Source organism: Zootoca vivipara, chromosome 9 (genome assembly GCF_963506605.1).
Source record: "Zootoca vivipara chromosome 9, rZooViv1.1, whole genome shotgun sequence".
Classification (NCBI taxonomy): domain Eukaryota; kingdom Metazoa; phylum Chordata; class Lepidosauria; order Squamata; family Lacertidae; genus Zootoca; species Zootoca vivipara.
In genome coordinates, this window is record NC_083284.1 from 32,539,326 (window position 1) to 32,683,504 (window position 144,179).

At 42.9% G+C, this 144,179-nt stretch overlaps 1 protein-coding gene across 5 annotated transcripts; it reads left to right on the plus strand.

Annotated features, from left to right (window-relative positions):
• Positions 1 to 17,628: 17,628 nt before the first annotated feature.
• PCDH10 (protocadherin 10) lies at positions 17,629 to 75,772 on the plus strand. 5 transcript variants are annotated; one of them, XM_035112392.2, is made up of 6 exons: positions 17,629 to 21,175; positions 23,405 to 23,463; positions 24,088 to 24,194; positions 37,533 to 37,838; positions 63,997 to 64,072; positions 72,581 to 75,772. In XM_035112392.2, the coding sequence occupies exons 1-5, from the start codon at positions 18,524 to 18,526 to the stop codon at positions 64,029 to 64,031; spliced, it is 3,159 nt and encodes a 1,052-aa protein (XP_034968283.2). In that variant the 5' UTR covers positions 17,629 to 18,523; the 3' UTR covers positions 64,032 to 64,072; positions 72,581 to 75,772. The 5 variants fall into 5 exon arrangements, 4 of the variants coding, with proteins under 4 accessions (XP_034968283.2, XP_034968284.2, XP_034968281.2 ...); XM_035112393.2 differs by lacking the exon at positions 63,997 to 64,072; XM_035112390.2 differs by lacking the exons at positions 63,997 to 64,072; positions 72,581 to 75,772 and adding an exon at positions 45,817 to 46,985.
• Positions 75,773 to 144,179: the final 68,407 nt, after the last annotated feature.

Genomic DNA, 144,179 nt, shown 5'->3' on the forward strand with positions numbered 1-144,179 from the left:
GCTGGTAACTTGGCTTTCAGGCAATACTCTTAGGAACAAAACATACAAGGCCTTGTGTGGTAATATGTGAAGAGGTAAAAAATATGACATGGCAAAAAGGCGGCATGTAAGCGGTGGGCTTCTTCTCAGTAAGAATTAAGAAACTGACACATCAACATCCTTTTCCATTACCACAACCATTTCCTACATGTTTTTTACTTGTTGCAACTATCAGCCTGCATTTAAACCGTTCTCAGGGATTTTCTCAGGAAATTCAATCCAAACAACTTCACAGACATCAACAAGCACCCACTGAATATATCACCTTTTGCAGCCAGAGGACCACATTCTCTTCCAGAGGCCACATGCTGGTGGGGCCAGAGGGCAAAGGTGGGCAAAGTAATGAATGTGTCTCCAACTTTTGTAGCGTGGGCTAGCTTCCAGGCAGTCAGAAGTCAGAGGTTTTTACACCCACACACAACACATGCCTCTCTTCATCCAGCCAAGCCAGAGGCGTTAATGCAGTTGATGGACACATTTCGACCAAGAAGGAACCCTTGAAGAGAGTGTCAATCAGGACCACTGAGGGGTATGGTATGGTGAAAGGGGGGTGTCCTGGTATAGGAGTGAGCTAGGAAGAGTTCAGAGGGAGATGGGGAGATTATAGTTCCCAACTTCTGGAATAGATGGTCACTCCTGGAGAAGATGGATATCTGGGGAGCAGCAGATATACCGGTAGGAAGATGTGGATTTGGGACTTATGGCCACAATATATCATGATCCACCCCTCCTTAGCGGTTCTTAAACAAGCACTGCACTTCTTTCTGACATAAGGGATCTGCATCAGCACCTGAGCTACCTACACTGTCGCAGCCATGAGTACAATTTTCATAATGATAAATAATGAGAGTTCATTTGTGCTATCTTTGACAGAGTAATGTGAACCCTGAAAGAAAAGCAAGCAATTGAAATGTTCTATGAGCCTTTGAGCCGCATTTGCACTCTCCACGTTCAATGAAGTAACCTGAATTTTCAGATTTCAATCATAATTGGGTGGTGGGAAAGAAAAAGAAATGTGTATTAGGCTGTACAGACACTAAAGTGGTTGCCTGAGTTATAAACAGGAGAAACTTACCCTGTATAGCCTACCTGGAGTGAACCACCATAGCAATACATATATCACTCTATGCCACATTCAAATATCACTCCATATCTGGCCCAGACCCTACTTGTTGATGCACCTTTGGGTGGAGCCAGGGCCAGTTCCAAGACATCTTGCCACTTGAGGTGACTCAGCGGCAGGAAAGCCCCTCGCTCATTGGCTGGGGCCAATGCTGGGGGCTGGTACAGATGAGAGTGACAGGAATGGGGGCAGCTAGGTTCCTCGTGTGTCTTCTCCTCCTCTGACCTGTGGTGGCCTCTGTGGGAAGCCGCAGCTTGAGACAACTGGAGAAAGCCTGTGGAGCCACCAGGCCCAGATCCTGCCCCAGGCGGGCAGTGGCAAGATCCCTGCAGCACTGCATCTGCAACTGAAGGAGTAGAAAAGGTAAACTTTTCAGGTCTGTCATGGCTGCCACTCTCCTGAGCCTGCCACTTAGGTGACTGCCTCAGCAAGTGTTATGGTGCGGCTGGCCCTGAGTGAACCATACAGTACAGTGCTGGCACCTCTGTGGTGGTGAGGCATTGGGCCTTTACTGAGCCAGAACAATCCTAGCCATGCTGAGGCATCTGACCAACACTGGACAGTGCTAGGCTTGACCAAAGTTTGGAGAACTCAATGTTAGCTGAAAAACCCCATTTTGCTGTGCATCTTTCTTCTTAGCAAAGGGCAATCTATATGTGTAGCTTTGCAAGGTTCAGAAATAGCTATGATTGTTCAAGCTTGAAACCGAAACTCGTCATGCATCAGCCCAACACCTGTTGTTATGCTGGCTGCTGGAAATTCCCTAAGAAACTGGCTAACCACAAAAAGATCTAAATTCAGATGTAGATGGAAAGTAGATAACTGCCAGCTACTTAGATACTGTAATAGTTATTCAGCACCCCCTGGGGAGAACAAAACAGCAATGCAGCTTGAAACTAAGAAGGCAGCTGATTGGTTAAAGGGATACTGCAGAGGGGTGGGTAAGGGGCAGAGCTTTACTGTATGAAATTGTATTTAATACTCTCTACATGCACATGGTTTTTGTGCAAGTAGAGAAGCTTTATTCTCGCTGCACCTTATTGCTTTTTGTCTGACAGAAACAATAAAATTGTTCTTAGAACTTTGAAACTTTGCTGCCTGAAGTTTTTCATCTGGTCTATGTCTGGAGTCCTGGAACACAGTATAACAGTGGCACCCTGATTATTGAATGCCCCCCCCCTGAAGTGCATCTGGCACTGATGCCATTTGCTTCTCTGTACAGACTGAAGCCATACCATTCACCCATGCATTCTTGCAAGACTGGTTGTTAAATAACTGGCTTTCCAGCTTCTTCCATCACTGACTGTTTCACATCTTTGTCTGATGCTTTATATTTTAATACTTGTCTTTCACTCTTTGTGTAATTGTTGCATATGTTTTATACTGTAGCCCACCCTAAGAACCAATGAAGCACACGCTAGAAGAGCCTTTCTCAACCTTGTGTCTCCAAATATTGTTGGATCACAACTCCCATCATTCCTAGCTAGCAGGCCCAGCGATCAGGGATGATGGGAGTTGTAGTCCAACAACATCTGGGGAAGTAAGGTTGAGAAAGGATGGGCCGTGCATGCATCCCATCTTGTTTCTTCACTAAACACACAACAATTCACAGTTACATAGGTATTTTGAAATGTATGTTATCTCAAAATACACATATTAACTACATATCTGGTGTGTTTTTGAGCCAAAACATGTGTTGCAACCTTCAGAAAAATGAGAAATCCAATGGATAGCTTTGTCACTATCTGCACATTAGTCTGGGAGGTGCACATTAGATCCGTTCCTCCTGTAATTTGCAAAGATCAAAAGTTCCTCAAGCATCCCTAATTGCAGGCAAAAAAGATCACCAGCCAAGGAAATCCACAGGACAAATGGTTCATCCTGACCTTTGTTAGATCTTCTGGGTCAGGTTAGTTCACCAATCTTGGCAACAAAGATATCAGTTCTTGCTGTCTGCTGACTCCTTGACCTCGACACACCCTTTGCTGCAAGGATACTGCCTCGGATCTACAAAACTAAATTAGGTTATAAAAGCCATGCTGTGACATGTACTAAGCTAGAGCAGGTCCAAGCGCTTTTGTGTTTTAGTTAAGTATTTCCTGATTAAAAATGAATTAACCCTAAAGATTAAAATGAAAATGAAAGAATGGACTCTAATTGCCGAGGATAAAGTTATATTCACCATGTTAGGCCACTTAGCTGCAGGGCAGACAAGGTTCACAAGGGAAAACTCGTTCATTAGGCAAACAGTGATACATGCTAAGTCAGGTTCCTTTATTACTTATTTGCATTAATTAAACAGACATGTAAGAAACATTTTGTTGTTAGAGAACACTTTCATACAAGAGAAAAACATTAATGCAATGATCCTATTCTTGTTTTTCTATTGCTCTCATTTCTCCTCTCCTTATAAATTCACCAATGAGAGAGAGAGAGAGAGAGAGAGAGAGAGAGAGAGAGAGAGAGAGAGAGAGGAAGGGATTTTGAAAAGCAGATGTATAGGGGGGAATGAAGTGTTTTGACAACATACATTTCTGATCTATTATGATTTGATACTACAGTTGTGTGATTAGAGTGATCAGATGCAAAAGGGGGCAGAGCTCTTGCATCTTTAGTTGTTGTGTAGAACCCCATGTTGGGCAATAGATTCCTGCATTGCAGGGGGTTGGACTAGATGATCCTCGTGATCTTTTCCAACTCCATGATTCATATATATATATATATATATATATATATATATATATACACCTTTGTGTTTTGATCAGTGTAGTCATAATAATAATAATAATAATAATAATAATAATAATAATAATATATTTAAAGCCCACCCAACTGGCTGGGTTTCTACAAAACTCAGGTGGCTGAACGTCATCAGCCTCATTATTTTGTATTTACAGTGCTATTTTAATAATAACTAACCATTCAGGCTCTCGTCTAGAGAGAAAAGAAAAGAAAAGGTATTCCTAGGCGAGCTGGACTCAGTTGAGGCACTCAAACAATGCAAAACCTGAAATGACTAGTCACTTTGGAAAACCTTTGTCACCTTGTCATCAGGCATCGTCAAAATGTCATTTGGAATACTAAAGATATAACCCAGTTCTGTCGCTCTTATTTATATTGATGCACACATCCCAGAACATCCTCTTTCACACACACACACACACACACACACACACACACGATTGTGCACTCTTACACACTCCCCTGTTTGGAGAAATATAAGCATCATTAACTTCATTTAACTAACATTTAATCTGTAGCATGGAATTAAGGTTCCTTTCCAGTCCTATTTTGAGAGTCTCCCTGTGTATACAGAGTTCACAAGCAGGATCAGACAAGGTGTTTTATTACCTGAGGTAAAGGATAAAGGGTGTCTCATCCCCCAGTTGATATACAGAAGCCAACTGGGCTGGCTGTTGAATCTTACTTTAATGCTGACGCCAGGGCAGTGTCCTCCACCATTCCCAGGGGAAGAAAGCTAGCTTAACCCTTGTATGTCCTTCAACACCTCACTGCTGCTGTCCTGTGCTCAGCACTGGCTGGCTGAGACAGCCACCTTGCTCTTCCTTAAGGTAGGGCTTGCCAGGCCTTGCTATTAAAGCAGGAGATAGATCACAAACCTAAGCTACCAAAATTTGAACCTAACAGTGTTTCTGCCTAGGCCACAATAGTAAGGACAAAAAACATACCATCTTGGGTAAATCAGATTGAAATAATTGCTTGTAGCTTCTGGAGTACAAGGGTTTTATTCATACAGGAACTATTTACAGGATGTGTAGAGGAGAGAGAGAGAAAAGACAGATATCTGGTATCAACATGTTGGGAAAGAGAACCAAAAAATGGCTCAGGTTTAGTGGTGGAGTTAAATTGGACAAAGAGGCTACAAGCAAGAGCTGGCAAGATTACTAGACAAACAGTCTCCTTATGTGGTTTAAAGTAACACATGCACTAATTAGAAGTTCAAGAGAAGAAAATGTATTTCCACTTCTCGAACACATCCCACTCATGAAACAAGTGTTATCTCATTCCACTCCCTATAATTGTGACAGGTTTTAGGGCAAGACATTAAGGAATCAGAGGTAGAAGGGGATTTTTTTTTAAGTTGAAACACTTACTCCAGACCAGTATTAAATTATGCGACTATGGGTTAGGGCCAGATTTATCAAAAGGCAATGTGAGACTTTTGCCTCAGGTGGCTGATGGGGAGAGGAGCAGTGCAATGAAGTCCCCTACCCTGAGCATAGCTGCCAAGTTTTCCCTTTTCTCGCAAGGAAGCCTATTCAGCATAAGGGAAAATCCCATTTAAAAAGGGATAACTTGGCAGCTATGACCCTGAGTCACTCACCACTGGCTGGCTGCCAGTGGCACCGTTTTCCCGTCTGGACCCACATGTTGCCTCCTGATGTCAGGAGGCAGTGGGCAGATGTGCTTGATAGGGCAATTCCCCAATCATCCTAATGGACCAGTCTCAAGTACAGACAAGATTGACATCGGCCCACCCTGTGCTATATATACCATAGAGTTCCTTACAATCAACTGAGCTGTACAGTCTGAGTAAGCCTGTTTATGCAGAAGTAAACTTCATACAGGTCAATGAGGCCTACCTCCTTGGAAGACTGCAGAGGAATGTAGATTTCCTTTTTTTTTTGTCTCATCACTGGCAATTAAGAACACTTTAGGAGAATAGGTGGTAACAGGTGTAGTTAACCTTTTCCATCTCATACAATTAACCTTAAATTTGGCCTTCCAGGTATTTTCCTGTTCAGTCAGTCCACAAGGTTTGAACCAAGGTTTTGTTTTGTTTTTTGCCTAAGCCCACCCAATCACCCTACCCCATCAGCAAAATGTAGACTGAGCTGTTAGACATGAAGGCAACTTCTTAAAATATGGCAACAGCTTGTTCTTCTTATTTACAATCCTAATCACATCATTGATTTTGGTAATCTTTCCTGCACTAAGAGCAGTTATTAATCCTCTTGAAACAGGACCAGGGTGTTTGTTTGTTTGTTTTGTAAGCCTAGATAATTAAAATTAAGCTGAGTAATGACACCCTAGAGATTTCTCTTAGAACTGCTAGGAAGACCACATCTAATGTTAATGGAGAAACTACAGCTAGAGCAGAATTTCCCATTGTAACTGAGAGCATGTATGCTTCAAAGAGTATTCAGTAAGATTCTAGTTTGAAATCCTTACTTTATGTAGCATGCTATACTGTCAGGTCAGACTAAAAAGAGAAACCTAAGAAACATTTACTTATTCAGTCAAATGAATCAGAACCTGTCTTGAACCTAACGGAGTAATAATCTGCAATATTTCTGTAAATTGTAAGGACTAAAACAAACAACCCCTGAGTTGTTGCATGAGTCTGAAATTGAATTGCTATGTTTTTGTGCATCATGGTCACCTGGGGAATTCAAGTAATTTCCTCCTCTGGTCAATATTCTTGTGTAACTAAAAAGAAGGTACTAGGGGGAAAGTATTTGCCATAGCTTTCAAAGTCCAAATTCAAGGATGATTGGTGCAAACTTTATTAGCCTGCTTGTGATCTTTCAAGCAGAGAAAGTCTCTGCATTTAGCGATCTTTTGACAGCCAAATAGTTTCAGTATTATCATTTCTTACAATCCAATTTTCACAGTGATTCCGGTCAGGTCTGCTTTGCAGGTAAAGTTGAAGTTCATAAAAAGAGAAGATCACTGACAGTTTGTTACCCCTAATAGAGTTCTTTGGTTATGCTTAACCAAGAGCATCATGGTAACAGTATTTGAAAGACATTGGAGATTCTAGTAAAATCATTATCATCATCCATGCAAGAGTAAAGTCAGATCATCCCTGTCTTTATCTGATAGGCATAAATACAACAGGTAAATGGTTTCTAGACATGATAGTTATATAGCAGAGGCATGCCTCTGCGTTCCAGTTCCTGAGAAAGAACATGAGAGGGCTTTTGTCTGTTGGCTTCCCATAGCCATTTGGCTAGCCCCTGCAGAAAACAGGGTGCTGGACTAAATACACCTTTAGTCTGATCTAGTAGATATCATCTTCCATCATGTGAAATGTTCTCCATCACACCATCTCCATTACCTGCTTGAATTTATGCTTCTTCCAAAGCTCTGCCAGAAGAAAGGAGAGCTACAAAATAATACAAATTAAACATGTCTAGGCAACTAATAAACCATTTGAGTACGATTTACTTGCGGCCCTTGCCTTTTCTCCACACAAAAGATATTCATTGGAATAGCTATCTGAACAACAAAAGATACACAGATGTAAAATACTATCTGTCTTCCATCCCATTTAAACAAAATCTATTTCAAAATATTTGGGTTAAGCTTAAATATTTTTGTCTCTCGGGGGCATGGGGATTTATATCCTTTCACTAATACTAGTCACAATTACAAATTACTATTGCCTTGTCTCAACTCAGAATCAATGATTTAATACAAATTAGATTTTCCCATGAAAGGGATGTGAAACGTTGATTAAGAGAGTGTTCTCTAGCTGCCACAGTGCCACTATTCTTCAGCTAGTTACAACTGCTTTCTCACTTTGAAGTGATTTCTGTCCAGTTTGTGTGACATCTCGTTTGCACAGGCTGCTGGGCTTATTTTGATTCAGTCACAAAATGGGTTCCATGTGGCTGTCCTCCAGAATAAGATTGCCAAAGGGTCATGTTGCAGTTGGAAAATAGTGGTGTGAATTACTTTGTATTCACACTTAAATCTGTTTGATGCATCCATTCCAGGCTCCATAAAGGCAGAGTAACTGCTGACTCCTGAAAAAAGAAAATGGTAAGGTATGAATAAAGTTCTCTAAACACCACGTATTCAAAAGACGTTTTTTCATACAGGGATATATAAATTAGTCAAGGATGCTATCTTCTATGGATAAACTCATTTGTTGAAGTGGGAAAATGAATGCAGTGGTATATCAATCAATTGCTTTCATTTTTAAGACCCCTGAAAGTAAAGTCCAAGGTCAGGAGATATTGTAACATTTTCCACCTGTTGTTCTTCAGATCATTGATAATAATCAGAAAACATGGATATTTAGGTATTGTGGACATTGATGATTCCCAGAAAATAAAGGGGAGAGGAAATCCTATTGGCTGGCACACATGTTCCATTACAAAAACAAAGGGTAGTTGAATAACACCATGTGCTGAAATCATCTTTTCCTGATGCCAAAGTCTTAGATAATTGCAAAGAAAACATTTTTTTCTGGAGGCAAAGGAGATAAATGATGATCAAGAAGACCAAGGCACTTTACAAGGGAGGGAGGAATCTGTTGCTAATTTTCCATTTCAATCTGAAAGGTGGATTTACCAGCCTGGAACCATTTATTTGCATTTCTAAGTGGCAGCATGGAGCAAAATGTGGTTTTGCAAAAGATTAGTCTTCATTTGTCGAAGTAATTGCTGCCTAAAACGATGACATATGGAGGAGCTGACAGGAACTGTGGCGGTGGGGTCGATTTTCGTCACTTGCCTCAGAAATGAAGAAATAAATAAAATAAAATAGAAAAACTCATTTGGTGCTGGCATTTGAGAGAGAGAGAGAGAGAGAGGAGAAAAGGCATATGTGCTGTAAAACTAGGCCTGGACTTCTTATTAATCAATAGCCCCTATTGAAGAGAGCCATGTACAGCCTCGCAGCTGCAACAGTATTATTAGAAAATGATATAGTGAGCATTAGGATGTATAATTCATATTGCCTTCATTTGCTCAGACCATCGTGAAAATCCATAAATCATTTTCTTGTTCATGTATTGCCTAAGTGCAATTTGTCATTTTGCATTAGGGGGCTGCTTCAGATCATCAGTGCTTCTAATTCACTATTTAAAGCTTAACAAAATGCTGCCCAGCCCTGTCTGACAACTGAGACTATATGAGAATCAAGTGCCCAACCATGGAGCTTGGACAAATAAAGATAAGAGATGCACAGGATGCCCTTTGCAGTTCCAGAGTCTTTGTGTACCCCGAAGCCTTGTTTATGCATATTAGGTGTAATCTACTGAGATCTTACTCTCCCCTGGAACTACATGGAAATGACAGGGAATTGCGCAAGACCATAGTTTGGGTGTTTAGGTGCAATGCGCACAAGATTGTGTGACTTCTTACAAAATGCTCATATACGAGAACTTTGTTTGTGAGTTTTAAACCTATAAGCTTTCCAACCTATCTCCATCATCAATAAAATTTGAATCATGGCATAATGAGATCTTTCCTATGGAGAATTAGAATAATAATAATAATGACGAAGATGCAGATACGGTGACAACTACCTGGAGGACATAATTCACTATAACGATCTAGAAAAGTACAGTGAAAGATAAAGTGACTCAATTTTCTCTGCCTACAACACCCAGCTTTTTTTAGATATAAAATAAAAAATAAAATCCTCCATCCCACAAATTACCCTCCACTCACTTCAGGATGGCATCCAAGTACTAATGGCCAAACATGCCCTCGGGGGACACAAGGCCACTGCATTCTTTCATACAGGGATAAGGAACCCTTTATCAACCTGAAGGCCATCTTCTGGCTAACCTTCTGGTGGCCACGAGCCTGTGGTAGGTGGCATGAGAGGCAAAAAATAGATGGAGAGAGAAAAACTGTATTTTTTAAAACCTTTCTACACACACACACACACACACACATCTCCTCATCCAAGCAAGCAAGCAAAAGCACATTCAGATTTCAAGGGCAGTTTCCAGCCAGGCGAGGGAGTGTGCAAAGCAGGGCTAGTAAGGGGCCTGGTGCAAGTGGGTGTGGCTGAGTAGGGCAGGCATAGGCAAACTCAGCCCTCCAGATGTTTTGGGCCTACAACTCCCATCATCCTTAGCTAACAGGACAACTGGTCAGGGATGATGGGAATTGTAGTCTCAAAACATCTGGAGGGCTGAGTTTGCCGAAGCCTGGAGTAGGGAATGTGGTGTGGGGAGTATCCTTTAAGCCAGACAGAGAGGCTGGGGCCAGTGGCTGAGGTTCCTCACCCCTGCATTAATATGGTTTAGCCTTCCTGCCCACATGCCTCTCCCATATCGGCCGCTGTAACTCTCCAGTGGTTCAAATTCATCCCTGAAGGCACACGCTTCCATTGTCTCCATGACAGACAGATGCCAACAACTACAAGACCAATAGCAGGCATAGGCAAACTCAGCCCTCCAGACCAGGCATAGGCAACCTTGGCTGTCCAGATGTTTTGGAACTACAACTCCCATGATCCTTAGCTAACAGGGCCAGTGGCCAGGGATCATGTGAGTTGTAGTTCCAAAACATCTGGAGAGCCAAGGTTGCCTATGCCTGCTCCAGATGTTCTGAGACTACAATTCCCATCATCCCTGACCACTGGTCCTGTTAGCTAGGGATGATGGGAGTTGTAGTCCAAAAACATCTGGAGGCTGAGTTTGCCTATGCCTGATCTATAGCATACCTGTGAAGGGATTGTGATTACTACAGTACAGTATACTAATTAATTTATCTACCGCTTAGTGGCCAGATGGCTTCTAAATTGCTTACAAAACATAAAAAAACAATTGCACTACATCTATAATCATGGGATTATAAGAATCTGCCAAAAGAGAGGGACTGTGAGCAACATCATGGGAGGGACATTTCTAGGACTAAGGCATATCTGCCAAGTCTCCCGTTTTTCGCGGGAAACCCCCAGATTTTAATCCGTTTCCTGCTGTTTTCCCGAATAGAAAAAAAAACATGGAAATCCGCCAGATTTCCTACCTGCCAGGGAGGCTCCATTTCAGGTGCCGCTCTGGCCATGTCTGGGCACCGGAAATCGGGCAGAGCGGCACCGGAAGTTGCTTCTACGCATGTTCAGAAATGCATAGAAGTGACTTCTGGTGCCGCGCCACTGCTGATCCCACATTTTTCAGCGGGAGACTTGGCAGCTATGGACTAAGGTGAAACTGTGACGCTCCCTTGTTATTTTTGCTATTGCATGCTGCATGTGGTTTAAGTAATCTTGTTATATTTATAGTACTGAAATATGTTTTTGTATGTTATTATATTTGCTATTGTTTTACTATGTTATTATGAAGTACCTAGTTATTTTGCTATGTTATGACATCGTTACTGTTATGTTTTGCTCTGTTATAATGAAATTATTTTGTAATGTTTGTTTAAAATATCTCGTTTCTTTGGTGTGGCAAGCCACTTTGAGCATGGTGTGTGTGTGTGTGTGTGTGTGTGTGTGTGTGTGTAAAAGTGACATACATATAAAATGAATGAATGAATAGTACTTGGGGAGGGGCTGTAGCTCAAATATGGTGCACCAGGGCCATCTCTAGGCCCAGGTCTGGTGGCGCGGGGCGCCGCTGCGCCCACTGAGAGGCACGATGGAGGCTGCCCCAGGCACGCCTCTCAGCTGTCCAGTGGCTTCAGGCCGCTCTCCGGAGGTGCGTGGGCCTGGGGCCACCTCCGCCGCATACAGGGGCATCGCAACAGGGGGCGGGCAGCGCCCCCTGGCCCAGGGCCAGCCCTACGCCAGGCTGGGTTGTGCAGGGCTCCGTCCCTCCAGGCAGCAGCCCCGCTGCGCACTGCGCCCACCCGCCCGCCATGCTGGGAAACGGGGTGGGGGCACCGGAGGGATCCGTCGCACCACAGCGCCAGGGCGCCAGGCATGGCCAGGCATGCTTAAGACGGCCCTGTGGTGCACATTGCCTCTGTGCACCCTCAACCTAACAGGGAAGAGGCAATTATAGTGAGGACGTCTGCAGGAGTCTCTTTACCAGGGATGGGGAACCTCTAGAATTTGCTGGACTCCCAGCTCCCATCAGCACCAGCCATGAGAATGCCCAATGGGGCTAGGGCAGTGGTTCCCAACCTTTATTTGGCCATGCTCCACCTAAGCAGCTCTAAAACCCTGATGCGCCGCCCCCTGACATATAATTCTTAGTATTCAAAAAGTGAACTCCTATTCACGTGGAGAAAGCCTAAAAGGCCGTTGATTGTTAATAACTCATTCTCAAATTACCCCCCTTAAAAATCAAATTGCCCCCCCCCATGGGGCGTATGCCCCACATTGGGAACCATGGGTCTAGGGCGATGGGAGATGCAGTTTCTGTCAATGAGCAATATGCTTTCCAGGCTTTTTCTTACCTTTCACTCTAACATTTCTTATTTTCCTTACCCTGAAGAGATGCTTGTGAGTTTTCCTTGCCCCTTCTTTATTGGTTAATTATTCTAGTTGGACTATCTCCCCCCCCCCCCCGCCCCTTTCTTCCTTTTTCTTGCTTTGGAAAATGCCTGTTTTTATTATCCCATCTGGATTTCCTATTTTCCTCAATTGCTCAGAAAAAACGCCTCTCGCCAAGCCCCGAGCCATGCCACAATAATAAGAGGATTTAGGAACAGATTGCTTTCAAGTCATGTTAAATCACCACAAGCAGCCATTTATCCAGATGTTAACAAACTGGCCCCCTCCCTCCTTCTCCCAAAGGGTGCAGAAGATAGAAAGTCCGTTCTTCAGCCCACCTCACCACTTTGCCAGAACTCTGAAAAGGAAAAGGAACATTTGGGGCAGTATTAAAACACACACACACAGAGAGAGAGAGAGAGAGAGAGAGAGAGAGAGAGAGAGAGAGAGAGAGAGAGAGAGAGAGAGAGAGAGAGAGAGAATGACAATCAATCAAGGCAAAAAAATAATAAGACCCAAAAGTGACCCGGAGTCCGGACATGTGTGACGCAGTAACTCTGTTACCCTGTTCTGAAGAAGGCGAGTGAAGCTGAGCAGCACCTCAAGCCTCAGCTGTGATCGGGACGGTAGACTGCCCCTGTTTTTGTAGGGTCGTCCTTCCTCCCTCGTTATGTAATAACTGAAGAATACGATGCTGATGAGCCGCCGGGGCGTGGAGTGGACAGTTGTGCTGTGGCCACAACTGCCTTCGAGTGGCACCGCGCTGTTTATAATATACAGTACACCACGACGCTTTATAGCCGTCCTTATCCCACCCGAGCCGCTGGTTAATGTAATTCCGCTTTCGACGTAAATCGGCTGGCGCCGCCCGCGAAAAGAAGGAAGGAAGGAGGACAGGGCCGGGGAAAGAGTCACGTCCAGGCGAGAGGGATGGGGCAGGGGGGAGGTAACGACGCTCAGACAGGGAGACAGAGCCAAGGCAAAGCGATGCTTTTTATAGCCCATAGGGACTAAATCGCATGCAGTGCTGCCTCCTCCGCGGAGGAGCCTTTCGCAGCAGTTCGCTTCTCCGCTAAAGAGGCGAGGCTACAAATACGAATGGGCTCTTTCGAAGAGAGGAGGGTTGTTGCAGGGGAGCTGCTCACACAAACGGACGGAGGAGCCACGCTGCTGCTGCTGCTGCTACTCACAACTCTTTCGAAGAAACGTCACGTCTGCAGCAGTGGCTCGCTCTGGCCGCTAGGAGGAGCCTGCTGCTTACATTTGCCAAGCGCGCGCCGCTTCCCCTGCGGAGCTGGAGGAAACTTAAAACGTCGTGGCGGTAGATATCGTGGATTATTTACCACCAGACCCGTCCAATCTATCTCTCGGCGGCGCATCCCGCTTTCCTCTCCTTTTAAGCGTCGGAGTCAACGACAATGAGATTTTTTTCGAGCGTGCTTGTCCGCGCGCGCGCGCGCGTGTGTAACACTGACACACAGGCAGGGGCGGCTCGGGTGTTCTCTTCGGGGCAGCCAAGGTGCCACACTAAGACAGCGTTTTAAAACCAGGGCGGAGGAAACCGGATAAGCATTCGCCACCAGACGCTCACGCGCGTCCCTTGCCAGTCCGGTGTTGAAATCGACGGCGATTTCTTTCCCGTTAAGTACATAACGGAGGCTGAGGGTGCAGCAGGGTCTCTGATCCGGTGGGGAGGTTCAAAATAGGCACCCTGCAGGCTCCCTTCTCACCCCACCAGCCTCTCCGGCTAAGCCACAGGTCTCTTTTCAGCCGCCGCCCCCCCCCCCGGGTCCCTCCTCCCCTGCTGCCAGCGTGTGACGCTGCCGCGGTTTTCCTTTTGGCTCTGTCTGGCCGCCCGTAAATTTACTGCAGCTGTGAAAGGACTAGCCATTTTGTCTGTCGCTCCCCTCCACCCCCCTTTTTTTTGCTGGCAACCCAGGGTTTTAACTGCTCAAAGACAGGAGGACCCATTCAGGTGAAAATAAGCGGAGGAGGAGGAGGAGGAGGAGGAGGAGAGCAGCCTGCAGTGAAGAGAAGGATGCGCGCAGCTAGGCAGGGAAGGATGCTTAAAAATGGGTGGCTGGCGGCGAGAGGCAGACGAGGCGGGGAAAGGAGGAGAGGGAGACGGCCGTGGCGGCGGCAGCCGTTTTCGCGAGAAGAAAGATTCCCCGGGAGGCTGGGGCTATTGGAGTCGGAGACGGACTATTATACACGGGGAAGTCATGCTTGTACAGATCTAGGGTCATGCCTCTTCTACTACCAGCCCCGTCCCCAATCGAATATTGCAATTGCTTCTTAAATATCCTTTCCGAAATCCTTTCTTGCGCTTTTACACCATCTTGGCCAAATGGACCCTCAGCCCGAATTACTGAGCGGGCTTAGAGCCAAGGCATAAAGCGGCTGCAAATCAAAAGGCTATCCTCCTCCAGGGGACACCAGGCATTCGATAATGTGTGCTATGCTTTGCCAAAGGGCTCGCTTGTACATTTTCAAGTAACCAGCCCCAAATTATAATGCATCATAAAGAAAAGCGCCCGCCTCTGGTCCGCGTCTGCGGCTGGGGACCGAGAAGCTGATTCGAATCGACTTCGAGAGAGATGTCGAACGTTAGAATCCGTACACACGGATCCATTGCCCCCGCCCCCGCATATGTCTTTAGAAAGCAAGATACAGTAGTTCTGGAAGCACTGTGGGAATGGTCTACAGAGGCTGCCGTTTACAAGCCACTTACTCCGGAGCAATCAGGTAGCGGTCACCCACTTGTAGCCCGAGAGCACTAGTTTCGGTGGCCATTTCCGATTGACTCTGCATTGATTTTAGACGTGAGGGCAACTTGGAGGAATGACTTGTGGGTACATTTCCCATCCTGTGACGTCAAACCATCATAGCTGCCAAGTTATCCCTTTTTTTAAGGGATTTTCCCTTATGCTGAATAGGCTTCCTCGCGAGAAAAGGGAAAACTTGGCAGCTATGCAAACCATCCCCTGAAATCCTAAACCCTTTGCTTCAGACAGAGGAGCTTCGCTGAAGCACTACCCAGTGTGTAAGCCTATGCACGCCTACTTGCAAGTAAGCGCGTTGAGTTCAATAGGGCTCCCTTCCAGGTAAGGGAAGCGTAGGGCTCGGTGTAGCTTACTTCCGAGTAATAGAAGATCGTACTGTAAAAATGACGTGAGAGCATTTAGTTCCTGAGCTGCATTTTGCACTTTGGCAGGCCACTTCCTACCTTCTCTTTGATTCCGCTCCTCAAATGTAATAAATTATGACGCTCTGCGAGTGGACGGGGGCTGGGGTGTTAGACACAACAACGACCCGGGAACGTCCTTTCCTTCCAGCGCGAAGATGCTCTTAGGGAGGCGAGCGGGAGCCTCTCCCGGCTCCGGGAAGTTAAAAGATTAACGTGCAACAATAAGGCGCAAAGGCAAGGCAGCGTTGCGCCAAGGGAGCACCTACGTTCAGTTGCTATAGTGCAATTCCTCTGCGTAAAGGAGCCTTTAGTCATTGCGCGAAGGCAGGAGAGCCAACCGTAGTAAACAGACACTGTCCCGCGGGGCGTCGAACGGGGGATTTCACCAGTTCGCTTTTTTTAGCCCCGCTGATCGTAATCTCTTCCACCATCACTGCCTCCAAAGCACTTAAAAAAAGAAAAAAAAAGAAATCCCAACTCGGAAAGATGCTCAACTCGGCAAAACTTCTGAGTATAGGCTAGAGTCCTCGACAGTGGGAGAAAAAGTTTGGTAGTCTGTCCATTCACAAGTTTCACCCCTCCCACCCCAAATTTTAGCCAAAGCATGTCGCCCCATAGTCTTCTTTCATCAGTAGCTAGGAAGGCTGTTAACAAGGTAATGAGCCACAGGAGCCAACTCCTAAGGGTCATTGCACCCCCATAAAATATTTGAGGGTGTCCCTTCAAGTTGATGAGCATTGACATTCAAATGGGGTGTGCGTGTGTGCGTGCGCGCACTGGGTCATGTGATCGATTATGCAGGGTGGGGCTTAAATGGGGGACCCCCAATATTTTATTCAAGTTGGCACCCCTGCTCCCCACTTCCACAATTCTAGCAAGGGACACTGGTTATAATCAAACTCACTAACCATTTAAGCACTTATATTTAAACTCGGGCACACAGGATAACCAACGGTGGTGCCCTCCAGGAGTTAAGGACTACAGTTCCCATCAGCCTTGCTCACTGGCAAAGCTGGCTGAGGCTGATGGGAGTTGGAGTCCATAACATCCGGAGGGCACCATGTTGGCTACCCTTGCAGTATGCTTTCGTAGTAATATGTTTGAATATTGCCTTGCATAGGATGGACTCTCTAATCCACAATTATTATTATTTTAAAGCAACAACAAAACCACATCCCATCAAATTCTTGGCTAGACATAGAAACAGAGTCAGACTATTGGTCTATCTAGCTCAGGATGATCTCTACTGACTGGCAGCGCCTCTGCAGAATTTCAGACAGGAAACTTCCCCAGCTGGACCTGGGTGCGGTGGGGATTGAACCTGCAACCTTCTGTTCTGCCCTGCCACTGAGCCGTAGCAGGTGCGATGTTCATAGTGGCATAGGTGGCCCGTGGATAAATTCGTTCACCATATATTGTTTTTCAGTGTCATCATCTCTCTGCGAGCGCTTGTTTTGTGAAATCGATTAGAAGATAAATGCTTGCTGTTGAGGGACACCCCCCCCCCCAAAAAAAGCCACAGCAGGCAGTTGGTGGAAACTCCAAGTGGCTCTCCATTGCGTGTCAAAGACGATCCGGCAAAGGAAAATCAAACCGCGGGGAAAATAAAAATAAGTACTGTAAAGGGAAATATTTGTCAAGTTTTCCTTGTTGGCGATGCTTTCCAGAGCAGAAAGGTACCGAAATAGGCAAAGGCGAAAGGGAAAGTCGGCAGCAGGTGGAAATTCCATCTCCACGGAGCAGCTTGTTTATTAGCGTCATGGTTTGCATTGATGACGAGAGGTGATCTCCTCGCTCAGGAGCCGCGACAGGGGAATAGTAACTTTCCGAGGCAGAGATTCCCCGGCAAGCGCCTCGGGAGTGGAAGGGCTCTTCTCTCTGCCAGAGACCGGCGCGCACGCGCGCACGCGCGCCCTCGCGCCGAGTAGACTGGAGCGCCGGGTTCTCCCGGGCTCCCTCCCTCCCTCCTCCTCCTCCCTCTTTGCTCCGTGACGACGCCTGCTGGACGTGCGGCACATCCAATGGGCTGACGGCCTGGGGCTGTGACGGCGAGGCGATTGGTTGGCAGGAGCAGGTCGCTGCGCAAAAACAGAAAAGCCGAGCGCTCCGAGCTCAGAAACTGCCTGCCGAGATCGCGGGAGCTGGTGCTCGGGACAGGAGGCGGGCGAGCGAGCGAGCTAGCGCGAGGAGCTGCAGTGAATGTGCTTGCAAGCCAGCGAGAAAGAGGCAAAGCAGCCGAGGAGGAGACGGCGGAAGGAAACTGAGCGCAAAGGCATGCAAGGAAGAGCTGGGGATTTAAGAGCATCTCAGCAAAGCCCCGGGGAAATTCAGGGAATTTAAAGTTTGGGGCTGCCGCTTTTCTCCCCATCCTTCCGCTGGCTGTCATATTTTTGTGGCTCTCTTAAGAAAACGAGAGAGAGAGGACCTTTCCCGTCTCTCATGCTTTTTTCTTCATCGGAAGGGGGCATGCCCATCGCTTCTTCCCGCAGCCTTCCGCGCTCCCGCTCCGACCAGGAAGCCCAACGGAGGACAATCTTGAAACCGACCAGTTCCTCGGGATTTGCCGTGGCTACCGCTGCCTCCAGCGCCTCTCCGGCTGCCGCGGTGCAGTGCCCGGACTCTGGGAATAAATTAAAGCGGGCTCCTGTGTCTATATAGCCACCTACCTATTGCCTCCAGTTGGTCATTTCTTGCGAAGATCACCGATGAGGTGGGAGCTCGGCTTGGCTCCCTCCCGTGCCCATCTTGGGTGATATTTCTCCTCCTCCTCCTCCCCCCAGCTACCCCCACCTCAATTTTTAAATTTATTTTAAAGAAAGGCGATGGGGGAGGAAAGAGAACATGAAGGGAAAGGAATAATAAATCCTTTCTAAAGCTCCCATCAATCTCTGGCGCTCCCTCCCCTCCCTCCCCGCACAGACACGGTGTTTCTCGAAGGAGGAGGTTATTTTTTCTCCTTTTCCTGGAGAAGGGGGAAGTGTTAGCGTCGGGGAGGGGGGGAAATCTCTTTTCCCCTTTTGGAGATGGTCGTGCTATTCGTCTTTGCCTTAATCTGGATGGTGCAGGGAGCCCTTTCGCAGCTTCATTACACGGTGCAGGAGGAGCAAGAGCATGGCACTTTCGTGGGGAATATCGCCGAAGATCTGGGCTTGGACATTACAAAACTTTCCGCTCGCCGCTTCCAGACGGTGCCCAATTCGCGGAGCCCTTACCTGGACCTCAACCTGGAGACCGGGGTGCTGTACGTGAACGAGAAGATCGACCGCGAGCAGATCTGTAAGCAGAGCCCGTCGTGCCAGCTGCACCTCGAAGTCTTCCTGGAGAACCCGCTGGAGCTCTTCCGCGTCGAGATCGAAGTGCTGGACATCAACGACAACCCGCCCGCCTTCCCGGAGCCCGACCTGACGGTGGAGATCTCGGAGAGCGCCACGCCAGGCACCCGCTTCCCCTTGGAGAGCGCCTTCGACCCGGATGTGGGCACCAACTCGTTGCGCACCTACGAGATCACCCCCAACGGCTACTTCTCGCTGGACGTACAGACGCAGCCCGACGGCAACCGCTTCGCCGAGCTGGTGCTCTCCAAGCCGCTGGACCGCGAGCAGCAGGCGGTGCACCGCTACGTGCTGACGGCCGTGGATGGCGGGCAGCCCCAGCAGCGCACAGGCACAGCCCTGCTCACCATCCGCGTGCTGGACTCTAACGACAACGTGCCCGCCTTCGAGCAACCCGTCTACACGGTCGCCTTGCCCGAGAACTCGCCGCCGGGCACGCTGGTGCTGCAGCTCAACGCCAGCGACCCGGATGAGGGCCAGAATGGCGAGATCATCTACTCTTTCAGCAGCCACATCTCGGCCCGCGCGCGCGAGCTCTTCGGCATCTCGCCGCGCACGGGCCGCCTCGAGGTGAACGGCGAGCTGGACTTCGAGGAGAGCAGCGTGTACCAGGTGTACGTGCAAGCCAAGGACCTGGGCCCCAACGCCGTGCCCGCCCACTGCAAAGTGCTGGTGCGGGTGCTCGACGCCAACGACAACGCGCCCGAGATCAGCTTCTCCACCGTCAAGGAGGCCGTGAGCGAGGCGGCCGCGCCGGGCACCGTGGTGGCTCTGTTCAGCGTGTCCGACCGCGACTCTGAGGAGAACGGGCAAGTGCAGTGCGAGTTGCTGCAGGGCGACGCGCCTTTCCGTCTGAAGAGCTCCTTCAAGAACTACTACACCATTGTCACCGAAGGGCCCCTGGACCGCGAGCAGCCCGGGGGAGACGCGTACACGCTGACGGTGGTAGCCCGGGACCTGGGCGAGCCGGCGCTGAGCACCAGCAAGTCCATCCAGGTGCGCATCAGCGACGTGAACGACAACGCGCCGCGCTTTTCGCAGCCTGTCTACCAGGTCTACGTGAGCGAGAACAACGTGCCTGGCGCGTACATCTACGCTGTGAGCGCCACTGACCGCGACCAGGGCGCCAACGCGCAGCTGGCCTACTCCATCCTCGACAGCCAGATCCAGGGCATGTCGGTGTTCACCTACGTGTCTATCAACTCCGAGAACGGCTTCCTGTACGCCTTGCGCTCCTTCGACTACGAGCAGCTCAAGGAGTTCAGCTTCCAGGTGGAAGCCCGCGACGCGGCGGGCGGAGGCGGAGGACCCGACGACCCCGACGTTGAGCAAGCTCTGGCCGGCAACGCGACAGTCAACATCGTAGTGGTGGACCAGAACGACAACGCGCCCGCCATCGTCAGCCCGCTGCCCGGGCGCAATGGCACACCGGCGCGGGAGGTGCTTCCCCGCGGCGCCGAGCCGGGCTATCTGGTGACCCGCGTGGCGGCCGTGGACGCGGACGACGGCGAGAACGCGCGCCTCACCTACAGCATCGCGCGCGGCAACGAGGCCAGCCTGTTCCGCATGGACTGGCGCACGGGCGAGCTGCGCACCGCGCGCAAGGTGCCCGCCAAGCGCGACGCGCAGCGCCCCTACGAGCTGGTCATCGAGGTTCGCGACCACGGGCAGCCGCCGCTCTCCTCCACCGCCGCCCTGCACGTGGTCTTGGTGGACAGCGCCGTGGAGAGGCAGGGCGCGGGAGGCGGCGGAGGCGGCGCAGGGGCCGGCGGGGGGCTGGGTCCCGGGGGCGCTGGGGGTCCCGGAGGAGAGCACCGGCCCAGCCGCTCGGGGGGCGGCGCCGGCGGCGAGACATCCCTGGACCTGACTCTGATCCTCATCATCGCGCTGGGCTCGGTCTCCTTCATCTTCCTGCTGGCCATGATCGTGCTGGCCGTGCGCTGCCAGAAGGAGAAGAAGCTCAACATCTACACGTGCCTGGCCAGCGACTGCTGCCTCAGCTGCTGCTGCTGCTGCCCCTGCTGCAGCCGCCAAGCGCGGGCGCGCAAGAAGAAGCTCAGCAAGTCCGATATCATGCTCGTGCAGAGCTCCAACGTGCCCAGCAACCCGGCCCAGGTGCCCGTCGAGGAGTCGGCCAGCTTCGGCTCCCACCACCACAACCAGAACTACTGCTACCAGGTCTGCCTCACCCCCGAGTCGGCCAAGACCGACCTGATGTTCCTCAAGCCCTGCAGCCCTTCCCGCAGCACCGACGCCGAGCACAACCCTTGCGGGGCCATCGTCACGGGATACACCGACCAGCAGCCCGACATCATCTCCAATGGCAGTATATTGTCCAGCGAGGTAAGGCGGCTGGCTGCCCTCCGGGCTTCTCACAACCTCAGGAGCCACTTACTGCAAGGGCACTACTCTCCCCCCCTTTGCTGTAGCCCTCACTATCTTTTGCTAGATTTACAACATGCCTGCCTTTCCTCCCTGGAACTGCAGGTGGCATATGTTGTTCTCCATACCCATTTTATCCTCACAACAACCTTTTGAGGTAGACCAGGCTGAATGATAATCACCAAATGAGCTTCATGGGTAAAAAGAGTTTTAAATCTAGGTCTCACCTGCTCCTAGTCTGATACCCTTATATATCCTACTGACTCTTGAGCTGTAACAGTTACAAACTATCAGTGTTGGAACCTGATGCACTTAAATCAGGTGGAAGTTCGAAGGTGGTCAAGTGAAGAGTAAACAAATATTTACTCATAACTAAGTCACATTGCCTTCTGGGGGGGGGGGCTTACTCCTGAGCAGCTGCACATAGAACTCTCACTTAACTGGTTGCATATTTTTTTTCTTATTATTAATGTTACTACTGGTATTACTACTGGTATTAAGAGTTACTAGTACTGACTTGCCTTATAATCTCCCTGCTCAAATGCTTACAGGTCTCCAGACTGTCATTTATTAATTGGCACTATCAACCTGCTGCTCAGTTCAGTAAGTTCCCTTCAGTGGACTGTAGATTACTACTACAGTTGTGGCAAGTAGTAGCAAATGAGTAGTCAGCTGATTTATGCCCTCTCTCCAGCAACACATGCATTTCTAGCCACTGGACTGCCATCAAACTGCAGTGCAGCTTTCCTTTATCTGCACCATCTCTAATTTCTTCCCCGTTACTGTATTTAGGCTGTAATGAACTTTTCCTGGGGGAAAGTTCCACTGAACATAAGGCGACTTACTTTTGTGTAGACATGCCTTGTCCACCTTATCTCTATCTCTCCCTCCCCCCCTCTCTCACACACCCTTCTAAATAGCCATCTTGCTCCATCCTGATGCAGGGCAGGCTACTTGGACAGCTCTGTGTGTTTTGAGGCACCTTTTGGTTTCAGCCAGTAAGTAGCTTCTTTTCAGAGGCAGAAGCAATTGTGCACTGGGGAGCATCTTAGAAATGGTTGCAGCCAAGCGCCCACACTATGTGCATTTGAATGAAGCTAGCCTAGCTTCTTCCTTTTCTATATCAAAGCAACACAGCCCTGGGTCAGCTGCCAGTTTTCATTTTCCCTCAGTGCAGACCAATCCATGCATGTCAGGGGAATTTTTTTGCTGTCCGTTTGGCCCTTTAGTTATTTTATTACTCCTTTCAGGAACAGCAAATCTGAAATAGTTTCTGTAATGATGCTTCTATTCAATGCAGTAAAGTGTGTGTGTTTTAATTAAAAAGCTGCCATTTACATCTCAAAGTGCCTGCATGTATGATTACGGTTGTGGGGGGAGGGGTGGGATTTCTTGTGGTGGTTATGAAAATCTAACTATCAGGCAGTGATTTCAATTAATTCAAGAATTAAGGATTTATTAATTAACTTTTCATGACTCTAGCAGAGTGGTTCCATATGAAGCATTTTTTGTTATAAAAGAGCCATCTCAAAAGAATGCAACTGAAAGCTTCTATCAAAGCTTAACATTCTGCCATATTATGCATGTTTTGTGTTACCCTGGTGTGTAAAGAATTTTTGCAGATCACATAATCTGGACTTAACATTCTTCGATTAAAATGTGGTCTGCTGGGTATTTAATTGAGTGTATACTCTCTGTGTCTATTACTGAGAGAAAACAGTGATTTGCACCTTGGAGAAACCAATGAAGAATTTTTGATAATATTTGAAAAATTGTTCTTCTAGAACTTAGGAAGAAATATTCTCCTTGTTCACCTTTTAAAAAAATAAATAAATTTGTATTTCTTCTTTCCATATGCTGCAATGAAATACACAGTGGTGTTCAAATTGTGGGTTTATTATTCAGAATAAATAGTAGCTCATTTGACATTTTACACCCATTGCTATTCAATATAGGCATGGAATTCAAGAGTAATATTTTTTTATTTGCCTTAGGGCTAATATTTCAGACCGTGCCAATGTAAGGGAAGTAAGGAACTCAGATACACCAGCGATACTTGTTTCTTGTGTATTAAATGGCTTAACTATAATGCACTTATAGATCCATTATAATAATTATAGATACATAAACTGGTTTTGCCTGCAAAAAACACACTGGGAGTTCAATTATTTTTTCTAATTATTTTTCTAGACTAAACACCAGCGTGCAGAGCTCAGTTATCTAGTTGATAGACCACGGCGGGTAAACAGGTAGGACCTCCTGATTTCCTAAATTATGGCCCTAATTTTGCACAACCTGAGATGTATTTCAGCAAGTATGAAGGAGGACGTGGAAATGTGTTTACTGCAGATGTCGAATAATAGCTGGGGAATATAAAAATGAATTTGTTCAGACAGGAACATAAAGCAAAATAAATCGGCACTGAATGAACACCTTTGAATTATGGCTTTTGGTGGGTCTTGCAGAGATTACCTGAAAAGAGAGTGGAATCTCATTTTGTGCTGGTCTGAAACGTGCTTCAAATACTTATGAGCCTCTCTTCAAGAACTGGCATATTGTATTGACTTCTCTGTGCAGAAATTAGCTTCCCAGTTTAAGCAAATTCAGCCAAATTATTCATAACAACTCTGTAGCACAGGCAGTGTAATAATGGCTACTGACTGTCCAGATGGATTATTAATGCCTGGAAGTACAAGTTTTGTTTCTGATGGAAAGAGCTTCTCAACAGCAACAGCAACAGCAGCAGCAGTGCTGTGAGCGGGAGGTCTGGCTGAGTGCAGCTCCACATGTGGCCATGTGATGGCAGAAGAATGTTTTATGACTTTCCCTTTTTCCTGGGTGTTCAAATATTAAGCGCTTTTTTATGTTTCTAGTTCTGCATTCCAGGAAGCAGACATAGTAAGCTCTAAGGACAGTGGTCATGGAGACAGTGAGCAAGGAGACAGCGATCATGACGCCACTAATCGAGGTCAATCCTCTGGTAAGTCTGATAAGGGGGAATCTAAATATTTGATCTTTTAATAAGCAAGGCAGCAAGGGCAATTACAGATAGATAAATAAATAATAGGCCCGAAAGTAATGGGATACAGAGTGTTTGTTGTCTTTTTCTGCAGATGCATGGATGGGTTTGAAGAGTGTTCTATTTAATACATATTTATGTGTGTGTGTGATTTGAAAAAGAAGGCACCACAACCTTGGCTTGCTCTTGAGAGCTACAGAGTTTTGGTGTGTTGAACTGTGTGGTGGACTTTCCTTGCCTGTTAGAGGTACAGAGGTACTGACACATTTGGGAGCTGGCAGAAAAAGATCCTCTGAAAAGCTGTTGAGAAGATTTCAAAGCAGTTTGCAGCATCAACTGGATAGCAGGCTTTGTTGAGTGATGCACAAGGAGTGATGCACAAGGAGTGTGCCCCTAGGGGTTTGAATGAGAAAGAGCGAGGCAGCAAAAGAGTCATGATTGAATGACAGTTGGGTGGTGAAAGTTTGTGTGTGTGTGTGTGTGTGTGTGTGTGTGTGTGTGTGTGTGGTGATCAGTAGCGTCTCACAGGGTATCTTGAATATGTGATGCCTTGCACTTTCTATCTCGTTAACCTGGCTTTTATAAGCCAATAAGGACGAGATGGTTGGACAGTGTTCTCGAAGCTACGAACATGAGTTTGACCAAACTGTGGGAGGCAGTGCAAGACAGGAGTGCCTGGCGTGCTATGGTCCATGGGGTCACGAAGAGTCGGACACGACTAAACGACTAAACAACAACAACAAGTGGGGGTGCATCTAATTGTGATATTTGGATTCATGATTGTGTGGTACATGGTGATTTGATCTTCACCGGCTTCTGGATGAAAAGAGAGCATAGTCTTGTGGTGGAGCTGCTTCCACCAGTTTGAGAGGAGGCAATGATTCTTTTGGCATTTACGTGGGTGTCATGCACACCCTACAGGATTCAGTGCCAGCTGTTTCTGAATGGTCATCAGCTGAGGTCTTGGAATCCAATATTTGTATTAATAAAGGTCAAGTCATAAAAGTCAAAGGGGCTTCCTGTTGGTTGTTACAGCCATACCTTGCAAGGTGATCCTCTGAGGAAGTGTGTATGTCTCTCTTGCTAGAACAGCCTTCCTCAGCTGGGTCGCTTCCAAATGTTTTGGACTACATCTCCCATGAGCACCAGCCAGTGCTGGCTAGGGAGCTGTAGTCCAAACCATCTGGAGAGAGGACCCATCTGGGGAAGGCTGCCCTAAAAGACATGCAGGTGAATCCCACTCTACTCAATTTCCTCAGAAGCAGTGAGAGACTGGGTGGAGGCTGGCTGGTTGGTTTTTCAGCCCTTTGCTCTTCCAAGTGTGTTGTTTCTTTTGCTACGAGAAGCCTGGGTGCGTTGTAAGACAGGGTTGGGGGGGGGGAGAGAGAGGAAAGCCTGTTCAAGGGCTGCTTTATATTACTGCAAGTCATTAATATGCAGACCTAATGAGACTTGAGGAAAGCCAAGAGCCTCTGAGCTCCCTGCTCCTTGCAGGGCTTCATGCTTAGTGAACAGAGCATCTATTTTGTGTCTGGGAACCTGACAACAAAACAGCTCTTGCCAGAAGTTTACATTGGAACACAGAGCCGCTCCCCCCCCCTTTCTCTCTCTATATCTGGGATATGGATCCCCCTACCCCCAACTTCCAAATATGTGCATTTTAGGCTCCTTCCTCCTCCAAGCTAGCCCTGGTTTCTTTGCATCATTTCAGAGGCAGCAGTGCTCAAGCATGTTAAAATCCCCCTTTGCCCTCATCTCCCTGCCTGCTTCCTCCCCACCCCCTCCCAACACACATTTTATTGCGGTACTCATCTCTCTGAACATTTCAATCAGTTTATTCTCTCAACATAATGAACCATAATAACCAAATAGGAGAGAAAAGAATAAACATCTGTACAAAGGCCTGGAATGGAGAGGCAGAATGCGGGAATATAATCATCGTAATGCACATCAAGCAAAAAGCCATTTTAGTTGAGAAGCATCTACCAGTGTACAACACTTAGCTTTTTGTTGTTGCTGTTCTGTGTGTGTTTTTAATGGATTATCTGAAATTAGGATATTTATGATGACCTGAGACTTTTTATCTGTTCTTGCATTGCCCATATGCATTGATGCTATTTATTTCACAACATAGGGTCCAAACTTTAAAGGCTTGGTTTTGTTTTAATCTAGTTATTTGTGATTTCAACGCTAAAACCCAACGAGCTAAAATGCTTGAATTAAAACCAATTCTGATCCATTTACTTAAAAAACCCCACATGGTCTGTGGTATTCTTGATTTGTAGACTTGCCTGTTAAATTACAGGCTTGCGCAAATAAAGTGGAGAGGAATAAATTATATTGAACAATTTCTTTTGAGTCTAATTAGATTTAACATTTTGAATCGAAACTTTGACTTAAATTAATAATTGAAATAACCAGTTTTGAGAAATCACTGCTAGGCATTTATGGCTATCGGTTTGCATAAGGATTTTTGTGGAATACTGACACTGTGTGAATCCGTATTCATGGAGTGTCCTGGAACACCTCACCTTACTCCTGTGTCTTTGGGATACATATATTAGGCTCTTTGATAAATGCAAGACTTTCATTTTCTTCACATAGGTCACATTTTCCCTAGCACCCGTTCTATCAAGTGAATCCTGCTTTCACTCTCACTCCCGTCCATTTTGCCTGGTTTATTCTATGAAGGAGAGGGAACTAGTTGTCTTAGAACTTCAGTAGCTAACAACGATCTAGAGGAGTGTTCAAGGGCACTGTATATTTTCTCATATATATATATATATATATATATATATATATATATATATATATATATATATATATGCATGTATATGCATATGTATATGAATGAAAAACAACAAAATTATAATGCATTGAAAAAGGCTCTATATATGATGCAGCCAAATAGGAATATGTAAATAAATGAATTTAGTTGTTTCAGGCTCCAACTTCATCAGTATTCTAAATATAAAAAAATAAGAGGCTAAAGCTGGAATATTTAACTATCTCTGTCTTATTATCCACTTGTTCACATAGACAGGTGTGTGTGCTTGCATTATTTATTTGTGGATGTAGAAGTTATTCTAGCTGTAGCAAATGACCACAATGTCTTTCTAATCCCAGCTTCCACTTTTGCTTTTAAAAATAGTTCATTTTCACTCTTAACATTATTACTACATGTCTCCTAATGCTGCTCTCTCGCCTTCATATTTTGCTTGTTTTACTGATTCTGTTTAGTTTCATTTCATTCCAGGAGTGCTTGCATAATAGCACTACATCAGTGATCTAAAACTGCTAATAAATGAAGTCACCTGCAAATTAATTAATTAATAAATACATTGCTCTCAAGCCCTTTTCATTTATGCCCTGTGTCTAGCATCAGGTAGAAGAAAATGCTGTAGTGTTCACTTTAGAGATGTCAGGTGTTTGTGGCAAGCTTGGAGAAAATGGTTCTTAGGGTAACGTCAGCAGCAATGCATAGCAACAATGGACCTGGTGTGAATCCTGCCTCTTGCACTATGAATTCACTAGGTAGCCTTAGGCAAGCCATTCACAGCATCTAACCCCTTTATCTTCAAATATGCACACAGTATACTTAGGTACACTGTAGGATTGCTGTAAAAGTGTTGCAGCAAGATAATCCTTGTGAAGTGCTGGAAACATTGGAAAATAATATACAAATATTTAAGGTTGTATACAGTTGGTGTATACCAGGGGTCCCCAAACTAAGGCCCAGGGGCCGGATGCGGCCCAATCGCCTTCTAAATCCGGCCCGCGGATGGTCTGGGAATCAGCATGTTTTTACATGAGAATAATGTGTCCTTTTATTTAAAATGCATCTCTGGGTTATTTGTGGGGCCTGCCTGGTGTTTTTACATGAGTAGAATGTGCCCTTTTATTTAAAATGCATCTCTGGGTTATTTGTGGGGCATAGGAATTCGTTCAATTTTTTTCCAAACTATAGTCCGGCCCCCCACAAGGTCTGAGGGACAGTGGACTGTCTGCTGAAAAAGTTTGTTGACCCCTGGTGTATACTAACTGCAGTTGATGGAAGTCAGTTAGTGGACCAAAGAGGGAGGTGATTCCTACTGTAGCTCCCTGTGTCCACAGGTCTTCTCTACAGGGTCCACCAAAACCCTGAAGCAGATTCGGAGAGAAATGGGGGCCAAAAATTATCTCCTTCCCCATTCCACTGACAGATGCCTTCTGTTAGCTGATGTATACCAATTGGTATCCTTAGAATACCACCCTTAGAATGTGCTATATACAGCTACTAAATATACCCAGATCCCCCCTTTTTCATTAAGTGTTTCAGCACAACCGCACATTACCTAATGCGACTAAGCTTAACAGTGCCGTCCTATAGATGTATAGTCATTGAGTTAAATGAAGCTTACTTCCAGATAAGTGGGTCTATGATTGCCTCCTTAATACATGTAATTGAAAGAATCCCATATTATTTCCCTATGTCGAAAGCGAAAGCCGTCTGAAACAACCTTCCTATGAAGCCAGGCTTCAAAGTTGGGGGCTTTTAAATTTTTTTGGGGGGGGGGGAGTCAGCGGGGAACATGATTTTGTGGTATGAAATTATTTATGGTGGGAAGAAAGTGGATAAAAGTTTTTCTCACTCTCTTATACTGCTGGAACCCATTCCCCTTCAACAAACCTGAATTTTGGAATACCGTACTTGGGAGAGCCAAAAGGAAGCACTTCTTCACACATCCCATAGTTGAACGATGGCATGTGCTACTGCAAGATGTAGTGATGGCCACCAGTCTGGATTTGGACAGCTTGAAAAGGGAGGAATTTGCAGAGGATAAGGCTATTAGTCATATATTCAAGGAGGATGCCAACCACAAGGAAGATAAGACTATCAGTGACTACTTGCCACTTGTTCTACTGAACACCAGTTGCTAGGGATCTTGTGCTATTGGAGAGTGCTGTTCGGTTGTATTTAAGTAATTCCTACTCAAAGTAGACTCAGGGAAATTAATGAGTCTAACTTAGTTATAGCCATTAACTTGAACGGGTCTATGTTGAGTAGGACCAGCATCTTCCCAGTGTGTTTGTGTCCTGCTTATGGGCTTCCTATAGACATCTGGTTAGCCACTATGAGAACAGAATGTGTCATCCAGCAGGGCTTCCCTTATTTTCTTACGTTCTGTTCACACTGCCTGAATTTCCATCCCTCTGTGTTGAATTACAGGTTTTAAACACATTGGACATGGCTTTGCCTTCTTGTACTCTGTAAAGCATAATGGACACCAATGGCTTCATACCAGTACGACATAATATTATATATTTTTTTTGTTTCCTGAAAGATGGAATGGTATATGATCTAAACAGAAGGGTCCAATTCCTTGCTGTAACTCACTGAAGTATTGTGGACTAGTTATTTGATTGAGATCAATTACAGCTCAGGAAAATCATTGGACTGTTCAGTATATTCCCCACACTTAATGATTTTTTTTTAAAAAAAAAAGAAAGAAAATGTTTTTTATTAGGGTTTTAGAGGGGGGAGGAATCTCAAGAGTGTAAAATAAAAAGAAAAAAAAATCAACAGGAAGAATACAACAAAAGGAGAGAGAGGTTTGGGGGGAAAGACCCCAAAGTCAACAAATGAATCCTCATGCAGTAATTTTAGTGTGGACAATAAATCTGACGCAAAGTAAGGGTGCTAGATTGTGACTTTAGGTGATAAAAATTGCGGTAGCTTTTGGCAGGATGTGCTCCATTTAATAAATACTTTCTGCATGTAGAATTACCCCCTGAAGATAAATCTTTTCAGGAGTGCAGCTAGTGGTGTGTGCATGCCTCTCTCTTGGTGTGTGTGTGTGTGTGTGTGTGTGTGTGTGTGTGTGTGTGTGTTTTAATCTATGAGTAATTAAGTTCTTGGCTTCCCTTCTGAGACTTCCAGCATAGGTGCTAAGTACCACTCTCTGTGTTTGTTTGCATTTATGTTGTGTGATATGAGCACCTGTCTGCCAGGACTTGGACCTCAGCCACCACCTCATTGCTTCTAGATGGTTCACGAAATAAAAATACAAAGATTATGCTGATTTAAGAAGGCTAGATTTTTCATAGGGCAAGAAGAAGGCAAGGGATTTTCTCAAACTTGAACATACGGTAGTTGCAGTACAGAATAATACAAAAATGGACTTTGATTGATGGCTTTTCTTTTGGGCACAGATGCGAATGGAACAGGGATAGAGTGAGTGTCCAGTGTGTGATTGGCTGTACTGCAAGGATTTATGTTTAATTTTTGTTTTTAAATCTTTGCTTGCATCTGAGCATCTTAAGGGAATTGCCATTAAAAAGCCAATGACCAAGGGTGTGTGTGTGTGTGTGTGTGTGTGTGTGTGTGTGTGTAATTTCACAGGATTCTCTTGACAAGGGATTTGAGAAACAATTCTTAGCTGCTCAGATAAGAACCAACAGGGTTCAATTCTAGGAATTGGAAAGAGAATTGCATGGCTGTTACTGTGTGGAGAATGAGAAATGAAAATGCAAAAATTCCAAAGGAGCATAGATAGCAATTTCTTATTTTTCATCCCAGGTTGTTCCTTGATTTGAATATTGTTTTGGTGCTTTTATTTTCTGGGAAGACTTTTGTATCTTTTAGTTGTTTTCCTGTAGATGCTATCCTTAAGATTGTTCACAATCCACTGGTCTAGATTCTGTCATGACATTAATATCTAGAAAACCTTACGGTGACATAGAGCACAGATGGAAAAACATGCATGTAGTTGAAAGCAAACTTTGAAGACTACTTTCGCTGCCAAAGAGCTGGGAAGTGCCTTTTATTATTTAAAAATGTAACTGCTTTGGAGAAAGTAGGTGCAGTTGGCGGGTGGGAGGAGGGAAGGAGGAAAGAAAGTCTGGCATACTTATTACTTACAGTTGCAATTTTTAATTGGATAATTAGAGACTGATACTTTGAAGATTATTCAAAATCTCTAGAGGCTTTCTGTGCATACTTTTCTCTTTCTCCTCTTAATTTAATTTAATCAAGAAGGAACAAATCTCAAAAATACCTAACGTTTGAGAACAAATCATGTTATTTCATGTAAACTTGAATGCCTTATAAAGGCTTCTGGTATCTGAAGAAGTGTGCATGCACACGAAAGCTCATACTAAAATATAAACTTAGTTGGTCTTTAAGGTGCTACTGAAGGAATTTTTTTATTTTGCTTCGACTCAGACCAACACGGCTACCTACCTGTAATTATAAAGGCTTCGTTATTGTGAATAGCCAGACTGCTTTAGCCCCATTGAATTCAATGGGATTGCACTTCCACAAATAGTTGAAACACTTCCCTGTTTAACTTCTCTTGCAAACTGGGTGTTGACTGCAAGAGGAGTTTCAAGTGTATCCCTTTGTTACTTCAGTCAATATTACTGTTGACCATAGTCTTTGTAATCATGGCCTTTTTGGTTTGCCTAGTTTATGCCCCATGATATGGCTAGTGGCACTGGAAATTGTTCAGAAATATAGATGGAGTGTTTGTTTGCTCGTATTTTTTGTGTATAGCAAATGAGATATAGTGAGGGATATTGTACTAGTTGTCAGAAGAACCCTTTTGGCACAGTCATTGAAAATCCATAACTCTCATTTACTTTTAAAATCCTAGTTTAACATGCAATGTAAATTTTTCATTTCTTTTTCAAATTCAATTATCATTTTTAATTCAATCTCCCCCATTGTAGATTTGGCAGTAATAATAGATACCGGTAAGTTAGCAGAGAGAGAGACTGCACATCATGTTAGATTTATGACAAAGTTGAGATGGAAGTGTTTGAGTGACTGAACATTTCCGTAATATATAAATCAATAATAGGATTCTTGGTTTATTGAGAAGTTCAGAGGAAGCAACCACTTCGTCTGTCCTTAGCAGGGCTCTTTTGCACCAAAGTTTACCAAATAGTGAACAAGCTGTGTTTTAGTGGTGAATCAATAAATGTTAGTGATAACACCAGCCATTCATTGACAAGTTGTTTATTTCTTGCAAAATAGCTAGCTCTCCGAGTCTAAAGAAATGTATAATTGCTATGATTTCCGGATCATCATATGCCACAAAAATGTTTACAGTATTTGGTTTTACTGGGTTTTTGTTTGTTTGCAAGAGGAGAAGTTACCCACATTCAGTCTTTTGGGGTGGTACAGGCTATAAATGTAACAAAATAGATGGTATATGAAACCCAACCTAACACAGTGGCAGTTGCCCTCTATCCTAAATACACTCTTCTTGTCCCCAGGCCTTACTTTTGGTGACATTGCATAAATGGAAAATGGTATTATAAAACTTAAAGAAAACTTAAAGAAACAGGTTTTGTGCTTGGTGGTTTTAAATCACTTATTTGAAGCCACTGTGCTTAAAAATCTGTCAGTTTTATGAATGATTGTTTCTACATCTGTCTTCAGAGCTGTTGCAGAAAAACAACAACTTACAATGCAATAATACAATAGACATGGTGCAATTATAATATTCCTTCAACACAATTATAATATTCCTTCAAAGCAGGTGCCTGGGAGCCAAATGCGGCCCACCAGGCCTCTGTAGGTGGTCCTTGGGACTCAGGCCACACCCCTTACCCCAGTTCTACCCTTCACTGAACCTTCTCTGCACCTTCCTCTAGTGGTTTCACCTGTGACAATACGTCTTGCTTGCCTAGATGGAAGATGGAGAGTGGCATGTATTGCCGCACACCCCACTGGTATGTGGCTCCCAGAAGGTCACCATTGAGATATTGTGGCCCTTGGGTTGCAAGAAGATTCCACATTCCTGGCGTAAATTACAAAGAGGCATATGACAATGTCTGAAAGTAACCCTAAGGCAATGAGATTAGTAGCTAGCCACCCCCCCCCAACTTCTGTCATCTTCTGATAAAGCCTCCTAAGGCAGGAGAATGGGGCATAGCAGGTGGAAGCAGACATTCCCTGAGAGTAGATACGGTCTCTCTTTCTGTAAAGTTGAGCATAAAGCCAAATCTTGTTTCTTCCTCTAAAAGGTTTTCATTATTAAATATTACATGAGAGTGACAGAATGTGCAATCCTAAACACACCAGTTAGGGTATAGGTCTCATTGAATACAGTGTGACATGCTTCAGAGTAAACGTGCATAAGATTGCTAGCTTGCCATAAAACTACATTGCAATGTGATCGGCGGCGGGGGGGGGGGGGGAGGGACAACAACAACCCCGGAGCCAATTCAGTTCCCAGACACTGAGCCATTCACAACCTCTCTGTTTACTGAATCTATGCATCACCAGCTGTGCTTCTATTGCTCCAATTCTAGGTCATTATGACACCATGAAGAAACACCTGTTAGAAACCATTTGGTGAAATGTCACCCTGTTATAGACTGTTTAAAAATGGGAGAAGGCACAACTTGAATTAAAGTCTGCATTTTTGCTAGTGCAATTTCTAAACCAGAATCTTCATTTCTCGTTATTGTATTCTAGGATGTAATGGTCTGATCATTTCAGTCTTCAAGGTCTGGGTGGGAGAGACATTTTGTTTCTCCTATTGCTAAACAAATGGGATTTTGTTGGCTTTATGCTAGCAAAAACACATTTGCTAGCACAAGGCGAGCCACTCAGTTTTCACCACTGGATTTGGCAGTAGAAGTTGGTGAAAACCGGGTCTTGAAGAAACACTATTGGCTACAACCCTTAAATCCATGCTTGCTTACCTTATGTTCAGGGCCGTCCTTTCCATTTGGGTTAGTGGTGCGGTGCGCCGGGGTGCCTCCCCATCAGGGGCGCTGGGCTGGGGCGCCCAGCAGCCCCGCGCGCTGCTCATGTTCGGGGTGGCGGGAGCAGTGCCCGAAAGGGCTCCTTTTGGTGCACTGTTCCCGCCACGTCCCCTCGCAACAGCAGGCTTGCTAGCTGCTGTTCCAACGGCGCCTAGCAAGTGGGGGGTGCGCCGGAGGGATTTTGCACCACGGCGCTGGATACCCTTAAGGCGGCCCTGCTTATGTTGTGTGTGTGTGTGCGTGTGTGTGTTAGGATGTGACGAAGGCAAAGTTTAGCACCTGAATCACAAACATTATACCCCCGGGAGTAGGGCCCATTGAAATCATGGTATTTTTTTCCTGAGCAGAGCTGCATTTTAAAAGTTCCTGTGGCTGATATCCAACATTAGTCATGTTCTGGGCAGACCCATTGAAATCAATGCACGAAAGTAACTTCAGTCCGTTTTTTCAATGGGTCTATTCTGAATGTCACTTGGTTGGATAGCCCCTGTTATTATTAGAGTTATCTGATGACATGGAAATTTAAAGTGCTTCACAAGGGTTGGATTATACCTATTTATAGTAGCTATTGTATAGTTTCCTATTTTGCATTATATTATATTATTGCACAGCATTGTACAACATGTTTAATTCACTGCATTTGTCAGCAGAAATCAAAAGAGTTTACAATTTCATAGATGTTTCACAACTGCAAACAGGTAGTTTTGAATTGGGGGAAGAATGACCTAGACAAGTAATATAATATATTTTTACTTGTTTTCTCATGTCTTTGTATCAGTTCCCAAAACTGAAATTTATTTTCAGAAGCCTTTTTGAACAAATACAGTGATTGCGAAACTTGAAACCCTTCTGGATAATATTATGACTTATTTCTTTATATTTGCTTCATTTTTTTATGAAATATAAATGTTAAGCTATGTTTTAAAAATCAGCTTTGCAATTACAATATCTGCTGGAAAGTTACTAGTCGGATTTATTATATAAAGAGAAGAATTTTAGCTGGAGAAATGTTGAACGTGTCTCAGAATGCCTTTTCTGTCTACCCCCTTTCTTTACCATTGTGGATCAGCAAAGAAATAAGCTAGCCATTTATTTCACAAACCATTTGTATGTCTCGGATGCTATTCCTCCCCTAAATCTTTAATCCCAGCTGCCGTTCACGTTTGCATTCCTCAACAGCTCACCGATTAGTAATTTACTTCCAGACTTCTACATAGCAATTATCAGTAGAAGGTTACAGTCAAATCCAGACTTTGTATTGCACAAAGCTTAATTTAAAATAAAACTGTCATTATAAAGTGAGATTAATCTTGAGACAAATCCCCTTGTGTTTCTCTAGTTATCAAGCACTTGTTGGTAATTGGGTGGGATACCTTATTTGCAGAAAATTTGCTAAGACACTGCTTCTACTTATAAAAGCTGCAGCAGAATTCTCCATATGAATCTTTGCTTGGAGGGTAGTGTGGGTGGGGATAGCTGATACTGACTTAGGACAGTGGCTACATACCCTGTTTCCCCTTTTTTAATACGTAGTCATAAAGTAAGCCATGGCAGGGTTTTTAAGCATTTGAGAAATATAAGACATACCCCCAAAATAAGCCATACTTCCACGCCGCGGAAACCAACCCCCACAGGCACCTCCACTCACAGAGTTACTCCATGCGGCCAGCACTGCAGGAGCGCGATCAGCTGTGAAGCGGCGCTCCAAGAGCTCCGCTTAACAGCTGATCACGCTCCCGCCTTGCTGGCTGCATCCCCGCACTCCGCCTTCTCGTCCACCGCCATCCCTGCTGCTTCCATGCTTGCCGCCACCGCTGGGCTCACTGCTTCTTCCTTGCCTGGCCCGGCCAAGGAGCTTGGAGCGCCCTGCAGTGGCCTCCGCCTGGCCCGGCCAAGGATGCCTGCCGCCCCACCACCCGGAACCAGTGGCTGCTGCAGCGCCAACCACTCAAGACAGCCCAGCAGCACCCTGAGCCGTAAAAACCGTACCAGTAATAAAAAATAATACATCCCACCGAAAGTAAGCCACCCTGTGTTTTTTTGAGGCAAAAAAGTTATAAGACAGTGTCTTAAAAAAGGGGAAACACGGTAGTCTTTTCTATGCATAAAAAAATAGTAGACATTTCTCATGAGGAAAATGTAATCTGTAGGAACCAGCTGCCATTCTCGAATCCTGACATAGAGGAGCTGTACACTTTAAAGGTCTTGTGGCAGATTATTCCTTTCTCTGCAGTCAGCAGCCTGCCAACTGACTTGCAAGGCTGCCATGATGCAACGCCAGTGAGTCTTGGCTCAAGGTTTGGGAAATGACGACCTGCAGCTTACAGTGATGAACATCTGATGGTGGCCAGGCTGTGCAGATCATATTGTTGGTGTTGAACAGTATCCTTAGTGTTAATGAGTTTCGGTCTTTTGTTGGAGGGGTAGGCTTTGTGTTAGGGAAGGGGGTTGATTTTATTGCTGCTGTTGTCCGGCCAAGTCAACACGAGGCTTTCTTCCACTTTTATATGTACAAATTCAGTTCTAAAACCTTTCAGTTCTTTCTCCAAAAACAACCTTTGACCACTGAATTCTTAAGCATGCAGTAATATCACTCTTGAGCAAACATTGGTTATTCCATTCCACTCTTAACGACTTCAGCCATCACTGCTCCTTCGAGAAACCTGTCCTAGTGCCTTAAAGGAATCAGTCTTTTGAAATGCCTATCGGAAGGTAGTCTCACTTGTCATTTAGAATTCTAATAGCTTTAAAGGATTTGTAAGCAAACAGTTTCTTGTTGGCAGGGACCAGTGTTTGCTGGTATAGAGTAAGCATTAACACATTTGTCAATAGTATCTGGATCTCTGTCGCATCAGGCTTCAGCTACCCTTAGTGCCACTAATTAGAGTAATTTCACAATAGTCTTTTTTTTAAAAAAGCTACTAATGTGGCTTAAGGGACCGTAAAGGAGATGGTAGCAGAAAAATAACTTGGAAAATACGGTGCCAAAGGCTGGCTCTTTTAGGTCATGTTCCTTCCTTCAAAATAAAGTGCTTAATCTTTAGCCTACCTGCATATTGACATTTTCCACTAGCCGAACAAGTGGAATTTCATTCGACTTTGTTCCACCCCCTTCTCATCTCTCCCCCCCCCACTATGCCACCCCTTTCGTATCATACTAACCCCCTGTTGACAATTGTTGGGCATCAAGCTGATGCCATTGCCATCAAACAAAGTGGGATCAGCTCCCAGATAGCTTGATGGAGGAAGTTCACAAGATTTTATTTTATATTTACACACACACACACACACAAAAAAAAACACAGCATCTTTCCTGTCATCTTATGCTTGCTTTGCCATTTGTGGAGCGTTCTAGCACTTCCTTTCTTTTTAAATGAAGGTGCTGTCTTTTGAAGACTGAATGATCAGATTCTTTATTGGGAGAATGAAGGTGATGAGAAAAAAAAAAACCAACTCCTTTTTGATCACCATACATCTATCAGCAGCTGGTCATGATGCTGAAGATTATATCTACAGTTTTTCTCTCTTTCCTGCTTGTAGGCATGGATCTCTTCTCTAATTGCACGGAGGAATGTAAAGCCTTGGGCCACTCGGATCGGTGCTGGATGCCCTCTTTTGTCCCTTCTGATGGACGCCAAGCTGCGGATTACCGCAGCAATCTTCATGTGCCCGGTATGGACTCTGTTCCAGACACTGAAGTGTTTGAAACACCAGAAGCCCAGCCAGGGGCAGAGAGGTCCTTCTCCACCTTTGGCAAAGAGAAGGCCCTTCACAGCACCCTGGAGAGGAAGGAACTGGATGGACTGCTGTCTAATACACGAGCGCCTTACAAACCACCATATTTGAGTAAGTACTGTTCAAAAGGCTGCTAGAGAGTTTTCCCTTGGTGGGAATAAAACTTAATTCCCCAGGGTGCTTGCTAGGAATAGAACAGTATACCAGAGGCAATGGGGGGAAGAAGCCCTAAATCCCTTTGGATTAAGAACCACTGAAGAGAACAATGTTGATATATTATTATTATAATTTTTAAAGGAAATGCCTATGGCATTTTAAGTTTGTAACTTCTAGGACCTTGTTGAAGATGGATTTGTTTTTTAAAATGCTGTTTTTGGAACTGATGCCCTAATGAATTTTTTAAAAAAGTAAACAGTTAGCAAGACAAGTATTTCCTCACATTTGTAAGCTGGCTATGGTGCTTCTTCATTGGGACTACTTGTGGTACCAAACTTGTTTTGTACCCAACAGCTGCTTTGTTCCTCTTTGAGCAAGGCTTCGTGTTCATTCTCCGACTCATATTTCTCTGCTGCTGCTGTGCTGCCATCCCCTTTTATTCTCTTGACCATCCTTCATGGGATGAACTTTTAACAATCTTTTCTGGAGCTTTCTGAATTCTTGAGACCATTGTAAGTATGATGGTGCTTGTGTGTGATATGGAAGATGGTGCATAGCGTTAGGTGAAAGAGGAGAATTCCTTATTCATTTCCGTGCCAAGTGGAGTGCCTTGAAGTCACTATTTGGCCCGAGATTCTACATTGCGATGCTTACCGGCCCATTATGTTTTATTAGGAAATCGTAAAAGTCTTCCCTTGATTATAAGTGCTTAGGATGAGTCTGTGTGTCTGGAACTGAAGAAAACCAGTGCCTTCGTTTAGGAAATGCAGCGGCTGCAAAGGTTGCAGGGATCTTTCTGAAAGAAAGGAAAGCAAATCTAATTGATGAGAGTGGTAATGTCACCATTGAAATACAATACAGAAGTGCTTCCTTTTCTCAGTTCTGCCCTCCCCTCCCCAGTTCTGTCCTGGAGGGATCCCATCTTAAAGTGGGAATGTATGCTTTATTTATGCTTATTTTAGCTTTTAGACTAAGAAGCCAGACAGAGCAGAAGCTTCTGATTCCAGCTTTGCGATTTTGTATATTTTAGTTTCTAGCAGCTGATGTTAAAGCACATCACTTGTTCCAAAAAAGAAAAAGGAAAAAGCCCAAACACCATCTGGTTGTACGTCTTGTACCTGCTGGGTTACCTTTGAACTTAATGTCATAGAGGAGGATTGACAGATCTTTTTTTTTCACTGTTCAGCAGATCATCCATTGCAAGTGCACCCTTCACTCTAGAGATACTACTTCAGCCATGCATTCCTAATAACCTTTTCATGATTTTAGGTCATATGTTTCATACCCATAGCATTGTGCATTTCTTTAAGGTGACGCCTGAGCTTGTTCAGTTAAGGTAGTGTATCTTTTTTCTTCTAATGGCTGAAAATGAACAGCACCTTTGCAGTGCCAAACAGCTATAAGAGGTTTATCATCCGAATTCAGCCTGTTCCTTCTGCCTTTTTAAAGCATAGCTGCCCCTCTAGTTTGTTTATTTTCTCATAAGTTGTGATGTACAATTTTAAGCCTGCGTAATGTGTTCGTGGTATCTGAAAGACATTTTTAAGGGGAATAGGGATTCAGGGCTGGTTTTTTGCATCTAGACTTCAGGCTAAAGCTGTATTAAATCTAAAATCAGATGGGTTTTCCCCTACCTGCAATTAATGTTTTCTTTAGTATAAAGTTAGGCTTTGAACTTCATAACAAGCAAGAGTTATTTTAGAGAGAGAGAAAGAGGTAGGTGAAGGAGAAGAAACCAGCTACTGAAGAGCACGATGTTTCATAGAGTTGAGAAAATATTTTACAATGAATAATTTATTTTTTGAACACAGCAGAGAGAGAGCCTATTCTCAGTTGCAATTCTAAGGGAAGCAACCGAGTTTATTCAAGTGGTAACTAGAGTCGAGCTATAGTGACCACAGGCTAATTAAGTTTAACATTCTCTTGGGGCAAATTGTGCCCCCCCCAAAAAAAGTATCAAGGGGCTGTTGAAAGCTACAAAGGGGATTTAAAACAAACAAACAAACAAAAGCTAATTTAGAAAACTCTTTACAGAGCAAGGTATGCTACCCATGTCTGCAGCTGGGGGGGGGGGGCAGCCATACTTGACCCTAGAAATAAAATGCCTATTGTTTAAATTCTGTTATTTCTTAGCTTCAGGGTGGGAGGAGAGAAATATATTATTTGCATATTATTAAACAAGTTTAATTATTCCAAGGAGAAAGAACAAAGCAATCCCAGAAACAGAATGGACAAAGTCCAGAACCTCTGTCTGTATTTCCACTGGGACTTTTGACTCTATTAATTTCCCAAGAAGCCAGTTCCTAGGATTGAGGGAGAGCTGCCCCCAAACTCACACCCCTGGGTGTACTTGAAAATGTTTTCCCCGATCAGCCTTTGATATGGGAAGCACACATTTGGGGAAATGGTAACAGGGGAGGGGGAGGGGGGCAGTGCAAAAGGCAGCAGCTGCAGACTTAATCCCATCATGAAAGCTCAGGGATATTTGAAACAGAGCTGATGAATGGCCTGGCGAGAGTGTTTGTTGTTGATGAGGTTGTGTGGCATGAGGAGAGCTGTAGGTTTGATGGACCACATTTGGCCCATGGTTTCCGCACTCCTGTGATAGCCAAAGAATGTATACTTAACCAGAAATGTAAAAGTGGCATATACATTCTGCACCGCAAAACTTCAAGATGCTAAATAGAGCTTCACAGAGTAAGTCACGAATATGAAGTGGGTTTGTGAAAATTACAGCTAACTCAATAAAATATAGCATATATCTCACATAACTAATAAATGCCTAAGCCCAGCAGTTGAGTGTTTAAAAGGTAGTGGGAACAGCATAAAAATAATTTAGTTTAGCAGAGATCAACTCATAAGATTAAGCAGATTCCAAAGTAGCTGTTATGACAGTTGCATTCATTTTATCTGTTCATGTCAGGTAATTAAGAGGCCGCATCTGAGAATGAGAAGTCAAGTGACAAAGTGCTGGAACATACTAACACGTTAAATAAAAATAAGTTGCTTGTACCAGATGGTATTCATCCAACAGTTGCACATGATTTTCAGGGGGGGGGGAGTTGACTTTATTTCCAACAGAAATAGTCCTGTCCCTTGTTCTAGATAAATTAAACTTGGAAAAAAAATGTTTCGGTTTGCAATACTTTATAACTGCTGTGGTTATCAAATCTCATCCATTTAGAATGGCACTACTAAAAATTCAGGAGACGTCATAAGGATTGAGAGACATGGAACCTCTGAGAGAGGAGTAGTCCTTTCCCTATCTGGCAACATTTGTAAAGACAAAACGTGGGCAAATGGGTTCTGGGTCATACAGATACAAAGCACAATTCCTGCAAATGGTAGGAATGATAAAGTCTTTTGAAGCAGAGAGGACAGACAGCAGAAAGGGTTAAGGGACATGAAGTGGAAAACCAGATGGGAATAGGGTGGGAAAGGAGACAGTAACGAGTATATTTTGTTGTTGTTTAGTCGTTTAGTCGTGTCCGACTCTTCGTGACTCCATGGACCATAGCACGCAAATGGCAGCAAAGTTGTCCCCTTCTCCCATATGGGCAGAAAGAATCTTGAGACTGTTACATATAATTTTAGCCCCAGATTGTAAGTATCTAGATAATAACGGTGTATTGTGGAAGCTCTGTAGCTCAGTGGTGTGCAATCAGTTCCAACATCTCCAGCTAGGGTTATGAAACTCTCCTGTCTGAAGCCTTAAAAAAAGAGCAAATGTGATCTTTAGTCTTTTGGAGTTCTTTAATGATATTAAAGAGTCAAAAACCAAGTCATGGGATTCTAAGATTGGACCGAGACCAAAATGGAAGTTCTATTAACTTACCTCAGAGGCAAGTCCTATGGAATGGGACTTTCTACAGCAGGGGTGTCAAACTCAAATTCATCGGGGGGCCGCATCAGCAGTTTGCTCACCCTCAAAGGGCCGGTTGTATCTGTAGGACTATGTGTCCACTCTTTATTATTATAAATTATTGTCACTGCATTCAATTATTACTGTTTTTTGTAATAATGTAAGTAATAACTAGCTCTGAAAGCAAAAACATAGTCAGAATAATGGCAAGTAGGTATTCAAATGTACAATTATTGTACAATTTATTGAAAAATGATTTTTGGTAACAGAGAGTAATTTTTTAAAAAAACATACAAATATTGCCAAACACTGTTTATTACACATATGGCAAACACAAGGCATTAACTTTTTTTTAAACTTTTCTGACTAGATTTTACTCGCTTGCGGGGTTCTTCTCTCCTCTTTTATAATGGGCTAATTCTTGTTTTGTTTTTGGAACCGAGAGGAAATGCCTCTTAGACATTAGCTCCCTCCCTTCTTGGGTTAGAATGGAAAAGGTGGGGGAGGACTGCAGCTGACAAATATTATCCCTCCTTGCCATCGATCGGAGAGTGTATAGATGTGAGATCTTGAGGCCGGCTGCAAAGCGGCTGCTCCCCGTTGTCTCCTAGCTCTCTCGCTCTCCCCCTCAGAGGCTCCCGGCTTGTCCTCCCCTCCCTCCCTCCCTCCCTCCTTCTCTCCCTCCCTCCCTCCTCTCTCTCCCTCCCTCCCTCCCTCCCGCCTTCTTTCCATCCATCCCCGCTTGTTCTCCTCCCCTTTCCCTCTCTTTAAAATTGATTTCAAGGCGCTGCCAGCCCGAGAGCAGCTGTTGAGCTCTCCAGAGGGAAAGTGAGCGCTCGCTTCCCTGTCAATAGCCTCCCCACTTCTCAAACAGAAAACAATCCTCCGTGAGCTGAAACTGCCCGACCAGCCATCCCTCTCTGGTGCCAGCAGAGATCTCTAAGAGATCTCTTTCCCCGTCCCCAGCTCCTCAAGCCCCTTCCTTTGCATCAGCCTGCAACTCCAGCCTTGCCGCCTAACCGGACTTCTCTCGAAAGCAGCGGAAGAAAGGCAGCGGGTGAATGAGCTGATGGTACCCAGCAGCCCAAGGGTTAATCTGCCCGGGTGGGCTCCGGCTGCTTCTGAGAGCCTCCCTCCCTCCCTCCCTGCGTCTCCAGCGGCCACTAACCTTGCTCAATGGCTCAGGAAACGACCCACTCTTGCCGCCGCCATTCATTTCAGGGGGCTTTGCAGGGCGAACTCCCATGGAAATGAATGGCACTTGCGCAGTAGGGTCGATCTCTCTCTCTCTCTCTCTCTCTCTCTGTTCAGCTGGGGGGGGGTCCAACAGGAACCCCCGGCACTCACGCGGCGGCGGTCTCAGTGGCTTAGGAGCCCTTTGGGCAGCGCGAACACGCTGGCTGCCCTCAGGAGCTCCGTGGCGCGCGCCGTGATGCCTCGCCGGAAGCCCAGCAAAGAGAAATTCTCCCGCTGCAGCTGGACTCCGCCCCCCTGAGCCCTATTGGCTGGCAGAGGGTATGATGCGGCGGCGGGGAGGGGCTGGTGCAGGGGGCCAACTACGCCCCCCTGCAGACGCGGGAGTCGGCCCCAGGCAGCACAGGGCGGCGGCGGCGGTGGCAGTGGCGGCAGCGGGCGGCGGGCGGGCTGCTCAGCGCCCCCTGCATTCTGGCGCTCTAGGCCACATGACGAGGTCTCGCGGGCCGCATGGCGAGGTCTCGCGGGCCGCATTTGGCCCGCGGGCCTTGGGTCTGACACCCGTGTTCTACAGTCACTAAAAGAGATAATTAATCATGGCAAAGACTTGAGACTAGATGTGCTGATCGATAGCTGGCTAAAAAAGGTTTTCAGGTTGCTAGTCCAGCTTTTCAGAAAAGTGACCAAAGGGCGATTTATTAGTCTCACATTGGCATCTGCCTATAAAATTTGAGATGAGGAGCTGAGCATTTGATACAGGCTCTGGTCTGTTCCAAGTCTGATAGAATTTAATCATATATTGAAAAGCCTTTTTTCTTCTTCTCCAGCTGAAGAGATAGGAAAGTTTGCACTCCAGGTGTTATTGAACTACAACTCCAGTCAGCCCTAGCTAGCATGACCATTGGTCAGGAGTGACTGCAGTTGCAGTCCAAAATAGTGGAGGGCACCAGGGAACTTTAAGTTAAGCATAGGCTGAGTCTTTCCAGATCGCCCGTCTCAAAGCAGCAACATGTTTTGAAAGCCACTCCTGAAGGTCAGTGCCCCTCTGCAGTTGAAGAGGCTGCAGTTAAAAGTGAGGATAAAGAAAGTCTTTTATAATTTGTGATGGCAACAAGGAGAATCCAGAATCCAGACAGGGCTTTTAAAGATCCTCTATATTTGAACCAAACCCTTGCTGACTTGAGTGGGAATATTATGCTACTCAGACGAAACCACATTATTCAGATGTTATAACTGTAGCCTGTAATTTGGCCATGGATAATGGCATGGTCAGAAAAAACTTCAGAAGACAAGCTTCAAAATAACAACTCATGTAAGTGTCTAGACCATATCAGGATGTAAAAGAAACCTTTACTGTGCCAGATATACCATGTGCAGAATTTCCCACATTTAGTCCACCTGCATTTTGAGATATTAAACCTATAATTCTATTCATACCATACCGAGCAGAAGCAAGCCCCATTGACCATGCTGAGATGTTCTTCTCAATAAACATGCATAGGACTGCCTGCAGTTCTAAAAAATCACTGCTTTTAAATAAATAAACTAAGTCTTTTTTTAAAAGCAAACAAACAAACTGAAAAATTACATCTCATACCAAACTAGTTCATTTTTATGGGTTGTAATAATGTGATCTTGTAGAAATCATTTATTAAACTGTTATAATGTATGAAAAGATTTTTCTATCTCATATTTTATCTCTTGTTAGTAATCTTAAGGAAGCAGTTATTTGCCCTCTCAGAGGGTCATAGCCTGGCATAGTTGGAATAACAGGCAGTGAGGAAATAGTTATGTTGAAATATCCTGAAAATTAATTTCATTTTGGGAATAAAATTACATACAAATAACAGGGCATTTATTCCATATTTTGAATTCTGCTTAAAAAAGAACAAGAAAAATCAAGAAAAACAGGAAGGGGAATATATCCACCTTTCTAGTTTTAAATAATCATATATTTAAAACTAGCAAGGTGGATATATTTCCCTTCCTGTTTCATGCAGCTATTTTATGCAGTTATTGCAGGAGCTGCTTTGTGTGGTAAAGATGCTGAAGAGAAGTTTGCAGTATGATGTCTCTATAAAATGCAGCAAGGACAGAGGTGATTCAGTGCCATTTGCTAGTACTTTCAACCACAACGACTATAAGCTTCTTTGCAAAACCAAGAATAGATAATGTTAGTTCATCACCAAAAGGTGGACAAATTATATATGTGCTAATAGTTCAAGAAACCATTTAGCTGCACAAAGAAACAGATAAATTAACAACTGTATTAGGCATACCAGAAATATCACAAAATAGCATGCAAGCTTCCACATTCTCCATAACTCTTGGTCTGACAGCTTACCATCACCTCTGTAAATTGGCAAGAATGATTTTAGCATATTATGGGTTGTTATGGGTATTTTTCAGAATTTCAGGTATATATCTTACTGAAAAACGACACTGCACCACAGTACTAAAATGAGGCTGTCATAAGGATTTCATTTACTATAATTCAAGCAGTGGAGATCTTAACAAGGATGTGGAATAGTTGCTCTTAATTTGGGAGAATATGAGTTAACAGGGTACACAGCTAGAAATTTTAAGCATTAGCATTACTGATTCTTACTGAGCATTCCCCAACCCCATAAATACCATCTTTATTTGTCCTTTCTGCTTGGAACACCTTCCATGGAGTATGAAATCTGTTGATCTCAAGGAGGCGTACAGTAGAGCTTCCAATTGAAATGTTTTTCTTGTTTTTTGGATCTGTGTGATAGGCAGGAAACCCAGCTGTTAGTAGTCAATTTATCTCTCAGCAATATTTTCTAGGTATCATATTTTTTATTTGTTTAATTTGCTATGTTTTTTCTAATACTCTGCCACTAATATCTTAAGGTCCCTGGTTCCAAAACATCCACCTTCATTTAAGAAGACTTCCTTTCAACTACCTTCGTCCTGCAGAAGAAGCAACCGTTTGAAGAGCAGAGAATTAAACTAGGTCTTGGAGAGGCCCCTGTTTATGCATGCATAGGAATACAAGCTTGCATTGGACAAATCGGTTGAGAGAAAAAATACTGTGAATGGATTATGATTTGTAATCAAAGAGATTTAGGTGTCCTAAATCTGAATCCAAACCTTCTTCCCCTGTTTCTGTTATTCAAAACTAGATTTCCGTTTTATACCAAAGATAATAGTTACACAAACTTAATTAGAAAGGAATGTTATCATGGTGGTAGAACATGTGCTTTGCATAGGTTAAATTCCTAGAATTCCTTTTGTTTTTTAAGGACATTTATTAACAATAAATGTGAAAAATCTCTGGAAGAACCTGAAAAGCTGCTGTCAGTCAGATTAGACCAGGCTTTGTCACGCTGATCCCCACAGATGGTTTGGACTAAAACTTCCCTCAGCTCACCCAGTAGGGCTTCTTGGAGCTGATGGGAGTTGTAGACCAAAACTGCTGCAGGGCATCAGTATGGCAAAGGCTGCATTAACCAATGCTCAGCCAAATGGGCAAATAGTCTAACCATGTCAAAGTCAGTTTCCTATGTAATCACCATAGAAAATACTTGTGTTAGTTTTGGTTTATAATGTTCTGCAGTAAATCATATAGTGCTATGCTTCTGCTCATCTGCGGGAAGGTAGTGGTGGGGAACACACAATAATATTTGAGGCAAAGTGATGGAGAACAGCCTTCTCAAAATGTGAAGCAGAAGATTTATCTGCGGGGTTAAAAGCACAAATGAAAATAACATTCACTTTGCCATAAGTGTGTATTTAATTTATGTACCTATAGAGAAAAATGGAAAAGGATGTATGTAGTGTCGAAACTAAAAAGGAGAAAATGAAGCTTATCTATCTAAATGACTGCCGAAGCTACTTTAGTAAGAACGAAAATAGTTAAGTGCTACATTATATAATGAAGAACATGAATAAGTCAGGACTAAAGTCTTCAGTATAACAAAGTTGTTAGGTTTAGCATGCATTACATTTGTCATTCATCTACCATGCATTTTCTACTCTGTGGCTTGCTTCTGATCCACATTAAAGCCTCACTCTCATGACTGGCATGTGGGCTGTTGTGATGAGCATGTTATGCAGGCGATTGTGCCTGAGTTAAATGTATTTTAGATCTGGGGTACTTTCAGGGACATTGTCACAACCAAAGATACGTTTTTGTGCCCTATCCACCCACATGGCTTGTATCATCAGCAACTTCTTCCCATAATTGGAATTAAATATTCACACACATTGCAGTTTCTTGGCAAACATATTTGCATGCTTGAACTGGCATTTTGATTTCTTTTAAAGCCGAAGATTCTCATGGCAACTTTGTTTCTGTGAAGGGAAAATGGAAGGAACTGCATAGGTTTATCGTGAGGAAGAGAAGACCAGGAGAGGTGAGGGGTGGGGAATGAATGAGAAAGGCAAAGTTGACCAGACCACGCAGCAGCAGCAGCTTGAGTGGGAATGAGGTGGTGGAGATGTCTGCACTGTGTGAGCACATCAGCCAAGCCAAGCCGGCACTCTTAATAAACCCACCACTGCACCCATTTCTCTCTCCCTCCTGCTAAGCTGCAGCAATCTTGCTGTGGGTAGGTCAGTTGTATGGCCATGCCCCTCTCTGCTGGCTGCAACAGATGGCAATCTTCAAATACCTGAAAGGCTGTCACACCTAGGTGAAGTCAAACGGGTTGTTTGCTGCTGCCTCGGGGGAAGGACTAGATTCAGTGGATTGAATTTACAGGAGGATGGTTTTCAGTTGAGTACTAGGAGAAATGGTAAGAGCAGTTCAATGATGGAAGCAGATTACTGAGGGCAGTGGTGGGCTCTGTTGAAAGGAAAATTCAAATGGAGACCGTGCAGCCATTTGCTGGGAATTCTCTCTAGCTCTGGATTGCCTTCATCCTGCACAGAGATGGACTAGAAGGGCTACTGGATTCCCTCCATTTCTCTGATTCTACAGCAAAACATTTTAATCAATCTATCTGGAATACATCAGGAATTAAAGCAGAATCAAATTAAAAGGCAGGAGGGACTGTTTGAATGTGTTTTTTGGGAGGGGGGTTATTGGTTTGTTTTGGTTTTTGTTGCATTGTGTTTGTATTCTCATTTTACGTTTTTCTATTGTGAACTGCCCTGGGGATCTTTCGATGAATGGCATTGTACAAATTTAATTAATAACTACTACTATTATTACTGCTACGTATTCAGCACTTCAGCATGTCCCCAGAAGTGGCCCAGAAGCCAATTCAGCCATTGTATTAGGGGACTCCCAAGAGTTGAATGAGTTAGCACTCCAGCTGCCATGTTCTGAACCAACTGAAACTGACAACTTTACATAGCATACTATACATTGCATTTGATGTGGTTAATTCCTGGCTCTGATCTGGCACTCCAAGCACTTTTTTCACCCACCCACCCAGAGCACACCAATTTGGGCAGAAACTGGCATAAAAAGTCAAAGTAGACACAGCACTTGGTGATTCTAATGGAGATGCAAATTGTCACCTCCTCAGTCATCAGATTGACCATATGATGAGCAGGGTGGAGACAGTTGTCCCATCTACAGTTTATCTGCATGGATCAGAAAAAGAGAGGAGAGGCTATATGCCTTTCTGTGTGTGCCCCCCAATCCATAGTTAGCATTTGACCCCATGCAAAGCTGGCTAAAAGTGAAAGTTGCCCTCAGGTAAAATTTTAAAATATCAAGCACCTTGTGTTGCATTAATTATGTGATTAGCAATTGCATCATTTTTGTTAAACCAACAAATACCAGGTGAGGGAGGGGGTGATGGGCATTCCTTTGAGTGGAAGAGTGGGATATAAATTTAATAAATATTTTACCACAGATTTAGCCTGTCCAGTTTCTCAAGCGAACACAGCAACTTAGCTAGCTACAACCTGCACATCATTTCTTAATTTACTACAGAATTTAATGTATATAGCAGAATTTAGCTTGGACAGAATGTACATAAAATGGTTTAAATATGCCAGGTGGTTATGTTTTCCTTTTCTTCTTGGTACTCAGTAGCCTCTTTTCCTCATTTGTGATTTTACAAGAAGCAAAATGAATTGATTTCTTTTATGTAAACTGCCTTTAAATTATAAATTATAAGAAGAATTGAGTTGTTTATATTTGTAGTAGCATGTCCTTTAACAAAGATTCAGAGCTGTCTGGCCCCTTTTGCCATCTTAAACCCAGGAGGCAGTAAACATTTTGTTAGGCCTACCTGTGTGGGGCACAGAAATCTAAAGCATTAAGTTTGCCGAATTCCAAATCAAAGTCATTGTGTCAGTACCTTTTTGTAGTTAAATAAAACAAGAGCTCTGAAATATAGCTTGCGGTAACAAAGCACACTAATTGTTGTTATGATGGCCTAGTGTCAGCAATGAAGAGGATAACAAGTGGCCTATTTCAGGCATAATATGACTCATCAGTGACTTAGACATTGCAGTGAAGAGTATGCTAATCACATATTTAAACAATACAAGCTTGGAAAGGATTGCAAATCTTTTGCGGAATGCAATTAAGTACTCTATAATCTTGATAAATTAGAAGGACGGGCTGAAATTTGATCGGATAGCACTTCAAAACACGATATAATTGCTTTGCTTTTGAACACAAAATCAAAGACCAAAGCGGATAAAGAAGTGACAGGAAAAAAGAAGAAAAGAAGGACGAGTAACTCAAATGTGCAGAAGTCTAAGGAATCACTGGTTGGATTATGATAATGCTGTTATCTGAAGATCTGCGCTGTAATAAATAGCAGCCAGCATGGATGGAAAGCATCATTGTGGATATGTGAACGCACTTTGTACCTTTAAGCAAAGGGTGCATGCAGGTCCCACCTGCAGCATCCCTGCCAGAGACCTTCCTGTGTTGAGTATGGGAGCCTTCAAACTTCTTCATAATATGGGAAGGTCAGGCAGGAGCATTGCAAGAAGGGCTGGCATATAACGTCCTTCAGGCACCATGCCTGAACAGGGTTGATGTTTCCTGCAGATTAAAAGAAGAAAAAAGGAACTTGCAGCACGAATAAAACTTGGGTGCTAGACAGAAGGATTTGCTAAAACATTCTCTTTGCCATGTTAACTTTCCATACACGGAGATTTTTAAAAAGCATTGAAATCACTGACACCATCAGTACCAGTTGCATTTTAAATTGGTTACTGTTCTTGGAGGACTGCACAACCTGTTTTCCCCAAATATGTAGATCTACTCTTTGCTTTTTCATGTCATTCCCCCCATGTTTATTTCAGAAATTGCATTTTAAGTTGATAATTGAATAGGCTGAGAATGGATTTGTTAGGACTTTTATCACATTTGGTTTGAAATTGGGCTTTTATAGCACTGTAGTCCATGTATCTCTGCAGAGCTGCACTTGAATGTCTATTGACGCTTCAGGTTGCCTGGGGGAGGATTTTTATGTGGCCAGATGTGTGTGTGCTTGTGGGGAGGGGGAGAGATTGAGAAATGTTGGAGGGTATGTTTTGGTCTTCTCTGGCATGACTGCAATGGTATGTTGGATCCATGATGCAGCAAAATATAGGAAAAAATGAGAGATTCGTCTTTTGATGTGCATATAGTATTCAGCTAGCCCTATGGGATATATTTTCACTGTTACCGAGTGGCAAACTTAGTGCTTCAAGGAAAATGTTGCATTTCCATTGTAAAATGCAGTGGGGTTCACTAAGAATATAGGTAGCAGTAGCAGGACTATGGCTGGACAGGAGATGGCTATGAATGTTAGCTTTTCCAGAACTTTTCTACTGCATCTGGAGAACAGCTTGGTGGAGTAATCAGATGGTTTGGCGAGCTAGCCCTACCCATGAAGAGGAAGAACTTCCATTGCTGTAGATGCTTTTCAGGATACAAGTCTATTTGGAGAACACCCACTGACAACCCAAGTCCAGAGGACCAACTCCGAAGGGAATGATATCCCTTTGGGTTGCTTCTTTCGGATGTGACAAGGGTAAGGACACTTTCCATGAGTTATTGCTTGTAGGTGGTCTCACTCCTATGTGACAGAGTGGAGCAGTTGGTGGGGCAGGGATGTAAGTTAACCTTACCTCTTTCAACTGCCTTGTCATCCAAAGGTCCAACCACATCCTTAGCCAATTTCCTGCTTTAATGTACGGTATTTAAATTCCTTCCTTCCTTCCTTCCTTCCTTCCTTCCTTCCTTCCTTCCTTCCTTCCTTCCTTCCTTCCGTCTTTCTTTCCCCTCATTGACTGCTTACATTTCTTTTGCCAAAATTTGTATACATTTTCTCATTTGGACACAACTTCCGTTTTCTGAAGGAAGCCTTCTTTCCTCTATTAGCTCCCTTGAGTCTGCTAGTTAACCACATCAGAATACTGTTGGCCCTGGTGGTACCTTTCCGGATCACCACCTTAGATTGATTAGATGGAATAGCTGGAGGGCCTTTTTTTTCAGCTGCCCATGTCAAATGGAGGCTAAAGAAGTACTAATTTCATTGGTACCTCAACATTCTTCTGCATCCTTGTGGCTAATATTGTGGCTAATATTGTGCGCTTTGACCAAAATCATCTATATTTAATAAATGGCATAAAATAAATAAAGCAGAGATGATATGTTTATTGGACAAACTGGAGTTTTATATTGTATATGTGTATCCCTATATACATAAAAATGTAAGGCGGTCACCACATAGCCCCAATTGGAGGATTTATAAAGAAGAATACGGTAGGATGGTGGCTTCATAACTGGAAGAAGTTGAAGAGGGTGCTTAGTAGCTGCAATGTGTGTCATGGGTCACAAGCAGGAACAGCAGACACAATTTAATACATGTTTTTGAGTATTTGTGGCCTCTTTTAATGGGCAGGTCCTGTAAAACCCGTCTTTTATTTATATGCATGAATTTTTAAAGTTTTGATTTGTTTTCATGTTCATACTGTGTTGTAAGTCACTTTGAGTCACTTTTGTGAGCCAAGTCAATAATATTATTAATAGCAACAACTTTATAAATAATGAGGGTTTGTTTCCCTCCCCCCAAATATGTGATGGACTGATAATTCCAAGGGGCAGAACTGTAGTTGTATGCCCTTTGGCATCTTCAATGAGAGATGATAGACTGAAGTGAAGAATCTTAAGGGCCCAGAAGGGAAAGTGTCATGCAGGCATGTTGGCTTGAAATATGGGCAGCAGGGCTGGTCTGCCCATGAGTCAACGTGAAGCAGCTGCCTTGGGTGGCAGAAATCTCATGAGAACTCGCACAAGGTCTCACGAGATTTTGTCAGAATACGTCATCACTGTTTCACAGGCATTGCAATCCAGGTAAGGGAGGCTGCAGAAGCGGTACAGCAGCACGTTCTTGTTTTACCTCAGGCAGAAAAATAAGATGCATCACCCCAGCTGGACAGGCTGCTGAGATGGTAGAACATGGGGTTGTAAGATCTGGGAACATGATGGGGATGTGGTGAAGGTTGGGCAGGTTGGTTGCATATAACTTGTATTGTTTACATTGGGGGAATAAAGTGGAAGATCTGCATTTAGGAAAAGGATAGGGATGGTGCTACATGAAGATGTAGAAAAGCTGTGTTAATACATTTTGATTTCAATCCTATACCCACCTATCTGAGAGTAAGCCCCATCAAACTTAGTGGGACTTAATTCTGAATAGATATTCATAAGATTGCACTCCAAATTAATTGCAGTCACATTAATCTCATTTCTAGAAAGTTTCTTTAAGGTTTTCTTTTAACAGGTATTTCGAGCAGTTCTATGCAAGCTTGGCAATTAGTTAAATGTTGCCGCTAGTTAGAGAGATCTTGAATACTGTATGTGCTAAAAGGAGTCACCATAACAGAAGCACTGTGCTTAAAAGAGTCACCATAACAGAAGCACTGAATAATCAGTTAAAGCCTCTGAAAGCATGGGATAGCTGTCGCAAGATAATCAACATCAGAGGCTACATGTCAAATATGAATGTACAGTAATATATCAGTGTGCAGTAATTATTTGTGATATACTGTTGAGTTTGTGATGTGCTTTATGGAATGTGTGGCATGGTCATGGTCAGGATAATTGTTTATGTATTTCTTTACACAACTTTTCCCATCCCCCGGGTGTTGAAAATTTAGGAACCAGCTGAAGTACATTACTTCACATTACTGACCACAACATTTTATGCTGCATCTGGAATATCAGGATGAGATTCTTCTCATCTCTCTCTCTCTCTCTCTCATCTATCTATACAAACACACACACACACACACACACACACACACACACACACATGCATACAGTGATACCTCTACTTACAAACACAATCCATTTTGGGGTGCTGTTTGCACCCTCAAAAGTCCATCAGTAGAGTGGCGCTACTGCACGTGCGCGAATCATGATAGAGCGCTTCTGCGCATGTGTGAAGTGCGCACATTGCTTCTGTGCATGCACACGGGGCAATTTGCAACCCGAATATCCGCAACATGAAGTGAACGCAACCAGAGGTATGACTGTGTGTGTGTGTGTGTGACATGCAAACACAAAAATTAGATTTTAAACATTAAATGCTTGCTTAATTGTCAAGAGCTCTCCTAAGGGAAATTAGTGGTACTAAGTGTTTGAAATGAGTGCATATGAACAGCATAGACAAATGAATATTAACTCAGTAGCAAGTTCAGTGATGCTTAGTTGCAGGTACCGGTAAGTGTAGATTAGATTTTAGACCCAGAATGTAGTTCTTACAAAAAGGCTAACATAAAGAGGACTTCTTGTCCTTTTATCAGAATTCTACTAGATTGCCTGAATAGCCTAGACTACCACACTCATCTAGACTGCTAGGACATATTCTGTGCTGGAATTGACGAAACTGTCTGTCTGTCTGTCTGCAGAATTTGGCTCGTAACCCTTTTTAGCAAATTCACTTGATTGCTGGTCCAGTATCCACAAATGTGCTCTGACAGAAAAAGTGACCTATTTGCATTTAGATGAGCCATCTGCCCCATTTTGATGGTGGAGGTAACAGCATCAGCATCAAAGTCATTTTGATGGATAAAAAGCTCTGGATGGTTAGTGCCATGTCCATCAGTGCCATTCGCATCCCTGCTTATGTTTGTATCAGTGTCACCAAAATGGATTTGAGTTAATTTGGGCAGCAATATTACACATGCACTTACATGCAGCAAGATGAAGGATGGGGTTTTATTTCTGCTGCGGGCAAGATAGCTTTTGGGTGTGTGTTTTCTTCTTCTTCTTTTGACCTCTTGAGTATGGACAAAACCACTGGTAAAGTGAATAGAGATGAAATGATCTGTTGCATTTATTTATTTATTTAGATGAAAGCAACGATGTTTGTTGCAAAGGGGGAGAAAACAGCAATTACTGCAATCATTATTTTATTGCACAACCCAGAGAGCTGATGCTCACAGCTCTCATTTGATTTTTACACAGTTTATAAATAATTGTACATGTCAAGGTGAGCATTGCCAGCTTACCTTAGAGTTTCAAAAGTGACTCTTGGACTTTATTCCCAGCTACTCTGGTCTAAACCACAGTGTCTAGGGCTTGCTGATCAGAAGGTCAGCAGTTTGAATCCTTGCGACGGGGTGAGCTCCCGTTGCTTGGTCCCTGCTCCTGCCAACCTAGCAGTTTGAAAGCATGTCAAAGTGCAAGTAGATAAATAGGTGCTGCTCCGGCAGGAAGGTAAACGGCGTTTCCGTGCACTGCTCTGGTTCACCAAAAGTGGCTTAATCATGCTGGCCACATGACCTGGAAGCTGTACGCCGGCTCCCTCGATCAGTAAAGCGAGATGAGTGCCGCAACCCCAGAGTCATTTGCGACTGGACCTAACGGTCAGGGTTCCCTTTACCTTTACCTTTACTCTGGAAGCCACGTGGCAAACTAGATGCATCCGGCTGCTAAGCACCTAGTTTTTTTTCTTACTTAATTACAGACACGGTGGGTCAACACTTATGGGGAAGGCAGCTCCTAGGGAGGATAAGGCTTATATCTCACCACCTCAGCATAATTAGAGTGAACCTCCACCCCACTACACGTAACTAGGAGCCTTAATAATAATGTTCCCCTTTGTGTCAGTGGGGACCTTTACTTTTAAGGCTCCTAACCAGGGCTGTCTTGAGCCCATCCGGCGCTGTGGTGCAAAGGTCCCTCCAGCGGCCCCCATTTCCCAGAGTTTCTGACCTTTTTTAAGGAGGGGGATACTCCAAAGTAAGTTGTGCGCCGTACGGCGCCCAAGAGAGCCAGTGCCATGCTTCCCTTCCTCGGCACTGCTGCTGCTGCGCTCAGGACAGGCGCAGGCTCCTGGCGGTGAGGAAGAGACAGCAGCTCCGGGGCTTGCACTCGGCGGGCGGCCACCTCCTGGCAGCCCTCGCGCGCTGTGAGGGTCTAGCAAAGCATGCGCGTCGCGGTGCACCTTGGCACTTCGGCAGCTCCCGACGCCATGCCCTGAGGGCCCCTTTGCTGAGGGGGGAGACGGGAAAGGCGAGAGGCAGCCCTCCGGACGGGCAGCGGAATGGAGGCTCCGGGTGCGGCACAGAACGGAAGGAAGGAAAGTCCTTCTCACAGACATCAGCTGTCTGGCGGGCGCAGCAGCGCCCCTGGTGGCCAGGCGCCCTGGCGTATTGCGCCACCCAGCCCAGGCCTAGAGATGGCCCTGCTCCTAACTGTTTAGGTGGGTAAACAGTTTAACTCCAATTACATGGAGGAAGGATGCAATATCCTCACTCCCCGTATGCAGCCTTTCCAGTAAGTATCTCAGTCCCCACTACCTATAATTAAATAATGAAAAAAATACATAGTTGCATGCTGTACGTATATCAAATGTTTAGTTTGAACCCTATGCTATGCCAATGGTGTGTAACAGGCAGAGCCATGTAGGTGCCTTGAATGTTAGAAAACTTGAGTATAGGTGATGGCAAGGAGTATTGGTTATATGGATAGCTCACATGCTCAGAGGAACATAGGATGCCCCCTTGGACCATCTATCTTAGTACTGACAGTGGCTCTCAAACAGGAGTCTTTTCCTGCTCTACTAGAGATGTCAGGAAATCTGTGACCTTTTGCTTACAAAAGCATGTGTCTTACCACTGAACTGCAGAATGTTAATTCTCAAAGTTGTTGTTTTTCAAAACAAACAAACAAAATTAGAGCTTTTGATGAGGGCAATAATCTTACGAATGAACATTGTTCAATGCAATGTCATATGCAGAGACATTAAAAATCCCCAAAGCAGCTAATCACAAAATACACCGTTGTTGGCATCCATCTTTCACAGGAGACAATGGAAAAGTCAAACCATTGGAGAGTTACAGCGCCTGCTGTGGCTGTAGAGACCGATCGGGAGAGACATGTTTTAGTACAAGTGGGTCAGAGGAAAGCATCCAGGTTTGCTACTAAAGGTGCACCATGTCGTTTCTTCTCTCTGCTCCTCCCAATGGTTATTCCTTTTCTGGTACTAATCAATATAATGAAAAGACACTACTAATCAATACAATGGGGTGAAAAATCAGTGTAAAATACCATGTAATGTCAGAACCACAGTGAAAACAATAGAACAATCAAGTATGAGCATATTAAAAAAACAAACATATTGGAAGCTAGTTTAAAAAAACAAATTAATATTAAAATTCAGAGCTGCTCAAAATTACTTTTTGTTGAGGCAATATAAGCCATACTCAGAGTATATTTTAAGACATGGCACCTTACCTTAGCAGCTTATACTTCACATACATTTTAAGAAGAAGAAACGAAACGTGGAAGGCATTGAAAACTGTTAATATACTAATTCTAGCATGCCCCCAGAACCATTTTTGAAGTGTGTGTTTATGCTTCCTAAGGCTAGTTACCTAATAATAATAATTAATTAATTAAAAACAAAACAAAATACTTTATACCCTGTCTTTTCTCTTATGCTTCTAAATTCAGGTAGGTAACCATGTTGCTCTGATGCAGTCGAAATAAAAAATAAAAATTAAAAAATTGTCCAGTAGCACCTTATAGACCAACTAAGTTTGTTCTGGTATAAGCTTTCGTGTGCATGTATGCGCACGTATCTGAAGAAGTGTGCATGCACACAGAAGCTTATACCAGAACAAACTTAATTCTAGCATGCCCACATTCCAGCATGCATTAGCATTTATGAATACATTTAAACTGAAGTGTATCATAGCTTCTTCTTCAATACACATAAAATTCATGCCTTACCAGATGAAAACTAAGAATTTTCTTTGGTATTTAATATTTCAGTTCACCCAGGATCACAGCCTGAGAGGTTTTCCTATTGCATATTTCTAAAGGCTCTTCTTTGCCTTCTCTATCTAGTATTTCTTTATGCTGTCAGTAACTCAATGAACCAAGAATTTGAACTTATGTCTCTCCAGTCTTAAGTCTTACACTTTAACCTCTGCACAACAATGGATCTCATGGTTAGCGTGTGTGCATATAGTCAGCTCTGATCTTGTGGTGTTTGACACCATTCAGCCATCCTTGATGCCTTTCTCGTTTCTTTCCTCATCATGCTTCATTTTTCTGCTAATTTGTTTTGTGCTTGTGTGTGTTTCAGCCCCCGCCCCAGAATACATATAAAACCAACTCTGCAAAGTGTGGCAACATGCCTATTTTTAACTTCACCCTTGTCTTCAGAGCATGAGCCAAAAAGTAGAAATTCCTTCCTGCTCTTCATTTGAACTGTAGCAGGAAATGTATTGTTAAATAACTAGCATTGTGACAGTGCACATAGCGGTCACAGTAAGAAAAGGCTTGAAATGGCTCTTCACTGCTACATTTAGCTGCTTTTTAAACACTGAATAATGTTGCTATAAGGACCAACATTGTATACGTATTCCAGCATCACCATTTCTCTGCCCACCTGTAATTCCCAGCAACTGATATTCAGAGAATAGAATAGAATAAATCTTTATTGTCATATCCCCTTGTGGGAACAATGAAATTTCTCGATTGCTGTATCAACTCAATTAAGACATTCCACATGCTGTCTCTGCCAGTGGATGTAGACCTTAGCCATTATGGCTAGGAGCCGTTTATAGCCTTATCCTCCATGAATTTGTCTAACCCTCTTTTACAACCATCCATGTTGATACCATCCTACTTCCTTTCATTCTCCACTGCAGCCCCCCACCCTCTGGGTAGGGGTTCTGGGCCATCAAGAAAGTACACAAACAAGTTGAAGATCGATGCCACTCATACAGTTCTGAATGTTCACCTTGGCATGTCCTAAACCAGGAGTAGGCAACCTAAGGCCCATGGGCTAGATGTGGCCCAATCGCCTTCTCAATCTGGCCCATGGATATTCTGGGAATGAGTGGGTTTTTACATGAGTAGAATGTGTGCTTTTATTTAAAATGGATCTCTGGGTTATTCGTGGGGCATAGGAATTTGTTCTTTTTCTTCTTCATCAAAATATAGTCTGGTCCCCCACATGGTCTGAGGGACGGTGGACCGGCCCCCTGCTGAAAAAGGTTGCTGACCCCTGTCCTAAAGTAATACACCTAACGTATATTTACAAAAAAAAAATCGGAAGAGATGTTTTGATGCGGCTTGAGCCACATCATTTCATTGAGTGGTGTTCAAAAGGGAAACAGCTTCTCTGCCTGTGAAAGCCTGGACAGGTCTTTGGATGCTGGACATTAATTTTTGTTTTTGGAGACAAGTGAGGCTCTGCATTGCCTTCCCTTTGTCATGGTGTACTTCACTGTCCTGAGAGAAATAAGTAGCTAGTATTATTTTATTTTCCTTTCCCACGTCTTAACACTAATGGGAATCTGTTTGTTGGCAATGTTGGGGGTAGCTGATTTTAAAATCTATTTGAAAAGCAGGTACCCAATAGTCGAGGACATCATGCTGGGAAACAGTAATGTAGTGGGTCATTGATTGCTTGGTGCTTTAGTTGTAAAGCACGTAATGATTAATGCTGAGGTTGCTATTTGGATGGGAATGGTATCAACGGACAGAGGCAGCGCTACCTTTAGGCAAAGGTCACATCCACACCCATACATTTAGATCACTCTTGTACCACCTTAACAGTTACAGATTTCCCCAAGGAACCCTAGGAACTGTAGTTAGATAATGGAAAGGTTCAGATGGTGTGAATGTTACCATTGTTGTTGTTTAGTCGTGTCCGACTCTTCGTGACCCCATGGACCATAGCACGCCAGGCACTCCTGTCTTCCAGTGCCTCCCGCAGTTTGGTCAGACTCATGTTGGTAGCTTCGAGAACACTGTCCAACCATCTCGTCCTCTGTCGTCCCCTTCTCCTTGTGCCCTCCATCTTTCCCAACATCAGGGTCTTTTCCAGGGAGTCTTCTCTTCTCATGAGGTGGCCAAAGTACTGGAGCCTCAGCTTCAGGATCAGGGCAGTTGATTTTGTGTGACATGAAACACAGAAATTTGTTATTGATTGATTATTATATTGTTTCATTATTTTAATATTTCACTTTATTACATTTCTATTTATTTTTTCCATTTATGGATCCTTTCTTCATGGAACCCAAGGTGGTGTACATGTTGCTCCCAGGAGGTCACCCATCCAGGCACTGACCTGACCCAGACCTGCTTAGCTTCAGGAAGGTGGTAACCTCAGGCAATCATAAGCCTTGGGAGCTTATGGTGTTTGCTGTCTCAACTGCCAAACTAACTTAGCTGGCTTGGGTACTTTGCTGTTCTCTGGTAGTGAAATGTAAGGTTAGGTTTTGCTTACAGTCTGGCCTTATTGCTGTAGCTAAGAGTGATCATCTATAGTCCCAAAATTAGGCATTGGGTATTTCCCTTTCCAAATTGTACTAGCAAGCTAAGTGAGTCTGTTTAGGACATACTGTTTACTAAACTGCAAGGAAGCAATAGACACAGATTTAGTAGTTATGCTGCTGAGTAGCACTGTTAAAAGCTAGATGGAAAAAAGAACTAGTGTTTGATTGGCGCAGAATGACTTTTAAAGTGTCTACTTGCATTTTGAGACTTCATGACTATATTTATTTGTTTGTTAAATGTATATCCTGCTTCCCCACCAAATGATGTTGAAGGTGTCTGCTTGAATAAATCCTGGAACATACTTGGAGGTTGTTTCCTTTATATTTCCTAATCTGGTTCAAAAACTAGGATGCTACAGATTTCAGTAATAGATTGGTGGCTAGTCCTCTGTTGAGATGGCTTGCAAATAATGGCCTAATGAGTATTCCATTCCTAGAAAGGTTTTGTGAGTCAGTGCTGTTGTAGATGAATGTATTTCTTGACACTTTCAAATAAATGACCTCCTTTGATATGAGAGCTCCTTTGATATGCCAGAGTATGAGAGAATAGCCTGAGCAATCTCATTTTAATTAACACCTTTTTGACCTCATTTGCTAGCTCCCCACAAGGTGCCAAGAGTGTCTTTCTGGCCACATGGTGCTCATCTAATTGGTTGAGCCCACCTGTTTGTCATTTATGGCCCCTCAAGCTAAACATCTCAAAGATGGAATATGATCACCCTATTCCTTTTCACCTCTTTTGACCATCCAGGTCTGCTGAATCTATGCAGAGAAGAGATGGTGGCAGAAATCTCTTAAAAGGATTTTTAAAACTAGCCTACCCTATATGGTACCTGTAAGCACAGCTTCTCTATAGACTCTTCTTTCATCTTGCAAAATAATGTGTTTCTCCTAGCTAGGATTCATGCATCTAATTCTAAACAATTGCCAGGATTTTGCCATAGTCTTCCATTGATGTGCCATGTATTAGGATCCCATTCATTGGACAACGGCTCCTTTGAAATCTCTTAAGGAGTTTTGCCACCTTTCTTTGAAAACTTTTGGAAGCATTTGTTGTACCAAATGGCAAGCCTTCAAAAAGAGTGTGATGAATGTAATCAATTTAGCACTCTAGTTTGTCAAAGGTATTTGCCAGAAATCACTTGAGGTATACAAATTCCTGTCACTTTTGGGAAAGATACTAGTGTTGGAAGTACATATTTTTTTATTAGAGTGCGTCTTCATTCAGCTTTTAAAGATCAATTCGGATCTTCTTCTTTTTCCCACCTCTCCCCTGATGACTAGGAACTTTGGTGCACACCACAAGGTAGGCTTGATTTCCTTAATTATGCCATGTTCCTCCATCCTTTCCAGCTCCATTTCCACCTTGTGGAGTAAGGGAATGGGTGTTCTGCAAGCTGTTTGCATGCTGTATGGTTTGGTGTCAGGTCTTAAAACGTCCATAGGATTTCTTTTTATTAGACCAGGGTGTCTAAACCCTCCTTAAATTTATCCCACTGTTTCACGCAATCCCATTCTGCAGTTGCTCCACATTTGAGGAGATTATCCAGGTTTTGACTTCATATCACGTACATAGTATACACAAGCTGCTCTTCTATGCAGTTTGGTTGTATGTAAAAGCATCCAAGGCAATTTAGAATATCCTCTTGTCTCTACAAAACAATCCCTGCCATATGCAGATCTCAGGAGATCCTTTGTAAGTCTCTTTTGAAATAACTGTGACATCAGCTCCTGAATCTTTTTTTAAAAAAATAGAAATCAGTTGTCCCAGAAATCTATTCTATAGTGACCACCACTGGCATCCAAGAAAATTTGGCTGTCCACTTGCATCATGTAGGTCAGTAGCTCAGTGGTAGAACATGCTTCCTAGGTTCAGTCTCCAGGTACAACTGGGAGCGACTCTTGACTGAAATCCTAGAGTCACTGCAGGTCAGTGTAGACAATATTGAACTAAATGGACCAATGATCTGCCTCGCTATAAGGCAGCTTCTGGTGTTCCTAACACATGATAGCAAAATATCTTTCTTTTGAACATTTGGAACTGTGCTCCTTTAGCTGACAAAATTCCCCTCTTGTTATAAACATTTCCACATTTTTGCATGCTCTCTTAAAGGGTGGCCTTGTCTTGTCTTGTTGTGTCTGGCTACAGAATGCTTTTAAAATGGCTGGACTGCTTTCCTTTGTGCTGCTTTTGAAGAGGAATGAAGAGTGAGTTTGTGGAATGGCTGCTGCTTCTAGTGTTTTGTCAAGTAGAGGTTACATCTTCCAAGTCACTCCCTATCTTTGCCCTGATCTGTTTTGGGATGGGATCAGGGTTGCATTGGATTCTGGCAAATCCTGAACCAAAGTGGGCTATTTAAGACAGTTCTGGGACTTATTTGAAATGAAGCAAGATCTCTCCTATGTGTCATGAACTGAAGTGGGGGCCTCCAAAATGCTGTGTGATGCTTTAAAAGCTCAGATGTTAACACACACACACACACACACACACACACACACACACACACACACACATCCCACAACACTGCAGACAGCGTGTCTGCCAAAAATGAAATGTTTCTCCCCAAGTTTGCCATATAAGGAAAATACCAGGGTGTGGGGAACAGAAAGAGAGAGCTCTTTGTGTGACCAGCAGATCTGCCTTCTCAGAGGAAATTATGACCCCACTTTAAATGGACATTGGCTAAGGGATAGGGGGCTTTTGCCATTTGTTGCAAAATCCTTGGGGTTTCAATACACTGAGATTTCTTCAAAAGTCCTTCACCTGGATTCACAATTGAATATGCATCTCCCTAGCCTGGGTACAAGTCCCCTAGGACTCCTGAATGTACAAAGGAGCTTAACTTTTCCTTTTACCATTGTACATTTTCAACATTTTTAAAAGAGAAAGGTGCTCTTTATTTGATCTTAAATATGGTTTGAAGCAGCCTTTCTCTGCTGCTTGTCGGCTGCTGGCTCCGCACAAGTAGCAAGTTGTCTGCTTCGGTGTTTGGAAGAGATGGTTGCAACGTTCTTTCCTGCTAGTATCAGCCAGGAGCCCCCAAAGGATGACCCAAATACTCCATCACTGCACTGTCAGATCTGAACAGGAATAAATACTTAATTATGAGTCATGGACTCCCTTGAGCTGCAGCAGCTGATTTTTGTACATGCTGTGCTTAGAACATGGGCTGTATGAAAACTCTACAAAGGCAGGAAGAATCTTCTGCCTTTGCCTGATCTAACCTACTGAGATGAGGACAGCCACAAGCTGGTAACATTTACCATAAGTAGGGCTGCATTTTTCTCTTACCAATTTCCATCAAATAATCCCTATGGCTATTTTTCCAGACATTGAAATGTCTATTTGTGAAGCATCACAGCTCTGGACCACAGGTTGTGAACAAGCTGCATGCAGGACCTGTTGAAAATCAGATCTTGGCTTCATATTCTGATTTGTTTAACAACATTAAATGAGAGTTTCCTGATTCAGATGCAATGGGTAACTCTGCTCCAAAGCAAGCCAGGATTTCTGTATCAAAGATAGTGAGGAATATGCTGCCATGGCATGTGGCCATGCATCATAAACCGTGGTTTATGGAGCCATGGCCAAACATCTGAACAGCTACTATGTTCAATGAAGCTTACATCCAGTAAGTACCTAGGGATGAAGCTTTGATCTGGCAGATCACTATATACAAGCATTTAAATAAAAAGTAGGGTTCCCCATTTCCCTGTTGATAATGGGATTCATTAGTTTTCTCCTATCCGTATTGTCACTGCCTTTTTACAGACTCTCACATTCATAGAAATAAATGCACACATTGTTATATAGACACATTTGCTATGTTTTTGGTGGTTACTGTATTATATTACATCCTGCCCTCTCTATGTAATTCTCAAAACCCATCACCTTTTGGGATAGAAACTGCTTTATATACCATACTGTGATTTGTGCCTTTAAAATATCCGAACTCTTCTCGGAATAAATGTGTTAAGGTGGAAAAAGCCTGAACAGATTTTAGAAGCCTTTTCTCCTCCTGCTTCTTCTGTGTAACTGATTGTTAATCCCTTGTCCCCCTAGACGCATATTACAGGACCTAGTTTCTTGTGCAAATATGGTAGCAATTTTATTTAACTTTGCTAATGATTTAATAATAAGAAATGAAGCAAAAGAGGCATCAGACTCAAGGGATAAACAGAAAGCTATCCTCTCGATTCTTTTTCGGTGAACCATAATGGGGATACTGTAAAAAGCTTCAGTATAGTGTGAGCTCGAGACCTAGAATTCTTTATTTTTGATGTGAACTCTTGCAATAACCGTTATGCTTTCCGCCTCTCTAGGCCTTGCCATTTGTGGATCTCAAAGTGGATTATAAAAGAATAGTGATTTAAGGCCAGCAGATCCTCTGTGAGATAGGTAAGCATTATTATTCTCATTTTACAGATGGGGGAATCATGGACAGAGAGGTTTAGTGATGATTTCCTCCCCCAACCTCAAGACAAAGCCAGAAATAGCTCAGATATATTGTCTTCCTATCTCCTGCTTTAACCACATGGCAATCCTTCTTTCCACATAACCTCTCTGACTCTATTTCCCCAACTGTAAAGTAAGGATAATAATACAGGTTCAGACAGAGATTCGTGCAGGCACATTTCTATGCCTGCCGAAAAGTGAGACATTTAGGTCTGACCCCACCTTTGAGGCTGGTCATATTCTTCCACTTGAAGTTTGGAGTGGAAAAAAAGCTCTCTTAAATTTTGTGGAAAGGAATTAATTCAGCAGGATATTTGCTAACTTTCGTTGTATGGTGAATTAAGAGTTTTTAAAATGCCATAATTATTTTTATGGGGTGATTTAGAAACTGTCAGATAAAGGCATCGTTGTACTCTGAACTGCTGAATTTCCGAAACTAGAAGAATTTAAATACAGGTGTGTTTTTTTCTTTCAATATAAATAACTGTTCAGAATCATCCCATTGATGACCAAACTAATGAAGCAGTGAAGGAGTTTACAACAGATGAACATGCATCATATTTTTATATAGATAAATTTAGGCAGTTAAATTTAGGCAGTTTAATCAAGATTCCAAAGAGCATTTTTACCTATATGGAACACAGGCAAACAGTGAGCTCTCAGAGACCAAGCAAAAAGGAAAATAAAATACCAGTAGAAGTGTGTTATTACTCGAGGGAAAAAAAATCAATATTGATTAGACTCAGAAGGGACTTTTCTTACAACAGCTTATGTCTAAGAATCTCTTCTCCATGAATCCCCAAGATCTGCAGGGGTGGTGGTGTTTGTTATGATGGTTATGATGATAAAGATGAATCAAAATCCTTAGATTAATGCCAGTTTATTCCCATCAGAGTAAATGGACTTAAATGTGCATACTTCAACTCCATTTGTTGTGTGAATCCCTCTACTCATCCTTCATTAGTTTAGTTCGGTAAAACCAAATTGTGTGTATGGCTCTGACTGCCAAAACACTCCAATATTTAGCAGTTGTTGCCTATGTATACATGCAGCACCTAAATGAATGGTAAACATCATGTTTCCTGGAATCCAGTTCGTTTTGAGATAGTGATAATATTCAAAATGCATACCATTGACATCTATTTCTTGCAATTGTAAGGAAATACTTGTTAATTGCCTTATTGTGATTTGACATTCTCAAACTATTTGTATCCCCAGACTTAGTTCAATCTGCACTTCACAAAAACACCTTCATTTGGACTTCATTACCACCAGGACCCAGAATGTTCTCTGCCACTAATCCCTACCCATATAGCCTTTGGTCTTATCTCTTCCCTTTCCAAACCAAACCTGCATAGTATTGCAGAATGGGTGCGCAGACATGGCCAGGTGCATTCATTGCACTTCCACTAAAGATACAGAGGCAATTACTTCCTTGCTTCCTGGTGGCTGTAGGTGCATTAGCCATTAAGGCCAACGTGGAGACTCAGATGCAATTCCTTCCCTGCATTATTTGGTAAGCTTGCTTAGAGAAAGAAATGAGCAGCAGTAATTGACTTAAATGATGACAGCCAAGCCCATTACGAGCTAAGTGCAAAACCTCAGGTGGTGGTGGGTTGTTGACTGGGTTTGTTATTGGCATTAGAGATCCAAAACTGATTCCCAACTCCCGTTCCCCATTTATATTCTCAGGGTGGTTCACAGCAAAAACATGCAAGATGAAAACACATGTGTAGCTTGTACTAGTCTTTAATCAGAATTATACAGATACTGGCATTTCATGTAATTAATTAAGACCACATAAGTAATTAAGAACATTCACGTAATTAATGGAGACCATATCATTTTACACTGCCCCTACTACCAGGATGCTCATAGAAAGATTATTGCCACATTTCTTAGAAGAATGTCCAGAAGTTCTAATTTGGAATTGTCTAGTTTACTTCTAGAAGATGGAAAACCAGAGATTACAACATTAGTCACAAAATTTTGCATGTCAGCCTATAAAATCAGTCACTCTTACCTACTGGATATATATATATGCTTCCTATCTCTCTTTTAAATTATTAAGCCTTCAGTTTTACTTACCATTTTGTTTTACTTTATTTTGTCCCTATTGGTACTTGTAGTATTAAATAGAGTATGCTGGTTTTTAACTATATAATAAATTCTCTGTCTGTCTGTCTCTGTCTCATAATAAATCAGATATTGTTTCACACAGTCAGGATTCATACGTAGAGTTTCTGAATCTTTAGAGATTCTCCCAGTTGTGGGGGAACTGTTTATTTATGAGCAGCTCTTGCAGACTGGCAGAATGTTTAAATGCCCTAACCTTGTGGGCAGGGTTCAACTACATGAGACTTTCAGCATCTCTCTTCTTCCATGATACCAATTTTCATTGGAAAGACCCATACAATCAGGCCCCATCCATATGGTCAGGCTGGTTTCAAGACACTTTTTAATCATTCTCTGAACCATAAAGCAGTTCCCACAGGGATTGGATAATATTGTCCGTAATAGATACCTTTGTCTCAGCGAGCAAAGAATTCTGAGGCTATGCACCTTTTCTGGCTGTCTTGAGTGATTCACAATTCAGTGTGTTTCTTTATAGAAAATGCTAACTCCATCCCCATCCCTTCAAGTGGTACTGACCCTACTGTTTGTCCACATTATCATTTTAACACTATCTTCATCCCATCATGTTAAGGGAGTGTTCTTGTTGGGATTATTGTCTGTCTTTCAACTCTACGCAAGCAATGATTTATAACAGGGATAGAGAACCTATAGCGGCCATCAGCTCCAGCCTGCATGCCCAGTGCTCAGGGATGATGGGACTTCAGCAATATTTGTAGAGCCGTAGAGTCTCCGCCCTTGGATTGCATGGTAACTTTGTTAAATTCCAGAGGATTAAGTGAGTTCAAGAATTGTTGTCCCAGGATCTAATCAAGTAGGCCTACAGTCTGTTAGTTTAATAACAGCATACTCTAATGAGTGTTTAAATTGGTTTTTAATTGATAGTGCCCCCTGGAAAGGGATATTCAGCATTGTCATGACACCGCTGTAATGAAATTGTGTGAGTAGGTAGGTAGGTAGATAAATAAATAGATATAAAGCTTGATTTGGTCAGTGCTTTATAGGTGGCTTCCCCAACAGTAAATAGCTGTCCAGTTTGCACAAAACACTAAGCAAAACCATAACTTAGCAAAAGTGAGTCTTCCAGAAAGAGGATCAAACTGTGTTTCTCTTCCTCTTGTCCTGCTGCCACTGTGCTTCCATAAACTAAACCATCCCATCCAAACCCAAGATCATGGTTTGTCTCCCCAAGACAAATTAAGAGAGTTAAGATATAAAACAAACCTTGGTTACAGCTTGTGGTTTGCTTAGAATGAGCCTTAGCTTTACAGCAGCAGCTGGACTAGAAGAGGATAAAAGTGGCCACAAGGAAAGTTGTACAGAGACTGCATCAAAGTCTCCGTACTATTTATTTGTGAGTGCCTCTCTTTTTCTTGTTTTTCTTGTTTTTTAATCTTAAAAGCAGCCAGGGTGGTAAATCAGTTCAGGGGTGCAGTTTCCGGCAAGATAGCTGTTAATCTGTTGCAACATAAACAAAATGGTCTTGTGGCACTTTAAAAACTAATTACAGCACAAGTTTTCATGAAGTAGAGTCCACTTCCTCAGACTAGGTGAGGGTTAATCCTTAAATGCTTGTGCCATAATTACTGTCAGTCTTTGACATGGCAGAAGAGACTTCATTGTTCAGGGCTGCAGAAGCTTTTAGAACTTGTGTTGTTTTCCCAATATAATCCCCCCCCCTACAAGCTGCTAATTTCCCCAATGAGGAAAAGACATATATTCCTGTATGGAACCTGTTACGTATCATTCCAGGGGGCACAGTATGAGCTTCAGTAAGCAAGCATCTGGAGGAATGGTTTCACACCTCCTACTCCCAATGCCCTGATTCTTTTTCTCCTGCATTAGTATTTTTAATAGTTTTCTTTAAAAAGGAGATCATGGATCTCCTCATGTTTTATTTTGCATGGATCAGACATTATAGGCTACATCCTTCCCTGGCTCTCCTCTTCTGGAGGGGGAAGGATTTTTTATTTTATTTTTTGCTAATTTCCCTTCTCAGGCTCCTGCACTCATACCCCCCAAAACCCTGCTGCATAGACTGTAGACCAGAGACCAACTGGCACAGTGTGAGGTAGGATGGAAGAGAAAGGGGGAAATTGGAAAAAAAATCACTTTCTAGCCTTTCCAGGATCAAAGTGCTTTCCATGAGGTGTGGGTGAGTGGGAGGGCCACAACTGGACACAACAATAACATTCACTGACAACTTGATTTCTTGATGTCTCTGCTTCTGCAAATACATGATTTGCATGTATTAATTCAGCTGTGGGTTATGAAAACACATTTCACTTTGATCCCAACACCTCTATCCCACAAACTACCTAAACAACAGATTCACCATATGGCTTTGGCTACTGTGATGTCAACACTAGCTGTAGGATGTTGCAAAAAGCAACACTTCAAGAAAATAGGCATTCTCTTTCTTTTTTTAAATGTAAAGTAAAGCCACACTAAAGAGGAAACAGTATCTCAGTTCGCTTCTTGCTTTGTATTCCAATACATAATGAACAGAGTCTACGTACTTTCAGTTTTCCTATTCTAGTACCAGTAGCTTACCGCATAGTACTGAAATCCGAACTGCAGTTTACAGTTCTGCAAGAAGTTCAGTGGGATTTTTTTCTTTGAGCAACTGATCCTCACACCACATCACAAACTCCTTTAAAAACTCCCCTTACTTTCAAAACTTGCTACCATGTGGGATGGTTGTTGTTAATAGTCTTGTCCTCATGGAACTGATTTCATTGGGTTCTAGGCAGTTAGAATCATCATGTATTTTGTTCATTTAAAATTTAATATAAAATGTTTAAACAATGCCTTTTTGAAAGCCTAATGGTGTCTCCACTACATCCAGTCATGCCTTCCAAAATAGCCAGAAAGCTCCTGTTGAAGGAAGGGAATCTTCATCCTATTGCTTTTCAGTGGAAGAGTTTCATTCTTTCACCTACAATCCATAAAGTGTCAAGTTTATCAAGTGATAAACCTTGATAGAGCATCCTATATCAGTTTGAGTTTACTGCTTTTTGTTGTTTATTTTTAGTTTTTTATTTAGATTGTAAAATATATTGTAAGCCTTTGAGGGAGAAGGATGTATGTAAATTTGTTGCTTTTTTAAAATAAATATAAATATGCATATATGTAATTTTTTTATACTGCCCTTCAGGAAAAAAAAATCACAGGCTACATAAAAGTAAAATGCAAATAAATAAATAAAGATATAGGTAAAATGAAGTAAATAAACAAGTATAAACATAATAGATACTAAAGCTGCATAATAATACTAAATATTATCCCAACCTTTTGGTGTGTTTTGTATGATTTTGCCATAGTTTCTTTTAAAAATATTGATAATATCATATTTGTTTTATTTATTTATTATTATTACAATTTATTACCTGCCTTTCACCCCAAGGTCCCAGGGTACGTTACAACAATTAAAACACAAGATCAAAATGTGTTTGAAACAAGTTAAGGTTCAAAGCAATTTAGGTCTAAAACAAACTAGAGTGTTCAACAATATTTCTGAAAAAAAGTTTTAATTTAGCAATGTTTCATTAAAGCAGTTTTAGAGATTTCTGTGTATTTCCTTCCCTCACAATGAAGCTTTTTTTTAAATAATAAAAAACCCACACCTTATAATCTGAAGATACTGAAACCTTGAAGGTTAAATTTCAACCCATAAACATGCTAATGATGATTCTTCCATGTGGCCTTTGTTAGTTTGATGGCAAACCGTGTATTGACACAAGTGTAATATTTTCAAAAAGAACACTTCAAGAGAACAAGTTTCTTTCTCATCTTAGCTGCAGGCATGCGACTCAGATGAGAATTTGATTTGGTGTCTTTTCTGAATGCCGCTACAAATTGTTTGTTACCTTTGCTCCCAATTACAGTCAAAATAGCTGATGTCTAGTGCTAACAACACACGGCTAGCATAGCTGGCAGATTTGGATACCCGTCGGCTAATGCGCTGGCCCTTTTCACCCACAAAAAAGAAGGTCAATTTTCAGCATGACAGTAAATGCCTGGATTTGAATGGTGGGATTAGTGCAACATATTTTCGTTTTCTGTCAGTCCCAGAAAATACATATATCTGTTGGTGACTACGATAATGGTTCAGTTAGAAAGGGAAGGAAAAACCAGTTTAAGATTGTTGTGGGATCTTTAGCTTTAGCAAATAGGAGAAAGGAGAAAGCAAATTGGTTTCAAAGTGCTATATTGAAGTGAAAGTGTGCTTCTTCGTCATCTAAAATGCACAAAAAGCATTATTGAATCCTTGCCATGGCCTACCAGATTATTTATCAAAAAACAGAGTACGACAGAGCCTACAACAAGTGGAGTTTGTTCCTCAAGTCCAGTTGTTTCATTTGAATCCCCTTATAATCCTTCTGGCCATTTCACTAGGATTCCAGCAGTCATTTCCTAAACAAACGATTGTAGTCAAAGCAAAATAAAAAATAAAAGAATTCATTCCCGTAGCACCTTAGAGACCAACCAAGTTTGTCATTGGCATGAGCTTTCGTGCATGCACACTTCTTCAGATACTGCAGCTCATACTAACGACAAACTTAGTTGGTCTCTAAGGTGCTACTGGAAGGATTTTTTTAAATTTTTTATTTTGTTTCGACTACAACAGACCAACACGGCTACCTACCTGTAACTAAAACAATTGTAGGTTTAGGAGAGGCAGTGGCTCACAGGCTCTGAAGTTATAGTATCCCACTATTGAACCCAGGTGACTCCAAGTACCTGAGATAGCAGTTCTTGGAAAAGTTTGACTCATAAATCTAGAGAGCTGCTATTGATTAGCCAGTCAATCCTAGGTCCAGGGTAGGTTCCTATACATATACCTGATATCACTTGAATTGGTGTTTTCATTGAAATTTTATTTTTAGTGTCTTCAAGGTGAATGTGGTTGATGTACAGTGGAACCTCGTATTACGTACAGTCCTTGTTGCGAACACTTCGGGTTACGAGCTTCGCTAACCTGGAAGTACCGTATATTCCAGTGTATAAGACAACTGGGCACATAAGATGACCCCCAACTTTTCCAGTTAAAATATAGAGTTTGGGATATACTCACAGTATAAGAAATACAACCCGGCATATAAGACGACCCCCAACTTTTGAGAAGATTTTCCTGGGTTAAAAAGTAGTTTTTGTCGCAGGATGTGAGCAGAAGTCGTGCTCCGGCAGCACGGCAGCAGTAGGAGGCACCATTAGCAAAATCACGCCTCATATTATGAGCGGTTCAGCTTAAGAACGGACCTCCGGAACGAATGAAGTTCGTAACCGGAGATACCACTGTAAAAGCTTTCACTAGCCTGGTTTGGACATAATGCTAAACTTTGTTTCTTTAAACTATGGTTTGTTTGATTGTCCAAGCCCTGTCCAGCAGCTTAACTAGGGTTTCTTTACTGTGAACAAACCACAGTATGAAGCCATGGTTTGTTGCTGGCATACAGAGCGTAGTTCGCTTTAACTATTTCTTGGTGCTTTGTGCAAACCCAGTACACATCCTTAACCATAGTATGTTAGGCCACCCCATCCCAGACATATAACCAAGCTATAAAGGCATGAAACAAAAGCAGCTGGAATACAATAATGCAATCTTGAGATAAGCAAGAGCCTGTGTGAACCAGGCCACTCTCCCCTTGTCTCTCTGGTGTGCAATTTTGGCACTACCAGCTCTGAATATGATTGATTGATGAGGCAAGCTGCTCTAGAAATAGTAGAACTATCATGCAGAAATAGATTGTGATTGGAACAATACATTGTATAGATTGTCCATGTTCTTCAGTCCAGGTTACAATTCTACATAGATAGCTATAACCATGGCTACCAGAGAAGTCATAACAAGAAGTTGGGTTTCAGTAATGTAAAATCACAGTAATTCTCCTCTCCTAAATCTATAATTCAACTTGATCCTATACAAATCAAGAAATTTGCCATGCTTAAATATACTTAGGAGCAAACCCCTATGGAAATTGGACATAATTTACCTAGATTTATGCTGCATGATCTATTGATTTCAGTAGGGAAGAATAAAGCACATGCTCAAATATGTTCAGTATAACAAATGGGGCTTAAAAAACAACTGTATTTTTGCTTAACTACATCCACTTTGTTGTAACAACTTTACTATTTGCCTATCAAAATAACTACTAAAATGGAACATTAAAGCCCAGTTATCACAGCTACCTATGGCTTACTGAACTCTGATCACTGCTATTTCTTCTGTTTAATATAGAGCACCAACTATGTGTTAACATGCCACAGAATTATTCTTTGTTTTCTCAGAAGTTTCTTTCTTTCCCTCCACAGCACGGAAAAGGATATGCTAGTCAATTCTACGGGACTTACCTGAAGCAGCATGATTTGCACAAAAGTCGACCAACAAAAGCATCAACTTTTCAACGTCATTATCTTGGCCATCCAATTCTGTGTAAAACTGAAGATTTACTGTGCTGTTGGAGACATCTTGGCCAATAATAGGACCTAATTGCTCTCAGCAGGCCTGAGAAATGAGTTGAAATGTATGGAACTGTAGAAACTTCAAGGGGCAACTGACTTTGCCTCCCTGATCAGTGTGTGCCTGTTTACAGCACTATATCGCTCTCTGTTTCTCTTTCTCTCTCCAAAATGTCACTGAGCCCTTTAGATGTTTATATTCGCCACAAGAAGCCAATCGTACAGATTTTAAAAAAGGAAACGTGCATTATAAATGCAATATCACTGTTTTAAACTTGACTGTTTTATATTATTTTTGTGTGATCAAGTGTCCCCCAGACTATTCCAACTTTACAAAAGAAATTGTGAATCATGTTCTTTTCACCCGTGGGTCATGGAAATGTTGTTAATCTGCAGACCCACAAAATATCAAAGACATTCTGTAGTTTATACACCGTGTTGCAAAGTGTTTACTGTACTATTTCAAAGCTTCTAAATAAATATAAAATATATATATTATATTACATATAATTTTCCGGGAAACGTGGTACCATTTAGTTGATTTTTAAATGAATTCATACAATCCGCACCATACACTAAAGTGAGAAGGTAATTCAGGGTCCTTAAATTATCCTTGCCTAAAAATAAAATAAATCTTTAATAATACTTCCCAAATTTTTGTACTTTGGTCAATCCTGTTTGTCCTTGTTAAAAAAAAAAAAAGCTGTAAGCAACAACATTTTTTTTCCTGAAAGTTGTACTGAATTTTCAATGCCAAAGATACAGCTGTCAATAATTATGAAAATGAGCACTGACTATGTACTATCGAAGTATATATATCAACCTCCATTATTTTGATTCTATTTCTATGGTTTTTAATTTGGAATCAAAAAACTTTTTATAAAGGCTCTATAAACTCACATGTATATGTTGTTAAAGAGTACACTGGGTGTCTGTACATTTTGCAATGTAAGATATGATGTTAAGTGAAGATAACTATTTTAAGGCAATCTCCCCCCCCCCACACACACATGCGCCACCAGACTCGTAGCTGACAACATATATCACCCTTTAATCTTGTTTTGCACAAATACATCTTTTCATGCTGACTCGCAGTGGTTTTCAAAGAAAGAACCAACCACAAAGTCATACACGTTGGCAAGCCATTAATTTGATTAATTTCTCTTTAACATAAAAGCGATTTGAAGTTAGGAGTAGTCAGAACCAGCTTCAGTGGTAAGCAGGTTAGTCCTGCCTGTGTTCTCGTTTTGTAGTTCCGATGGTTTGAAGCGTCTCAGAAAGGATATTTTTTTATCAGAAAAAGAATAAATGGTCAAAAATTCAAAATGTTACAAAGTAAAGGCTTCCTTTACTTTCATGGCCTCTGATTACAAGTACCATTGGAAAAAAGAAAGGTCAAATGCAGTGAGGTTTTTCGTTTGTTCTTTCTGTCCTAATGCTACTGTCTTTTTCTTTCTGATGACTACCTGTCAAATGTTCAGGAAAACAACAACCATAAAAGCATGTCTTGTGTTTCAGTTGGAGGTAATGGATGCAGTGCCCTTTTGAATGAAGGATAAGAATCCCTTCTTTTTATTTTGGAAGCTTTTAGTTCATACCCTATGACCATAAAATTGCTTCCTTGCTGACAATGAATTCTGTTCACAGGGTATATATGACTCGGTATAAGTAAGGGTGGAGGGGTGGGGAGTGAAAATACTATTACACTATTATTATTATTATTATTATTATTATTATTATTATTCTGGAGTCTGTGTATACAGCAATGCACACATGAAGCTTCCCTGAAGGCAGACTTCCCCATTCACTTCTGTGGTGGGGGTAACTGTTTGCAAGCATATCTTTGTACTTCCAGGTGTGTAAGTGCATCAGAGTCCCAAGAGCTGCAAATTGTTGCAGAGCAGACTGACACCAGTAGTAGCTACCAGAATTTACCCCATCAATTATTTTCTGCTGTATTCCCATTGTGTGAATGGGAACTGTGTGTACAAAAGTTGTTGACTTATAAGCAATGTTAGTTTCCAAACTCGTAACAAAACAAAAAAGAAAGAAATATTCCTGCTAAATACTTTTCGTGCATATTTCTAAATTATTTATATATTGACAGGGATTTCTTGGGATCCATTTAACAATGTGTATTATATATGAATCACAGAAGAAGAAGAAAGCACACAAATTAACTATTAATTTGAGCGAACAAACACAGCCGTAAATTCTTCTTTAGCTTTAGGTAATGGGAGTTCTGGTCACCTATATGCCTTGTTAAGTTTTATGGCGGGGAGGGGGGGAATGGGCTATTAATAATGAAATGTGTGAAGAATATTTCATTTGAAGAAATCTGTCAACTTGAGCGTGCTTTTAAGGCAAGAAATGGAATGCCCCTCCTGGAACTGGTTTTGCTTTATTTTTATAGCTTCTCTATACAGAGGTGTATACTGTAAATTAGGGTTGTTTCTAGTCCTGTGGAGAAAAAAAAATATCACTTTTTCTTTTTCTTTTTTATAGACTATTAAAGGTGTTTTTATTTACTGAAAATCTCCCTCACATTTTGCCCGCAACTTTTTTGGGGAAAGTATTCATAATGCTGTTGTTTCATCTGTCTATTCTAGTGCATTTATTCAATCTCTCTCTATAATGGATTATGAGTAGAAGACATGGGCATGCATCAATTCATTTCATGCTTTCGCCTTTCCTTATTCTCCTGTTTCTGTATATGCTCAATGCAACTGAGGTCAGTGGGAGACTTGTGGATGGAAACATGACCGAGCTGGGCTTTTAGATGCCTAAGCAGAAGATGCTAACTACTACAAAGGGGAATGGTTCAAGGACAACTTCCTTCCCCAACCTGGTTGCCTACAGATGTTTGGGCCTAGGACTCCCATCAGCTCAAGCCAGCATGACCAATTGTCATGGAAGCTAAGTCTTGTAGCCCAACAGCGACTGGAGGGCATCTGGTTGTAGGGTAGCCTGATCTACTACTGTCAGTGGTTACCTTTTGTTACCACAAGGTGTCTTCTGGTATGTGTCCCTAGCAGAGTGTCTCCTGGTATTTGTGGCCTGGCAGAAACCCAAACCTATGTTTTTTTTTTGTTTTTTTTAAACCATTAGCACATTATGCAGGTGAAACAATTTACCACATAGACTGATGTGGTAAAATCTCTTCATTTTGAAGAAACAATTTTAGAGAAGTATGACCAGCTGGAGAAATTAAGCATATTCCTCTAGCTCAGCAGCAACCAATGTGGTGACTTCCAGATCTACAGGATTTCAGCTCTAATAATCCTTGACCATTGGCTGCACAGGTTGGGTTAGAAGGAAGTCGTAGTCCAATTTCATCAGCACAGCACCATGCTGGCCACCCCGGCTTTAGCTATTGCATAGACAAGAGTGTAAAATATTCAATTAGCTTAAATGCTAAGTTTGTTGACTTGTTTTGTTGTAGGTATAAAGGCAACTGGGATTTCCCCCCCTGATTTCTTTGTGAACCATCTAAGGTGGAATTTGATTTTCTTTCAAGACTCCTAATTCTCTGTACTTTCACTCATCCCAAGACTCTTTCACAGCAGCTTCCAATACAGGATGAGAAGTTGCTGTGAAAGATACAGAAGTTCCAGGTGTGATCCTAAAGGACTTAGCCAACACAACTAAAACCAACATAATCTGCTTAAAGAGAACAGATCCTTCTAGCTTTCTGAATGCCAAATGCCTGCACAGGTGTCCAATATCTGACGTTGTACAAATGCAGTTCTGCAGCGGAAGCTAAGCAGATTTAAGACTCGTAAGCTGCTGGGATGGGAAACCACCTAAGTACAAGAGAAAAGTCTGTTGTGGACTCTTTGAAGGAAGGACAGGATGCAAGTTTCTCAAGCATGGTAGACTTGTAGCAATGCAGCCTGGGGGGTATTGGAAATAATAACATGCAGCTACGGTACTTTTAGAATAGTTTGCATCCACTTATTAGATAGCATATCAAGGGTTGGATTTTTCATCAAAATGATATGAATGTGCCCCAAATCCCATAATAGAAGAGTGGTTTTAAAAGCCAATATTTTTTCTTTTCTTTTGTTTTTACTTTTAGGATCTTTCCCTAGAGGAAAAATAAATAATTTAAACAATTCCTTGCATTTCTGAATGATGTTTAAGTTTTCCAATATTGAATAAGTATGTAAAAGGGCATTTAGTATTTCAGCCCCAAAGCTGCATATGGCACAGAACCTCAGTTTCCTCCTTTCAACATGATATGATCTGCATTGTCCAGCAAGATTCTCCTGCACCTTGGCAGAAATTTCACAGAAGCCTCCAATGTAATGTGCGGAGATTTCAGCTGTGAAAAATTGAGCAGGTCCAGGTTTAAAGCTTGAGTAGATTGCCTTGAGCCTGGCCAACACAATTAAATTATAATTGCTTTTGGTTATGTCACAGAGATTGTAAACAGATGCAGCCTGACATGTTAGGAACCCTGGAAAGCTGCCTTATAATGAATCATTAGTCCATTTAGCTCAGTGTTGTCTACACTGACTTGCAGTGGCTCTTTAGGTTTTCATCCTTTCCAAGCCCTACTTGAGATGTCAGGTAAAGATCCTTGGACCTTTAGCTTTCAAAGCCCCAGCTGTTAACACGGAGCTGTGGTCATTCACCGTAATTTTAAGTCAGTAGCAAGAGTTCTCATCGCAACATTTTCCAAACTATACTTTGTTTGAATGTCAGACAAATAGTTCTTACATTACGGTTGATGGAAAACAAGATTTAGCCCTTTCCTGTTGTGTAGCTTAAGCTGCAACTGCAACCTCAGTTAATGGAGAACAATTCAACCACCACCACTACCGCCTATGCCAGGATTGGGTTGAGCAGAGGCAGGTTGGCCTCTAGATCTGTGGGCAGGCAGCACCCCCCACCAGTGGAAACCAGTGAAGAGGGGGTAGCTGAGCACAGACAGATTTACAAATTCATGTTTATGCGTGCATGCGTGCGTGACAAATTCGGAGCCGTTCTATTAGGCTGCAATAGACTTTAATGGATTGCTTTGAAGCCACTTCAGCACTAGATGAAAAAAAGGTGCCCCCCAACCACCCCGCCCTGCCCTGCCCTGCCCTGTACCGTATTTTGCCAGAAGAAAGGTGGCAACCTTACCCATGAGACTTCAGAAGCAGCTGTGGCTCCCAAAGGCATGAGGTCGGGGGTTGCAGGGAGTTTGGATTGCAGCCTAAATACAATTGAACATAATTCAATATACTTCTTGTTAAGCATAGTCAAGCTTTTATTTAATTTATTTATTTTAGTTATCGCCCATCTACAATTCTTTTTCTTATTAGGACTGCCTCACTCATGGTTCACAAACACACACATGCAGCATATATAGGGAAGAATCTTAGCTCGGTGGCAGAGCACATGCTTAGCATACAAAAGTTTCCAGGTTCATACCCTGGCAGCAGGAAATATGCCTGTATGAAACCCTATAAAAATGCTGCCATTCAGTGTGGACAGTAATGGGCTGGAAGCACCAATTATCTGATTTAACTGGTCCTTGCCATTATTTCATGAACATAAGGCATAGCTGCCAAGTCTCCTGTATTCCCCGGGAAACCCCTGTTTTTCCAGCTGTTGTTTCCCCCTGGTTTATTCTGGCACGGTGGCCATTTTAGAACTGGGCGGAGCATGCTCAGAAGTGACTTTTGATGCTGCTTTGCCCAGTTCCAAAATGGCTGCAGCGTGACTTCTGGTGTGGCGGCCATTTTGGAACTGGGCAGAGCAGCATCAAAAGTCACTTCTGAGCATGCTCTGCCCAGTTCCAAAATGGCGGCAGTGCTACTTCCAGTCCGATCCCTTATTTTTTAGGCAAGAACTTAACAGGTACGACAAAAGGGCTCTGCCAGATTGGGTCAAAGGCCCATTTCTCCAGCATACGGTTCTCACAGTGACCAACCAGATGATTTTAGAAAGCCTGCACTTGGGATCTGAGTGCAGTGAAACTCTCCCCACATGTGTTCCGCAGCAATTGCTATTTATAGGCATATTGTATCCCAACTCTGGAGGTAAAGCAACACCATCATGGCAGGTGGTCTTCTAACACTCTATGGAAAATTTGCAAAGTTTGCCAAAGGTCACTACTGGCCAAGTGCCTTGATCCATCAGTTCTTATCCAAGTGACCTGTTGCACACACAGATTCGTCTACCTGCAGGACTCTTGTGAAAGCAACAAGCAAACATAGCTACCATTCTTGAAAGGAACAGTGAAGTCTGTCTTGTAGCTCTGTGGGTATCAAAGTGGCCCCAACACTCTGGTTGTAGGCTTTACATGTGAACCTCAGTGAAATGAAATACTGTTACATCCCAACAAGATGTGTGTTGTTGTCGTTTAGTCGTGTCCGACTCTTCGTGACCCCATGGACCATAGCACGCCAGGCACTCCTGTCTTGCACTGCCTCCCGCAGTTTGGTCAAACTCATGTTCGTAGCTTCGAGAACACTGTCCAACCATCTTGTCCTCTGACGTCCCCTTCTCCTAGTGCCCTCAATCTTTCCCAACATCAGGGTCTTTTCCAAGGATTCTTCTCTTCTCATGAGGTGGCCAAAGTATTGGAGCCTCAGCTTCACGATCTATCCTTCCAGGGAGTGGTCCTTCCAGGGAGTGGAATCACAAGATGTGTGATTCCCATTAATTCTGATGTGCCTTGGTCAACAGCAGCTTCTAATGGGTTGTGTTAACAATTCTGAAATCAATAATAAACTTCAGGGATGGACCAAAAGTATCTGGGAGTTGTGGATTAAATGGAGAATAAAAAATGTGTAGGCTAATCTGTCCAGTATTCCAATAAGACTTCATATAACCAGGGATGGAAAGTATTTTCAAGAGCTCTCCCATCTTATCCTGCACCCCACTTGTCTGCTAATATGCCACTGGTATGAATGGAAGTGTGCACATAAATACTGTCTTCCTCTCACAGACAGTTCAAATCCATTGCTGATTATCAGCAGGAGAGGCAGCCACCTGAGGTGGCAGGATCCACAGAGGCAGCACATCCGCCCTCCAAGGGATGCTGTTCCATGGTGGCAGCAACAACTGTGGGATGCTCCTTAGGTACCAAACCTGCCACTTCCTCAGCAACTCTCTCCCGCAATGCCATTTGTACAGAAGGGTCGTACTAGCTGCTCCAGCACCCACAGGGGCAAGGTGATCCACACACAAGGGGTGGCGCGAGCCGCCCACAGAGTCCACCTGGCGTACGCAAGCCCCACGCTGCCATTTCTGGCAGAGCGGGAGCTGAGCCACCGTGTCACTCCCAGGAGAGACGTGTGGCTTGGGCACACTGCAGGCCAGGCCCCACAGTAACTGCCCACCCCATGGTGTGTCATTTTGTCACCCCTTCAGGGATGACACCCGGGGCGGACCGCACCCCCACACCCCAACCTAAGCCCCTGTTGTACAGCAGCCTTTGGGTGAATAGGAAACACTGCTCCCACCCTTCTTCCCAACACAGATCTTTATTACCTTCTTGTTCCTGATGCAGATCTTCACTCACCCCTTCTTCCCTGGCAGAAGCTGGAATCATTTTGTCGTTCACAGCATCTGCCCAAATGTATTGGGCTGGCCCTAATTATCTGTGTCTTTGTAGATACTCTTCTGTGTCACATGCAATTGCATATTTTGACAGCTTTCTCAAATTGAAATTGTTTTAGAATTTGAGTTTGTTAATAAAGTTCATGAGACTGTGTGTCTTCTTATGGCAGTGATGGCCAAACTTGGCCCTCCAGCTGTTCTAGGACTACAATTCCCATCATCCCTGACCACTGGTCCTGTTAGCTAGGGATGGTGGGAATTGTAGTCCTAAAACAGCTGGAGGGCCAAGTTTGGCCATCACTCTCTTAAAGGTAAAGGTAAAGGGACCCCTGACCATTAGGTCCAGTCGTGACCGACTCTGGGGTTGCGCACTCATCTCACATTATTGGCATATATAGCTTCCAGGTCATGTGGCCAGCATGACAAAGCCGCTTCTGGCAAACCAAAGCAGCACATGGAAACATCGTTTGCCTTCCCGCTGTAGCGGTCCCTATTTATCTACTTGCACTTTGACGTGCTTTCAAACTGCTAGGTTGGCAGGAGCTGCGACTGAGCAACGGGAGCTCACCCTATCGCAGGGATTCGAACCACCAACCTTTTGATCAGCAAGCCCTAGGCTCAGTGGTTTAACCACAGCGCCACTCTCTTATGGGGATATAAATCAATGGTCTCTGTGTACAGTTCTCTTCAACAACTTCAGTATGGCTAATGGTCAAGGATGATGGGAACTCTAGTCCAACATCTGGAGGGACCCAGGTTCCCAGTCTCTGACCTAAGCATTCTGAAATCCAGTGAACACAAATCATAGAATCATAGAGTTGGAAGAGACCACAAGGGCCATCCAGTCCAACCCCCTGCCAAGCAAGAAACACCCTCAAAGCATTCTTGACATTTGCCTAGCAATGTTGGCTGTGCACACAATCATTTCCTCCCAGCAAGCTCACTGTGGTCCTACAGATAACCAGAGTAGCTCTTGATACTATAGAGCATAGCTGCCAAGTTTTCCCTTTTCTCGTGAGGAAGCCTATTCAGCATAAGGGAAAATCCCTTTAAAAAAGGGATAACTTGGCAGCTATGCTATAGAGTGCAGGGTGTATATGTATGGGGGGGGGAGATACTGGGTGTTTCTGTTATATTTTCATTTCCAGAAATTAGAAGTTTTTGTATGTTTCTGCATGTTGGGAGAAACAGTCTCAAGATACATTAAAATGGGCCACAGGAATTTCAGGCTGCTTATAATGTTCACCTGCATCACATAGAAACTCTATCTACCTATCTATCTATCTATGCATGTTCTCCTGAATGCTCTCAATATATTGCTTATTTTTGCTTCTGGCTTCAGCTCCTGATGCTATGCCAGTGCTGCTCCAGAGAGGTTCCTGGACCCACAGGGAGCTGCACCTGGGAAATTGATGGGTAGTGGGAAGTCCCGGTGCACATGCAGAAGCCATATTACATTTATTTGGTTCTATATTAATATTTCCTCCCCTAGATTAATCTCTGTCCTGACCCCAGGGACTACTTCAAACATGATCAATTTACTACCAGTAACTGGAAAGTACATCTGTGTGGGAAGAAGCAGGTTTGGCTATACATTATAATGAGCAACAGATTATTCCCTGCAAAGAGTATGTGTGATGTTTGTATATTTCTCTGTTTGGCTGCATATATAGCATGTATCAGAGAAGACATATGTATGCATATTTTTCTTATTACACATGAGTAACATCTGTGCAGGAAATCTGTTAGGTTTGAAGCATCCCTAAGGTTTGCAGTGAAAGAACAAAACGTTTGAACTGTGGTATTCAGACAGTTGCGCAGTGATAATACCACAAGCCAATTTTATGTATGTGTTGACATTGCAGGGATGAGTTACCAATATTTCAGAGAGAAAGCACCAGGGAATTTTTTTAGGATCTGGGGTCAGAGGAACTAATTTCAAAACTCAGTAATTTGGGCCAATAGAAACACACCTGCCTGAGTTTGCAGATTGTCTAAAGTAGTATTTTTAAAATAAAAATCTCTGTGTCATTGTGGAAGTGCTGTTGCCAGAAATAAAAGCACTTCATTATGCCAGCATTAATCCACTATGAACAGCTTCTTGAGACTTGACAGTACTGTTTGTTGGTTTCTTCACAACATAATCCAGTCCAGGTCTGCTCCAGCTGAAGTCCTATTGAATTTCAAGGGAATTACTCCAAGGTAAATGGCATAGGCTTGCAGCCTAAAGTAGAGCACTGGCTTTTAAATTAGCATAGAGCTGAATGTATTGTGGTCACGTCACCTTTAGCTTTATTTCTTGGTGTGATTGATTGCACAGTTTTAACTTTTTATTAAGATTGGATTGTTCTCACTGTGAGTGTTAATGGGCAAGTGTCTGTTGATGTGCAGAGGGGAAGAAATGAGTGTCTGTCTCTCTGCAGGTGCTCACCTTATGCAGCTCCCAAGCTTCTCCCCAGGAATGTTTAAGTTATGTGAAAGGGACTTGCTAACTAATTCTTCTCAGAGCTTAGAGCATATTTAACATACCGTGTGCACTGTGTGCTATTAAAATATGTAAACTCAAAACCACACAAGTTCAGTGTGCAATTCCCACAATCATATTTTATTCAGATTCATTCACCTTCCCTGAAATGATTAAAATAGTGTGTGTGTAAATATATATATATATATATGAGACTGAATATCATTTTTTCCTCAGACAAAGCTAAACTATGCTTTTCCATGTGGGAACAGTAAGAGTCAAGAACAAGTTTGAGAAAAGCCTTGTGACTGGTTTAGTTCTGCTAATGGCTGATGGATAGGAGACATTATGATGATGGTATTGTCAGGATTCCAGCCATGAAGGCTGAGACAAAATATGGATTCAGACTGCAAATTAAGTCCAAGTTATCAATCCAATGGGTTGAAAGGGTCATGACATGCACAAGAAATGCATTTGGATTGCCTCAATGAAGTTCTGAGCAAGAGCCATCTGCCCAGAGCCAATCTAGGCAGCACAATTTGCAAGTTTGAAATATACATTTTGGACAAGGCTTGAGACTGAGGCCAAGGTTTCTACCAATGGGTTAGAAACTAAAGATTCAACTGAGTTGGGTAATTATATAAAGTTGTCTTGCCACAAAGATGCATGATTGTTTATACAACCAGACCAGTAAAGCTAGTTCGGGTAGTGCTATGACAAATCTACCTTTCTCCATGTTTGTTGTGGAATGATCAGTTTTTTAGGCCAGGAATTCAAAAAGATTTCAGTTCCACAGATACCTACCTCTGATTGTGTCCATACATCCTTCTCTCAGCTGCTGCTAACTAAAGCTTTTGAAATCAGGAAAGCAAAGCACCAGTATTCTTCCACCCTAGCTCAGGGATGGGGAATGTGGCTTTAGATTCCAACCCCCATTGACGCGTAGCTGTCAAGTTCTCCCTTTTTAAAAGGGAAATTCCCTTATGCTGAATAGGCTTCCTCGTGAGAAAAGGGAAAACTTGACAGCTATGCATTGGCCTCATCCAGCAAGCCCAGTGCTCAGGGATGATGGGAGTTGCAGTTCAGCACCATATTGAAAGCTACCACCTCACCATCACTGATCTAGCTGTTCTAATGGTTTCAATTATTTGTGCCTGAACTGTATTAGAAGACAATCTAAAATCCATGAATTATATAGGCATAGTGATAAATTGGCCAAGGAACTGCATGGTGCCATATAGTAGCTCACTGTGTGGAAACAAATGTAGCACTAAACTGTATACTGTAGTAACAAGTGAAGTTAACCATTTGTTCGGGTTTTGTTGACTTCCCTAGGTCCTATTAGCTGTCATATATAGGCAAAAGCCTATCAGCAATGAAAACATTTGGGGGGGGGGAGATTTAGCATACCAAACAATCTGTTTGAAACAGTTGCATAAAATACAGAATGCAAGAGAACATACCAAACTACCATCCCGATAGGTTATTCTTAAAGACAATTGTCCAGACATTCTAAAAGATCATTGCAAAATGGTAGTAACAGTGCAATCCTATGCATGTCTCCTCAAAAGTAAGTGCTATTGAGTTCAGTGGGATTTGCTCACATCATGTAAGCATTTATAAAATCGCAACCTTGAGGTGGTAGGGGAGGCTTGCAATAGAGGAGTGTAGCATGGACCAAAATTCTAATGCAATCTTGGGAACAGAAATATTTCTTTTAAAATACTTAAGCATTATTGTTTTATGACCCACTTATTGGGAATTGCTCTTCCATGGAGAATAATAATTCCAGGCCATATTGCAGATGCAGCTCCAGTAACTTTCACCTTTTAGAACAGCATGGACAGATACTGAGTCAGTAAAAGCAAAGCAATAAAATATTCCACTGGAGGACAAAACAGCAATGACCATAAAGAGGGCCTCTTAGAACTTTAGACTGCTATATACGGTTTTGAAAGTGCGGACATTAAAGGCAGATGAGATTTTGTTTGCTTTTGTTTTGTAGCTGTTGGGTTTCAGCATTTAATTTTAAATACCCATTCTTTCTTTTTCTGCTCCCCAGTTTCTATCTATGAGTGATTTTTTTAAAAAACAGAAAAACCATTTTTAAATAAATAAATGATTATATTATTTTCACATTTCCCATTAGAATATATCTCCAAGCAATGCCAATATAATATCATATAACATGATCTATTTTGACTAAATTGTCTTTTCCAAAATTTCAGAAATAAATTTCCATTATTTGTTAATCAAGTTCTAGCCTTCATGCATGGTGCACCACAGTAAAAGGTTAGGTAAGGGTAAAGGTGAAGATAAAGGAACCCTGGACAGTTAGGTCCAGTCAAAGGCAACTATGGGGTTGCGGTGCTCATTTCGCTTTCAGGCCGAGTGAGCTGGCATTTGTCCACAGACGGCTTTCTGGGTAATGTGGCCAGCATGACTAAACTGCTTCTGGTGCGACACCGTCATAGAAACCAGAATGCACAGAAACACCATTTATCTTCCCGCCGTAGTGGTACCTATTTATTTACTTGCATTGCTAGGTTGGCAGGAGCTGGGACAGAGCAGCAGGAGTTCACCCCGTTGTGGGGATTCGAACTGCTGACCTTCTGAGCCAAGAGTATCAGTGGTTTAGACCACAGTGTCACCTGCATCCCACATTACCCTCAGCCAATCATCAATAGAGAGTTACTTCCATTTTCCATTTAGTCCTTGCCATTTTCTCAGTCCTTGCCATTATAAGTCAATCAATCAATCAATCAATCAATCAATCACACACACATTCTCTGCATTCCTTGTATCATTGTAAATACATCCAATAAAATCAGGACAATCTTGGAAGAAGCTCTCATTTAGTGGTTTACTTTATCACATCCTTCTGCTAAAGAATCTTTCCAAAATGAGGCCTTTCATTTCAGTTTTTGAATTGTAACATTTCAATGAGATTGTCCTTTGTGACTTGTTGTAAGTTGCTTTAGGGAATCTGGCCAGGAAGCAATACAGATTTCTATAACCATCCAAACAACCAAGGAAGTAGACAACCAGGTAAATAAATAATATATCTTAAATGATGGCAGCAAAATTGCTATACAATTTTTCCCTGTCCCCCCAACATGCATCTGTTAAAAACATACATTAGGCTGCAAGCTGGTGGTCATCAGGAGGGCATCTCAGGGGATACAAGATTCTTCAGATCTCCCTCTTTGAAGGTGTAGAAAGAGGTCTGTTCTTAGAGAGGGAGGTCTAAATTTGCAGACCTCGGCTGTAAAGCTGTCTCAGGCTTTGATGTTGGAGAGGGCAAAAAGGAGGGTGTTTTGCAGGCATGTCAGAAGTTGCTGTGAGTACATAGGATCCAAATGCTCCCATAAGGGGTGGGGGGTGAGAACTATGTCAGCCCTTGAGATGGGTAGAAAAAGGGCTCATTTGTATATTTTTGTAGAAATGGGTGGGTGGGGGAGAACCCCCACAAGATTCCCATCTTCATAATATCCTAACTTTGAGTGTGTGTGTGTGTGTGTTGACCCCTCTTCTCCTCTCATCTCTGCTTCTCTCCCTTAGCACTGTTTATTGCAGCTAAGCTAAGCAGTTTTTCTCCAGGGAAAAACCAAAAGGTGTTGATTTCCTCCTGTTTTTAGGCTGTCTACCTTTCAGCATGCTCATTCCCACCTGCAGGAGCTGTTAGCACTTCAGTGGAAACCATCTCTGTGTGACTGCTTGTCAATCTTCAAGGGAGTGCTCTCCTTTTGTTCCCTGCCTTCCCTCTTTTAGATCATCCCCCCCCCCCGATTTCTCAATATTTAATAAATACATAATCAAGAAAATGATTTCATCTATTCATTAGATTTTTGTAATGCCTCTGGAATTGACTTCTCCCTTTGCATAAACTTGTCAGCAAATCTGTTTACATCATTCACAAGGAAAACAAAGCCTCTTTTATTTCTTTTCCAGCTCAGAAACACTTTATGAGGTGGGTTGCACATTTTTCATGGATAATATTTTTTTTTGCTTGCATTGACTCTGGTACTACAAGCCATGCTGCACCCGGTAGTGAGGAATTCTTTTCTTAGGTGTGAGAAATGCAGAACCAAATTTTAAATGATTGTATGGTAGGGGCAGAAAACCTTTTTGGTTCTGCAGGTCAGATCCTTATCCAGTCACAGCCTTCTGGTCCAAATTTAACAGGTGGGCAGAGCTGATAGGTGGTAGTAGAAATATGCTTTCTGCTTTTCCCCTAGGAGCTTGCTTGAACAGCTGGTGCAGCAGGCTTCATTCCACTGTCAAAGCATGATTGGAAGTGCCTTTTAGGGTTCCAAGTACACGGGAATAAATGTATTAGTATATACAGCTCAACTACTTGTGTACACAGGTCCACAGATTGTACACCTGTTGAATGTAATGTGTAAAATCCCAAGCATGTCTTATAGTCCATGCTCCCAAACCAGATTATTTTGGGGTTTCAAACCATACACAGAGTTCCTGTAGGAGCAGGATTTTCCGCTCAGATCAGTGGAGGAGGAAGTTCCTAGGGAGAGGCTTGTAAGCAGTGCTTTTCTTCCAGGGATGACGCAGGGGTACACATACCCCTAAAGATTTTGTGAATCTAAGTTTGGCCTCATTGAGGGGCAGTATTTCAATATGAGTAGGAAAATGAGAGTACCCCTCAACGTTTTTAAAGAAAAAAGCACTGCTTGTAAGCCCTTCCAACATGACTACATTTTAATAGTATCTCAAGAGGACTAGAATCTTCCTAAGTGGGTTAGTGCCGCATGGTGAAAGGGGAAAAGTGACCCTGAAAAGGCAACTAACAGAAGTAATGAACTCCAGCTGTAAACACATAAAAACAACAGCAACACAGTATATTTGTATGCCCCACTCAGGGAGCACTTCACTGCCCCCCCTTTCATTTTGTCAGCAAACAATTACAACACTAGTAGCAATATCAATCCAGTAATAAATACTAGTGTAAATGCAGTCCTATCATGGCATGATCAAGGAGGAGCCTGTTGCCCAAACATCCACCATGAAGTCAAAGGGAAATTAACTCAGGGAGTCAATAGCTGTGCTGGGTTGGAGTGAAAGTGGGCAAGGTGCTCTTTGGAAGCACTGCCATCCTCTCTACCCTCTCCTGCCCCATCATGCGCCACCCTGGCTGCTCTGCTGCTGCCACCTGTTTCCTTCCTTCCCACAGCTTCCCTGGTAGTGATTTGAAATGAGAACCAGACTCTTTTTGTCCATATTCCCTTCCCCCTCCAAGAAACAGCTATTTGGGAGGCTGCACTCCTCAGCAAAGTGCCTGCTGTTTGAGGATCCAGCCGTGCCAAACACCTTCCTTTACCTGTGGTGCCTCTGGCATGCAGCAGCAGCATTTTGCTGTGTCTTACCCATAGGGGCTAGTGGCGCAGGGAGCCAGGGCGCCAAGTTATGGAGGGTGCCAGGGAAGAGGCAGAGGCTGGACGCGGCGCCTCCCGGCATCAGCTCGCCTGCCTCCACCATGCTGCATCAAAGAAGCGCTGCGCCCGGAGCCTCTGTCTGCTGTGGCCACCGCGGTATGAAGCGTCCAGCTGAGCCGGGAGGCACTGTGCCCAGCCTCCGCCTCTTCCCCACTGGAGGAGCCACCCTCCAGCCACTGCCCACCTCCTCCAGCCCCGCTGGCAGTGCCGTCCTCCCTAAAAAACTATGGGAAACAGGGGGTGGGGTGCTGGAGGGAGCTTTGCACCACAGCACTGGGTATGTTTAAGACAGGTCTCTGTGTAGTGCACATACCTGACTAAATGTTTGAGGAAGATATGTACCAGCCATTGACATCAGCCCTGGTGCACCATTTTCTGATCCCAATGGTGATGTCACATTGTTTGCCCTATGAGCTTCTGCCGTTGCCTCCTCTCATAGTCATTTGGCACCCTTGCATTGTGGGGCCCTGGACTTCTACCCATCCCTAACAGAGCATCCCTAACAGGAAGGAATAGTATGCTTGCTTCAGCCTGCCTGCTCAGAGCTACAGCTGCAGTGAAAGATCCTTCTCCTCCTTGGCCAGTTCTACATCCTTTGTATATAATGCCAAGGCCCAGTCTGACTAAGGAATCAGGAATTAATTCCAGTCTCCCCCTGGGTTTGCCCCACCCATAAGCTTCGGGCTCATCCAGGTGGTCAGTTATTGCCTGCTCTATAGGACACAAATCACAAGGCAGTTTCTCCATAGATCTAACTGGAATGTAACTGGAATCAGTTTCCAGCCTGACAAAGAAGACTGATATAAACTGTGTTTTAACAGAAAACGTTTCTCAGCGATGTGCATGTGTGCAATAATACATTTATTTTATTTTAAAAATTCATCCTCAATAAGTTCAGTGCACATAGTCTGAACAGGAAAAAACACACACCACAACTATCAATTAGGAGGTGATAGGCAAATAAAAGCGCTTCACGAAAACCCAGTAGAAGCCAGGGCCTATAGTGGAACTACTAAAGACTTTTTCAATTAGCGTTAAAACATTTAATGTTAATCCTGAGGGTTTAAAATGACTTTAAAAAGTGACTCCCCAATAGCAGTGAGAGTTTTAAATCAACAATGCAAAATCAACTAGTTACTGCACTTACTAGCTTGGAACAAAACACAGCAGTGATTATATTCCTTTAATTGTCCTTAAAGTCATTATTACATATGCAAGTACAATTTTCTGCTCTCCAGAGTCATTCCCTCATTACACTTTGTGATTCACCAAATTACACTATTGTGAATAGTGCCTGAAACCAGTGTCCAAATAGTATCAGGGAACTGCTGGGCTCCTTTCGCTGAGGTCAATTTAATTACATTGTGCATGACAGCAACCATGCCATTTGGGTATTGCCTTTGCCACCAGCAATTGACACCTGAGTGTTAATGAGCTAGTAATTAAGAGCTGGCACAGGCAGGCACATTTTCATGTTGGAGACTGGGATCACCATGTACTGCATCACGTTTTGTGCTAACAGCCTTCAGTTATATAGTTCCTGGAATATACAAGGTTTGTGACATATAAACATATTTCATTTGCAAAGCCTGCTTTTCTGATGGTCAGACTAAAAACAATTCTGTGCCTCCCATGAGGAATAGAACCATCATAAACATTTTCCGAGCACTAGATTAGTTTGCTTGGTTTTGATTTTTTTCCTCAACTTTGCATTTTAAAGCTTGTTTAAAGGTTAATGGCTTCAGATGATAATCTTCCCCAAAGGCTTAATTAATATTGGATGCCCCCTGTGCCAGATTCCGTTCCGTGCCAGAAAGAGACCCAGGTCTTGGGTCATAATAAAATCACTCCAAAATTAGACAGAATCAACAGACATCAAAAGAGACAGTGTTAATGCTCTTTCTCCTTTGCATGGTCACGGACAGATGTCTTCCGCTGGGGTTGTACAAGGCATAAACCAACTGCAAAACAGGCTCAGGGGCTCCTCCCAAAAAGAATGCAAAAATAGCTCTCAAAAAACGACAATCAATATCTATTACAGCTCATCAATGTATTTCAGAACAGAGGTACGTTCTTCAAGAGCAATCTGAAACTTTCAAATTCTATAAAAATGAGAAATAGCTGTTTTGAATGATCCTTACCAATAAGGGGAAAAAAATCATTGCGAGTAAAACTAAAACACTAGCATATTTGCAAGGTGGGGAAACTAGATGGGCCCAGTCCCTACTGCACTAGTTTTCTACCGGTAAGGGGAAATTGTTTTGCTTTTTTCCCCTCAAAAAGAAATAAATGCATGTCATACTAGGGTACTTGCAATCTGAAGTTCTACCTGTCACTCTGATACCTCAAAATCCTACCTCTTCATTCCCACTTTATTCTGTTGCATTCACAGACCAGACTTTCTACCAAGAGTAGAGACTTTCAGGTTTGCCAAACCCTCTATTCTGCCCTTATGATTCTCCCCAGGCTGCATGCCTTCTTCACCCTGCTCTGCACCCTCCTTAACTGCTTTTGCTTTGTGGGAATGTGTCTTTGAGGTGTGATAATGCTGCTTGGTTGCTTGGATGCAGGATGGAAAGATGTAGGTCAGGGGATCCCAAACTACGGCCCGGGGGCCGGATGCGGCCCAATTGGCCTCCCAATCCGGCCTGCGATGATCCCTACCGCTCGCCGCCGCCCGCTCTTACGGTGCGCAGTGCGGCGGCGCTCTTCCCAGTCGGAAAAAAGCGCCAAAAATCCTTTGTGCGCATGCGTATGGGCCTCTCCCGACCCAGAAGATGTCATTTCTGGTGCACTTCCGGGTCGGGGGAGGCCCATACGCATGCACACAAATGATTTCCGGCTCTTTTTCCGACCTGGAAGCGCGCCACCGCGCCAGTAAGCGCCCGGGCGCACACTCCCCCGCCCTCTGGCCCGCCGCGCGATCGGCGCGGTGGGAACCGGCCCAAAGCCCGGTAAGTCTGGGGACCCCTGATGTAGGTGGTTATAGAAACATTTGACTTTTGAATGGGTGGGGTGTAGCCTACTATGTGAAGCTAAAATCCACATCTATAGATCTGCCTATTTTTGCCTCCAGCCACACTGAAAACAATGCCAGTGTAATTAGCTTGAATATCTTTTCCATATTCTTATTAAAGAGGAGGAAGAGAATTTACTATTTTCTGCTATATTAATATTTTCTTCTGCTCAGAGAACAGGGCAGGACTCTCAGATGCAGAGATTTAAAATACTTAGGTACCTCTATCTACATCCAGGGCATTCCACAATTAAACAATAAAGTACAGTGTAATGTACTCAGCAGAATAAAAGCAAGAATATAAAAGAATATACCATATGTTTGAATTTTAAAATGTAAGGTCACCAGGTTTTGCCTGGCACTGAAAAGAACAATATTAGTTCTAGGCAGGTTTCTTTGGGGAGGAAATTCTAAAATTGAAAAGGCCCTCCACTAGCATCAACCCTACTTCTGGAAGCAGCAGCAGCAGCACACAAAGGAGGGTCTCAGCAGGTGATCTGAAAGCAGGTGAGAACAGTAGGTAGATCAGATTAGTTGGTAGATTTATAGTAGATTGGCAAGGATTTCATATTATTAATTGTTTAACAATAGTTGACTGGGGGGAAAATGATTTCCACTGCCCCTTAATTATACTGCTGAAATGAAGGATTCTTGCTGGTAACAAGGAGGAGATTTTTGTGCAGAAGGATGGTGAGGTCAGGTTAGTTCTACTAGGACTTGTAACAAACTCATGGATGGAGAATTCTTTAATCGTAAGCTTGCTTCTATTGTACCATGCTCTGATTGGTGGATCTTGAGGTTTTAGTATCAAACACACACACACAGCAGATCACACAAGCCCAACGCCTGTCCAAGCCTGTGACTTAAATCTTGGAATGCAATAGCCTCCTAGCAGCTCAGTTCATGTAAAACATAGCCTGCTTATTTTACATGAAATGGAAAGAAAATATTTGCTAATGCTAGATGACATTGACCAGACTAAAAACTGGCTTAGGGATTTTTGAAATATTAAGTGCTTTTAAATAAATAAAATAAAATAAAGCCAAAGGCAAGGTTGGGGCCCTGGATCAAATTTAGAGGTGAAAATGAGGATCTCAAGTCATACTACCGGTATGGGTTGCCTGTCTCTCAATCCGATATGCTGGAATGCCATTTTGCAGCTGCAACTATAAAATGTGGGGTGTTCCTGTATTCTGATAGTGTATATATAGTAAAGGCAAGTTTAAAATGTATTGTTTATTAAAATTATCAACAAGACTTAAATCACAAGAGCTCCTTAGTATGGAGCAATTCTTAAATAGCTCAAGCTTGATCACAATACTATTTAGCCTCCCTTCAGGAGACCTAACAATATCCCAAGGGGGAGGGGGAGGAATCCCATTTAGGACCTCTAACAGAATCCCTCCATCCTCCTTCTCATCTAGTGCAAACAAATATGCCTTGCAGCATGCCCTGAAGGTCAATAAACTAGCGCAAACCAAGGGAGAGATTGAGTTGGGGGGGGGCATTACAGCTTCCTTTTTATGTCAGAAGACTGACTCAAGGCAGTGGCTTAGCAAATCTCCCAGTCACTTTACAAACCCGCATTCACCCCATCAGATGAAAAATGCATTAACTTTATTGAATCTTTAGTTTTGGGATTTACTTCTCATTTCTCATTTTCATCTTTGGGAAGAGTTTGCTTTTCGACTGAAGCCTCTGTAGGACACCCAGCCTTTTATATGCAGATTGGTATAATTATCCTTTGAAATACTCTCAATTCCCAGTGGCTTAAACTGAGAACATGAAAGGGCAAATGTTATCCTGAGCTGAAGGATTGGGGGGGGTGTGTGTGGAGTGGCACATGCATCAATCCAAGATGAGATACAGAAATGAACAGCTCTTCTTTACCCAGCGATGGCAGCTTTTGACAGATTATTGAAGGAGCTATACAATCACAAAGGTTGTCTTGAGTAGCACACACTTGCACACAGAAAACACCCCTCTGCCTATGGATAGCCTTACCAATTTTTATCTTGTCTTTTTTTATATATACCAGAAGGTGAATGGATGTTTAGTGAAACAAGAATAATAAATCATGTCCACTCCCTCTGATCCTCTCCCACAAGTTTAGCTTTCTTCCCTTAAGAATGGCCCCTGGCCCCAGGGGGGGATTCAGGCCTGGTGGTCTGGTGATAGAATCATCTAGCTAAACTGTCAAGCAAGGAATGGCATCTCCACTTGGGCCTCCATCTGGGGACTGAGAGAGAAACTCCAGAGCCAAGGCTTCATGTCCATTGAGATCCGCATGACAGACATCTGGCTCCCCAGCTCAGAGTTGTTCTGCTGTCACATATATCAAGCATCTGTTTAATGCATCCAGACTTGCAACAACATAAAAAAGGGAACAGAATACAACAAAGGCAATTTATGCCTCTTGAAAACATAAATAGTTCTGGCTATTTAGGTTAGCCTGGGTGAATGTTGCATTCCTCTTTTACAGAAGCATTGAGGGGAAAAGCTTTCTGAAGGTAAGAGCTGTTCGACAGTGGAACAGACTCCCTCGGAAGGTGGTGAATTCTCCTTCACTTGAGGTTTTTAACCGGAAGTTTGATGGGCACCTGTCATGTATGAACTAGCTGAGATTCCTGCATTGCAGGGGGATGGACTAGAAAAGTTTCTGGGTCCCTTCCAACGCTACAGTTCTATGATTCTGTGAAACGACAGAGATTAGTTGACTCTACCCTGACACAACAGTGTCCAATGCCACCTAGCAGCTAAAGTACATAATGGATGTTTTGAAATAAATTTAATTAAAAATAATATGCATAAGCTCTAGGCTGCAACCTTAAGCATTGGCTATCAAGAAGAGGCAGATGGATTGCACAGGTGGGACATGCTTTTGCATGCATTTGGATGCTTTGGTTCACATGTGATGGAAGGAGGTTAGGCACATCAGAAACATGCTGTCACTCACCACCATGTGTAAAGCCAGAGGTCTGTTGCTTACAGTATGTCTACTCAGAGTAAGTTCCATTGTGTTCATAAGGAATGGGTGCATAGGAATGCAGGCTTGGTTTTCCAAGAATAACCCACATTAACTTCAGTTTTCTTTTAAAATGCTTTGGTCATGATCTTCAAAATGCTTTGCCTGCCTAAGACCCATGCGTTTTGATGGGAAGTGAACCAGTGTCACATTTTCGAAGGGAATGTTTTAACAATCGTAGGACTCAGTGGCATGACCTGAATAAATAAGCAAGGCCATAAATAAATATTTTGCTGGAGTCTGTGTATTATTTGGGCAGGTGTCATAGAAACTGGAATGGGGACAGTCTGATCATTTCACTGTTTAATTTTTTTTATCTTTGGATAATGAATGAAACCATTATGCTGCTTATTATCATTTCCCCGTGATATCCAGACCAGAAGGTCCCTCCTGTGTTGAGAAAAACCTGATTAACTCAAGGTGTGTTAGCTTGAGAGCAAAGTCAAGTGTTTTGAATGCAAGGAATGAAATTATTAACACAGACTTATAAACCAGAGGTGTGAAAAGAGAGAAAGCTGAATAAATGCCAATTAAAAAGTAGCCACTCATGTCGAGTCATACTGTGTTTTTCCATACAGGTTTGCTGAAATGAAGGCATAAATATACTATGAAGTGTTCAGGGATCACTATGTCAGTGGGGAAGAAATCAGACTTATATGCACTTTATTGAACAAAGGGAATGCCACATCATTTTTCTTTAGGTGTCAACAGCCAAATAATTAAATTGAATGACTTTAAAAAGGGAGAAAGAAACACAATGCTGATACTTCAGTCTTACCTCTCCACACTGCAGATGGGAATAGGGCAGAATGCAGTTTGCATCCATAGCATAACACCAATGTGTACCTGTAAGGGGGAAGGCTTACAGAGAGCAGCCCCCCCTATCAGGAGCAGCTCGTCTCCGAGCAGCCACGAGAGCGAAGGGTCTGATGGGCAGAGCCAGGAAACGGAAAGGGAGTGCCAGCCCTCTAGCAACATCCAAGAGCCCTTGCTCCACAGGCAGGGAGGGAGGGAGGGAGAAAGAGGGGACAGGAGTCAGTCAGTCCGCAGACCATTCCCCCCCGACACCGGAATTGAGGAGGCGGAGAAAAGGGAACACAGTTCCGAGGCTTTTATGTTGGTCTAGAACGCGACGGTCGCCAGTGCAGGAATCTGATTCGGAGTGAGCAGACATGAAACCAGCAGCTCGTTACACTGTAAATAATGTGCACTAATAAAAGCTTCTGAAAGACAAGCATGTGGAAGGTCGTTACTCAAGAGTAGCCACAACAACCCTGACAGTACCCAATGGAAATATACCCCATGGGTTCATTCTCAATCGTAGGTTAGTCATTTTTGTTTACTGTGTAAATATCATTGGCGATGCCAACTATACCTCACCGGTTGCCTTTCCAGCTTCTGTTGCATTCAGAAGTGCAGGACCATCCCACCCATGAGGCAAGGTGAGGTGACTGCCTCAGGTGGCAGGATCCACAGGGGCAGCAGATCCAGCCTCCAAGGAATGCACTGCTGCCGCCACTGTCCCTGTATCAATGACAGCTGTGGCACACTCCTTGGAGGTCAGATCTGCCTCCTCCTCCGCATCCCCCAGAATGCCACCTCTACAGCAACCTCACAGTGAACAGGAGGCGCTGCTGGTCTCCTCCCACCTCTGGGGAGGAAACGGCAGGGGCTGCTCTCTGGTGTCTCCTGTGCTCTGCACATGCCTGGCATGATTCAGTTGGATTCTTCCCCACACCCCCATGACAGCCTTTGATTCCCACTTCAATCATCAGGTAAGGTTGAAGTGATTCCCCCTCCCCTGTTCCCAATGCAGATCTTCACTTTGTTCTTGTTTGCAATGTACACCTTCACTCACCCCATTTTCCTTGGCAGGTGGGTGGGACACACACCATCATTTTATGGTGTCAAAATGCATTGAGCTGGCCCTGCAGAAGTACAACCAAGCATCTACCCCTGCCTGATATACCATAGTACCATATTTCTCCTGGGCATATGCTAAATTTAATCCAAACAGTAGAGTGAGCAGAGTGTTCCCACCAATGATTAGCAATTATTTTATCATTTTATGAGATTAAACCCCCACACCTTCCTTTGAAATCTGTTTTGCCTCTCTCCGTGAAACCACCCTCTCTGTTTTGTACACTCTAAAATGTGCAAAAAGAGAACCCCTGGAGACAAGAAAGAAGCATTATACTTTGGCCACAGGTTAATCTATATATATATATATATAAATGTAGGCATTGCGTGCACAGAGGTCACAGCCTTTCTCCGTAACCGCTGAACTGTAATGTAACAAATTTGGCCACAACGTCCCATGCCCATCAGTGAGGGATCTGGCATAAAAAAATTCAAAAAAGCAAACCTTTCATATCTAAAATAATGATTAAACACAAAAAAGTGGCGCCCAAATTAGACGTCACCAGCAGAAGCTCTGAAGACTCCAGCAGCATCCAATAGAAAGGCAGGTCACCCGCTGCTGCCTCGAAAGCTGCGCCACCAGATGACATCACAAAATTCCACAGCAACCAACTGAAAACAGGCCTTTTGCAGCAACAAGGCCCAGGCAACTGAAAATAGGCCTTTTGCAGCATCAAGGCCCAACATTGCCAAGTGGAGGTAGGGGCTTGCCGGGGGGATGGGGGGGGCCAAATAGGGGACAGGGATAGGTAATGGGTCAGAACAGGGTGGGGGGAGACACTGGGATGAAACCTGCCCTCTCCACAGTATCTCACTTCGGCTTTGCAGACTAGGCTGAGTGGATTTAGGGGCTTGCCTGGGTGGGGGATGGGGGGACCGAATAGGCTGCAGCATAGAATCAACTGAATATGGGCCTTTTACAGGGCCTTTGGGTATAATAAATGTTATTTCACATAACACACGTGGGTAGTCAGGGTTGGGACAGGGCAAAATTTTACAGAACACGCACATTGGGGGAATGATTGTGTGCAAAATGAATGGGTCACAGGGATAACCCGGGGGGGGGGGGGTTGGAGAGAGGAGAGGGGGGAAATCACAGGGATAAGCTGGGGGGTGAGGGGAGGAGTGGGGGGATCACAGGGATACGTCATGGATCGGCACAGGGTAGGGGAAATCACACAAATAACCCACAGCAAAGCGTGGCAGGGCCAGCTAGTTCTACAATAAAAAAACCAGGGATGGGAAACCTTTGGCCCTTCAGTTGTTAGAGTATATCTCCCGTTTACAAGCTGAGAAGCATGTAAAGAGGTTATGCACATGTACTTCTAGATTGAGTAGCCAATATGATGCCCTCCAGATATTTGTTGGACTATAACTCCCATCCTTCCTGGTCAGAGCCGGCCCTACGTGCAGGCTGGGTGGCGCAGGGCACCATGGCGCCGGCCCGTCAGGGCGCCGCGAGCTGCGCCCACCCGCTGGCCAACCGGTCCGCCGCGCAGCAGTGCCTGCTGTACCCGCGCTGCGCACGACGCCCACCCGCCCACCACGCTGGGAAACGGGATGGGAGGGTGCCGGAATGGGGCGGGAGGGCGCCTGAGGGATCCGGCGGACGCCGGAGGGATCCGGCGCACCATGGCACTGGGGGCGCTTAAGACGGCGCTGTTCCTGGTCATTGGAGATGCTGGCTAGGGCTGATGGGCCACAGGTCCTCAATCCCTGCAATAAACAATTAAATATCTACATTCAAATCCGATACATATACCCAATGGAATTAAAAGTCTCCACTTAGAAGGCTTGTAGAAGGACGAATGTGTTAAAAAGACACCAAAAGGACACTAGAGAAGGCTCCTGCCTGATATAAAAGGGAGAAAGTTCCAAAGGATAGCTGCCATGACACTGATGGCCCAAATCCAACATTGCTGTGGATGTACTACATTGGAGTGGGTGTACTGCATTGTACTGCATTTGCAGTTTAGCAGGACTGGCAAGCTGACAAACTGAGCATGAAAGTTTCTATCGCTCTTTGTGCCATGGCCAACTTCCCGTTTAAAAACTCCTCTGCTCTCTCCTCACTTCCAATTGTAGGTTTAAAGGACCAGTACAGCACATTATCACCAAACGAAAACCAAGCAACTGTTCTTCACAGTCACTTTATTTTTATAACTGTCTGCAGTTATGCTTTGAGAGTCATATTCACAATCCGAGTTGGAAGCCGTTTATATATATATATATATATATATATATATATATATATATATATATATATCCGAGTTGGAAGCTGTTTAAATATATATTTACACACACACACACACACACACATATAGTCCAATGACACCATCTGTTTAAATTCTTCATCCCTTTTATGTATTGGACACTTCTTTTTTAACCCACAATTTGTGCTTTCCTCCTCTTTCTAACTGATGCTGTTACCAGAAAAAAATGCTGACATTTACTTATTTTTAATGATAACACTTTTTGTGGGAGCAGAGGAGTGAGGAGTACAAAGCACCACTCAAAAGAAGGAAGGAAGGAAGGAAGGAAGGAGGGGGGAGGGAGGGAGGGAGGGAGGGAGGGAGGGAGGGAGGGAAGGAAGGAAGGAAGGAAGGAAGGAAGGAAGGAAGGAAATGCTTATAAAATAATGAAACATCAACACCAAAACTGCAACGGGGGAGGAAAACATATATTTTGAAACATGTACAAGCTCCCTGAGGTGTTGTAACTGGTTTTCCGTCACATCTGCATGTCCTTAAATATGAGTTTATCTCCTGTAATGGCTAAAACAGGCATTATGGATTTCAGAGGAGTTGCAACACAATCTTTTGTCTTGAACAGAAAACAGAAATGGTTATTTTAGTTCTTTTGCCAAGGTAGGGCGTTATTTATCTATAGACAACCCTATTCAGGGAATCTTTGAATGCCTGATGTTTTATTGTGTTTTTAATACATTGTTGGAAGCTGCCCAGATTGGCTGGGGCAACCAAATAATAATAATAATAATAATAATAATAATAATAATAATAATAATATTAATAATAATAATTCATTTCATTTATACCTCATCCTTCCTCCAAGGAGCAAAAGGTGGCACACAAACCTCCCTGCTCACAATTTCATCCTCAAAACAACCTGTGAGACAGGTTAGACTAAGAGTTTGTGACTGAGCCAAGGTCACTCAGTGAGTTTCATATCTGAGTGGGGATATGAACCTGGGTCTCCTCACTCCTACGGTAGTCTGGCACTCTATCCACCACACAATATTGACTCAACTGATATATTTTGCATTGGTCTTAAAGATGTTGTCACACTCAGAACTCAAGTCACCTAGAATATCAAATTTCGTGGAAGATATTTGAAGTATAGTATAACATGAAACTCAGCAAGGGCATCTTGATCAAAAACGTTTTAGAATTGGCTGATATTTTGTTTTCTCATTTTCCCAGACTGCCCATTCCATTTTCTTTCCCTTGTCTATTTTGGCAGTGTTCTGCTCTTTTAACACATCTATCACATAACAGAATACATTAAAAATGTAAATGACAATTATAAAGATCCTAAATCAAGCCATGAAAAAAATAAGCCTCTCCTAACCATTTATTTATTTAAACAATTTATGAGTTTATAAAACTCTCAAGGCAGCTTGCAAAAGGCATTAAAAATATAAGAGACAATAAAATCAAGAGGACAACGGAAGCAAGATCAGAAAAAAGCATCCTTTGAAAACAGTTTCATGTGTGTTGTGAAAGGCCTGGACAACTAAAAAGGCATTTCCTGGTGCCAGAAAGGGTTTGGTGAAAAGCAAGGCACCTCGGAGGGAGGAGTCCACATACAAGGCACCACAACTGAAGAGGCCCTCACAAACCTGTCAAGAGAAAAATGGCTGGCACAGGTTGCATTCTTCATCGCAGAAGAAGAAACAGCCAATTCAGATTTTAATGGTCCCAGTAATTTTTCACTTCTGGTGGGATGTGAACCAGGCTCTTATCATTGGTTACCCACCTATGGGTTAAGCGTAAGGTAAAGGTAAAGGGACCCCTGACCATTAGGTCCAGTCGTGACCGACTCTGGGGTTGCGCACTCATCTCACATTATTGGCCGAGGGAGCCGGCGTATAGTTTCCAGGTCATGTGGCCAGCATGACAAGCCACTTCTGGCGAACCAGAGCAGCACACGGAAATGCCGTTTACCTTCCCACTGTAGCGGTTCCTATTTATCTACTTGCATTTTGATGTGCTTTCGAACTGCTAGGTTGGCAGGAGCTGGGACCGAGCAACGGGAGCTCACCCCGCCACAGGGATTCGAACCGCTGACCTTCTGATCAGCAAGCCCTAGGCTCAGTGGTTTAACCCACAGAGCCACCTGGGTCATGGGTTAAGCGTACATAAATATAAATTTATAATATAAATTTATATTAATGGGTTAAGCGTACATAAATATAAATTGTCTGTTTGCAACTTTGTTACACCTCACAATGAGCTGGTTCCCCCTCTAACCCGCCACCCTTGAGGCCTCAGAAGGCCAGGCCACTTTTGCTTCAGAGCAGACCTAGTGGGTCCTTTCTTCTTAAATTCAGGAGCCCAGTTTACCACAAGACCCTGTCCTATGGGCTTCTCCTATTTTCTCTGCTTAGGCTTATCCCACTTCCTTCTCCTAGGCTTGTCACTGTGCACAATTGCCACAGAAATCACTGCTGCTCTTTCTCTCAATGCTACTCTCCTATAGTCACACCAGCATTGTAGGATTGTAACAGTGTTATCTAGAAAAGTCAATGATGTATTTAATGTAACAGCTATTTCCTCTACTCACTTTGTATTGAAACTTTCAAGTACATATTTTGAATTGGAAGACTGTGATAGACTTACCTGGTATACAGCCGCAGAAGTGACAGGGGCTGGCAGGCTTGAGAAGTCTTATTTCTTTCCTCCCAAGATATCCTGTAGTTCTTAAGTCCCTCCTGGCTTGTGAATAAGTGGATAAAAGTGCCTCCCGGCTTGTGAGCAATGGTGGAGGCAACCGATATCACAGAGAACACATTTCCCCTTGTTCAGGGTTGGAAGAAAAGGTTGTGAAGATGCAAATCATACATAAATTGGTATCCACATATATTCAACCAGCACATTTCATTGCTTATTTGGTATATAGGTTGAATGCATTCCCAAGACCAATTCCCAGCCTAATTAAGATATTGGAGGGTATGCTGATATTTAAACTAAGAGTGGGTGATTTCCTGTTTATGTTGGTTTCATGGGTCCATGTCTATACAGTACTGCTTCTGCTTAAATCCACATGAAAATAAATGTTTGGTTTTTTTAAAGCAAATTTAACAAAGAAAGGGGGAAAACACTAAGGAGGATAGGTGAAATAAAAAAAATCCATTTTACTCAAATGCATATTTTCAATGTATTTCCCCACAAAATATGGATTCTAAATGCATTTACTCTCAAAACAGACCTTTCTAAATCTATCAATCTAAAATACATATTTTGAAGTGAGAACTCACTGAAAAAGGTGGTGTGTGATATCCAAAGGACAGCTGCAGTGCAATCTGCCCATTAATCCAGTACCCTGTTTCTCCTAAAATAAGACATACCTATAAAATAAGCCATGGCAGGATTCATAAGCATTTTCACAATATAAGCCATACCCCAAAAATAAGACATACCGTGTTTCCCCCTATTTTAAGACGTAGTCATTATATAAGCCATAGCAGGATTTTAAGCGTTTAGGAAATATAAGCCATACCCCGAAAATAAGCCATACCTCCGAGGAGCGAGACCGCTGAGTGCCCCAGCCAGCCAGTGGGACCCAGCACGCTGGCCGCGGCAAGAGTATAGAAATAAGAAGTAAAGCAGAGAAAGAAGTCACAGCGAAGAGGGGTGTCCGGCAAGCGGCGTGGGCTGCCGCTGAGCAGGGCCGCCGAGGGGGAGTCAAGGGTGTGCGCAGATCCTCGGGGCCCCGCAGGCAGAGCTCAGTGCCGGACCTTGCGCTGGACTCCTGAGGGGGGGGGAAGGCGAGGGGGCGCGAGAGTCGACTGCTTTTCAGCAGATGCTGCCGCGCGAAGCAGCTTTCCGCGTCTCGGGAGGGAGTTGCGGGCGAAGAGGCGAACAATGTGAGGCTCGAGGTGGGCGAGACGGAGGGGCGGAGAACAAAAAGTCTGGGCAGCAGGCGGCTGCACGCACCGTGGCCTCGAGCGCAGGCTGGGGAAGAGGAGGAGAAGGAGGCGCGCTCAGTGCTGTGGGGGCTGAGGCATGGTGCAGTGCCCCAAGCCTCTGGGAGCCGGCAAGAGCAGGAGGCGGCTTGCCAGGTCGGCATCCAGCAGTGCGCGCGGAGCACCCCGAGCCTCTGAGAGCCAGCAGGACGAGGAGGAGGCTTGCCGGGTCGTTGCCCAGCAGCGCGCGCGGAGCGCCCTGAGCCTCTGGGATTGTTGTTGCTGCTGCTGGCTGCCAGAGGCCCGGGGCGCTCTGCGCGCGCTGCTGGGCGACGACCCGGCAAGCCTCCTCCTCGTCCTGCTGGCTCTCAGAGGCTCGGGGTGCTCCGCGCGCCTGAGCCAGCAGCCTGGCCTCTCTTTTTTTGCCTGCCCGATGCGGCCTGTCGCCCCGCCACCGGAACCGGCGGCTGCAGAGCGGAGCGCTCCGCAGCGCCAGGCGGAGCGCAGTGGCCTGGCCTCTTTTTTTTCTTTTTTGCCTGCCACCCCGCCACTGGAACCGGCAGCTGCAAAGAGGAGCGCTCCGCAGCGCCAAGCGCTCGGAGCGCCCTGCAGCGCTGGGCGGAGCGCAGCGGCCTGGCCTCTTTTTGGTTTTTTTTTGGCTGCCGCCCCGCCACCGGAACTGGCAGCTGCAGAGAGGAGCGGCCTGCTGCCTTGGTGCCTGGAACCAGCTGCTGCAGCAGCGTCGCACAGAGCGCCCAGCAGCACCCCAGCCAGCTGCCTGGCCCCTCCGAGGAGGCCTTAAGGTACAAGACATCCCCTGAAAATAAGACACCATGTGTTTTTTTGAGTTAAAAAAAAGAATAAGACGGTGTCTTAAAAAGGGGGAAACACGGGTAGTGTTAGGCGCAGTTCTGGAGGGCGCCAAGAAAGAGGCTAGGCTGGACATGTAATTAAAAAATCATACATCCCCTGAAAATAAGCCACCGTGTGTTTTTTGAGGAAAAATAAATATAAGACGGTGTATTATTTTTGGAGAAACACGGTAGGTGTTGATCAGATCGGTTCATTTCAAAATACAGACCAGATTAAATCCTCAAGTATCCAAATATCCATGCAACAAGAATAGCAAAAATAGAAAAGAAAAAAGAACTATATAGCAGTGTGAACTCACTAAGAACACTAAAGCAAAATATTTAATTATTTCAATGTATAGTTAACTTTACATAGAAAAGCTAGTGTGGGTAATGATTATGACTTTTGAATTCGATATCAATTTACTTTAGCACTGTTAAAGTTTGCATAAAATAAAGAAAATGATTTCGATGACGATGATGATGCAATGCGCAAATGTTTGAAAAAGCAACAACACATTGCATCTTCTAATGGAAGCTGGTCTATTAAGGTGAATGGGGCAATGCCCCACCAACTTCAGTCTGCCATCAGCCAGTCCCCACTTGCCTGCTTCCAAACTACTCACGGGGGTAATTTAGTTAGTAGAGCATGAGACTTTTAATCTCAGGGTAATGGGTTCAAGCCCCCCCCCCCCCTAGGGAAAAAGATTCCTACATTGCGAGGGGTTGAACTAGATGAACCTTGTGGTCCCTTCCAACTATACAATTCTATGATTGGATGATTCCTTCATCTCAGAGTTACCTTTATAGAATTCTGCATGGGGCGAAGATGGAGTACAATGATAGTCTTAGATGTGTATCACTGGCTAAGGTTGCATCTGCTGTTAGCTTCTATGCTTTCTGCCCTGTCACTCCCAATGGGCATCGGAAAACACTGCTTCTAGGATGGAATGGTTTGGGATGGGATGGGATGGGATGGGATGGGGTAGGATAGGATAGGATAGGATAGGATAGGATAGGATAGGATATGTGTCTAGGAAAGTATCGTGTCTAGTGAAATGCATTTAATACATCATGGATATTCTCAGAAGTATTTGCCTAACCCCCAATAGCTGATACTTCGAGAATCTGAAACTTGAAGTGCATTGGCAAATTCCCCCAGTCTTTCTCCATATGTGAATGTATATACAAATGTATATTAGGACACACACAAAAAATATACACATTGCAAATTCTCTGAAATTTCATCTGCTTTCTGCAGTTAAAACTCTGTCTTGCCAAAAAAGAAGTACTTACAGCCTTACCACTACTGCTTTGGCAATTGCTGAATTGAATATACGCTCTGCTGATACCGCACTGCAGAGTATAGATCAGGCTCTTGAAATAATTTCCCACCTATTTATATTGTGGCAGGGCTCACCAGTTCAGAAGTTGTCACTCTATGCTCAAAGCTAATAACGGGCAATATATGTTGTGGTGTTTTGAAGTTATAGAATGAAAGAAGCCTGCAGACTACATCACAGGAACTCTATAATGTTAATTGTTACAGATGCTGCGACTTTGTGTATATCGCAGCACTGGTCCTTCTTCTTGAAGGCACTTTCTGTTCAGCGTCTTGCACGACCCACATGCTGAAGATGTTGCTTTATACTTCATTTGTAAGACTAACCCTCCAATTAGTGACTGATAATACTTGAAACTGAATTGGTCCTGTGATGACTCACATCATGAAAGAGGGAAGTAACTGAGTCATTAAGACTTTGGCATGAAGCATGATTGCCGCATTGGTTCTAGAGAGGCAGATGGGATGTGAGAAAGTCTAATATGAGAAAATATTTAATCTACTTTTCTTCTGTATAATTAAAGAAGTTTCTAAATCATTCTGCATTTTCTTTGAAATCTTCCTACATCGGTTCATCAGAACTTACGGCAAATTATTTACTTGCGTATTTGTTATGTACTTGCCAAATGCCTCTGGAAGTGGGACCCCAACAACCAAACCAGAAATTTTATATCATTAAATACAATAATGTCTTTATACACTACTGTTTTATTGTAATTATGGTTTGTTTCTATTTTTTCTCAGAGAGTATTCTAATATAACTATGTTATGTCAAATACATATAAAGTTGCACCTGTAATCTAACTAACTGAACTCAGTTACAAATCAGTTTATAGTCCGAAAGCCTGTGCATACAACAACAACAACATTTTTGTCTGTTAAAGCAAAGGCGGGGCTAGCAGACAAGCCCTCTGGCTGTCATTGGCTTAGCTGCTCTGGTGTCACAGACAGGTGGAACAGGCATTGGGTAGACCTCTGTGTGTGGACACACACACACACACACACACACACACACACACACACACACACACTACCCATTGGATTAGTTCCCCAAATTCATCGTTGTCATCTTTCTTTGGATGCAGAGAGAGAACAGAAAGTTCCAGAATGCTCAAACACACTTGAAAAAAGGAAGGCACACATCAGTTTTTGAAAGGAACAGGACTCCCCGCATGCTGAACTGTCTTGCAGAACATTCTGAAATTGTCTGATCAAAGTAACTTCACTTAATAACTTTAAAGAGGTTTCTCTGCAGGCTTCTATTTTTACAGAAAATGGCTATGTTGTTGCACACAATAATGCAGCTACTTGTAAAGTGGTTTCTATTGGGACTAAAAGTCCCTTAACCACGCACACACACACACACACACACACACACATTCACTACAGTACTTTCCTTTTGGGGAATTGTATGTTTTCTTTCTAACAAGAACCAAAGCCACACAAACACAATGGCAGGTAAATAACAGATCAGGAATGACTCCATGTTTACACTGTATTTTGATCCCTAGCTGTATGAGAATCTTTTTTATGAGTTGTGTTAGGACTTCTATCTAGAAAGCAGGGTTAGAGGTGCAAGAGAAACAGTAAAATGCCATTTAAAGACTGGTTCGAACATCTATGCTTTGCCTCAGTTAGGTGACATGTCCAAGTATTGTAACTGCACCCATTTGCCACCATTATAAATTGAAGTCTTCCTGAAAACATGTGTCATTGTGCAGAATGCCCCACAGTGGAGCTTGGACACATGCTCTTAATACTAGCTTGCCACATGCTTTCTTTGGTTCTGTTCTGTACCACACAGGTAAGATTGCAGGGAAACACTGTGGAGAAAAGCCCCCTAAATTAATCTGATAGCTTGAAAAGAGCTATGCAGCTGCACATGTTGGCCTGGCCCCTGAAATGGGCTGATAGGGGTCTATGCAAGCTGAAACAGCCTGTATATGTGGACTGTTGTGGGAATGAAAAGAGATGAAGTGAGAGGATTTCAACCCATGGTGCCATGAAAATCTGAGCTATTAGAACATAATTTTGTAGACCATTTGCTATCTACCTATGGTAATGTTGAGCCAAGCTGAGTGGGATGTTTCAGGAATATACTTGTACTCTATGGATGATTTGTCACACTTTTTTTTTTTAAAGGTACACCATTTTAAGGAGATAGCTGCCCAGTTGGCATGGCAGCTGAGCTGGTGCTTCCTTGCTTGAAAGACCACAGAATGTACAGGCCTGTCCTGTAGCTTGAGCAAAGGACCTGCTATTCCTGAGAGTGAAAGGAACAAGCAGAAAACACACACACTGATGTTTGGAGGGAAGGTGAGAAATATGGGTCTACTGTATTGACGACAGGCTCACATACGCATGTTAATCCCTAGAGGTCAAATAATGTTCTTTTTACTGCCATAGGGCATTACTACTGCATCATCTTAGTTCATACACAATGGTTATCAGTGGAGACAGATGAAACAATTGTCTGTGAGTCATCAAGTGATGTGAGAAAGTGAACTTAGTAATATTCAAAGTCTCATCGCATGCAGATGTGATTCAGCCCTAAGTGTAAGGGAAGGAAGGTAGAAGACATCAGAGAAATCTTGCAGAGATACATATTCATTCAGGGTAAGCAAGGTCCACTGATTATTCTGGTGCTCTGGCAGATGTTCTGGAAAAAGTCTAAGAAGTAAGTGTGTGTGTGTGTGCACACGCGCGCACGTGCACACGCACACACACACCACACACCCTCCTCCATTACACCACTGCTAAGACAAAATAAATAAATAAAGTTTGTCATAGGTCTGAAGAAGTGTGCATGCACATGAAAGCTCATACCTATGACAAACTTAGTTGGTCTCTAAGGTGCTACTGGAAGGATTTCTTTTAAATTTTGTTTTGACTACGTCAGACCAACACGGCTACCTACCTGTAACCACTGCTAAGATTGGTCTTATGCATCAACCTTTGGTTCATTAGGCAAGAAATTCACTCTCAGGTTTTGAGACAGGCTGGGTAGGGAGTTGCTACAGCCAGTGTGGTGTAGTAGTTAAGAGCGGTAGACTTGTAATCTGGGGAACCTGGTTTGCGTCTCTGCTCCTCCACATGCAGCTGCTGGGTGACCTTGGGCTAGTCACGCTTCTCTGAAGTCTCTCAGCCCCACTCACCTCACAGAGTGTTTGTTGTGGGGGAGGAAGGGAAAAGAGAATGTTAGCCGCTTTGAGTGATAAAGCGGGATATCAAATCCACACTCCTCCTCCTCCTCCTCCTCCTCCTCCTCCTCCTCCTCCTCCTCCTCCTCCTCCTCTTCTATTTGAGACTATTTGCAAGTAAGAAGGTGGGTGGCGGTGGCTTTGCACAGTCTGAAGTTGTTTCGTCAATGCCCTTCAACCAAACGGGCCCCTTTTCATTGATTTAATTCTTTTCAACATGAAACTGAACCTCACATTCACTAGAAAATATACTGAAACATGTCCATCAATACCCATCTGTTCGGTCTACAGAGTGCAAATGCTTTGAAGTGTTTTCTGAATGGGAGCATGGGCATATTTTTAAAAAGGGTATGAAAACAAAACAAAACATGGCCTGCTACTTTGAAAGGAATTCATTTGCTTCTAAGGCTTGGCCCTTTAATGTGGCACAACAAACTAAATCTGCCGCTTAGATCAGAAGAGCTTTTCATACTGTCAATTACCCGTCACATTTAAGGTGTTATTGACATTCTAGATAGAAGGAGAATTACATTGCATGCTGTAAAGACAGACAGATGAATATTTCTCCAAAAAAAGTGTTTTCTAGTGTTGGCCGGGCAATATTTTCAGGGAACCACTAACACATTCTGAGCCTTTTCAACATAGCAGACATGGCAGCTTCTTCAACATCAGTTGGTTACATTGTCTTATCAATTTGTATCAGTTTTTATTCTGAGGGTCCTTGTGTAGGAATATAAGAAGAGCCCTCCTGGATGAGACCATAGATCTACCTAGTCCAACATTCTGTCCCCATTAGTCTCCAGCAAAATGGTTCCAGAAGCTCTTAAGGAGGACATGAAAGCCCTTCTCCCAACATCTGGCATACATAGATCAAACAAACAAGCAAGTAAACCATGTAAAAGCCCAACCGGCTGACTCATAAACTATATCATGCTTTTATAAATAAGAAGAAAGGGTGTTGTGAGAAGCATCAGCTGAAGTATCTAGGAGAAGGCCTGTTTGCCACTTCCCCCATCACCTGCTCTTCTCTGAATGGCCATTTGGAGGCACCCTAGTCTGCAGGGTCCTGTTCTTCAGTCCTGAGGCTGAAGCTCTGGCCACACCACTGATATTGCTTCTCAATATGAAGCCTCAATTTAACAACACAGACTAATAGTGTAGAAAGGAGGTTAGTCATTGTCAAGGGACCCTGCGAGAGGAGAAGGTTCTCCCAGGAACAGGAACTAAGGGGACCATCCGAGCAAGAGGTGGGCTGGCTGGAGCTTGAGCCGGAAGGTGGTGCAAGGGCTCTGCAGGGGAGGTATCGGAAGTAGGGGAATCAGGGAGGCTGTTTAGCAGTTCGGGGGAGGGGTCTGGTCCCGCTCCCTCCCCTGAGGTCCGTAGACAGGGAAAGTGTCAGGAGCAAAGAAGGAAATGAGGCGGGCCGAAGTTGCTTTGTTGGCGTAGATCAAGACACATGCCAGTTCCGTATTCTGACTCGGAATAGGCGGTCATGTCTTTCTGAACTCTGAACTGTACATATGTATATAGTATTAAATTCTGAAAAGCCATCCCTGAGTCTTGATGGTCTTTGGTCGTGGGAAGCCGCACACCAGCCCTGACAGTTATCTTGTCATTTTGAAACAAAATGTCATTACCCATCACTGTTTCATGGCTACTGCACATTGCACACATACCATACCTATGTGAGAGAAACCTATGTGATGCTTGAATATATTAAAGAAAGAAAAGCAGCTTTAGAAGCTAGGAACAGGGAAATGGTCTTCTTGGAATCCCTTTCCTCCTTGGTTCCAGATTGATCTCCACCAAGATATTTCTCTTCTTCTAAGGTCTGAGACATGCATTTGTGTGTAATATGTAGTCAGCCCCTTCAGTTATGGCCACAGTACAGTCATGTTTGTAGCTATGTTCTCACAGGCATTTTTACTCCAGATTTTTTTAAATCAATTCCTACTGAAGAGCAGGAATTCCACACTGAAGAAGCAGGAATTTAAGAAAGCGGTTTTTAAAAAAGTGGGAATGGGGGCAGCTATTAGTGTGAACACTACAACAATTAACTGTAACAGGACAGTATCTAGGAGCTATCTGAATTTCAACCTTTACATATTGTGTTGTGTTGTGTTGTTGCATACTTGGGTTGTCTAGAAACTGAATAAATAATTCAGGTAACATATAAAATAAAGTATTTTTTTCAGCAATGTAAAGTGAAGGATGTGCTTTCAATTGTCATGAATTCATTTTTTTTTATCTATTTATTTTTCATCCTGGACAATGTGCAATGAATTTGGAATTCAATAGTCTACAGCTGTTTTCTGTGCAAATACTAATACTAATATAATATAACCCTTGGTCATTGAGAAAAATAATTGATGCAGTCTGTAGCGCTGCATTAGTTATAACATGTATTAGAGGGTGTTTTTTTTAATATAAAAAAAAATGTGGAAACATGGCTTCAGGTTAGATATGCCACTAACCAACCATCTGGTGCAAAACGTGGCCATGTTGCTTTTATTACTTTCCTATATGCAACACTAATTGAACCAGTTGGTTTCTCTTCCTAGGTTCAATATCACTCCATTACCTACTGCTATTGAGAGAATAGTGGAACACCCCTGTAACAACTAACATTTGTCTCACTTCATGGATCTCTTTGGCCATCTGGCAACATTTGGCCCATTAAACCAAACAACCTAAACCATCTGTAGTGATCTATCAGTTCCTAACCCAGGCATCAGCTATTTCTTCTTCTTTTGAATGCCTAATTCTGGAATGTCATTTTTGTACACACAGTACTGACTTATCCCCAGGGAGTTTTCAACACTTCAAAGCATATCTCCAGAAGACCTTTTACCTTTCTTCTACCCACTTCATCGCAGCCTTCTTCTGGTCATTTCTTGTAAAAGCTGACTACTGCCTTCCATCTGAAGTCAGTGATCCTTCATGTTTGGGAGAGGAGCAGGCAAACGTCCTTCCCTCACTCAGAGATTGAGGTGTCAATTCAACAATATCCGTTTAAAGAGCAGAATGGGAAATTTTACTTTGGAATAAACTACACACACACACACACACACACACACACACACACACACAGTACAGTGAAAAGGTGTTTAGAACGAACAGTAGCTGAATATCTAGAAAAGGGGTCTTCATAGTGAGAACTGACAGATGACCTTTTCAGTTCAGCTAACCTTTGGGTCATTATATGAAAGTTATCACTTATGAAGATAAAGGTCAGAAGGCAACTTTCCCTTCATATTTTAACTCACTCCTTTTATAACACTATGTTTGTCTGGACAATCCTTTCTCTGCATGTTTATGTGTCCAAAAGCCAGTTCAATGTCACATTGACCTGAAGATGTATTTAGAAGATGATTTAGCTACATTTCTCCCCTTGGAAGGTCTGGCAGGTCTGGCAGGTTCCTCCAGTGGAACAGAGGCAGGGCTGTCAAAATGGAAAGTTCAGCCATCATAGGGTTTGACTAACTGCATAGTCCAAAGAGAAGGCAAAAAGTGAGTCCAAGTAAGCTAAGCAAAATATAGGGAACAAGGGAAGGTGGTAATAGCTACAAGAGGAAGACACGTAAGAGGACAGATGGAAGGTAACAGAGCATAACATAGTTCTATCTTCCACCCCTGTGCATCATATTGCTCAGATTCAGAATCTTTGAAGATTTGTAGGTGAAGTACCATGACATAAGTTGCTTGGATGACTTTTATTGGCTGTGTAAGTGTGGGCCAATTTCCATAAGGACTGAGGCATATGATGAGGAAGGGTAACTGTCAGGATGCTGTCAGCAGCTCCTGGCTGGTTGCCCAGGAAAGTATAAAGACAAGGAAAAGTTTCTTACCATCCTTTTTTATTTCAATCTTTACAGAGAGAGGCTATAGAACCCAGCCTCTTGGATAATGGCGTTGTGCCGAGTGAATCCCCCCTCCCACTTCCTCATTCATCATCATCATCATCATCACCTCCCCTATGCGTGCTGCAAGTGCCCTCTATCTTCGAGTTCTTTGCTCTCCTGCTTTTAAGACCAGCTGGAAGATGGTGGGTCTGGAATGCTTTCTAATGTCGTGTCAGCCAGCTGTTCTGGCTTTCCCACAATTTCCCAACTTTCCCCTTCATCTGCCTCTGAGCTGTGACATCCTTCAAACCCCTGTTGTAAATCTATACTGTCTTCCTCTTCCCTAGAAGGGTCAGGATGGGGAGGTGGTCTCCACCTTTCCTCCTTTGCACAATCCCTGACAGTAACCCTTCCCTTGTGAACTGTGGTCTTGATAAAAATTCCCTCTCTCCAAAATACTTTAACTAGTTCTAGGAAGGAAGTCCCTACTGGTGTAAATGGGAGCTTTCCCCCCTGGGATTTATAGCAACCATGTGCAACTGCAAATGGAAAATTATTGTCATGTCTAGCTTTGCCTCAAAAGAAAATATGAAAGTGAGCTCTCGATGTCATCACCAAGCTGGGACACCACCTCCAAAAAGACTCTTCAGGTACACACCTGCCTAATGTTTGTAAATAGGGGCACATGAAGGTGGGCCTAAGATTTTTAATAATCTAAAATGATAACTTCTAAAATGGTTTCCATTGCATAGAAAAATCTACAGCCTTTAAGAAAATGAGGGGAATAATAGCTCCCTGTCAATAACTTATCCCGCAATCCAGGAAAAGAGCATCTAGAAGCTAGATCTCAACTTCTGCTGCTTCTCACTCATCTGTACTTCACTAGCTACACTTAAGCCTACTCACTGCTGCTGGATTCCCCTGAGAGTCACCTAGTATTCACTGTATCCCTTTGTTCTTCCTCAGTTCTGCATCAGAACTGCTACTCTCTGCAAAAAATTTCCCTAGACTTTTAAGTCACCCTACTCCCAAAGTGTTCAGGGAGAGTAATAACTTGTACAGAGGGCCGCCCTGCAGGAGACAGAACCGTGTCTTTTCAGCAGGACATTGAAACTACTCCTCTAGAGATCTTTGCAACTGACGTAAAAGAAACAGATGCCATTTCAGAGTTAATAGAAAATAATTTCCACTCTACTGCGGAAAAGTTGGGAACTCATGCTCAGAGAATTATCATTAGTCTGTGAATAACCATTTATCATTGGGAAAGCGGCTGAACTATCAAGGCAAACAGTGGGATGTTTGCTCATCTCTAGCTTTCATTTGTTTCTAGATATTTGACTTAAAACCTTATTTGAACACTACAGAATTTCTGCCAAGTGTTAACATAGCAAGGGTGCTACTGAAGATTCAGGTTTGACATTTAAAAAAAATGGAAGGGGGGGGGGACAAAACTGCAGCTTTTCACCACACTCTTGGAATACAAACCAATTAGTGCTTGTGCATATTAAATTAGCAATCTGAAAGAATTTCTGTGGGATTTTACTTCCATAGGAAGACCGACAGAAATGGGGCCAATGACATTCCTCTTTATTCAGTGTGATTCTCCTAGATTGGGACTCAATGTAGCTTACACAAATTAAAAGCAGATAGATAAAATACAAAAAGCTAAAAATATATAACAGTCATTAAAAATAATTAAACTGTAACAAAATTAAAACAACATAAAATGAAACTATTAAACTACAGATTATAAAAAGTAAAACAACTTTATTAAAAGCCATTTTCTTTTTTCTTTTTTTGAAAACCCCCAGTCATTTCCTGTCAGGGGATTGTTGCGGCTACTCTCAAGTAAAGACGCTCCAGTCCACACTGTCTTTAAGAGTTTTATTGTGCATACTATTTACAGTGCAGAGATAACAGAAAACATTACCCCCTAGTCCGATTCAGAAACCGTCAATGGCTGACGCCTGCTTTTCGGCCAGCATAAGAGCCTGGGCACCCCAAAATGCCACCCCTTTGCCCTACGTGTGGGCGAGCACCTCAATTTGGGTGCCGGAAGGAGAGGTTTCCCCTCTTGCTCGCTGGGGCAGCGTCTGGGCTCCGACGTCTCACTGAGCCCCTCATCCGCTGGCCCTCAACCAGAGCACTGCCAGGGCTCTGACCTGTCTCCTAGCCCTTCCTGCACTCTCTGTTCTCCATAGCGTTGCCAGGGCTCAGACACCTCACTGAGCCCTCTCTCCAAACTGCTCCATTCCTCATTCCCTCCTCCCGACTCGCTGCTTGTGCTGTCACTGGGCGAGGTGCAGGTCAGGATGACTGGGGGAGGCTCCCTGTAGGGGGTCCCCCTGACAGTTCCCAACGGTCTGTCAGAATAAAAAAACAGTCTTCAGCTGCTGGCAGAAGGACAATATTCAATGCTATACATTGAGATTTTGGCAATATTTACAACAGCAGGCATATTAATAGTAGCATACTTGTGCTTTCAACATATGTTGTGAATGTGGCCTCCTCTGTATTGCATGTGGTTCCCTGAAATCAGCATACAGGCATCTTTCTTTCCCGGCTGGAGTACTGTGTCCACTTTAAAAAGGATATGGACCAAAGAACATGACCAGAAGAGGGTGACAAAGATGGAAATGGATAAATCCTGAAAGAAAAGGTTGAAGGAGCTGGGTATTTTTAGCCTCGGAAAGAGGTGATTAAGAGGGGAAATGAAAGTCATCTTCAGGTATTTGAAGGGATGTCCCACAGACGATGAGCAAATTTGGTTTGTCCTGCTCTGGAAGGTAAAACCTGAAACAATGGGTTCGAATTACAAGAAATGTGATTTTGAATAAGCATTAGGAAGAATGCCCCAGAGGTGGGTGGTCTCCCTTTCATTAGATATTGTTATGCAGAGTCTCGATGACTTTCTATCAAGGATGTTGTAGTAGTGGATTTCCTACATCAGCAAGTTGTTCAAGCCACTGTCAACTCTATGATTGGCCTAAGGAAATCTTACCCAGGCTGATTAACTAAACACTGTCTATTCAACAGAAAGGTTGAATACCATTACTGATCAGGCCACTCCGTTTCCTTCTGCCTCCACTACTCAGAGTTTCTGCTCAGAAACAGATGTACAACAGCTATCTGGTCATAGGCTGAAAGACAACAGGTACAGGAACCACAAGTAGAGGAATCAGCAGGTACAGGAATCACAAGTCATTACCATGTTCCCAATTGTTGGGTGCATTACAGAGCTCTGAATTGTCCAATTTCAATGAGCATCCCTTAGTTGCAGTACTTTCAAGGTTTCAGCATGACCTGAAATATACTGTGCAGCCATGTGGCTGAAGATTAGAAGCTTTAACCATGCATATGTTACTGATGCACTTTCCATGGCTTTGGTTAATTGGGGATATAATTCATAAATGCAATATACCTCATGAGCAGGCTTTGTAATAAACAATGCATGCTGTCGCTTGCAGATAAATAATCACAGAAAGCTGTAGGTGCTGATGTGATTTGTAGCTAACTAAATGTGGAGGGTTCTGATTTTCTTATCTCTATAAATCCATGCAAACTCTCCTTTGAAAATTACCACACATCAAAGAGAGAATGTACATGGACTAGCTCTATTGAGAGTTCTGCACGTATCAAAGGAGTCAGTTTCCTGCACTCCATGTAGCTGCCTTTCCTGAATCCACATTTAGCATTTAACTATCTTGCACAGAAGGGGGAGGAATGGCAGCCATGCCTTGTTGTGTTTCTCCCTCTGCAGTTTTCTCATAAGTTCTTCTGTTCTCTTACTTTGGCCACATTCACCCCATACATTAAAAGCACTATGTTACCACCTTAAAACACCATAGGTAAAGGTAAAGGTAACCCCGACCACTAGGTCCAGTCGCGGACGACTCTGGTAGGGTTGCCAGACTCAATAGAGGACAGGACTTCTGTGCCTTTAATTGCCCTGCTCTCTTTTGAGTCTGGAAACCTTAAAGAGAAACCAGCAGACCCTTTGCTTGGAAATTAAACAAAGGGTCTGCTGGTTTCTCTTTAAGGTTTCCAGACTCAAAAGAGAGCCGGGCAATTAAAGGCACAGAAGTCCTGTCCTCTATTGAGTCTGGCAACCCTAGACTCTGGGGTTGCGGTGCTCATCTCACTCTATATGCTGAGGGAGCCGGTGTACAGGTTCCCCCAAATAATTATGGGAGCTGCAGTTTATTAAGGGTGCCTATGACCAGCTGAAAATCTGAAAATCCTTGCTAGAAAGCTACATAGATGTGGTTTAACAATCAATCCTTCTTTACAGAGAATTATGGGAATTGTAGTTCTGGGAGGGGAAAAGAGGTATACTAACAACTCTCAGCACTCTCAACATGTTAAAGTTCCCAGAATTTAAGTGTTTAAAGTGGTATTATAGTGCTTTCAATGTATGGTGTGAATATGGCCTTCGTGGCAATCAGGTCTCCAGGTGGGCTGTGAGGCATGTGAAGGAAGGTCACAACCAACTGCAGGAGACCTGTGCCTAGGGTTGCCTGCAGCTTTAGAGGATGGGAAAAGGGTCATAGCTCAGTGGCAGAGCATCTGCTCCACATGCAGGAAGTCCAGAGGTCAATCCCTGACATCTCCAGCTAAATGGTATGGTGAGAGGTTATAGGAAAGGCCCCTAAGTCAGTCTCTTCAGTTCAGAGTGGTCTCATTCATTCTAAGGCAGATTCAGGTGTATATATAAGGCTGAAATATGAACAGTTCCATTACTGGCCCTCCTTCAGCAGTTTTGTTAATTCTGTGCCATCTCATTTACTTCTGCCCTTTCCTCTGTTTAATGTTCCTCTGTTTAAGTTTGGAATTAAAAATATGGTTGTCATAAGAAACCAAGCTCTCACTTTGCAGTTCATGTTGAGAAAAACAATTAATTAGTCTAGGCTGATCACCAGTTCAGTTTATATAATTTATGTATAAATTAAGCAATCGTTGCTATAAATTCATATATGTGTGTGCGTGTGTGTGTGCATGCACGCATAAAGAAATCTGTGTGAGTTACAAGTTTGCTTTAAGAACATTTGAATCATCTAAGTCCCAGATGTTCTCATCTGCATTGCCATTTCCAATAGTAATCATTTACTTACCTAATTAAATGTTAGCAGCATTTTCAGGGCTATTGTGGTATAAAAGTGCACCGTAGAACAAAAACTGTGTGTATTGCAAGCCAGCATAAAAAAGTCAGCAGCATTTTGTGATGTATAGCAATGCTTCTGAAAGGCATATCATGCTATTTCGTGACCCTGACACCTAGGCAATGGCACATTACAGCCAAAAATCTAATCTTGTGCTATGTCTTTCAAATCACCAGGATGCCTTGAAATGCTGCAAACTGAAATTGAAAAATGTGTCAGTGTCGGATATTGTCTATGTAGAAGAAGTGAATGGCTGGAGTGGCTTCAAGTAGTAATCACACAAAACAATAATTGATTTTGCAAAATGAGAGAGGCAAAGATGTCAACCTGTTTGGAAGTCATGTTCTGTGAGCAGGAGCATGTTGCCATAATTCTAGGTGTGAAAGGATTCAATGTGGTTCTTCAGTGGTAAGGGCTTCATTGGTGAGCATGTACCCTGTTTCTCCTAAAATAAGCCATACCCATAAAATAAGCCGTGGCAGGATTTCTAAGCATTTGCGCAATATAAGCCATACCCCGAAAATAAGACCTAGTGGTATGTAATCCTGTATGAAAAACAATCTTATTTATATTATCGTTCAGAAAGGGAGAGGGAGAGATTCAGGCCAACAGACAGATACAGAAAGAGCTCATATTCTTAGCATGTATAAAAGTCCTAGACTGAATCCCCAACGAGTCCATTTATAAGATCTCAGGTCTGTCAAAGACATGTATACAGAACCTATATGCCTCCATGTGTTGCCAGACTTCAACATCAGTGCCAGTAAGCATAGCAAATTGTTAAGGATGATGGGAATTGTAGTCAACAATATGTTCAAGGCCAGAGTTCCACCATTCATTACCCAAGATCTTTTTTTTGGACAAGAGAGCAGCATATTTCAAATACTGAAAAGGTGCTGGGGACTCTAGTCACAAAATAGCTGCAGTGTGGTGTGTGGCATAGCATAAAATTTAAAATGTGGCAAGCCCCAACAACTTTAGGCTTACAGTGTGATTATGGAGATAACAAAATACTGATTATATATATATATATATATATATATATATATATATATATATATACATACACACACACACAAAGAGAGAGAGAGGAGGGGGAGGAGTAGGAGGAGGAGTTTGGATTTGATATCCCGCTTTATCACTACCCGAAGGAGTCTCAAAGCGGCTAACATTCTCCTTTCCCTTCCTCCCCCACAACAAACACTCTGCGAGGTGAGTGGGGCTGAGAGACTTCAAAGAAGTGTGACTAGCCCAAGGTTACCCAGCAGCTGCATGTGGAGGAGCGGAGACGCGAACCCGGTTCCCCAGATTAGGAGTCTACCGCTCTTAACCACTACACCACACTGGCTCTCATTTCACAAAAATTGCTTATCAGTTGCCTTCACATTTTGCCCCCATAGCTCTCTTTCTAGGAGGGCTAAATACTAAAAACAAAAAAACAAAAAACCCAACACTCAGAGCCTGGGGTACCTATGCAAGAGAACCATGGCTAATGACCCCTGCCCTGGAGAGCCACAAAACTAGGCTAACTGATATAGGGAAACTCTATATAATGATTTCACATATTTCAGACTAAGCTGAAATATAAGCCAGAAATATAATAATAATAATAATAATAATAATAATAATAATAATAATAATAAACATACAGTTGAATCCACACATGCTAGTTCAAAACCTATCATGAATTCCTAGAAGATGAGCATTCCCAATCCTAGCCTGATACAATGTCTGAAGAGTGTTCTAGCTGACTTGTCTTGCAAAGTGAGTAGTAACATGAAACTATGAAATCTGGCATCGTCTGCTAACTTTTCATCTAGTTCTGCTTTTGGTTTTGAGGAATATGCCCAGAATGGTTCAGAGGACAATTGTGGCTGTCAGACTGGGGTAATGGACTTTATCTACATGCCTGTTTCCTGTATGCCCACTTGAGCCAGGAAGGCTGGAAGGCAGCATCTAAGAAAACAATGTATAATGTAGATTCGGTTCAATAATTCTTATGTTGTCTTAGTCCTGCCATGATCCCCTTGTCTATCATGACGACAGGTGAGTGAGGTTGTGCACAGGTGCCATATGTCCTGTGAGAATCAAGCATCATAAATAAGAATACTCAATTCACCATGGCCTCAGAATTTCCTTCTCTCTAATATGCTTTATGCATCACAGTACCTTCATGGATAGTAGTTTTCCTGTGCTATATCTTTTGAGTACATAACAATCTAAATTGGGGGAGGCAAACAGAGTCACTGTCTGAAAGCAGCCTGTTTATGCATGTTATTAAATCCAAGCCATGCTTAAACATAATTCTAAGAAGATGTCTTGGCTTTGCAATGCCTTAAAAACCTAAACATCCTTCTTCTCCATTTGTATGTCTGTCAGCCGATATTTTGAAGCTTGCAGGGCAGTCAAAGGGCAAAGGGATTTTATTTTAAAGCACTTTACTTTCCCAAAGATTATATTGTATCTAAATTTTAAAAAAATACAAATGATGACTTAATTCATAGTAATTTTTGCTGGCTAAAAGTAATAATTTTATGACCCAGAAGGAAAAAAAATACTGCTCAGACATATTTTAATATAATAGTTTATCCAGAGAATATTTTAATGCTCTTAAAGGATAATTTTACCTGTCACTGCTGCTATGCACTGGCATGCTAATTATCAGTTCCAAAGAAAATATTGAAATGTCGAAACGGCAGGTGCTTGAAAAAGAGTTGGGGAGGCTCCCGAAACTATCCTAATACAGTATATAGCATCTTAAAAACCAGTCAATTTATATACCAGTTCAGAATGCATTGCCACTTTTCTTGGTTTCCAAAGCACTTAGGGAAATGTATCTCTCTCTCTACTGCCCTGCAGTGCAAGTAATTTTAGTGTATTCAGTATGTATTTTTAATAGGAAAGTTTCCCGTGTGTGTGTGTGTGTGTGAATAATTATGCACACAGAAAATGACACAGTAGACAATGTGCTGTAGTCAGAGGACCCGGGACTGTTAGGAATAAAGATCTGAATGCAGATGTAAATGTTTGATGCTTGGATTCCTTTCCTCCATACAACCATGAGTCATCTCTTATTCTTCTTTCTAGAATCTCTTTAAGCCCAAGTCTTCATTAACACTCAGCACAGGAGTGGGGATGTGCCAATTAGCCCCAACTTCTAGCCTTCAGAAGGAAATCATGACCATCTGTAGCATCAGAGCCTTTGCATGTGCAACTGTCCTTGTGGAGACTTCATCATGACCCAGAACTCTGCACAATCTGGGTTCCAAGTCATGTGGAAGTCTTGGCAAGTCTGGCTATGAGGAGAAAGGCCCAATTGCTTTAGGCAGTTGCACTGTCCACATGAAAACTAGGGGCGAGGGACTTCTCAAAAGTCCCTTCTTCCTACTAGCATGTCAATTAACAATGGAATGGCTCTTGTCTTTCCAGAGTAACAGAAGTCCTGGGATGGAAATAATCCAGGGGTTTAGGTTTGTATCATGGAATGGATGAGTTGTAGGCATCATATAATGAAGCAGAAATGCCTTGATGGAAAGCGAGAACCACTATCACCAACTGATCTCATGATCTTTCTCTCTCCCTGTTTATAAATAATAATAATAATAATAATAATAATAATAATAATAATAATAATAATTATATAGATTTATATAGCGCCCTATACCCAGAGGCCTCAGGGCGGTTGTTCACATATCGTATGTGAGTTAGGCAGCCATCAAAATGTTCCTTTTCTAGTAGGCTCAGGAGCTTTTCCTGAAACATTTGTAGTTGACATTCAGTCTTTATCAAATATTCTCTCTTATCCTTTGTTCTGGCTCTTACAAATAAACAACCCGATACAGATTTGGCAAAGCTTTTAACAAAATCTCATGATAGGAGCCGACTGCTTGCTATGAATAAAATGTGAACTTCATCCTTCACATGCTTTAAAGTATGTTTTTATTTGGTGCATGTATCCCATGGCAATCCTAAACAGTAATGTGAATTTGAAGTTATTTAAGAATGTATTGTTATATTTGCTGAAAGTGGCATGCCCAAAGCCCTGGTGCATTATTTCTATAAAAAAATACCTTGCTATTACTGTCAACAGTAGCATTTTTGGATTTATATTGACGGTTGACACAGAGAGCTCTTGAAATCCATTTGAATCACTCTTTTCTCTTAACCTATGCATTTGCTGTTTGTAGGAGGTATAGTCTTAAGTAACATTATACAAACTTATACATCTTTCTTCTGCAGTGAACATTTTATATTGTTATGTTTGGAAATGGTGGTTGTATATGGGTCACAGGGGAAGTATCCACTTAGAAGCATTAGTAAGTTTGGGAGGCTGGAGAAGAATAGCAAATAGCAAATACATTCTAACTCATGGTTCCTATTTTAAATAGAATCCACATGCACAAAATATCAAGAAAAAAAACATTGTTTAAAATATTTAAAACAAAAGTGGTTATAACTGTGCCAATTAAAACAGTGGGGCTAAATTAGGCAATGACTAGCATATGTTCTGGGACGCGGGTGGCATGGTGGTCTAAACCACAGAGCCTAGGGCTTGCTGATCGGAAGGTTGGCGGTTCGAATCCCTGCGACAGAGTGAGCTCCCGTTGTTCTGTGCCAGCTCCTGCCAACCTAGCAGGTCAAAAGCACGTCAAGTGCAAGTAGATGAATAGGTACTGCTCTGGTGGGAAGGTAAACGACGTTTCTGTGTACTGCTGTGGTTCGCCAGGAGTGGCTAAGTCATGCTAGCCACATGATCTGGAAGCTATCTGCGGACAAATGCTGGCTCCCTCGGCCTATAGAGTGAGATGAACACACAAAGCCCAAGTCATCTGCGACTGGACCTAACGGTCAGGGTACCTTTACCTTTAGCATATGTTCTATAAAGTATGAATGGGTATATCCTGGAGCTGTGTACACATAATGCATTGAAAGCACACTGCTGCCTCCAAAGAATCCTGGGAACTATAGTCTATCCTCCACAGGACTACAATTCCAAGCACCTTTAACAAACAACAATTCCCAGGATTCATTGGGGGAAGGCATGCACGCAGCCTAAGTCTGACTAAGTTTGGGTTCACGTTTTGATGTTTATAAAGTAATGTGTGCATGAGAGAAAGAGCACAAGAAAAATGCAGGCGATTCTCTTTCCCATCCACAAACCACAGTGCAAGGTGGGGGTTAAGTTGCATGTATCAGGATGTGTGTGTGTACCCATGAACAAGCCATGTTGAGGGAACATGCAGGTGCATGTTATGCTAGTACGCACCTGTGAGGAAAGGGGCTTGAGGAGGGGCTCATCCACCTGACCCACATTTTGATCATATTGTCTATCTATAAATCTCTCCTGGATCAGAGAGGTTTTCTCATTGTTCAATGTGAAGATCCAATCTTACCTGCTAAATCAGAACTTATCAGATGTGTGGAAAATCCAAACACAGATTTTGCCTAATCGAGCTTCAATACAGCGGATAAGACTGGATTTTCACAAGGCACAACCATGGAATGATCAGGAAAGCTCTCGGACCCAGGAAAATTAATTGGTACATGAAAGCACGTCAAAGTGCATGTAGATAAATAGGTACCGTCCCGGTGGGAAGGTAAACGGCGTTTCCGTGTGCTGCTCTGGTTCGCCAGAAGCGACTTAGTCAGGCTGGCCACATGACCCAGAAAAACCTGTCTGCAGACAAACGTCGGCTCCCTCAGCTAATAAAGCAAGATGAGCACTGCAACCCCAGAGTCGTCTGCGACTGGACCTAACAGTCAGGGGTCTCTTACCTTTTTACAATCTAAATATAGGTCAAGCAAAAGTGTGGATAAGTTGAGCCCTATGACTATATAATTCCATGCAGGTCTGGCACAAGGCATTTTTGGCACCCGAGACAAACCAAAAAATGGTGTCCTCCACCTGGGAAGGGGTGATTGAAAAACTACATCAGGAACAAGTGGAATGGAGCAATAAAGATCTACATGGAAACAAGGATGGGAGAAGATGAGCAGCACATCAAGAGGTTGCTAGAGAGGCAGCATTGGCGGATGCCAAGGTGGTGTCAGATCCAGCCTTCAAGGAGCACACTGCAGCTGTAGCAGCAGCAGCAGTGGATGATGTGTTCCTTAGCGGTTGGATCTGCTGTCCCTATGGATCCCACCACCTGAGGTGATCACCTCACCTTGCTTCATGGGTGGGCTGATTCCATGCCACCCCATGGCCCCATCTCCCTAGTTTCCTTGAGTCGGCTGAACCTCCCATGGTAGTAGGATAGGCTCACTGGTCACTCTGTGCTGAGGAGAAAATTTTGGTTCATGAGCAGTACTGGCCTATGTTTGCAGGATTTTTCATCTGGAGAAACAGAATCTGGGGCACCTTTAAGGAGGCTTGCCCTTCAGGGCTTCGGGATGTGGTGGGGAGCAGGGTAAGGGTTCCCTTTGGTGCCAATCATGGCCACCTAGCTAGAGATGTGGGGCCTACAAAGAGGATGACTCAGGAAGGCCCATTCATCGCCTGAGAAGGTGTGGCTTGCGGGAAAAGTGTAGTCCTCACTTCTCCAGACTCAGTGGCCAAGCTTGGTTTACCTTACTCAATACCAATTATAATGAGAGTGACGACCCGTCCTGCTCGGTTTCAACTGCAGCTCTTTTGTAAACAGTTAGTGCATTGCAGTTCACCCATACCATTGTGTCTCATCTCGTTATTCAGCTGTTTTCTCCCAAATGCCAGTGCCACCAGGCAGAATTACAGGGAATTACTGAAAGATTTGTGCACCACGGAGGCTAACTTTCTGCTTAGTTGAAGCAATGATGGCATGAGAACCCATTGGTGTCATCCAGTGCACAGCTCTCTGGGAGGGATAAATGACACTATTTGAATATGTATCTGCTAGATACACTCACTAATCAGGCAACATATGCAATTGACGAAGCTCAAGCACCTCAGAGCTGCTTCAGTGCTTTCATTCTTTGTAAAGACCATCTGCAGGGATATTTCCACCTCACTGAGCAGCAAAACTAACAAAGGCATTTGAGAATGGGAGATATTATTAGAAGTCACATTTAACACTGCAATCCTAGGGCTGTTTACGAGGAAGTAAAATCTACTGAAAACACACTGGGACTCCTGCATAAATATATTTCAGATCAGGCTGTTTAGTCTCTCTTTTTTAAAAAGTTTTGTTTTGTGTTTAAGAAAATCTACACCTAAAGGGTATTAGGTATCCATAGAGAATCTGTCACATTTTGGCTCTAAGGAACCAGGTCCCTTCGCTCCCATCTGATAATTATTTTTGGGGGGGGCAATGTTGAGATTTCATAGGTGCCAGCTCTAGGGCACTCAGGTCTGTTGTGCCTCCCCAAATAATATTCTTCTGGGGGCAAGACTCCCCCCCCCCATGTTAAGGCCACTGCGACCAGTCTGGGGCTGCTTCCCTCTCTTTCCCCTCCACAGTAGGAGGAGGAAGAGCATGGAGGGAGGCACAAACTCTTCACCCAAAGGGCTCTTTGTTTGGCCGCACTCAGAATCAGGGCCATCACAAAGCCCTTTTCACACCACTTCACTCTGCCTTGCAGCTTCAGGGCTTTGTGTGCTTCACCCTGTGCCAGAGGTCCTCTACCTCTGACATTATGGAACTCAACTTTGTAAGTATATCAGCGGTGTCCCATTTATTTTCTGAGTGTGTTCCAATTATTTCCCACTAGTTTAAAAAGAAGACATTCAGAGAATTCTTGGTGCACAGCATTTCGGCATTTACTGAAAACAATCAAGAGAAGACAACACTATTTGGTGTTTGGCATTCAAATAATAAAACAGACAAGGATAAAATGAAGGGTATTAGAGAATCAGAAATGAAACTCAAATGCAGATATTTTCTGAGAGACAGAGGGAGAACAAACAGCCAGGAAAGTGGTGCTATACAAGCTCCTATATGAACTATACTGTAAAGCTACCGGTAACATGAACTGCCACACATCTTTGAAGAGAAGTTACCATCCAGAAGCATCCATCACAGAGAGATGTGTAGCACAAAGGCATTGAAACTTAAGTAAGCAAGAAAGAATGCGGGAAACAGTGTAGACAATGTCATGAATAAAACTGTGCATGAAGTGATAAAGTTGCTCGAGAAAAGTCCACCCCCTCTCATAGAACTTGTGGACATCAACTGGAACTGAATGTTGAAAGATTCAGGACAGACAAAGAAAGTACTACTTCACCCAGTGCACTGTTAAATCCTGGAATTTGATCCCCCAAGACATAGTGATGGCTATAATAATAATAATAATAATAATAATAATAATAATAATAATAATAATAATAGTTTTTTTATTTATACCCCACCCATCTGGCTGGGTTTCCCTAACCACTCTGGGTAGCTTCCAACAAAATATTAAAATACAATAGTCCATCAAACATTAAACTTCCCTAAACAGGGCTGCCTTCAGATGTCTTCTAAAAGTCTGGTAGTTGTTTTTCTCTTTGACATCTTGTGAGAGGGAGTTCCACAGGGCAGGTGCCACTACCGAGAAGGCCCTCTGCCTGGTTTCCTGCAACTTGGCTTCTCGCAGCGAGGGAACCGCCAGAAGTTCCTTGGCACTGGACCTCAGTGTCTGAGCAGAACGATGGGGGGTGGAGATGTTCCTTCAGGTATACTGGAGTGAGGCCGTTTAGGGTTTTAAAGGTCAGCACCAACACTTTGAATTGTGCTCGGAAACGTATTGGGAGCCAATGTAGGTCTTTCAAGCATGCATGCTTTTTACAATGTAAATAGCAGTTTGGGGGGGGGGATTGTGCATTGAGCCGGTGGGGGGATTTTCATCAGGACCCAATCAGTGAAAGAAAGGGCTAAAATCTGCCTCTCCGTCTCTTGCTGTTCTACAGCTGCTATTTAAAAATCATGTGCCTTACTTGCATTCACACAGTAAACATAACTTCTTATTTAGCCCTGTGGGATCTCTAACGGGAATTTAGCACCCCTTTGCATACTACAGCTTCATCAGCTACCACTCCCCAGGTTCTTTGGGGAAAGTTAAAACCATTTCAAACCAGATTCCACCTGGTAGAAATGAGCAGTGACAATGTGATCTAAGAGAGATGTAGCACTGCCCAGCAGTCATGCTTGTAGCCAGTCAGAGAGATGCCTAGATGCTCTGATCAGAAGCCATGCATAATAGTGTCTGCTTTCCTCTGGTTCAACTGCAGCCTTCGCATGCTGTTTTTGATATCTATTGCCTCTGTGCACAAAAGTTCCCTTTAGCTGTCATGGCTAATAAATGGCATATTATCCAAGAATTTATCTCATCCTTTATATTCTTCAAATACTGTCGGCTGTTTCTGAAGCTATCAGAAAAGCTTTATTTCTGATGCAGCAGCTCAAAGGACAAGACTGTATTGACTCTTCCCACTAGTCATTGCTGTCAACCTGTATAGAGTATAGATCACTGAATTTACATTTGGTTAGATCCTAGTAGTAGGTGCTTTCCTAGTGGCCCTGGGGTGTCAGTAACTAGATGCCTTGCAGGGATGTCTGCCACCAACAGCTCAAACACCTGGGATATTTTTGACCTGGCTGATCCACATCCTTAACCCAGCCTGATGTGGGAGTAGCATGCATTATGTAGTCTGAAGGCACAATAGGGAGTGTCCAGAGGGAATAGGGGAATGACAACTTCCCCCACACTCCAGGTTCATTCCCTGAACTATCAGCTGTGCACCATAATGTTCAACTGGAAATCAACTGCCTCTGCAGTTGAGGAGCTTCTTCTGCCAAATCCTGACTTAAAAATAGCAAAGAGTAGCCATTAAGGCATTGATGGAAGACCATAATAAAACAGACTACTATGCATCACGGTTTAAAGTTATCTTTCTCCCTGCTTGTCTCCTTATGCTTCAAAGGAACTGTGCACACAAAATAATAGGCCATCTGGGCTCATGAAGAGCCACTGATTTGCAGGGCCACCCTCATCTTATTCCTTTGATCTATATCACAAACAGTTCCCAGTGCTGAGTCTGGCTTCTTTTAAAAAATGTATTCTGTTCCCTCGACTAACCATTGCCCAAATTGGATGGCTACCTTGGCATTTCCCCTTGATCCCTGGTTTAAGGTCTTATTTACAGTGGTACCCCGGGTTATGAACTTAATTCGTTCTGGAAGTCCATTCTTAACCCAAAGCGTTCTTAACCCGAGGCATGCATTCCCTACATAGGCCTCCTGCAGCCCTGGAAGCGGATTACGTTCGTATCCCGGGGCAAAGTTCACAACCCGGAGCACTTCTGGGTTTGCAGAGTTCGTAACCTGAAGCATTCGTAAGTAGGACGGTTCGTAACCTGAGGTACCACTGTATCTCAATATCTGAAGAAAAAAACTCACTCATTATTTACACTTTTCCAGGGGTAAAGCCAAACCGATGACTTCGCAGCTACATGGTAGTTGCTCATGGCTTATGTCAAAAGACAAGCCTATGGCTAACAAGTTCCTGCAAAGTATTCCCCCCTCCCCCGCCCGGATTTGATGGTATTCTAGGACTTATTGACTGCTTCATTGTGCTTGCAGGAAATCATGATCTTATTATCTGCAGCATTATTTTCATCTCTCTGTAATAACCATTTCCCCACTCTACGTTATTTTTTTTCTTAAGTTGTTGAACATATGATGTCAAACAGGCAAGCTATTGTTTGCTTCTGTATCTCACAAACATTTGCATTGTTATATGTAACAAAATAAAAAAAAGATTTAAAAAATGAAATAAAACAAATAACTTCTGTCAGGGCAGTGTATTTTCCCCAATATGCACTTGGGTTCATAACTCTGAACAGTCAGTTTTGGGGGGGAGGGTTTGAGAGTTGATGCATTGATTTGTGCAAAGAAGTTTTGTGCGGTCCTTTAATTGTGCGTTGCGAATGCAGAAAGTGGAAGCCTAATTGAAAGTGGCCACTGGGCAGCTTTCACCTATGTGGTTGGCATTTATTCAGCAGATCACCTCAGGACTTCCTGATCTTCCCATTCAGAACAGATTTTTTAAAAAATGGATACATTTTTTGCTGTATTTTCCCTTTCCACGGAGCAGGCATTAGCATAGTTTGCTTGTAAATTGAGCATGCTTTCTTTTTCCTCCCAGCGCATTGCTCGGCTTCCGAAGTAGAAAACACGTTGCCGCTTTTGCATGGAAATCATCTAAAAATATCCCAACGGGCAACATGCACCAAGTTCCAGCTATCCATATACTTGCAATGGCAAAGAGTATATAAGTGGTGACATGGCTCGGGCAGCAGCTGTGCCTTTAAGGCATCCTCTTAACTCAGGAGCTGCTGTTGTGACAGGCTCTATCCTAAAGGAGCTTAGCTATAAAATGTTATCATACATCTGAGTTTGCAGGAGAGTGCCTAAGCCACAACAGAAGAGAGCCGTTTTTAGAGTGCATAACAGATATTATATATATTTTTCAGGGGGTCACAGTGGTTTATTCTTCTGCAGAGCAAGGCTGGCCGGCCCTGCCTTTGCAACACATGGGGAAAAGAATGTACTGCCGATTCAACTGTCAATCATTCCATCTCCCTTCCTCCCCAGGAGACCTGATCACAACTTGTTCAGTCCCGAGTAATCCCAGTTCTGAAGTTTAAGTATATGTAGAGAGACAGGCATAAAAAGGAGTCAGTGTAGTAATGAAGCTGCATCCACACATAGGCAATTCTCTCTCCTTGGCTGTCAAACATACCTAGGATAGGGCAAAGAAACTACTTGGCAGTTGAAGATGACCGTGCACAGTGCCGATCAGCTTCTAACCTGTAACAGCAGAAACCCCACCTCCCAGGAGCAAGTTTTTCAGCCTTTTAAAGCTCAATACTGTTTTTATTCCTCAAGCCTCACCCCCAAAGATGAAAGAACTTGATTGCAGGCATGAGTTGTGGTTTGAAAAATAAGGGAGACCTGATGCTTCAAGAATTGCCCCTAAGCCAATCTGACATGGAGCTGGAGTGGCATTGTGTCCTACCTTACAGAAGACAGTTCTCTTTGATAAGCAATCTTTGATTTGATGGGCTATCCTGGTTGAAAGATGAAGAGCCTTAAAAAGGGAGAGTAGGGCCTTGAAGTGGCCTAACAACCAATAGCAGGCTGAGTAGGCATGAGGGTTGTGCAAACCTATCCATTTCAGTTCCTTATCTTTCCAGTCTTACATTACCACATCAGTTTGCATTCTTTCTTTCTTTCTTCTTAAAAAAGACTTGAGTGCAAGTCTTTCATAATATGCACATGCTTGTGTGCAATTTTCACTGACATATGCCGTTTTAGGGATGCGGATGGCGCTGTGGTGTAAACCACTGAGCCTTGAGCTTGCCGACTGGAAGGTTGGTGGTTCGAATCCCCGTGACAGGGTGAGCCCCCCCTGTTTGGTCCCAGCTCCTGCCAACCTAGCAGTTCGAGCAAGTAGATAAATACCTTCCTCTGGCGGGAAGGTAAACTGTGTTTCCGTGCGCTGCTCTGGTTTCACCAGAAGCGGCTTAGTCATGCTGGTCACATGACCCGGAAAAACTGCCTGCGGACAAACGTCAGCTCCCTCGGCCAATAAAGTGAGATGAGAGCCACAACCCCAGAGTTGTTTGCTACTGGACTTAACTGTCAGGGGTCCTTTACCTTTTTATGCCTTTTTATACACAGTTTATTCTAGGGTATGCATTTTTGTACACATCATTTAGCTGAAGAACTAAAGGAGGTGCAAATGAGGTGGGTTCGCCCTTAAATGCAAACAGCACTGAATTTCTTCCCCATCCGTAGCATGCATGCTGGTCATCTGAGGACAATCTTCACTACATCTATACATAGAAATTACCATATGCACATTTTATGTAAACCTGTGATTTATTTTGTCCTCCTTTATGCTGATGCATTTTCTTTTATTTTGGTGATACAGAAGCAGCCACCCTGCGTGGAGTTATTTCTTTATTGCTCTGCTGTACATTATTGCTGTAGCTATTTGTTCTTGAACAGTTGTTTTCATGATCACGGCTGCTTTGGAAATCTTTTCTTTTTGTGCACAGAAGTGGGAGAAACATATTGCAAATAAATAAAGCTATTATTTTATTTCTTCTATTAATAACGAACAGCAATGGCATTTTATAATCCAACTCTATCCTGCTATTAACTGTATATGCACGTTTTGTGGAATACATCTTTCCAGCTCCATGGGCCACAACAATCCATGTCAACTAAAATTGCTGCTGTCTCCTAACAAAACAAGAGCAAGAAATGTTTCCAAACTATAACTGGCTGTGCTTTTGTATACTTAAATAATAAACCATTATCTCTTTTTGTTATTTAAAAGAATGCCATTAGTAGATCTGCTCTTTTGAGTGGATTGCAAAATAAGGAAACAGAAAATGATGCTTCAAAAATAATAGGTAAAGGTATCCCTGCTGTAATTCCTGGAAAATATAGCATCAATATAAATATGACAGAATTGGGCAATCTAGATATTGGCTATTTGAATCTGGGTTGCGAAAATCATGGAATGATATCTTCTTAGCATATGTTCTCTCCAAGTTCTATTCAATTATCTCTTGTTATATGTTAGTTATGAGAATATACTAGGTACACAGGATATTTCCAGCATGGTATAGTTAGGTAAAGGTAAAGGGACCCCTGACCAGTTGCGGACGACTCTGGGGTTTTGGCGCTCATCTTGCTTTATTGGCCGTAGGAGCCAGCGTACAGCTTCTGGGTCATGTGGCCAGCATGGTGAACCAGAGCAGTGCATGGAAACGCCGTTTACCTTCCCGCCGGAGCGGTACCTATTTATCTACTTGCACTTTGACGTGCTTTCGAACTGCTAGGTTGGCAGGAGCAGACACCGAGCAACGGGAGCTCACCCCGTTGCGGGAATTCGAACCGCCAACCTTCTGATCGGCAAGCCCTAGGCTCTGTGGTTTAGACTACTAAACTACTAGAGGGTCAAATTAGGATTGGGGAGATCCACATTCAGTCCAGGAATAATGTGAGTTGTAGTCCAACAATATCTGAAGGACAACAGCTCCCATAACTGTTGTAGGGGGATAACAAAGTACAATAACCTTTTGGTTTGCGAAGATCTTTAATCTCACCACTACTGTGCCGATTTGCCATGAAGATGCGGAAGGGATCAACTTGGGCAGGAGGCAGGAGCCCTAGAGATGGGTGGATGGTATAGACTGGGTGGGCTTTAAGAAAATATCGAGTCATATCATGCACTTTCCACTTGGCAGTCTAAGACGACTTGTTCCTATAGGCATTATAGCATATAACACTGTTAAATACATCTTACATGAGTCCTACATGGGCCACGTGGTTTACCGTGTACCTAATTACGAATAGCCAAACATTTCCTTGGAACAGTCACATATAAGTAATTGTTCGTACATATGATTCTATGATATGCTTTATTTGTTGTGTGTGCACATATATACACAAACACACACATATCTAGCCAATGCTTGCTCTGCTCAAATTAGGATTGGGGAGATCCACATTCAGTCCAGGAATAACGTGAGTTGTAGTCCAACAATATCTGAAGGACAACAGCTCCCATAACTGTTGTAGGGGGATAACAAAGTACAATAACCTTTTGGTTTGCGAAGATCTTTAATCTCACCACTACTGTGCCGATTTGCCATGAAGATGCGGAAGGGATCAACTTGGGCAGGAGGCAGGAGCCCTAGAGATGGGTGGATGGTATAGACTGGGTGGGCTTTAAGAAAACATCGAGTCATATCATGCACTTTCCACTTGGCAGTCTAAGACGACTTGTTCCTATAGGCATTATAGCATATAACACTGTTAAATACATCTTACATGAGTCCTACATGGGCCACGTGGTTTACCGTGTACCTAATTACGAATAGCCAAACATTTCCTTGGAACAGTCACATATAAGTAATTGTTCGTACATATGATTCTATGATATGCTTTATTTGTTGTGTGTGCACATATATACACAAACACACACATATCTAGCCAATGCTTGCTCTGCTCTTCTACAACATCAGTTGCCAATGGGAAGCCTGAAATCAAGGTCTGAGTGCAATTTCACTTTCCCTGCTTGTGGAGGCAGTGTGTAGCCATCATTGCTTGTAGCCATTGATAGTCTGATTCTCCATGAAATTGTCCAAACTTCTTTGAGAGCCATCCAAGTTGGTGGCCATCATTGACTAATGCGTGCTAATGGTTGTTAGGCTATTTCAAGGCTTTTCTGTCCTCTTTTGAGGCTCTTCATTTTTCAACCAGACGTGGACAGGATAGCCTATGGGTAGGCAAACTAAGGCCCAGGGTCTGGATCCAGGCCAATCGCCTTCTAAATCCGGCTCCTGGACAATCCGTGAATTAGGATGTTTTTACATGAGTAGAATGTGTGCTTTTATTTAAAATGCATCTCTGGGTTATTTGTGGGGCCTGCCTGGTGATTTTACATGAGTAGAATGCGTGCTTTTATTTAAAATGCATCTCTGGGTTATTTGTGGGGCATAGGAATTCATTCATTTCCCCCAAAAAATATAGTCCGGCCCCCCACAAGGTCTGAGGGACAGTGGACCAGCCCCCTGCAGAAAAAATGTGCTGATCTCTGGCCCATCAAATCAACAACTGCTTACCAAAGTGCACTGCCTTCCGTAAGGCAGGACACAAAGCCACTCTAGCTCCATATCAGATCTGCCTAGGGGCAACCTTTTGCATGCAAGTCATGTGTTCTGCCACTGAGCTATGACCCTTCTTCAAACAATGGCTCTCCCTTCACTATTTTTCAAAGTGCAACTCATGCATGCAATTGATTATGAGTCCTTTCATTGTCCTTTCATTGCCATTTTTTGGGGTGAGGCTGGAGAAAGTGCAAATGAGGCAGGCTCACCTTTAAATGGAAACGGCCAGATTCTTCCCAGAGCACTAGGCTAAATCTTTATTGTACGATAATGTATCACTTTTTTAAAAAAACATTTTCTAGTCTCTTTCACCATACATTTATTGGAGAATAAGAGGCATATCTCAACCACACACTTAAAATGATCCATAACGTAAATGCACAGTATCGTCAATATTTTCAAAGGAAACTGTAGTGTTTTCATGAAAATAGCCAATAAAACATTTCATTGTATGTGGTTTCCAATCACTTTTTGATGTTATCTTCAGGTTATAGGAGTGGCTACAGTGTTTGCTTATTTTTTGTTTACTGACACCATTTTATGCTGCTCCTCCAGGAAAGAATGCAGCCCTCAAAGCAACCAGAATCAAAGAGACATCCACCATTATGTATGGTCCTTTGATTCAGTTAAAACCTCTGTTAGCAGAAAGAGAGAAATCGGGCAATTTTCACTGATTTCTGCTTGCCTCTGGCTGCAGGGGGCTACATTCCTCCAAAATCTGCTCTAAAGGGTTGGGAGCCCACTTGGAAACAATGTGGTAAGAGCTTCAGGATAAAGGGGAAGTTTGCAAAAACCACCTCTCTCTGAACGGAAGCCTCTGCTGGATCAAATAATCCAAAACCTACTGTGTCAGGTTGTGGTCCATCTTGTCCAGCATCCTCTTCTCGTGCAGTGGACAACCAGTTGCCTATGGAAAGCCAGGAAGCAGGACCTGAGTACAACAGCACTCTCCCCACTTGTGATTCCCAGCAAATTGGTATTCATAAGCCTTCAACTGTGGAGGCAGTGCATGGCTATCATGGCTAGTAGATACTGATAGACATATCCTCCATGAAGTTGTCCAATACTCTTTTAAAGACGGTGACTATCATTACCCCTTATGGAAGTGAATTTCATATGCACTGCGTAAAGAAGTACTTTCTTTTGTCTCTCCTGTATCTTTCAACATTCAGCTTCATTGGATGTCCTTGAGTCCTAGTGTTATAAAAGAGGAAGAAAACCATCCTGCCATTAGTATTGTGGTGTGGGAAAGAAATTATGCTACAGTTGTTCTTGTTCTTCAAAGGGAACTTCAGAAGGGAGCCTGTTTATGAGCTTGATGAAATGGTGGTCAGCTTTCAGATGTTTCAAGGGAACAGGATATAGGGCCACCCCTGTGTTGTAGCAATTGAGCAAGTGGAATACAAGGTGTCAGAAGAATGAAAAGGTGTAGAGGATTCTGGGAGATGTTCTAGGATGTCCATTGCGAAGTATGTCACTATTTCCTTGTAGCTGCAGATCACTGAGGAAGAGAATGACAGATCAGCTGTATTTTAGGGTAGCTTGTCTGATATTATGGAATGTGGTGAATTTAAAAGAATAATTGAAAACTCTTCCTATGAAACTGCACCTGATAGTTTGCATGCAATAGCATCCAGTATTTTACAGTGTTTAATAGTTGAGATGTAATGCTATTTTTATCTGATAGCACTTGGTAGAAAACATGCAGTGGTAGACCATTTTTGACGTTTGATCGTTTCTGTGATTTCATTTTTGACACCTGTCTGTCAAGAGGTGGCATTGTTTATTTGCAAACTGGATGACATAACTGGGGAATTTGGCAAATGTCTGGTGCTTGTTTCAGGCCTAGAATTTTGAGAAAGGCTCTAAACTTTGGTGAGACATCTGTAGTATGAAAATAAATAAGCCAACAAAGCAATTTGAGATTTCCTCCTATAATGTTCATTTCACTTTGCTACAGTCTAAAGCAACATGGAAGAAATAATAAATTGGCTCCGCTGTTACAAGTTGTGCTTTTGGGCAGTCACTCCTACTGGCATGCTGAGCAAGAGTCCCTGACGCAGCAGCAAGTTTAGAGGAAGAGAAACACAGAATATTGCGGTTTTGATAGAAATGTAATGCAAGAAACAAGCACAAACCCCCTTGGGCTTCAGGAATCATTGTTTAGAAGCATGACTGCAACCGATGAAGGAAAAGCAAAACAAAACCTTGTTAGTATTAAAGTGTGGGGAAGTCTCCATGATGGCATTCTTGGATCACTGGTTTACAGTGCAATCCTATACATGTCTACTCAGCCATAAACCACATTTTCTGTAGCCAAGTATACCCCATGCTAACATTTCAAGTCACTTTTGCAGATGACCAATATGGCTTGGAGCTTTTCTGTGATCAGACAATAGGGATCAGACCAGATACAATGTGAGTATGCCTTATTCTAAAAATCGGATCAGTGTTGAAATCTGTCAGTGAATTCCTGCTCTAGACTTAAGGTTGAATTTATTAGCAAAAATATTTTTTTCTGTTGTTACCCCTGGGTGCTGAAATGTCCAGTTCTGAGGTGTTCCTGTCTCCTTTTTCAGTAAAGCTTTCAGTATTTAACTCTTTTGCAACAGGCAAACTTGCAATTGAATCCTCCAGCAGCTATGGATATCTTGGACAAGTAACGTGTTCTATACTCACCTTGGCCAGAAGAAACACATCCATAATACTTCTCCTCCTCATTTGACCCGTAAGCTTTTACTTATCAGCTTTATCATACAGATACTTTATATTCAGTATATGAATATACCCTGTTTCTCATATTTTAAGACATACCCATAAAATAAGCCATAGCAGGATTTTTAAGCATTCAAGGAATATAAGCCATACCCCGAAAATAAGACATAGTGGTAGGCGCAGCAGCAATGCCGGCCGCGGCAGGAGGAGGAGGAAAAAAATAAGACATCCCTTGAAAATAAGCCATAGTGTGTTTTTTTGAGGAAAAAATAAATATAAGACGTGTCTTATAATATGAGAAACACGGTAATATCAATGTTATTAACTGTTATTGCCCTTATGGTTTGTGTGTGTGTGTGTGTGTGTGTGTGTGTGTGTGTAGATGTATTTACAAAATATTTGGTTGGAAATTTTAATAAAAAACAAAAAGGCAAGAAAAGAAAAGAAAGTAAACCAACAATTGCAAACTAGCAATGTGGTATAGATATTTCCAGAGGGATGCCTCCTGAAGGACTATCAAGTTCAAGCACTAAGCCAGTCTGGATCTGCTCAGTGTACGCCATCTTGGGCTGCATAGCAGAAAAAAGCCAGGGACTAAATGGAAGGGGAGGAAATGCTCAGAATGCTTTGGGTGGTGTGAGAAGCAGAGATGCTATATAAATGTTTTGCAAGTTTTACTTTCTTTGAAGCACACAGCATTATACTTTACCCTGGAAGAATCAGGAATTGAACAAATTTAATTTATGCTGAAAAAGTCACATGCGGTATGGAACTGGAAGTAATATCACACTTGTATTAGATCTTATGATCTCCATGCCATGTTGGAAACATGGACTCCTGCCTTTGTGAAGGGTGGCAATGGGGCAGCGAGCTTGCTTCAGCTTCATTTGTAATTGACAAGGTCTTTCTTGAAGAACTCCCACAGAAAGTCCAGAAACTTCAAAGTCACAGAATCACAGAATTGTTAGTTGGAAGGGACCCAAAAGGTCATGTACTTCAAGAGAAGTAAACCAAACTCACATGGCCCTTCAATATCATTAGGCCTCCATTTTATCTCTTCCCCCAAGCTTATCCTATGCATGAGATAAACTGGGGGTAAGGAAAGTTGATGGTAGAACCTCTTTCTTAACTCCCCAGCTCCCTACAGCAATAAGTCTGTCTGTGCCTGTTTCCAGGGAGTCTGGAGCTAAACCAGGAGGAAAGAGAAACACTAGTCCCCATTTCTACAACAAATACCTTTAGACCGAGGCCAAGTTTCAGATCTACAAATTTTACCAAAAGTCTGAACCACTTCCCCCTACTCCAATTGTGAACTCCAAGCTGTAAACTTGCAGCTCCAAAGTAAACAGAGGGAGGAAGCCACAATCCTAAAAAAGCCAACATATAAAATAAATAATAATAATAATAATAATAATAATAATAATAATAATAATAATAATAATTTATTCCCCACCCATCTGGCTGGGCTTCCCCAGCCACTCTGGGCGGCCTCCAACAAAACACTAAAATACAGTAATCCATCAAACATTAAAAGCTTCCCTAAAGATGACTTTTATAGCACTTATAGTATGGATGTAGCCTCACAAGTTTTACAGCATTGTAATGATCATCGTGGATCTTTTCCTTACCTTTTAAATGAAGTTAACGATGCTGGCATCTAATCTGCATCCAATCCCACCATTCGCACCAATGAGAAATTTCCTTCCAATGCAAACCACTCCTCCGGATGAAATGTTTTCTTTAGGGTGGCAGCAGAGGAGGAAAAGGTTTAGGTAGTGCAAGAGAAATAAGGTAACAGATGGCTAGATTCACTGAAAAAAAGGAGAGAAACATGACGATGATAACTTCTAACGATGAAGAAAAGGGATGAAGAAAGCACAATGAAGAGAAACTTGCTTCCAATCACAATCAACTTTTGACTCGACTTCCTGTATAACCATCGTTACATTATCTCCCTCCCACCGAAGCTAAGAAATATATAGTGCTCTTTATGGCAATGCCACACCACATCATTACTCAGTAGGATAATACAATTCAAGCAGTAGCCCCAAGCTGTGCTGGCCTTTGCCAATGTACTCCATTTTGTTCTGTTTTTATAGTATTACAATTATTTCAATTAAGTTAACTTGAAAAGCATTTTGCTCAAAGATGCCTTGGGTTACTAGCTTTTACAGTGTCAACAACTTTTCACATTCACATTAATCTTAATTAGTATACAAGTGGAGACTCTATAGTCTAGACCTTTTAAAACACACACACACACACACACACACACACACACACACACACAGCAAGGCAAGAAGTCAGAGCAGTGGAGAGACTGTGGCGTCTGTGCGGTGGTAGCTGTAAAGCTATTTCTGCTTCATTTATTTCTGCATCCTGATTGGCTGTGTGAGGCTGATTAACCTAATGCCATTACAATTATTGCTTCCCTCCATGCAATATGCATACCCCTTTCAGTTGGAACTTATTATCATGCAACTGGAGCACTTCAGTTTGCATAATGGCTGCATGGTTACGTCTAACCAGGAATGGAAACATCTCAGCCAATCATAGTCCACGTCTAACCTCTCACATTGGCTTCCTCATTCATCTTGTCAGTACATGCACATTTCCTTTTTCTTCCTTGAAACTAAACATCCTGTGCTATTGATGCCTCCCATTATGAAACACTACTTTACTCTGAATGGGATTGAACTCAAGACGTCTCCTTAAAAATATGAGCTCGCTAGGGAAATGTCTCTCAGATCAATGGAGCTAAATGATTTGACACCATCCGCCTGATTCCCAAATGCATTTGCTTAGAAACAAGCCCTTTAATTTCAATGCAAATTTCTCATAAATGTGCTTATTAGGCTCAAGATGCACATCCCTGTCTCTGTGGCTACGTACACATTATAACTTTAAAGCACTTTTGAAACATATTTACCCTCAAAGAATTCTGGGCACTGTAGTTTCTTAAGGGCTGCTGGGATATGTAACTCTGTGAGAGGTAAACTACCCAGAATTCTTTGTGGAAAAGAATGTGCTTTCAATGTGCTTTAAAAGTATCAAGTGTTTCTTTGTCGATAAACTGATACAGTATATACATTTTCAATGACAGTTATGGAATTCCCTATTACACTGTTTTTTAAAAAAATAATAACAAAAAACGGTGTGTGTGTGCGTAGTTGGATCCAGAGTTTGCTGCCACCCACCAGACCCTGAGTTGAGTATAGTTCAGGAGATTCCTCTGGTGAGGGAAATATAATTTCAATTTATTTTTCTTGTGGTGCTGTAAACAAAAGAAGTGCAATAAAACCCATTGAAACATCATAAAATTGTTAAGAATGATCAAAGGAACTGGGTATGTTTAGCCTGGAAATGAGGAGACTGAGAGGAGATATGATAGGCATCTTCAGATATCTAAAGGTCTGTCACATGGAGGTTGGAGCAAACTTGTTTTTTCCTGCTCTGGAGGCTGGAACCCAAACCAATAGCTTCAAGTTGCAAGAACGGAGATTCCGATTAAAGTTCTGGGAGGACTTTCTGACAGTAAGATTTGTTTGACAGTGAATACACTCCACTGAGAGGTGGTGGACTCTCCTTCCTTGGAAGTTTTGAAGCAGAGTTCAGATGGTCATCAGTCATGGATGCTTTTGTTGAGATTCCTGCATTGTGGGGGGTTGGACTGGATGACCCTTGGGATTCCTTCCAACTCTACAATTCTATGATTCTACGAAATGCATACAAATTAAAGATGTTATTTGCATATGACATTGTGCTAATTGGACTGTATCATATTTATGAATCACCTACAAAGCAAATTCGCATGCCAAAGAGTACTGAAAAGCTCTACTTTTTTAAAACTAGGGAGAGCCACGTGATCTCTGTGGGTTGTGGGCACCGAGCTTATTTGCCTGCTGTCTTCAGGCACCTTCTGAACTATAAAGCATGTTCTGACAATTAAATCAGCAGCAAGACTGTAAATAAGTGTACTCCCTTGGGGTTGCCTTACATCTATTTCTAAATGCTTGACACAAAAGATAATGGATTTTGCTGGTGCCATTTATGATGGCATCAAATAAACACAGAGACAAGCGCTATGGATTTTCATGCCACCGGCCACAAGCTTATTGATTCAATATGGATCACATTTACTCAGAACCTCTTAGTCCCTGCAGTCCAAACATCTCTAATGACCCTGCAAACAGCACAGATGCAAGCGCTGTGTTCTAGCAGGGAGGATGTGGCCTCTTTGTTGTCGGAATCATTTAGGAATCGTTTTACACACGCCAAAGTCATTCTCTTTCTTTCATAGTTTCTCCTCTGCCTTCCTTGCTTAATTAATTTATTCACCAACATAAAGTCAAAATGTAGCTGGCAATGCAACCTTAATCACTACGGATTCTCGTCCCTTCTAGTAGCTGATGCAATGTGCATATTTTCCACTTTCTTTTCATTAGAAACTGCATTAGTGTGATTACTTATTGGCATGGAATGGGGTGTGGGATGATGGCTATCGTAGCTCTAAAACTGACCAGCCTGCACTTGTTTTAGCAATGTAGGAAGGGAGATATCTATCCTGAAAAGATATAAGGGGGAGTCTTGGAATGGTTGACACTTATCAGTTACCATCTTATGGCGTAATTCAGTAGCAGATATTAGGCCACAGGTGCCATTAGATTGTTGCTCATGGATCTAAGGCAGCCACGTACTCATGACGGACATAGTTCCAGTTCAATGGGGGGATGTCTCCTTTTCTAAATAGTTCAGCATTGCAGTAGATGCACAAAGTTGATGTGGGTAATGATTACATCTTCGCTGAACAAAACTACCATACACAATGGTTTTAAAAGGCCCTATATTGAGGGCACAAGGAGAAGGGGACGGCAGAGGACGAGATGGTTGGACAGTGTTCTCAAAGCTACCAACATGAGTCTGACCAAACTGAGGGAGGCAGTGGAAGACAGGAGTGCCTGGCGTGCTCTGGTCCATGGGGTCACGAAGTCGGACATGATTAAATGACTAAACAACAACAACATATAATGTAAATCAGGCTATGGGATTCATGCTGATCGTTCATCTTTAAGGGGAAAGAAACCAAGATATACCTAACCCAAAATTACCAAAGAAAATAATTGTAAGGAAATTAACTAAAAGCAATGATAAATATTTCAACACTAAGACTGAAACCCTATGTATATTTTTTGGGAAAGAGTAGAACTAGATGGTCATACTGAACATAGGGCTGTGATCTAAATTAGTAGACTCTCCTTTCGCTGCAATGTTTAGGGTGACTAACTTCTGGTTGCCAGTTCTGGTTGCCAAACACACATATAAATCGTCCTGACTGTTACAGGGAGAGTGCGGACAGTTTTATGATGGACTGCCATTTTGTGTTATGTCCTAACTCAGATGACATGCATAAGGTCATGCTTTTCTAGCTGCAATTATCCACACTCTAGTAACCTCTATACTGAGCTACTTAATGTGCTCTACCAGGGGCTGCCTTGAAAATGGTCTGGATGAAGTTACAATTGCAGAATGTGCTGGATAGGATACAAATGGGTGATCCTGGTTGCCTGCATATAACACCAGTTACTACATTGGAATATACAGTATCTGCATTGGCTGACAGTAGCATTCCAGGCCTGCATCAAGGTACTTATATGATTTCAGTTATAGCCCTAAGCAACCTGCCTGCTCATTTTAACAGAGCTACAGAGGACGCTGCATTGATGGTTCCATTGCTGAGCGAGCTTCATAGTGCAGGAACCTAGAGGAGGGCTTTCTCTGAGGTAGACCCACAGCTTTGGAATAGCTGGTGACACCATTGACAAAGTAAGCATTCTGCCCAGGCCTTTGGGAAGGTATAGAATACGCAGTGATTTCACTTTCTGCTGCCTATTTTTAAACTGTCATTGTTATTGGAATTTATGGTGCTTGGTTTGTGTTTGTTTTAAATTTTATTGTGAAGTACTGTATGATTTTAATGTTTATTATGTGTCACCCTGGTATTCTATGGTGAATGACAGATTTCCCATGAATAAATAAATAAGAAGCCCTGAATGCAACCCAATCAAGCAAAATAGCACTAAAAGAATACTATGTTGTACTAAATACTTCACAACTGCCATATTTTGCAGCCTGTTCCAAATACAGTCACCTCACAGTACATGCTAATAATGCTTGTGGCTTCTCTCAAGTTGAAGCCCCATGGCCAAGTTCTCAAGAACAACCAAAATTACCAGGTAGTTGCTTGAAAGGAACCAATTCTGAAGTGAACTTACTGTGCTCATTGACAGACTGACAACCTAACCAAGTAATTGCTATGTTGGTGCATAGTAATCAACACAGCATCTCAAAGGAGATAAGTATTTTGTGGAGAGGGGAAGAGAATACATAGCAAAAGCAATTAACTTCATGGAGGCCATTAACACCATGGGAACAAAAATGTAGAGTTTGAGGACACAGTATGTGGGTCCTTAGACATTAACAAGTTTTTTATTTTATTTTATTTAGGTTTGGCTTATCCTATGGATCAACCGCAGTGATTCAAGGGCTAACTGCTGATGAAGCACAAGTATGCAGGGCAAACAGGGAAAATATGATTATTTGGGGGGCTACCAACCATTTTGGACCAGTGGGCAGATTTGGAATGTTGAGAATGTGCTTGAGGGCATGACCCCTAGAGGCGTGGCTTAACACAAAATAGCCCAACTGACCCTCCTCACCCCCCCCATTCCCACCCCACAGCATTTCAAGGGCCAGCACTACACCAATGTGATGCAGTACACACACCCTCTACCATCTCCCAAAAAACCTTAATCTTGATTTTATTTTATGTTGTTCTTTGATAGAACTACAAAAAGAAAAACACACGCCAATAAATACATTTTAGAAAGGGGCAAGATGAGACATGGACACACACAGCACTTTAAAACAAACAAACAAACAAACAAAACAACAACAGCAGGACTTCTTGCACTCCACTCTGCTTCCTCTTTCTTCTCGCCCAGGGCGACCCTGCCCTCTGCCTGCCCCACAGAGCTGGCACATCATGAATGGCTAGGCCTTGGTAGTGGCAACCTTTCCTCCTGCTCGCCTGCTCTCCAGCAGCCGCTGGAGCTGCTTAAGGGAGGAGGCAACAACCATGGAGAGGCCATGGAGATGCCCCCTTGCATCTGCAGTCATTGCCATGCTTGGGACAAGGACCAGATTATCCTCCTCCCCAAGTTCGGTGGTGGCAGCACTGGCAGGAGAAATAGGGACATTCCAGGATCGAGTCAGAAGCCAGGACGGCTTTTGTAATTCCGGGACTGTCCCTGGAAAATTGAGACGCTTGGAGGGTATTTGATTGTCAATAAGCAGAAAATAGTACTTCTTCCCTATGAGTTACAGAAGTCCTGATTTTCCACTGAACTCCCGAATAGTGCAAGCAATTGTCTGGCAACCCAGGATGGCAGAGCAACATTACAACAGAGGCTGTGTCTGTGTTGGTGCTAAAGCCAGATGTGGAGTGAGCATGAGGGGAGACGTTTCTTCTTCTCTAGGCTTATCAAATGATGCTATTAAATCACCAGCAAAGAGGGCAAAAGATATAATGAATATACCTTTCCATTTTGTACCTCCTCACTGCTCAAGCAGCACTGGTAAAGGAATAAAAGCTGAGGCCCTTTTGTGCATCTTAACCAAGGGCTCATCATTTGCCTGATCTCCTAGCAACTGAAAGTTATTCTTTCCATTGTGAAGCAAAGATAATGAATGTACACCTTTGTTTCAGTCTCCTTATACCTGGATGGCTCACAGGAAAACAAGGAACCTCTTAAAAAGCCATTATATAAGGTAGCATAGATTCAGAAAGAGACTGTGACAATGGTCACCTCAGAGAGGATAAATTATAGTAAAGTAAACACAGAAAGCTGTACCTGAATACAGATGTCTTTTTGGGTAACTTTGCACATGTGTTTAACTAACATATCAAACATCTGAACCATGTATACGCCATACTCTTTCTATGCCATTAAAGGAAACTGAATTGAATATCAAACATCACAGAGTTTTTTGTTTTTGCATGCATGATGCTTGAGGAATTTAGTTTCTGTGAATTCTGATGCAAACTGAACCAATATACGTCTGAAAAACTAATTCATAGATTGGAACATATTTTTATTTTGAATTTGACACTTATCAGAATATTGTGATTCAGTTCTCAGCTCAATAAACCCATTATCCTAAAATGCATATTTTAATGCATTTTGTTAAAGTACTTTTAGAAATGCATACTATATATGTAGCATATTTAAACACAAATATTTCTGTGGATTTAAAGAATCCACACATAAATCCAGTAACAGGACAGAATGAATGCATGTGAAATTGACACGGTCTGGAAATAGACTAATGATCTCGAAGGGGTCTACATAGCATGCTGGAGGGGCTCGCAGCTTATTGTTCCCCAAACTCTCTAAAGATAAATTATGACAAAACAAAAATTGTGGTGTTTACTAGAGCTCGCCACACATTTAGATGGTCTTTAGATGAACACATAATTGAACAGTGTCCTTTTTTAAAATATCTTGGTATTACTTTCCAAGCCACATCTAGCTGGCGTGCCCATGTCAAGGCTGTAACCCGTCTAACACGTAGGACAATTGGTGCTTTGCTCAGCTTCTTTTATACGAGGGGAGGGCAACTGGTGATCCCGGCACTAAAAGCTTTTGTTGGAAAAGTGATTCCCCAGATGCTATATGGGGTAGAACTCTGGGGATGGAATCAGAAGCTGCTAGAACAGCTTGAAATCTTCCAAAAATTTTATCTCAGAAGAATTCTAGGCCTCCCTCAGAGTACTCCGGCAGCTTTCCTAAGAGTGGAAGTAGGATTACCTTCTGTGTCTGCCAGGGCCCACTTAAGATTTCTGCGTTTTTTCACCAACCTCGCAGATGCCTCAAACACCTTATTGGCTAAGCAAGCCTTTGTATCTTTACAACATAATACTACTTGGCGTCAAAACCTATTAGATATTCTATCCAGATACAATCTACCTGAGTTTAATACTCTCAAACTGTGGAGCCCTGATAAAGTTCTGGAATGGATTTTTGAAAAAGACGCCTTTTTGGACACCACGAAGATAAG

Coding starts and splice junctions, on each gene's coding strand:
- PCDH10 (XM_035112390.2), top strand. CDS start 18,524: ATGGTCGTGCTATTCGTCTTTGCCTTAATCTGGATGGTGCAGGGAGCC. Junction 23,464..24,087: donor AGACCACGGCGGGTAAACAG/GTAGGACCTCCT, acceptor TTATGTTTCTAG/TTCTGCATTCCAGGAAGCAG. Junction 37,839..45,816: donor TTACAAACCACCATATTTGA/GTAAGTACTGTT, acceptor TAATATCTTAAG/GTCCCTGGTTCCAAAACATC.